This window comes from Callospermophilus lateralis, chromosome 6 (genome assembly GCF_048772815.1).
Source record: "Callospermophilus lateralis isolate mCalLat2 chromosome 6, mCalLat2.hap1, whole genome shotgun sequence".
NCBI lineage: Eukaryota > Metazoa > Chordata > Mammalia > Rodentia > Sciuridae > Callospermophilus > Callospermophilus lateralis.
This window is the reverse complement of record NC_135310.1, coordinates 155,424,118-155,560,312: the sequence shown is the minus strand read 5'-3', so window position 1 is coordinate 155,560,312 and position 136,195 is coordinate 155,424,118. Positions and strand designations below refer to the sequence as shown.

The following is a 136,195-nucleotide window of genomic DNA, read 5'->3' as shown; positions in this document are numbered from 1 at the left end:
GCTGAACGGCGTTTCCCTGGTAGCTGACGATGCTGATCCTCTTTCCCTCGGCGCATTCTCTTGGAATGTGCAATGGTTCTTCAGTGGTTCTCATGACTTTTGCTCTCCTGATTGTTTTTTTCCCCTGTGATTTTCACAGTTCTTTCTATCTTCAAGGTGAATATCTTCTTGTCTTTCTAGCCTCTTGGGAGGGTTCCTCACAGGGAAAACTTTTTCATTTCACTAAGATCCAATTTTTCCTTTTATGGATCATGATTTGGGCATCCAGCCTTGAACTCTTCACCTTGCTCCATGTGACGTTGTAAAATAAGGAGAAATTCAGATTTGCTTGCCCCCCAGGTTCCTGGCACAGGCTCCCAACCCCTCCACCTTCCTGGGTGGAGGGACGATGGGAGCATCTTCTGTCTCAGCACGAGATCCTGGTTCACCAGAGCTTCTCGTTCCTTGGAATTTCCTTTGCCTTCCGTGAGGGGCCTCTGTCAGCCACACCTGAGGTCACGAGGTGGCTCTCGGGCCCTCCGCAGCTTCAGGTTGCAGAGGCACAAACTCCATCACCAATGGCTGTGGCTTTAGCCCCCTCCCTGCCTCTTCGCCAGGGGAGGGAGAGGCCTGGAGGCTGCTCATCGCCAACCTCCGTAAACCCTGAGCAACGGGGTCCAGAGAGCCTCAGCATCTGTGAGCACAGCCGCATGCCAGCAGGCAGGAGCACCCCAGGGGGACCCTTTCAGACCTGGCCCCGGGGACCGCTCATCTGGCTAATAATTTGCATCTTTAAGATATCCTGTATAGCAGGGGGCAGCGGCTCACACCTTTATCCCAGGCTTGACACTTGAGGGTGCCTGTTAAATTGGATACACAAATGTCACCTGGTATTAGAAAACAAGTGCCTTAGGTACCTAAGCAGTTTTGATTTGGTTTCCAAGCTCAGTGTCTTCCTTAAATCTGGTTTATTGAGGTCGAGTTTACATAGAGCAAAGTGTGCCCTTTTTGGGGTGCATGCCATTCAGTTCCTGGGACTTTGACTAGGAGGGTGTGCAACACCAGCAACAGTCAGACATTTCCGCCAGATCAAAAAGTTTCCTTGTGACCCTCAGGCCTCTCCCCCATCCAGAACACCAAGCCTGCTCCCTCGGTTTTGCTTCTCTAGAATTTTATACCAAGAGAGTTGTGTGGTAGGTAGCCTCTTGTGCATGGCATCCTCCACCTAGGACATTTCTGACACATCCGTGTTCCTGTGTGTGTTGAGTTACCTTTTTCTTATTGACTAGTGTGTTTCATAGCACAGATGTACCACCACTTAAGGATAAATCAAATGAAAAAAATAGAATAAATCATCTATCAAAGAAGGAGGAGGAGGAGGAGGAGGAGCAGCAGCAGCAGCAGCAGCAGCACACCTGTAATCCCAGCAACTCAGGAGGCCAAGGCAGGAGGATCGCGAGTTCAAAGCCAGCCTCAGCAAAAGCAAGGTCTTAAGCAACTTAGCGAGACCCTCTCTCAAAATAAAAAGGGATGGGGATGTGGCTCAGTGGTTAAGTGCCCCTGGGTTCAATCTTTGGTACCAATTTTTTTTTTTTTAAAGAATAGGTGGCATCTTCTAAGAAAAGATTCAATGCAATGAAATTAAAACAAGTCAAAGGAGGGAAGAGAAATTATAATTTCTCTCCAGCTCCTCATTAAATTAATCTTATTGAATGCCATGCAAGTAGGAGGAGCCGATATTGAAAAAAGTAGCTCAACCAATCTTTTCTTAATTTAAAAAAACTTTTGTATTTTACTTTTTGTTGGCATATAATAATTGCATGTATTTATGGAGAACGCGGAGACAATTCGATACATTTACACAAGGTATGAGGCTCAAATCAAAATAACTAGCATCTCCATCTCCGCAAATGTTTATCATTTCTTTGTGCTGGGAACCAGCAATCTCTTTTCTTCTACTTCTTTATAAAATATATGACAGATTGTTGTGAATCACGTAGCTCAGTTAATCTTGAGGAAGTTCCCCCAAACTGAAAAGAATTGGTTCCCAGCCACCAAATTCTTACTTGGCTGATCACACAAAGGACCTGGGTGTTGGCTTGGCCACACCTGTTAGGTAAAATACACTGCATAGGTGTGGTGCCACTTGGTGATGTGACAAAGTTCCTTCTCTATGCAGATGGCAATAAGAAGCAGAGGTGGACGTTGGCAGAGTTTATTATTATTACTGTTTGCAGTACTGGGGACTGAACCCACAGGGGCTCCACTGCTGAGCTATCCCCAGCTCTCTTTTACACGTATATAGATATATTTTTAATATTTAAGAGTGACCTCAGACCAATGATCCTCCTGCCTCAGCCTCCTGAGTAGCTGATATTACAGGCATGTGCCTCCACACCAGGCTTTATCAAAGAAACTATTATTGGTTTGCTGTAACCTCCTTTTTATTCTCCTTTGGAACAAAAACGAAACCAAACCCAAATATCTGCACGACCAGACCCCTTGGACACCCTTTTTTTGGGGAACACTAATCTGGGCAAGTAGAATTTGTCTTTGTGCTGGGTGGATCTTTGGTCTTGCACTGGGTTAATCAACCTGCCTTTAGGTCCACGTTAGCATACACACTCTTCTGGCTGCCAGCAGCCGTCCTCGCTGTCCCCAGGACTAGGGTCAGCGGCTGCAGGAGGCGATTGTTTTGGACTAAACCCCAACAGACCAGGCTAAAAATCAAAATGAGGTCACTCATGCCAAACTCCCCCATCGCCAGCCCGACACTAAGCTGTTTATCTGACCTCCTGAGAGATCGGGATTAGAGAGATAACTGCCAACTTGCCCCCAAAGTCCAGTTGCAATCACTGTGGCAGTGAGATTTCCTTCCACCTGAAAGGTGGCCTGAAACAATCTGTTCTGATCCCGTCAGTTATTTTCCTGTTTCCTCTCTGCCTGTCCCCGCGTGTCAGGGACAGGACCTGAAGTGACCAATCTGCGTCCTTTAGCCCGTCTCTGCCTACAAAACCAACCTCCTCTGCTCAGATCATCAGAATTCACGGAACGAAGTGTGGCCTGATTCTAGACCTGAAGGAAAGGCCGATTAGGACCTTCACACGTAGTTGTCATTCTGTCCTGTGACCCTTACATTTTCGTCTCTTACCCCAGTCCGCTGCTCTCTGCCTGATGGGGTGAGTTTACAGCCACCTCATTAGGAAGGTCTGACATAAAGACCCTTCAGAGAGGGCTCTCCTGCTGTGTCCCCTCTTCTGAGACCCTTTCTTCTTGAATCGCTCCTCCCATGGATACTCCTTTTTCTGTCTCAACAACGAAAATCTTCCCCGCACCAAAGGACAGTGAGCCAGGCGGAGTGAGTCCACAGTCGATGGCCGTAGTTGGTGACCTGCTGAAAGGCTATGAAGAACTAGGACAGGCTGCAGACACCAAGGAGTCATGAGAAGACGGGAATGCTGTCACCCTCCGGTCATCACCACTGTGCTCATGAATCACCCCTCTGTGCTCCCCCAGTGGGCACAACTGTACGTGTGGATTTCAAGGAAACCGACCCCCTCCCCCGGCGTAGTTCTGATGACCTCGTTGAGGACTTGGCCCCTCGGTCTACACGTCCGCCCTTTTCTGAATCACTGCCCGCCACAGTTGAGTCCTGAAGTTAGAAAGTCACGGTCTTAATGACCCCGGTGGTGACGGGACGGAAGCTCGGCGCAGCTGTGCCCGTGCAAGGGTCCCATCGTGATGGGGCTTGTAGGACCCCACGTGAGGTCCCCACAGCCAGGGGTGTTGGGGACTCAGGCACAGCCACGCCTGTGTCAGCTGCTGAGCGAGGCCGCCACCCTTGGCAGCAAACTCCCACGTGATGTGACGCGACTTCAAAGTCACTCTTTCTTTCTGTTTTGGCTAGAGCTTTTTGTAGTCACTTATGAGAAAACACCCAGGTGACCCGAGTCCTGGGCTCCTCCTTTTCGGGGACCTAGAGGAAATTTCATTTACTAACACGTGAAACGGAGCGTGCCCGGTGAGGCCACCTTTCCTTTTCGAACATGACCTTGAACTAAGCGTGCTCAGACCTGTGGCCACCCAGGAGGGCGCCGTGGCCCAGGCCTGTAATCCCAGCAGCTCAGGGGGCTGAGGCAGGGCATCACGAGTTCAAAGCCAGCCTCAGCAACTTAGCCAGGCCCTGTCTCAAAACAACGACAAAAAAACAAAAAAACAACGAAAAAAGCAACAACAACAACAAAAAACCCACACACACCGAAACAGACGGGAGGCGTGGCTCAGTGGTTAGCCCAGCCTGCAGCGCTTTCCTCTGAGCAGGTGCGTGGGCGCCCAGAGGGAGAGCCCACACTTCCTTGGTCTGGGGAGGCCACTGCTTCTCAATTCCGACACGGGGGAAATCTTCCTCCTTCTTTTCACCCCTGGGCCTTGCACTCTCCAAGGGCAGAACCCCCGGCCTCCAGTCCCCTCCTCACGGCTCTTTCCCACACAGAGCTGAGCCGAGCGTGGCACCTGGCACAGAGTGGTATCCCCACCGACTTCACAGCAGGCGCCTTAGGACCAGGGCTGTGTCCCTCTTTTCTCCGCAGTCCTCTCTTAGATCTGGGAAAGGTGTCACCAGGAGGGTGTGAGATGAAGAGAGGAATGTGCCCCTGGCGTCTGCGTAGCAGACACTGGCCCCCAGAGTGCCAGTCCTATTCCCTGGGACCTGTGGCCATCAGGTTTCTAGGCAAGAGGAAAGTAAGGTTGCAGATGGAGTGACAGCTGTCAGTCAGCTGGCCTGAAGGAGGGACAGGATTATCCACAGGATCATGGGCCCTGAACGATGGGGGCAGGAGCAGAAGACTCAGCGTCCAGGTGGTGAGACGCCAGCTAGACTCCACCAGCCACCGCCGGCCCTGGAGGCTGAGAGGCTGAGGGCCAAGGAACATGCGCAGCCTCCAGTCCAGAGGGGCCTGGCTGACTGCTGGACCTCAGCCCAGGGACAGAGCTTGCTGAAGTGCAGAACTGAGAGATGATGTTTTTGGTGTTTTCAAGCCATTACGTTTGTGGTGACTTGTTACAGCAGCTGTAGGAAACGGATCTGAGAGTCCACTGGCCGCCACTTATCAGCTTTGTATAAATTTTGTGAAATTGCTTCATCTTTTTATCCTCCAAGCAGGGAATGCAAAACATGAACTTCAAAGGACTCTTACCAGGATTCAAGGAGATTGCAACAATACCCAGTTCATTGTCCATTAATTCTTTCTCTCTTTGTCCTGGGGGATTTAACTCAGGAACACTTGACCCCTGAGATACAACCCCAGCCCATTTTATTTATTGATTTATTTTTGAAACGGGGCTCACTAAGTTGCTGAGGCTGGCCTCAGCCTCTGAGTTGCTGGGATTACAGGCACGTGCCCCAGAGACTGGCTCCTTAACTCTTTCTTATAGAGATGGTCAGTTCTAGCTTTTGACTGGATCCAGGCATTTCTAATGTAATATCCTTCACTAATAATGTTAAATTTTGCTTGACAACATAAAGGAACAGAGAGCTCACTCCATCTATTCTATTTTTAGGCTTACGATTGTCACAAACATATTTCTCTACAATTTTTATGTACGAGTTTTATTGTGTGTTTTGAAATTAATTAGAGTAAATAACTACATGGAGATGTTGACTTATAAGGTGCTGAAAATTAGAAAAAGACTTTCCCATTTCAAGACGATTTCTTTTGTTTGAAATAGTCCTACCGATTTCTTAATGTGGCATTATGTTGTCATCAATCGGAAAACTGTTGTACATCTGTGATGTCTGCAAAGTGAACAGTGGCCCCTTCCATGCAGCCAGTTGCCCAGTGCACCACCTGCACACATGAACATGGCACCCCCAGGCAATACAGATTTACACAGAACACTTTTACAAAGTTTTCCCAAGAACTGGGCATGTAGCTCAGAGGACTTACCCAGCATGTATAAGGCCCTGAGTTCTATCCCTAGCACCACCGAAAAAAATTTTCACTTTAAAGTGATTTCATTTGCCATTCACAAGGATGTGGATAATGGGAAATATTATTTTAATTTTATAGACGAGGCAACCCAGGTTTTTAATTATTTATCTATGACTTAAGGGTGCAGCTCAGGGGTAGAGCACTCACCTAACCTGCAGGACACTCTGGTTCCATCTGAGCACTAAATAAAGGATTGTTTAAGGGGTGCACAGCAAGGCTGTGGAGAACTCGTCGGACTCCAGCTGTTATCTAACAAATTCCCATCCCTTAAGTTTCATATCATTTGGGAAATCAAGAGGATGGCTCTCTGGTTGCAGACAAGTCGTTGACTAAAGTCTTTGTAAGACTGGGCTGTTGGAGGACCTTGGGAATCTATGAGTGACCCCTGAGTGGCAGGGGCTTTATCTTATGTCACCACATTCTCTTGTGCTAGAAGGAAGACATCCTTTCTACAGAGGAGGAAGAGACTCAATGGGGCGGGAACTTGATCAGATTCTGCAGCCAGCAAATACCGAGGGGGAGGCGGCTACGGCATGCAGTTCTGAGTCCCAGGCCCCAGTTTTCCTTTTATACACATCAGGTCAGTCTCACAATGAAGCCTCAAATAATCATGCACAGTAGGCTTCCTGAGACTTTGATAAGTCAGTATTTTTCCCCCATATACTTGGTCCCCGCCTTTTTAAAATCTGAGTTAACCAGAGCCTGTGATTCCAACAGTTTCTTTAGATCCTGTCTTTTGGTGATCGTTTACAATTAAGAAATAAGAATTCTTCCCTTGAATACTTCCCGAGAGCCTTACTCCGTTCCTAAGAGCCCTTGCTTATTAATCGATCACAGGTACTCCATGACGCTACTGGAATCTGATCTAGGGACTCCCGGGGAGTCGGCATCCTTGATGAAACAGAGGACACAGAAACTCTGATCTTGTCACTGGTCTCAATTGCAAATAGGTCTTAAAGTCTCATTTCCCCCCACTCGACACACGTTGTCACCAGGTGCTGGGATCAACGGTAGAAATAGCCTTTGTGATTATCTCTCCTTTTCCCCTTCGTTTTATCGTGAGGGAATTAACTCAGACACGTTAAGTGACTTAGCAAAACTCTGCAGTGAAGACAGGTACGTCAGAATTAGGAAAAAACAATGCTTCCGCGTGACAGGGTCAACATTTTCAAAACGGAGAGCTGACGGGGACATCCGTTTTTGTTGGTAGCCTGACCTTCATTTCTCCTTTTGGCAACGGAACCCTGTTTTTCTGGAAAAGGCCGCGGCCCCCTTAGTCTGGAGGATTGGGCTGAGCTAAGTGGATCCCAGCTGCCCAGCAGGGCGCGTGGCAGGCTGGCCACACAGAGGGTGCGGCCTCCCAGGTTGAGAGGTGCACACCAGGCGCCCAGAGCCCAGGGGACTCCATCCTGGAGCTTCTGTTGGGAGGCCGCACTCAGGGCTGCAGAAGGGAGAGAAAGGGAGGCCACCCCAGGCTGCAGGGGGCTGCGGGAGGAGGAGCCACCCCCAGGAGGCAGGGCCTCAGATGCAGAGCCCAGTCCCCACAGCCCTGCGACCTGGGGCGGGATGGAGTCTGCAGCCCCTTGAACCTCACAGTATCTAATTGCTAACAATTAGCGCCACAGCACACCTCCTTCCTAAGGGTGCTCGAATTGGGATTTCTGTCATTTAAAGCTAAAAGAAATGATGAAGACCCGGCCAGAGAAGCTAGCGCATGCGAACAGGGCTGGCAGACGCAACAGCCCCATAGCTACTTATCTGGATTATTTCCAGTTCTGTGCGATGGTTTGCAAGAGAGACAGACAGGGACAAAGAACCGTCCCTCAGGAGGAGGAGGAGGCCAGGATGGGAGGGGATCTTCACAGGACAGTGTTCCTGAAGGGACAGAAGCTTAGTCAAGAAAAGTGAATGCTGGGGGAAAGATCTTTCCACACGCTCAGGCCCTGCACCTGGATCATTCTCTTTTCTTTGGCAGGACCAGCAAGGTGGCTCAGAGTTTCCACAAGGCCGATTCACAATCAAGACGGGCAACAGTTTGAAACAGTGTCCTCCGTCCACCCATCCGTCATGGGTTACATAGGAGTCCCATATGTTGGTTATTTACTTGGGAAAACTAATTGACACAAAATGTTGACTCCTTAAATAGACCCCCGTGCCCCGCCCAGTTAATAGGGAGAGCAGGATCAGTCTCCGAGCTGTGACGTTCTGTGTGGCCTGGGACCATGTTGGGAGAGGCTTTATAAATACGCTCAATCAATGTCTGAGCAAAATGATTGTGGTTTCCTATTTCTCCTCTTACTTTAAAAGCAATTTCCTGCCTCTGTTATGGAATGTTGTGAATGTTTATATCATTGACTTCAATTAGCAAGATATTTTTATGCTTTTTTTTTCCTATTTTTTTTCCCAGTGGTGCTGGAGATTGAACCCAGGGTCCCAAGTGTGTTAGGTAAGTGCTCTGCCATTGAGTCCCATCTCCAGCCCTTTAATTTATCCTTTTAACCTACAATGATAAGCCATAGCTGGGCCTGGCTCTAGTTTTAATTAATATTGATGTATTTAGTTTCTATATATTTTATACAAACTTTTGTTATATCCCATCTCACTATATCATACTGATGCATTTATTTCCTCTAATAAATCACTCTGAGAAGAAGAACTATGTCATATCAAACTCCATATGAGCTGAGCATGATGGTGCCTACTGTGATCCCAGCAACTTGGGAGGCTGAGGCAAGAGGATCATGATTAAAGGCCAGCCTTAGCAACTTGGTGAGACCCTATCTGAAAATAGAAAGGGATCGGGATGTGGCTCAGGGGTTAAGAGTCTCCAGGTTCAATCTTCATACAAAAAAAGGCAGATGGATCAAAGATCATACTGGGTACTATTTACTAGGGGCTTAGAAGCCTGTTCTGGTCATCAGCAAGGCTCCAAGGAAGGAGAAAGGGGTTTACAAGCCCAGCTAGACAGAGATGGTCTGGGGCCAACCAGAACGTAGCTGACTTTCTCAAGAACTGTTACCACGTCTAAAGTTAGTTAAGAAACAGTCTAGGCACTAGTGACAGGTATGGCCCTCTCAGTTGACTATCTAAATAACTCCCTGTGTACTCCAAGGTCTGGCACGTGTACCAGGGTCACCTGGAAGGCCAAACGGTCACTGTCAAGATGCCTGTAGGTACATCCAACTGGATCCCTACAGACACAGCATATCCTCTATTTTTCCTTGTTTTTAGAAAATGAATATGCTTTTTAAAAATAGCAGCAGTAGGTTCCAGGAAAATTGGAGAAAACAAGGAATCCCACATACTCTACTTCCCTTCCCACCCCAGGGTCCTCTGTTTCTTTGTTTTTTATTAGTGTGGTACATTTGTTGCAGTTGGTGGGTCAATATTGATACATTATCGCAAACTCGACAGTTTTCACTAGGGTTCACTCCCTATTTTACAAAAATTTTAAAATATATATATTTTAGTTGTAGATAGACCTAATAACTTTATTTTATTATTATTATTTTTTAATGTGGTGCTGAGAAGCGAACCCAGTGCCCCACCCATGCTAGGCAAGCGCTCTCCTCGGAGCCCCAGCCCCAGCCGCCTGTTTACCTCTGGTTTGGTGTGAGTCTGTGGGTGTGCTGTGCTGTAGAGATCACATTTCATTTTCTCCCACATGGACAGGTTTGCAGACATTTTCTGCCTTTCCCACTGGTCTACAATTCCAGCTCTGTCACATGGAGTTTCGGTCTAGGCTCTGGCCTGTTTCTGAGCTCACCACTTTATCCACTGGGAGGATATTGCCGTGTTGTGGTCACTAGAGCTGTGTGTGCCTGGCGGGGCGTGTCGCTGCTGCAGCTCTTCAGGAGGAGAGCCAGAGCCCCGTGCACCCTGGGCAAGCCATCGCCACCGAACCACCTCCTCACACCTTTGGATTTTATTTTAAGACAGAGTCTCATCGAGTGGTGCACGCCTGTCACCCCCGCAGCTTGGGAGGCTGAGGCAGGAGGACTGCAGCCCAAGGACAGGCTTGGCAAATTAGTGTGACCCTGTCTCAGAATAAAATTGAGAAAACAGGCTGGGGATGGAGCTCAGTGGGCGAGCTCTTGCCCGGCACCCACAAGGCCTGGGGTTCCCCCCAGTATGTCAACAAAGAAAAACGACAAAACCTCCTTATGCCTTAAAATAACGGAGGAGCCTGCCGGTGGCTCTCACTTCTTGGGGGAAGAGGCAGGAGGATTGCTGCTGCCTGCAAGTTCAAGGCCAGCCTGGGTAACAGCAAAACTCTGCCTCAAAAAAAGAAAGAAAGAAAAGAAAAAGAAAAAAGTCTGCTGGTGGAAACAGTGACGATCAATATTTGCTGTGGAGGCGTCTGAAGATCTGCATGTTCAGAGAGTCGCTGCAGGAATGCTGTGTGTGGATGGTGGGAAAAGAAGCCAGTGAGGACAGAAAGATCCGGAACAAAGGCTGAGATCAGAGCGATGCCCCGCCGTGGGCAGAACCTGCAGGGGCAGAGGGCTTTGCCAGAGCGTGGGATCTTTGGCTTGGGGGGTGCATCTGAATTCTGCGGCAGCGTGAAGCTGGCTGAATCTGGGGTACACTTGTGTCTGCCCAACACGCGGCTGTCAGTGTCACCTTGATAAACCAACATGCTGAGCAGGGATGCTGGCGGGAGGACCACTGGGAACCGCCTTGGATTCCCGCAAGTGCAGTTTAATGTCCCAAAGGCTGCAAGTGATTCCGTCCCCTCCCCCGCCCCCTTTTCAGGAAACACGAGACCCTAAAAAATGACGAGAATCCAAAGTGGGGAGGCTCGGTTCTCTTTTTGGTAACGATCTAAAAAGATGGTAGGATGCAGTCATTTTGCGGTGGTCCTGATGTGCCCCCCGAATTCCCGTGCCTAACACCATCTCACTGCGGTGGTGTGGGGACGTGGGGCTTTGTGAGGCCACTGGCCAAGTCCGATGGCACCCTGATCCCAGACTTCCCGGACTCCGGCACTGGGAGCAGCACCTTTCTGTTGGTGAGGAATCACCTGGTCTAAGGCCTTTTGTCACAACAGCACAAAGAGACTAAAGAGAGCACATCATCTTTCAATACTGTACCCAGAGTAGCTCCGCTTGGTCATTAGAGGACCGGCCCAAATCATCACCCATGGCCTCGGGGACCCCCGTGGCCATTTCTCCAGCCAGCTGGCTCAGGCCCCTCCTCTCTCCGCCCCTCACTCTGCTCCGGCCGACTGCCAGGCCTGCTCCTGTCCTAGGGCCTTTGCTGGAGGTGATTCTTCTTTCTAGAATGTACTGTGTGTAGAAATCTGCTGTGTTACCTCCCTCACCTCCTGCGATGCCGCCTGCCAGCCACCCTTCTCCCTGCCCTTTCCTTCCCTTCCCTGTGCATGGTCATCATCTAACACGGCGATATTGGGCGCTGGTGGTGCAGGCTCTGGGAAGGGGAGGATTCCGTCTGCTGGTGGATGGAGCCTATCCCAAGCACCTAGCACAGTGCCTAATTAATTATCACCCTTAACAAACCCTTGCTGAAGGCCAAATCCCTCTGCACAAACAAAAGCACTGTTTCTGCAAGTGTAAATGGGAATGCTGATCCAGGAGAAGTCTATGGGCAGTTGAGCCTGATATCCCCTGTGGAATGTGCTGCCTGAATACCCACTAGCAGATTTTTGTCATCTCTGGGAACATCAGTGATTGATGTATACGATAATCAGATAGCACTGACCAGTAATCATTGACAAACGTTTAGAAGAGAAACAGTACATAAGGAGTTTGCGAAAAGAGCCCGTGAGGGTGTGACAGCACATGCCTGTAATCTTGGGAGGCTGAGGCAGGAGGATCACAAGTTCGAGGCCAGCCTTATCAACTTAGTGAGGCCCTAAACAACTTAGGGAGACCACCTCTTAAAATAAAAAAATAAATAAAAATAAATGGGTTAAGCACCTCTGGGTTCAATCCCCAGTATAAAAAAATACATATATAAGGGGAAAGAAAAGGGCCTGGAGAATACGGGCGAATACCCAGTTAGTCCTGTAAATGTCAGGGTTCACTGTCTACTCAGCACCCAGGGCTGGCCGTCTAACGTGTTGACAGAGGGCCATGCGGGCTCAGAACAAAAGCTGGGTCATGAGGACTTAGGTGAAAACAGAAGGGACAGTCCTGGGTCTGGCTGCTGCGCCGGCTGGCAGGAAGCCGTCCGTGCATTCGTCCCACAGCACCTTGTGTCCACCCTGGGACTCGGGCTGCGGGACAGAGGGAAGAGCCGGGGAAGTGAAGATGGAGGGAGATTCCAAAGATCTCCAAGGAGACCAGCGCAGGTGGCAGGGTCAACACCGCAGCTGCCTTGGTGCCAGACCCACAGTGGGATCCGAGAGGGAGTGGCCCAGCGTATCCCCTACCGAGGGTCCCAAGTGTCCTAGGAACCCTAGGGCTGCAGGGCGGGAGGAGAGTCCAGCTTTCTTCCCCTGCGCACAGTCGACCCTGGAATCCCGGTAGCCTGGGTTTTTGTCTCTTTCTCTATTCTCAACATCACCCTAATCACACTTGATCATCCACAGGACATTTCTTTGGCAATAGTGATTATTTGGGGCTCAGCCAAAGAAGCAGGAAGTATGAAAAAAGTATAAAGTCTCTGAATATCCACGAGAGAATGGCGAGGAGTGTATCCACTTACAGTCCAAGTACTGTGCTCCTTTCTTCAAGAAGCCCTTGGGCACTCGGCCAAAGCCTAGTGACACCGAGGCCAACTGTGACGTCCCCAGATCACAGGACAATCCAGGAGGGTAGCAGGCAAGATGACAATGACTGAAACATGGAGCAGAACCAGCGATGGGAAAACCAGCAAGTGGACACAAGTGGACACAAGTGGACACAAGTGGACACAGGACCGAGAACACTGACCCCTGGCTGTGGGCTGGGGCCAGATGAACCCGACCTGTCAAGGGACTCTGAGACACCACCAAGCGGCAGGATGGGGTCTCGTCAAGCAGTGCCCAGTGCATTGACAAGATTCAGTTCTGACCACGGACCCCATTTAAATATGCAAGGACATGCGAATCGTCTCCTCTCAAAAAACCTAAGCTAAAATGTCAGCTCCCAGGTTCCTCAGAGAACTGGGAATGGAACCACCATTTGACCCAGCTACCCCACTCCTCAGTTTATACCCAAGGGACTTAAAATCAGCATATATAGTGACACAGCCACATCAGTGTTCATTGTCACACGCCGTCCCTGGGCTGGACTATGTTGGGCGTCATGGCCTGATGAGGGGACAAGTCTGGCACTGGGAACCTCCTGTGGTGCCCCCACAGGGACTGATCACCCGATGCAGGTGCACGTCCCCTCAAGCTCTGCCAGATCCTGCTCAGCACCTGAGATGGGTGTGACCTGCCAAGATGTCAGTCAACCTGCTGCCTGCCAGACACCAGGAAGCAAGACTCCGCCCTCGAAGCCTTATCCCTGCTTTTGATGTCCCCTGATATAAATAGAGCAGGCACAGGCTCCGTTTTGCCAGAATATAGAAGCTCCATCCTCTGATTGGCTCGCCCAACCTGCCCCTGTTTTTGAAACTACTTTCTGTGTCCTGTGTTTTTTTTTGTTCGTCATTCTATTTTTCTTAGCTTTTATTTCTCAGCCAGCCCATTCCACTGAGGGGAACCCATTCCCAATGCCTGTGCAGGGACATGGGCGAGAGTTCATAGCAGCTCAACTCATAATAGCTAAGCCATGGAACCAACCTGGGTACCTCCAAACAGATGAATGGGTAAAGAAAATGTAGTGCATATACAAAATGGAATATTACTCAGCCATAAAGAAGAATGAAATTATGACATTTGCTGGTAAAAGGATGGAACTGGAGGATATCATCCTGAGAGAAATAAGCCAATCACAAAAAAACAAAGACCAAATGCTCTCTGATGTGCAGATGCTGACTCACAATAGGCAGTGGGGAGGGAGGAGCGGAGGTTCACTGGATTGGATGGGGAAGGAGGAATGGGGGGTTGAGAATGGGAAAGACCGTGGAATGAATTGGTCATAACTTTCCTATGATCATATATGAATGCACGACCAGAGTAACTCCACATCATGGACAGCCACAAGAATGGGAACTTATACTCCATGTATATATGATATGTCAAAATATAGCTAATGTCATGTATACCCATAAAGAATAAATAAAAACATTCCTCATTCTTTAAAAAATAATGTCAGCTCACAAAGGGTACGCTTCACCTAGCAGAACTGATAATACTTCTTCAACTGTTACAAGGGCTGGAGATGTGGCTCAGTGGTTGAGCACCCCTGGGTTCAATCCCTGTATGGAAAGAAAGAAAGAAAGGAAGGAAGGAAGGAAGGAAGGAAGGAAGGAAGGAAGGAAGGAAGGAAGGAAAGAAATCGAATTTGAAATGTTTATTACCTGCCCCTCTTCTGTGTTTCAGGCTCAAGTGATGACCACTGAGAAGCTGTCCAAAATCACTTTTTAAAATATTGTTCTGAGTAGGTCTAATTAATGGAGTTTTGTGAGCAGGCTTTATTTCTGCACCCAGTTATAGGTAACTGATTTCTGCTCTGCATTCTCTCAACAATTCTTTCAGAATTGTTACTGATTCAGTTGTCCTGGCTTATATCAACATCTCCTGGATGTGATGGTCTAGCTCACTGAGATGATTTGTCTTGATTTATCTCAAATGACTAAATGATACCATATTCTAAGGGGGAAATACAGTAACTCTGCCGGTAGGTAAATGGGGTAGCTGGTCAGTTAGTTTCTTCATTTTCTGAATGTGTGAAAATATAAAAGCAATGTTTAGCTATAGTCCCAAGCTTGGAAAACATGTTTGACTGGCAGGTAGCAATATGCATTCCAAGTAAACACAGATCAATTGAGCTAAAACATGAAGAAACAGCACTGATTGTAATACCTACATTCTCTATAGAGTTTTGTGCATAATCCTTAAAGAAACTGCTCAAAACAAAACAAAACCAAACCCCAAAGTGGGTCTATTTTGGCCCTTCTATGTGTTAGATCTCAAATGTTAATCCTGGAGTTTAATGTCTCAGCAAGCAATCATTTCTGCTGCTTTCCTGAAGGTGGACTCCTAGTATAATAAAAAGATTTCTGATAATTAAAAGCAACAGTGGGATGCCTAAGTCTGAATTCTACTTTTGCTGTGTTCCAGCTGAATAACCCAGCTGCAAGTGACTGGAAACCTGGAATTATGAATAAAATGGAGATGATGACTTAATAATTAAGTGGTGATAACACCTGCCCTTCTGATCTCTTAACAGTTGTTGGGAGGATCAAAGAAAATGATACAAACGAATATGCTCTGAACACAGAGCATCATTTCATAGACACATTATTAAAAGGGCCATTTTATTTTTACATGGTTCTATCACTGAAGGAGGTTTTGATTATCTTTGGTTGAATCTCGACTGGTCGCAGTCGAATCATTGACATCTTCTTTTTGAAGGCTTATACCTTTGTGAACTTTGAGGATGGTCTTAATTCACTTTTGTCGTTTGTTGTGTCTGGACTGGCATGTGACCGCAGTGTTTTAGAAGTCCACGGTATCGCCTTTCTGAGCAGGATGGAATCTTTTCCAGGTCTTTGTGCCAGGACTTTCGCTGTCTCGGGATGTGCAGCAGATCTCCTGAATAGCATTTATTTTGAGCATGGTTCCATAGGAAGGTTTAAGAAGCTGGGTTTGATATCAAGCTCCAAACGACTGCAGGAGATAACAGGCCTGGGCACCACCCCCAAGTGCCTCGGAGTAGCTGTAATGCCCTGACCACAGGAATGCCATGACCAGCCTGTGTCGGGGAAGGGTGGCTCCTGTTTTAGAGGAGGCAACGTACGCTGACCCAAAGTCCAGGCTCCGGAATCAGACAGATGTGTTTTATTTAACCTCCCTTAATACTTCCAAGTGATTTGAGCTCCCGAAGCCTGTTTTCTGTCTACAACGAGAGATGAGTAGAATTCCCCCTGGGTTGTCATACTGGCAACTGAAACAGCTGCTTTTGAAAAGCGGAATCTAACATGCTGGAATATAATATGGTTACGAATCCGCCTTGACGTGGGATGGAAACAGATGACCATGGTGCGGCTGTTAGAATCATATCCCGCCTCAGAGGCCTGCTCATGGGTCGTGGACCTGACCCACTCTCTTGGTACTGGGTCCTCTAACGGTTCTTTTAGCAGTAATTGGACTAGTGTGTCAGTGAAAAGATGAAGTTTTGAGTTCTGTGACCTTTTCTTTACAGGATCTAAGCATAATTGCTGCTTTTTTCCCTCTTGTGGTGCTAGAGACGGAACCCAGGGCCTCTCACATGCCAGGCAAGCCCTCTACCATGGAGTTCCATTCCTGTTGGTTTCTTCTTTCTTTTTCTCTTGGGACAGGGTCTTGGGAGATTGTACAGGCCTGTCTTGAACGGAGATTTTCTTTCCTCAGCCTCTCAAGTAGCTGGGATTACAGGCGTGTGCCACCACGTCTGGCCAGTCACTGCATTTTCAAGTGAAAATTTCAGACTATATAACCTGTGTTTTGTTGAGGGAAAGACCACCTGCGGAGGACTACCCCCACCCCCTCTATGCCTGCCTATGTGAAGACCTTTCTTGAAAGTCTCAAGAGCCTAGACCGGCTCACAAAGCAACCCACGAACTGAAGCATTTGCTTCAGAAATATGACGAAAACCGGCCTACTTCTGTTTTCTGGTTATTTGTATCTAAGTGGCTCCCCAAACCTATTCCCAGTTTTTTTTTTTTTAACTTTCTCTTTTTTCAGACAGGGCCTCACTATGTTGCCCAGGTTGACCTCAAATTCCTGGGCGTCCCCCTTAGCTGGGACTGCAGGTGCACCCCCCCCTTCCTGGTTCTTTCTCTTTCAAACAATACTTTCAGGCCCCTTTCCATCTGAAATACCTCACTTAAGTTGTCGTCTTGCTCAAGATACGAGGGACACTGCTTCAAGTATGGTCATTTCCCAGGACTCTGAGATATGTACTGAGTCCGCCTAGCCTAGTCATCCTCCAGTCATATGCCTGCACGTGTGTGTGTGTGTGTGTGTGTGTGTGTGTGTGTATGTGTGTGGGGGGAGGTGGGAGTTTTCTTGTGTAGTAAAGCAGGGACTGTGGCTTGCTGAAGACCTCCTCTAAAATGTCTACTGGGTCACGGAGGGTGGCAGCAACATTTTTACCCCTCTTTGGCAGAGGACATGGATGGAGAGATTCTGGCCTGGAAAGTTGCTACTGGGTGCAACTGTTGGTGATGAAACCCCGAAACTTTGGAGAGGGCAGCAGAGGCCGCTGCCCTGGGCAGGAAGTTGGTGCCAGTGCTTGACAGGCTCTCAGGTCAATCTGAAGCTGGAGGCCACTTTCAGAAGGTCTGCCCCAAGTCCCTGCCTGCCTGCTGGGTCGGATGCCCCCCCAGCTAACCCTCGTCCCAGTGATGGCGTCCAGATGTTTCCCAGGGGAACCCAGGGGCCACCGGCGCTGGGTTTTGGCTTCCTACCCACAGGCCCAGAGTGCCGCTTCCAGAAGGCTTCACCCCCTGACGTCCGGAGATCCCTGGGAAGGATCAGCGGGATTCTTCTGGATATTTATTTCAGACACGGGATCTGCCCACGTTGCCCAGGCCGGTCACTCCTGTGCTCTGGCGATTTTCCTGCCTCCCTCGCAGTAGTAGGGACTCCAGGCTGCACCACCACGCCCAATTTAAGATTTTCATATTTCTCAAAATCTATCAATAAATGGGAAAACTTTCCCAAGCGACACACGGGTGTTGGGGGCCTGGGACGATGTGAAGAGGCAAGGGACCCTTATTTAGGGCCGTTCCATTCAAGTACATCATGACCACGCGCATCTTGGAACAGAAATGCGCTCCTGACCCGGGTAAAGTCATTCTCCACCCAAAGCGACGAAGCCATCAGGAGTGGCCCGCGCCTGCGGGCATCGGGGGTCGGAACAGCGGCCGGACCCCGCGAGGCAGGTGCCGGGGATCCGGGGTCTCGCGCGGCTGGAAAGGAAAGCGCAGGAAGCCCCGGCGGGCGCGGGGACCCGAGGAGGGCGCGGCGACCGCGGCGAAACCCGGACAGGGTGGGGCCTGGCTGCTCCCGGGTGGCAGGCGCCCGCACCGGGTGCGACAGTTCCGTGGGCGGGGAGAGCGGGCGGCGAGCTCCGGAGAAGGAAGGGGCGTCGCCCGCCCCCGGGGCCGCGCGCACCAGCCTCCGGGCCGGGCGGCGCCCGCGCGTCGCTGTCCCCCTCGGCCGCGGAGGGCGGGGCGGGGCCCGGCTCCCAGTCCCCGCGGCGCCTCCCGCCCGCCCCCTCCGGGCGTCCCCGGCCGCAGGGCCAATGGGCGCAGAGAGGAGGGGAGCGGGAAGCGCGGCGCGCTCGGCCCGGCCTCCCAGGCCCGTGGCGGCTGCGCCAGCGCCAAGTTTGCGCCCAGAGCGTTTTCGCCGGTGCGCGTCGCCGGCCTCCCGCACGGTGCCCCGCGAGCCAGGCAGAGGCCGCCCCTTGGCGCAGCACCCGGCCCGGGAGGAGGACGCCCCGCAGGGGGGCGCGGGCTGGGGCCGGGGCAGCCGCCTCCCGAAGATGCAGGATGGCACCAGAGCCGCCGCCGCCCCGCGCGTCCTACCGCACCACGGGCTCCACCTGTCTGCACCCGCTCAGCGAGCTCCTGGGCATCCCGCTGGACCAGGTAACTGCGCCGCCCGTGGGCACCCCGGCGCCCCGAGCGATCGCCACCCTGATTCAGGGAAGGTGCATCCACCCGTCCCCCTGCCCGGTACTGGACAGGTGGGCTTCTTAGGGCGGGGGATAGGAGGTGGGGGGGGGTACCGGGGATAGAACCCTGGGGCACTGGACCCTGAGCCACACCCCCAGCCCTATTTTGTATTTTATTTAGAGACAGGGCCTCACTGAGTTGCTTAGCGCCTTGCGCTCAGGTCAACTCTGAAGGACTTCAGTCCGTGGCTTTGAACTCGCGATCCTCCGGTCTCAGCCTCCGGAGCCGCTGGGATTACAGGCGTGGGCCACCGCGCCTGGCTCTTTTTTTTTTTAAAGTTGGTTTTAATGTTCTTCTTTCTGTACACCTGCATGGCAAGTTCGGTTCTACTGAACTCCCACCCCCAAGTTTTGGTTTGTGTTCAAATTCTAAGATGGTCTGATAAATGAATACAGAGTTTCCTCCGTCATTGTAGTCAAGTTTTTTTTTTTTTTTAACTTTTTTTTTTCTTTCAGTATTGGGGCCTAGATTCAGAGGTGCTCCGTCATTGAGCTCCATTTTAACACTTTTTAAACATTTAAAATTTTTTTCTTTTATTTTGAGAACAGTATTGCTAAGCCGCCTTGAATTTGGCATCCTTGTGTTCCTGGATCCTCCCTACAGCGGGATCTCTGGCTCAGCCAGGCCAGCTAAGTCGTTATCATTTTAATTTAGGTGATCCCGGCTGACCCGCAGACCTCTCAGTCCATGGGTTTGAATGAGAAACCCTGTTGTAGACTTAACTGGTGAGCTGGGCCAACAGGTGTGACTGTTATTTTGTGTCCTGTGTGATGCCATCAGAAAGGCAGGAGTGAGGAAAAGGGATACTTTGTTTTCTGAGGACCTTGTTAATTCCTGAGGTTGGAGGCTTGTGAGTGGGAGCTGAGGGGCCCGGGTAGCTCTGGGGCTGTCCAGGAACTGTCTGCTGCCATTACAGCCTTTGAGGTCACCTTCCTTCTCCTGTTCTTTTTGGGGCCTGGGGCTGGACAAGCTCTGTGCTGAGTGGACCCGTGCAGGGCGTGCTGGAGAAGAGCCTGCCTCTGTGTTTTGTGCAATTTTTGCTGGGTCCCCTCCCCCTCCTCCCCCCCTCCCCCACTGGTGCTCTTTTTCATTTTCTGACAAGCGCCTACCTGCTTCCCTTTCCACTCTCATTCCTCCAGCAATGAGGAAGCTGCCCTGGCCTTTTGCCCTGTTCAGCTACTGTTTACTGAGCCACCCTCTCCCTGGCCCACTTTGAGGATCTGACTATTGCAAATTCCAGAGAATCAGGAACTTGGGAGAGTGTCTGGCGAGGGCATGGATGCCTTCTTCTGTCTCTCTTCAGCCTGCGAGGCCGAGGCCGGAGAGGCCCGGGACACAGGCAGAGGCAGACACAACAGCAAATACTTTGTTTCTGATATGGAATATAGCTCTATCTTGAATTTCCTTCAGGGGGATTTATTTCATACTTATCTTTCCACTTCCTATTGGAATTTATTGTAATTGCATTTAAAAAAAATGCATCCTGCACTGCTAGAGAAGAGAATCCAGGGAGCTTTTCATACAGAGATATAGATGAAGGACCCCACAGGTCATGGCTGCGAGGTGCTAGTGTAGAGTTATTAACGCTTATAACTGCATTCACCTGCATCCCCCATCTCCTGAATTTTTGATTTTAATTTATGAAAAAGAACGAAGGAACCATAAAGATATTTAAGATTGAGAGGTATTAGGGGATTTCTGGAATGAGCCCAGGGGAAAATGTGTGCCTAGGAAATGACACACTTGGCATCTGTTAGGTCTTAGGTTGTCCTGATCACTTTCCAACAAGGTCAACTCTGAATGACTTTTTTTTTTTTTTTCCGAGGATTGAACCCAGGGGTGCTTATCCACAGAGCTACATCCCAGACCTTTTTATATTTTTATTTAGAGATGGGGTCTTGCTAAGTTCTTTAGAGACTCACTAAGTTGCTGAGGTTGTCTTTGAACTCTCCATCCTCCTGCCTCAGCCTCCCAAGCTGCTGGGATTACAGGCGTGGGCTGCTGTGTTCAGTCTGAATGACTCTTGGTGGAAGAAGCACCCACAGGGCAATGCCCCAGGCAGCTTATCTTAGACCCAGGGAAAACCCAGACTGTAAATACTGTGGTCTGAGGCTAACCTGTGGCCTGAGAGTTTGGAAGCTTGGTGTGTTTTCTTTCACTCTTTTGAAGTTTTCTAAGGATTTAGATGTCAGACCCATCTGGATGAATTCCTGCTTTGCCAGCCAACTACCTTTGTGACCTCTGGCTGGTTCCCTACCCTCTCCGAGCCTCCGTGCCCTGTGTGTAAAGTAGGAGAGGGCAGTAAGATCTACATTTGGGGACTGAGAAGATTCATAGAGAGAGAGTGCCCTAGGTTAGGAAGATCCTTGCCTCAGGGTGTTGGCAAGGAACGGGATTTAACTGGTTGAAAAGAGAGACTTCATGAAGTGCTTAGACTGGGGTAGGCAGGGAACCAAAGATGGAGGGCTGGGGTGCGGCTCAGTGAGACCACCTGCCTGGCAGGCATGAGGCCCTGGGCCCCGCTCCCAGCAGGGCCAGGAAAAGGATGTTGAGTTACCCACATCGCCAGCTGCTGGGGAAAAGGGAAGAAGTCCATACCATGGCCCTGTGAGGGCTGGACCCCTCCCCTACATCCTGACCGGGAAGCAGTGAACTTTGGCTCTTCTCTTTCTGTCTGCTGGGGCCCTTCCTGGGGCACAGAATGGAGACCAGTGAGGTGGAGGGTGGAATGCAGTCCCCGATAAACACTCCTGTCCCCGGGAAGAGTGGCGATTAGCCCAAGATAAGCTAAAAATGATAAAACACACATCAAGTTACCCAAATAGTTCTTCATGTGCCACTTAGAGTCATGGAATCGTCTCCTCAGGGTCTTGGTAGTTCCTGTGTTGACTCATAATTTCTGATTGATCGGTTGTCCCTGGGTCGGGGAGTTGATTATCTGCAAAACTGAACATCTTCTGAGCATCTGGTTTGCAAGTGAAGAACTCTTTATTACTTTTCATCTGGTTCTTTCATTTGTCTCTGTAGCTTCTGGGCACCCTTAAAGGATGCCTGTGTACAGTGATATGTATATTAAGGATGAAGTTGGGGTTTTGTTTCTAGGGACTTTTAAAAATGTTTATTTTATTTGTTAATTTTTTTTTTTTTTTTTTTTTTTTTTTTTTTTTTGTAGTTGTAGACAGGCAGAATGGTTTTATTTTGTTTGTTTTTGTGTGGTGCTAAGGGCCAAACCCAGTGCCTCACACATGCTAGGCGAGCACTCTGCCACTGAGACACACCCTCAGCCTTGTTTCTAGGGACTTATACCAGCCAAACTACTGAAGATGTTAAAGGCAAAGCCACTGTATTTAGTTAGAGAGAAACACAATGTAGCAATTCAGATCAGAGTGTAGGAAACACCTGAGGACTTGGGACCTGGTCTGCATTTTGAGCGCCGTCCCCCGGGAAGATCTAGGATTATTTAGATACAAAGCTGCACTCACCCTGGGTGAATGAGGCAGGAGCTTTTCTTTTCCTTTTATGGGGAATCAAGGAACGGAGAATGGAGTTCTAAACGTCGTCTTCTCACGCCTCCCCACTTTGCTCTGGCTGCTGAGTGTGGCGTGATCTGCAGTCGCTAGAACCTTCTAATGGTGAAAGGTGATTCCAGACTGATCTTGTAACGTTGCTGTTGCTGTTATTTGTTTGTGTGGTGCACCTGGAGGTCCTGGGAACTTGGAAAGCCAAAAAAGAGACTGTTTCCAGCCTTGAGGTCCTTCTAGTGGTGACCACAAATTCTGGACGCCAAGGATATCTTGTATCTTTACCTGTCAGGTGCCCTCAGACTGTGTATGCCAAAGGTCAGTTCAGTCTTTTCTTTTTTTTTTTTAAATATTTATTTATGTATTTTTTAATTTTAGGTGGATGCAATTTCTTTATTTTTATGTGGTGTTGAGGATTGAACCCAGCGCCCCGCACATGCCAGGCGAGTGCACTACCGCTTGAGCCACATCCCCAGCCCTCAGTCTTGAGCCAGGATTTTACCCACCCCAACAATTTAGGGGGGGAAAAAAGGGAAAAATAGACCAGGAAGTAAGAATCTAGGAACTGATTTTGAGATTAGAGCAGGAAAGATCTAGGACGGTCAGGTGAGCTTCTGTTGCAGTCCCATCTGGAGGAATGAGGACCAGCTTTAAAGACCCGGCACTCTGGACTGATGGTGACGGGTGGTGACCCCAGTGGGTTTTGATCACCCCATGGGGCCTGTGACCTTGGTTTTCTCGGCCTGCCCCGGGCTTTCAGTCACCTGTCTGGTTCCCTTGGTCGCCTTTGGAAAGGCCAACCTTTAGTCCTGTTCTTATCTAAGTGTTGCCCTTCACTGAAAGCTCAGCTCACATTCCGCAGTCATTATTAGATCAATTAAATATTTATTCAATCCTATTAGTACCAGGTACCTGGCTGAGTGGTAGAAAAGGAAGGATTAAAAAAAAAAAGAAAAAGAAAACAAGAAACCCCCTAAGTGCCCCGTCCTGGAAGAGCTCATCTACCAGTGGAGGAGTCGAGACCTGTGTTAAGTATACAGGTGGTGCCACTCAGAGGTTTATAGAAGGTGCCTGGGGAACAGAGAGAGGAAGCCCATAGGCCACAATGAATGCCTGTAGACTTTGCTGTTTGCATTTAACACTTGGCAGATGTTGTTATTACAAGATCGTGATCTTACTGGGTTCATATGCTGAACTCCAAACTCGTTTGAGGAATCCCTGTGGTCTGGGTTTTTATCTTCCTTTGCATTCTCAAGGAATAGTAGGTGCTCAATAAAAGCTGATCATTAGTAACAATACATGCGAGTTATACATTATTAAACTTCATTGTAGAACACCTTGTTTCATTTTTATTTTTTGGTGCTGGGGTGAAGCTGGGGCCTTGAACAGGTTAAGCATGTGTCCCCCTGACCCACGTCCCCAGCCAGGAGCATCCTTCTTAAGGTGGACAGTAGATCGTGTGTTTTTGGAGGAAGCTCCTCCGCCCAGGCCCAGCCCTGCTGTTCTCCAGGCTGCCCCCGGCTGTGCCCTGGGGTTCTGCCTCCAGCAGCCTGCCCTCACTGGGCTTTCCAGGCCGCGGGCTCCCGTGAATGGCGCACACACAGCAGGCCGGGCGCGTCACCACGGAGAGGCCCCCTTCCTTCCTTCCTTCCTTCCTTGGCCACCGTCGTTTCTGCGGCGTCAGCACTGACGTCCCCATGAGCACCCGCTCCTGGTCTGATGTGGAGAGGTCTGGCCTATGGGAAGGAGTTGATTTGTCCAGGCTGCAGGCACCGCGGGGCCATGACAGGTGGGATGAGGCCAGCGTGAACACAGTATTGCCACCAGGTGGGACACACACCCCCACCAGGGCGCCACAGGTGGAGCCTGGACAGGGTGCCCTGGAGCTGGGGGACCACCTGTACCCACATGGCTGGGAACAAGAGAACCGAGCCAGGCGGGGACATGGGGCACGGGGACATGGGGTGTGGAGCCCAGCCACGTTGGTGGAAGGCCGGGGCCTGGCTGTCACCTGAGGCAGGACAGGAGTTGGGTCTTGAGGGATGAATAAGAGTTTGTGAGGCCAAGTGGGGAGGGCCATGCTGGGAGGGAAGAGCCGTGGAGGCCTGAAGTTGTCTGCCTCCTCCCGGGACCCAGCGTCCCTGCGGGTGACTGCTCGGTGCAGTTGTGTGGATCTGGGAATGTGGGATGGACAGGGAAGCAGGGCCCCAGGAAGGCACTTGACCTTCAGACCAGGGGTCAGCAAGCTTTTCCTACAAAGAGCCAGACAACGAATATTGGGCCATACAGTCCTTGTCACAAATGCTCGACTCTGCCTGGGTGGCATCAAAGCAGCCATAGGTAGCATGTACGCTGTTGGGCACAGTTGTGTCCCATCCAACCTCACTTATGGATGCTGAAATTTGAGTTTCATGAAATTTTCAGGCGTCACAAAATTTTCTTTTTTTGATGTTGTTTTTTTCAATCCTTTAAAAATATAATTGATGTAGTGGTGCATGCCCACAATACCTGTGACTTGGGAGACTGAGGCAGGAGGATCAAAAGTTTGAGGCCAGCCTTCGCAACTTAGTGAGGCTGTTCTTCAAAATAAAAAATAAAAAGGGGAGGGGACGTATCTCAGTGGTAGAGCCCTAGTGTGCCCAAGAAATTGCTGTCATGGTTGTCTTCGAGATCCAGTCTCTACCTACTAATCTGAATATCAGGCCAGGAGATTCCATGGGTGATTCATTCTATTCTTTGTTGTTTGTTTTTTCTTTTTTTTCCTCGTGGTGCTGGGGATTGAACCCAGGACCTCATACCTGCTAGGTAAGTGCTCTACCTCTGAGCTACATCCCTGGTGATTCTTTTGCCAACAGAAGTTGGGGACTCTTTGCTATGGCCAAGGGAAGGCACTGGACTTTTTAAGTTGTGCATGGACTTTCATTTTCTCCAGGGGTGTAAGAGGCGGCCTCGAGGAGGAAGTGGGGGTTCTGGGGATGACTGAAGGCTTTGCATAGTCTTTTCTTTTTTTTTTTTTTTTGCACTGGGGATTGAACTCAGGGGCACTTGACCACTGAGCCACATCCCCAGCCACATCCCCTTTTTGTATTTTATTTTGAGACAGGGTCTCGCTGAGTTGCTTAGGGCCTCCTAACTCTCTGAGGTGGCTTTGAACTCGAGATCCTCCTGCCTCGGCCACCCAGCTGCTGCATAGTCTTTAGGGGCTGATCCGAGGGACTGTAGTGAGCCGCTGAGCACAGCCGTTCAGTCCTGGGGGCCCGGAGAGATGCCCGCCAGTGTCTTTCCTGTGAGCGTCACTTTTCAGGAGCAGAAGCGAAGCTTTGGGGAGTGAAGCTTGGGCCTGAGAGGTGCTGACAGCGGTTGGAAGTGGTAACAGTGTGAAGGGAGCCGTCTAGCGATGAGGGACTCTAGAGATGAGGAGCAGGTGCGGAGGAAGTGAGATCTAGGGGGCCGGAGTCCCAGGGCGAGATTTCTGGTGACGCCTCTCTGGGCCATCCTGAAGGTTGCATGTGGCCATGAGGGGAGGGGTGAAGGTCAGTTCAACTCAGCAAGCTCAGGAGCTGGACGCGGGGCATTCCCCTCCCAACACTGAAACTGCCCCGTGCATCTGGGATTGGAAGTGGAGACTGTGGAGGGAGCCTCAGATTTCCAGCAGAAAGACCAGAGAGTCCGCCTGCGGAGCCATCAGGCACTCAGCGCCACTGCGGCTTAGCGCTCCTCGTGCTGGGAGTCCAGGCAGAGGCCCAGGAGGACAGGTTTAGTCGGGTGGTGGCGCAGCAGTGGGGGATCTGGAGCAGCCCTAGCCTTTCAGGAGGGACTTTGACGTCGTCTTGTGGTGGGGACACGGGGGGCAGAGGGAGGTCAGCGGTGGGAGGGAGCAAGGCCGTGACTCAGGAGGAGGAGGAAGTCAAGAGCAGCGCCCAGATGCCAGGGGGAAGGGCCGAGGGCATTCTCGGGCTGGGGGTGAGTTAGGGGAGGTGGCCACCTTGGTCCTGCCTCCAGTGGCTGACCCCATATCAGTGTGCGGAAAGTTCCTTTGTGATTCCGAAGAGGTTGCATCAGGGAGGTGGGAGGTGGGAGGTGGGAGGTGGCGAATTTCGCCAGGTGCTCAAGTGCATGGGTGTGTTGGAAAGGATGGGCTGGGACACTGGATGCCCCTCCGTCCGGCCCCTCTGCTTTCGCAGTGGGGGGATGAGCAGCCTCCACCCTAGGGTCCCTAGGTAAGCCCAGGAGGTAGGCTGGCCCCCTGGAAGTGCTGGCTGCCCGCGTCATCTGGGGCCCTGATGTGACTGTCATGGAGGGGAGGGCAAGCAGGTGTGGTACGGCCATCCCCGCCCTGGCATGCAGCAGAGGCCAGGCACCTTGGGGCTTTGACCTTCCTTGTGGGCAGGTGTGGTCTTCACAGCTTGGCCTCAGGTGACCCCCGTGGCTGACCCTCGATAGTCGTTATCTCATTTAACTGGCATGACAATGCTGACAGTCACTCCTCACATTTCAAATTGGAGAGCAGGTCCCTAGGCTTGTGTGACCGTGTGGAGCCCTGCAGCTGCAAAGGGCACGGCTGGGCTAGGAGCCAGGCCTGGTGCTGAGGCCGGTGCTGAGCTGGCTCCTGGTCAGCGCTGCACGCGGGGCAGTACCTGCTCCTCTCTCTGCTGGGGACTTTTACTTCCTGTCCCTCCAGGACCCTGCAGCCTCTGCTCACACTCCCCGCCCCGGCTAGTCCTCATCCTGTGCTTGTCCCTGAGGCTCTGTGACCACCTCCTCCTGGCCCTCTGTCACCTGGGCCTCCCCCTCCCAGGGCCCTAGGGGGCCCTGAGCTTTTCTTTAGTTCTCCTAGTTTAATGTCTGCACACTGTTTATACAAACCCCTGAGGGCCGGCCAGCTGGACCCAGCATCTTCCTATAGCTTTAAAGGAGACCAAATTTGAGTGAGGATTCAGTCCTGACAAGGCACAGGAAGCCAGCCTTTAAATAGTTGCATCCATGTCTCAAGTACATTTGGTTTTCTGAAAAGAAAATATGTATTCTTGCCCAAGCGAACATTATTGTTTTTGTCTTGGTACCAGGGATTGAAGCCAGGCAGGAGTGCTTAACCACCGAGCCACATCCCCAGCCCTTTAAAGAAATATATTTTATTTAGAGATGGGGTCTGATTGAGTTGCTTGGGGCCTTGCTAAGTTGCTGAGGCTGGCTTTGAACTTGGGATCCTCCTGCCTCAGCCTCCCTAACCTCTGGGATTACAGGTGGGTGCCACCCAGTGAATTTTTTTTTTTTTTTTTTTTTAGCTCTTATGATGAATGCTAATACTTTGTAACCAATTCTCCTAGCTTATAAACACTGTACCCATGTTCTACCAAGTCAATGAACACAGCACCATTTCCCCTTGAAAGTGCTAATTGATCAAGCCCATTTTTCCTAATCTTCACAGCATCCTGTCCACTACATCCTGTACAGTTGTGCTCTTACCTTATGTTTCTGATATTGATTTATTGGTCTTTCTGCTCTGCCTAACTCTGAGAGGCTTCAGCTGTTACTTACTGAGCGCTGTGTGCCAGAGATGGGGCTAGAATGGGGATAAGGGGTGAATGAGCACTTGTTCAACTGCTGTCAAGCCTTGCAATATGCTGTGCTCCCTGCCTCAGGACCTGTGTGGTACACCCTTGCCCAAGGACAAGGGGCCTTAGCATCTACAGGCTGGTCCACAGGGTGCTGGGGGACAACTTCCTGGAGTAGCCACTTTAGGAGAAGAGGACAGGTAAGAGGAATTGGGGCGGGGCAGGGAACCAAGTGGGACAATCAGAATACCCCAGGAAGAAGCTGTTTTAGCAGAGGCCGTATCACTCTCTTTAGAAAAGAGTGACACTCTGTGGACAGTGACCACTGTCAAGGAAATACGTGTCAAGGATTGATTTTCAAGATCTGATTGCCTTTCCTTAGCGGTTCATGAGTTGGTCCGCATCTGCCTACACGATAGGAAGGCGCTCCTCTGAGCTGCACAGACCAGGTGGGCTTTATAGGAGAAAAGGCAGAGGGAAGCGGAAACAATAAACAAAGGGCAGATTGATCATTTCAAAGTTCCTTTCCTTATGGATGAACACAGAGAGGGCTTTGCCTGGCACAGGGGCCCAAGCTTGTAATTCCAGTGGCTCTGGAGGCTGAGTCAGGAGGATTGTGAGTTCAAAGCCAGCCTCAGCAAAAAATGAGGCGCTAAGCAACTCAGTGAGACTCTGTCTCTAAATAAAATACAAAATAAGGCTGGGGATGTGACTCAGTATTTGTGTGCATTTGAGTTCAATCCCCAGTACCCCAAATAAATAAATAAATAAATAAATGAGAAGGCTTCTGCATCATGTGGGCTCAGGTTGGCTGGGCCCCTTCCTATTGGTTGCTGTGGATGTTTTGGGGGAGAACTGGCTCATTTTGAAGTTCACCCAGCACCATGAGCCCTTTCTGATTTGGTCTGATCTGTTGAGGTCTCGTGCAGGAGGCCAGTAGAAAACAATGACCTCCCATAAATTCTATTTAATGCCACTGAGAATGGATGTGAAGCCCCTTTGTATGCTGAGTAGGGACTAAATTCATAATTGTTGAATTAAAATGGAATTTTGTTTACATTTGTGGTTTGGAATGAATGACGAAATTAAAATAAAATTGGGAGCCAGTTCTTTTAACAGCTGAGTTGGGCCTGTTTGTTATTTGGTATCTGAATTTCAGATCAAATAGGCCTATTACGAATTTAAAAGTAAAATTCGTGGCTCAGTTGCTGATAGTTAAATGTTAATCTTGAGTTGCTTAATTATAATACACTTTCATTTCCATTGTATGGAGCTGGAAGTTTCATCAACGGCCGTGACAGATGCAGTTATTAACATCATTTTTTTTGAGCTAGTTGTCTCAGAATGGTGTGACCAGCAGGCAGAAGTTTCCCTTAGGTGCCAAGTGAAGTCACGCCTGTAAAGTACTCTCAAGGGTTCTGTAGTGCGGTCTTTGAATTACATTTACAAAAGCAATTTCAGGAAAAGACCCTACTCAGAGATGTTCAGCCTGGAAATCTCTTTTTATTTCTTTGGTAGGGGTACTGGGGATTGAACCCAGGGGCACTTGACCACTGAGCCACATCCCCAGTCCTATATTGTATTTTATTTAGAGAGAGGGTCTCACTGAGTTGCTTAGTGCCTCACTTTTGCTGAGGCTGGCTTTGAACTCACAATCCTCCTGCCTCAGCCTCCCAAGCTGCTGGGAGTACAGGGGTGTCTCACCATGTCCAGCTGGAAGTATCTCTCCTACAGCAATTTATAAAGAGGATTCTGTGTGTGTCATTTTGTAGCAGTGGTTGTGAGCTGCCCAAGGAAACTTCTATTTTAAGCAAGTGAGCCCTATCAGTAAATGAGATAAAGGGAAGATTTGCTGCGGTCTTACTAACGACAGTCCCTAGCAGTTTGGCCAGGAGCAGAAGGATGGAGAGTCATCACTGGGAAAGTAACTTCCAGGAGTTTGTACTGGTTCAGAACGTGCTTTATTAAAAGGCTGCAGTCCCCCTGGGCTTACGAAATGTGACCATCTGCAGTGAGGTGAACTCATTAACCCACTTAATGATCCTAAAAAAAATGTAGGCTTGGTGACTCACTTACCAACTTCCTTGTAATAGTGGGGCTCTGGAACTTTTTAAAGTTACTAGAGATCAATCTTTTCTGCGTTAGTGATTTGAGGTATGGATTTGAAAGTCTACAATGGGCTTTAGACAGTTTAAAATATCGCCTTGAGATTTCTGGACTGATATTGCTGGGGATTTCCTAACCCTCACGTCACCTACACATTCCATCCACAGGTTTATTTACCCAAACAATGACCCAGAGCTCAGGTTCTGGTTTAATTTGGAAACAGCTTGGGTACATTTGAAAAGTTCAAGTTCGGGCTGTTCTAAACTCTTCTTTTCAAACAAGGAATTAAAATTAAAAAAAAAAAAAAATGACTGTGGGTTTTTCCCCTCTCCACTGTGTCTCATTCACCCCTGTGCAGCTCTGATCCGGAGCAGATGAGTCAGCAAAGGTACCCAGCAAAGGCCGCCCAGGCCGACAGGAAGTTGCTACACTCAAAAGTCACTTTATGAAATTTCATGAAGTGGTTTAACTGTGAGGGTCACTGGGATGAAACTTTTTTTTCTGTTGTTCTTTTTTGCTCTTTGTTTTAAATCCTTTACTGTTTGGATATTTTGTGTTTTACCATTTTTTTTTTTTTTTGGTTTTTTTATTTGGTATTGCTACAGTTTAAAAGTAAAATTCCAAATTTCTGACCTTAGTACACACACTTAGATTTATTAAAATCACAGGAGGAAAAGGATATATACTGAAAAGTCAGTCTCCATCCCCTCCCTGGTCCCCACTTTTCTAACTGGCCAATCTCCTACACTCACGGCAGCCCCAGGTACATCCTTTTAGAGAAACCTGATGCCTACGTGTGTCCAGCGTCTTTCTGCTCTCTGACGCGGGTGAGAATCTGGGACCCTTCTCCTTGCTTTCCCCCATCTTTCAACTTACCATGGTCTCTTGGTCCTCCACTCCTGTCTTCCTGTGCAGAGCTCTGGAGACAGAGACTTCCTTTCCGCCTTCTCTGGAAGCTCTTTTGCTCTCCCAAGAATCTCCTTGGCCTTAGCGCACTCTGGATATGCTGCCCTTTGGGTGCCTCTGCTCACATTGCCCAGGACTAGGGACCACTCAGGGTCTCCATTCCAGGGCCACCTGCGAGAAGGAGAGCCCAGGGAGGCAGAAGCCCTGGGCATTTCCACTGTCGCCCCGAGGGGAGAACTGACTCTGGTTTTAGGTGCGGACGTGGAAGATTCTCCAATGCCCTTTGCGTCAGGGATGTAAGTGGCTCTGCCCTTGGAAGCGCTTCTCCAGAACCTGCCGTCTCCCCTCTGTGGCTCCTTAAGGCCAGTTCAGCTCTGCCGTTCCAGGACCCTCCACAGTAGCGTGCAGGTTTGTTTTTAGATCGTGAGGACGATCCCGTAGAGAAAGGCTTCTCTCTCTTTTTTTTTTTTTTTTCCCACCAGCGGTGTGGAACTTAGCCTCCTTTCTGCTTTCTAGAAGATAACTGACCATATTTTGAAAAATGTCTGTGCAGTTCCTTGGCCCATTTATTGATTGTTTTTTTTTTTTTTTTTTTTTTTTTGTGTGTGTGTGTGTGTGTTAAGATTTTGGGGTTCTTTATATATCCTAGAGATTACTGATCTATCTGGTGTGCGTGTGGTAAAAATTTGCTCCCATTCTGTAGGCTCTCTGTTCACCTCATTGATTGTTCCTTTTACTGAGAAGAAGCTTTTTAGTTTGAATCCATCCCATTTATTGTTTCTTGATTTTAATTCTTGTGCTACTACTAGGTGCCCTTCAGTAGATGAATGGATAAAGAAAATGTGGTAAATATATATCCACAACGGAATATTACTCAGTATTAATAGAGAATAAAATCATGGCATTTGCAGGTAAGCAGATGGAGTTGGAGATTATCATGCCAATCTCAAAAAAAATCAAATGCCGAATGTTTTCTCTGATATAAGGATGCTGATATATAATGGAGATGTGGGGGGAGCTTGGGAGGAACAGAGGAACTTTAGATAGGGCAAAGGGGAGGGAAGGGAAGGCAGAGGGCAGTGGGGTAGGAAAGACAGTGGAGTGAGATGGACATTGTTACCCTAAGTACATATATGAAGACACGAATGGTGTGACTCTACTTTGTGTCCAACCAGAGATATGAAACATTGTGCTCTGTATGTGTACTATGAATTGATTGGCTTTCTGCTGTCATATGTAACAAATTAGAATAAATAAAATTAAAAATAAAAGATTGCTGACCATTGTCTACAACAATAAGCATGAACTTACCTGCAGGCTGTTTAACCATAGGGAAGCCAATCAACATGATAGAGATTGATATTCAGAGAGCCACTTTATACAAATTGTGGAGAGAAAAACAAAAAGAAATTTTTACTTTTCAATTTTTTTAAAAATATATAGATCCTTGGATTGAATTTACAAAGGCACATGGAAGCTCTTGTCTTTCCTTAGTTTTAGCCTTATTGAGGTAAGTCTACTTAATTTTATAATTAGGTTTAACTAAGTTGCAAAACCTAAGTTGACTTTATTTTTTTAATCTTTCCAATGACGTATTTAGGTTGTTGTAGATACATCTTTATCTGAATGCCAGTTTGGTTATCTAGGTTTAAAAGATAATGAGGCTGTAAACTAAAAACAGTCATTTCATCAAGATATAGGGTGGGGCTGTTCCTCCGTGATCAGGAATCATGAATCATGGCTGCAAGTCTTTGCTGGCTGAAATCGCAGGGAGAATTTGAAGAAAAGGAGTGGGCTGTAAAGTGATTTAGAAATTGGACAACTTATGACATTTTATGAGGGCTGAAAAGCCACCTCTTGTGTACTTGGCAACCTTCAAACATGTATTAGAGTAATGTGTGCCTAGATTTGGTTCCCTGTTGAGTTTCAAAGCAACTGGAGAAGTTGGAAGGAAAAGAGTGAGAAAATTGGTATAAGCACAGCTAGGCTGCAGATTGCCCAACGAACGGACAGGAACTTAAGTAAGTCAGTGAACTGGCTACAAGGGCAGCAGCCACAGGAGCCGAGAGGACCCCCCAAGACCTCCGAGGGCGGAGAGGTGGCCCACGGTGACGCCCTGAGGAGAGAGCCTCCCTTCTGCTGCTTTGTGACGACCCCTTTTGAGCCCAAGAGAATGTGTTTCTGTTCCCATGTTTTATTTGTCAAAACCAAAATACCAAGGTGAGTACGGAGCTGTTAAAAATCTCCAGATTTTTTGAATTTTATCGATTTTCCCATTATTGTCACAGCAGCTAATTCACCCATCGAAATGTGAATTTTTCAGTATAGTGACAAGATTATCTAACCATTGTCACCGCCTAGTTTTAGAGAACATCTCCTCTGATCCATCTCCTCTGAAAGGAAAGCCCATCCCTAGCCATCCCCATTTCCCCCTGTTAATCCACTTTCTTCCCATGTAACTTTGCCTTTTCTGGACTGTTAGAGTCTGTAAACAAGTCTGGATGGCGCCTGGCATTTTGCCAGAGGGAGTGGTTTGAGAAGTAAGGCCAGCGAGCCATTAAGTGTGGAGATTCCTGATTGGTTGACTGCTGTATCTAGTTTATGTTAATTAAGATAAGCCGTGTGGAATGTATAAATATTGCTCCTGTCCTACAATAAACGGCTCCTACTCCTGCTCCTGCTGTATCAATGTACCAAAGTTCCTCGTCACCCTGCCCCCCCCCCCCCCCCCCTTATTTTCTGCAGCCAGACTGTGGCATTGGACGTTTCATATAAATGGAATCATGGAGCATGTGGTTGGAGTGACTGGCTTCTTTCATTTCCGGGGGCTTTGGTGACTTTGGATTGCACGCCCCTTCTCTCTTGGGTTTCATCTGTGGGGATATTTTGAGGCCTGGATTTAAGGTCTCAGTACTTCTGCTAGGTACCCAGGGCCTTCTCAGTCTGGCTCATAAACTGCATTTCCTGCTTTGGATTTTGTTTTGCCACACAGGGCGTGTGAAGCCGGCCCCCAGACCCTCATCCTCAGGGGAGTCTTTGCACTTTTGACTCTGCCCAGATCAAGTCCCCTCTAAGCGCACATCTGCTGTCTTCCTCTGTGGGAGGGCAAGTCTTTCTTTTTTTCGTTTTTTCAGGTCTTCTTCTTGTGAGCTGTCTCCTGTTAGAGGCTGCAGAGGGATCCTGGTCTCAAGATGTGTCTTAGCTTCGTGCAGAGCCTCATTCCTTCCTGCGGTGTCTCTTTCCAGAGGCTCCCCTCCAAGCTTGAGGCCACTTGGCCGGGCAAACACCAGCTCCGAGGGTGTTTGAATCTCGGATTTCTGCTTTCTTGCATTTCTGGTTTTTGGGGAATTCTTTTACTTTCTTAGCTGTTCGGCTGTGCAGGCATGGGAATGCCCGGCCCATCAGTACCTCAGCTTAGCTTAATACAGGTGGTCACCTACAAGAGTATTTATGGGTATGTGAAGAGTCAAGGGTTGGCACACACACTTGAATTTCCTTGCTTTATCAGGTGAGAGGGTCGGTAGTAAGTGACACTCCATCAGTAACAGGTGCCCAAGCCTCATCTTGGCTCCTAGTACCATTCTCCAGTAGAAGGTGCCAGGGCTCCTTGAAGGAAGAGCCAACTCTAGGACTGGGCCAGGAAATGTACAGGAGGAGTTTGGAGCATTTTTTTTGTGTTGGAAAGTATGGAAGTACTCAGAAACACAACCCATAAACGATAATGGGATGTCAAGTAGATATAGGAGCAGTTGAAACTGGCCAAAGCCGGGATAATTTGAGCAAACAAATAAAGAAATATTAGCCTAAAGGAGTACAGATCAAAGAGGTGGGGGTTATAGGTAGTGTAGATGATAGAAGTTTTAGATTATGATTTGAATTTGAAAATAAACATCCAATGAGTTCATATTTGATTGGATAAATAAGTAATTGTAAGAAAAAAGACAATTTGGAATTCCCTGAAGAATTTCAAATCACTTCTTTAGACTCTCTGCCTTGAGGAAGGGGAATATACTCACTACTCCTTGCCGTGCGTAGCGACTTGCTACTCAAGAGCGCAGTGGAGAAGCTGGACCACACACCACTATTCGGTGCTCAAGGCAGGCCCACATCAGCACCGAGACCTGTCGGATGTTACCCTAGGTGTGATGTGGGGGAAATGGCACTTCACCTGTGAGCTCCCTTGCAAAACCTCACAACACCGAAGCCCTGTCCAATTTGGAGAAAAAGAGCAGACCGACTCTGATGGGTGTTTCTATAAAATACAGGACCAATGCACTGGGAATGTGCGGCCAAGGGAGGCCTGTTGACCCCATGGCTGCTGGAGAGCAGAGAGGGAGAGGAAGAGCCACTCTCTTTTCCCAGGGCACACCTCCAGTGACCTAACCTCCACCTACTCCCCAGCCCCGGAGGGTTCCACCCCCCAAACAACAGGGACCTCAGAGACCCACCCAAACAAACCCCTGGTGCATTTGCCCTGCCCACTGAGACATCCCTCATTAAGTTTCGACCCTGGCACTGCCATTCTGCCTCTTCAGGATGCCGCCTGTTCTTCATCCAGCCTCTCCTTGTCACAGACCATAGACAGTATTGTTTCAGCCACAAGAAGCCATGCCAGCCTCTGCTCACGGTGATGTAGGGACCCAACATAGTAACCTCCATCTTGCCTCCATCACGCATCCCCAGCCCCCGAGGACAAACAGAGTCATTCAGATAGCCAAGCTTCTCACGCCAGACGTTGCTGCCTGGCGGTGGACACGTTAATAGTGCTTGAGAGAGTTCAGGAATATTCTGGTTGGCCCAGCCTACCTTGTCTAGCTTAGCATGTGAGCCCCTTCCTCTAGCCGTGATGTGCGGGGATCCCCCTGGCTTGCCAGTAGCCAACACACACTTCTCTTATATGTCCTAATAAATGTCACTTGGTGCACTTCTGGATCTGAAAAGAAATTGCCTCTGCCTTCCGTCTCATGACACCATCGGCCTTGGGTGGCTGGTTCTCATTCATTAGGACTTGGTTTTTCTGAAACAAGGAGTTATGAGATTCCAGTGGAATCAAGGTGGAAAAAACTCCCAACTCAGGGTATGAAGGTGACATTTGTTTTCCTCCTGGGATGTCCTGTGAGCTCACCTTGATCCAGGGCAGCGGGAATGGCTGAAACAGGACTGTGAAGGGCTGAATGGGAGGCCTAGGGCCAGTGTGTCTTGGGCGTGTGGCCTTGGGTCAGCTCTTTCCACCGGATTCCTTATCTGTAAAATGCACTGATAATCCCTGCAGAAAGGGCTGGTGTAAATATGGAAGGAGGTGAGTGGCCTGGGAAGGTTTCAGCCAGCTGTTTAGTTAGCACAGAGCTGTTGGCTCTTACCACCCATCGCCAGCCCATCCGTTCTGAAGCCAGTGGAGAAACAGGTGTTGCTGTGGCAACTCTAAACTTCATAAGCAAGTTCCCTGTCTCTCTGGAGCCCACTTTGTAAGGGTCCAGGCTGGACATCTGTCTTCCTCCCCTGGACCGTCTGGGTTGCAGATGTGTTCTGGGCTTTGGAGGAAGTTAGTATGTAGAGGACAGAGCAGGCTCAGTGTGGGAAACAATAGGGATTTAAGCTCACAGAAGAAAAGATGGGGCAAAAGTAGGCTGTGGGAAAAGATGTGAATGACGGAAAGAAACATTTTTGATTGTAGTGAAATGGGAGGGTGGAAATCTCCTCAGACATAAGGTTGATGTACCAGGAGATATGAAGAGACTCTCAAAGGAATGTGTCTTTTTCTCAGGAACAAATTACTTCTGATCTCTGAAGTCCTGGGGTTGCTAATCGAGCTGTGTTCATGGCCACCGAAGTGGCTTTGCTATGAGAATTCTAATAAATAAATAAATCAGTTGTTTTCTGAAACAGAACACCAGCTACCACTTCTACTTATTTTCCAACCAGTTGGGTATAAAAAAGATATAATTTCTCTCTTCTTTTTTTTTATTTTTTATTTTTTTGAGGGGGTAGGTACCAGGGATTGAACTCAGGGGCACTTGACCACTGAGCCACCTCCCCAACCCTATTTTGTATTTTACTTAGAGACAGGGTCTCACTGAGTTGCTTAGTGCCTCAATTTTTGCTGAGGCTGGCTTTGAACTCGTGATCCTCCTGCCTCAGCCTCCATAGCTTCTGGGATTACAGGTGTGCACCATTACATCCGGCTCTTTCTTTCTGTTTTAATGAAAAGAAGAACATCTCTGGTTCCCAAAAGGTCTGGGCTGTAGGTATCCCCACACACTCTCGCTGGGGAATATCTCTGCCCTCAGTCTCTGACTGCAGTGCTCCCGTGGCTGTGAATAGGCTTCCCGTAGTTTTCTAGGTTGCTGGTTGTGCTAAGTGCTTCACGTGGAGCTTGTCATCGAAGCCACAGAACAGCCCAGCTTGCTTATTTCCTAACTTTCCTCCCCGAGAGCCCCGGGCCGAGTGACTGTTGGGTTCCTGGCTGGGCAGCACAGAGCCAGGATTTGGCCATGCGGGTTCCTGCCCTGGGCTCTCACTGGCTTTATGCCTGAGGGCAGGAAGAGGAGCCTCCGGGCAGGATGATTCAGAGACTGGCTGAATGTGGGAATGACTCAGGTCACTAAGCACTTTGGAAGTGCCCTATCCGGCTAGTCTGGTGTGGTAAATGACCCAGGGGACTTGCTTTGCTGTCTGGTGTCACTGCAGCAGGACAGGTGGCTGCAGCAGCCTTGTATGTGCAGTCGGAGTCACAGCCCGCCCCTCCCCAGGGTTTTTTCATTACTAGGCTGGGCCCAACCCTCTTCTGATGTCCCTGCTTATCCTAAATTCTGCTCCTAATCCAGCTGTCAGCCCCCGTGACTCCCGTCTAGTATTAATGAGCAAGTCAGTGGTCAGAGGGGCAGCCTTTCTCAGTGTGTAAAGACAGAAAGATCCTAGACATGAAGTAGTAGAGGAACAATTAGAGGGGGCTGGGGTTGTGGCTCAGCGGTAGAGTGCTCGCCTGGCCCTGGGTTCGATCCTCAGCACCACATAGAAATGGATAAATAAAATGAAGATATCGTGTCCAATTACAACTAAAAAATAAAAATGAATATTTTTTTTAAGAAATTAAAAAAAACATTAGATTCAAATGTGGTAGATCCCAGCTGCGGACCCACAACTGTTCAGAGAAAATGAGCTCAGAAGGAAAGGAGTGTGGGGTTCTGAGTAAGAAGAGTAAGTCATCCCAGGAACCCTGAGCCACTGAAACTCAAACTAAGAAGACTTTGTCCATCTGTCTGTCTATCTTCTATCTGGTTTTAGAAACATGGTCACCAAAGCATAGACAGGAGTCACGGTGACCTTGACCCTCTCAAGCATCCCAAAGATCAAGGACTGGGGAGGGTAAAGGAAACTTTTAAAGTTTCCCCGTGTGTATTGTTTCCAAACAAGCACAGAAAATCTAAGAAAAAGCTCTCACAAAAGCCCAAATACAGTGTCAGCCAGCGGCCATCAATGGACAGATGGAGAAACAAGCCTGGTGTTAGGCAAGTGCTCTAGCACTGAGCCAGACTGAAGGGGAGTAAGGGGTGGGAGGGATGGGAAAGACAGTGGAATGAATTGATGTAACTTTCCTATGTTCATATGTGAATATACGATCAACAAAACCCCACGTCATGTCAACCACAAGGATGGGAAGTGATACTCCATGTATGTACGATATGCCAAATACACTCTATTGTCACAGGTAACTAAAAAGAACAAATAAAAACAGAAAGAAAGAAAGTCTGGTGCACATGTGCACGGAACAGCATTCAGCCAAGGAAGAAGGCAGCCCCACCATTGAGACGCCATCGAGGAGCCAGGAGGATGCGCTGTTGAGTGAGATCAGCCTGCCCAGAAAGACGCTGATGTGTCACCTACAGGAGAAACCTGAAGAGCTGAGTTCAGGGTGGAGAGGGCAGGCGTGGCTCCCAGGGCTGCCGTGGGAAGTGCCCCTGGCCACGGGAGCAGGTGTCAGGGAGGGAACTTGGGTCAGAGAGCTGCTGCATGTCGTGTCGCAGTTGGTACCCGGGTGTCGCCGTCTTGAAAACTGGTGGAAAAGGACCGTCCAAGTGTCCTCAACCCCACTCACGGGAGTGTGCGAGGAAATACTGCTAATGGCTCAGCTCAGTCATTCTGCAGTGGTACGTTTTTCAAAATAGCTTGTCATCCAGGGTGAATATACATTCTTGGCCAATTAAAACTCCTAAAATAAGTAAGAAGAGTCCTGCCCTGATCCGACAGGACTGGGGGAGTTGTACTAGTTTATCGAGGCAGGGAGAGAGCTTGCAGGGTGTCAGCTGAGAAAAAGAAAAGAAGGAAATCTTTAGGACTCCACGGAAGGAAGTACTGGTGCTGGACACCAGTATTATATATTATATATTATATAATTTATATATATATATATTCTAGTCCTAAAGCCAACGGGGCTGGAGTGGGAGGCGCAGGAAGAAAAAGAGAACTGATGACAACTCAAAGTCGGGCTATCATGGAGATGGCAGTTCTTAGTCCGGCCAGGGGGAGCTGACGGTAGAGGGTGGCTGGGGAGGTGAGGTGACTTCTCTCTCCTTGGGCCACGTGAAGGTGGAAACCAGCTGAGGAGAGAAATCCCTGTAGGCAGGTGTGCCCCGACCTCCTGGGCATCCAGCAGCAGGTGGACCAGGAGAGGGAGTGAGCCGCCCTGGTTCCAGGGTGGACAGGAGCTGAGACCACAGCAGAGGTGTCCTGGGGACAGTCCTGGTGGAGTGTGGTGGGTGCAGGAGCCTGAGGGAGGGTGTCCCACTGGGAATGGCAGAGGAAGCGGTGAGTGGGAGTTCCCAGGCCCCGAGGCCCCTGGCACAGGCAGGGGGAGGTGGCTGGAGGTGGGAGGAAGCTGGGAAGAGCTTGGCCCAACAGCCGTGGCTTCGGCTTTTCATCAACTGAAGGAAGCCTGGCTGAAATGGGAACCACTCTCCACAGTTACTCTTTGGAAAAGCCACGTGGGCGGAAGTGATCAACTGGTGGGGTGGGGCCCAGAGTGTCGCCAGGACCTCAGGCCTCCTCAGGAGCCTCACAGCAGTGACCCTGCTTAGCGCCTAGATTCCCAGACACTGACTGCCCCCCGCCCCCCGTCACCTGGGCACCTTTTAACACATGGTCTTTCTGAGTGAGAATTTCCTCGAGACGTCCCTGTCCAAGACAGCAGGATCCAAAGAACTGCTCCACCCTGCAGCGCTGCCAGGGGTCCTGCTGAGGGCGTGGAGGGGACACGTGGTTTCCAGGGCAGGTACTGGGGGCGAGGGTCTCTGAGACTTCCCCTTTAGGGATTCTTGGCTTGTTCCAAGGCCAGAGTGTGGGGGGCTTTTGTTCCTTTCATCCTTTGCCCACGGTTGGTTCCTGGTTCCTACCCTGGTCAGGGGCGTGTCTGAGCACCCCTTAACCCTTCTGGGACCTTTTGTAGTCCACGGAGTTAGCGTGTGCCCGAGGTCGTGTCGCAGACTTAGGAAGCCTCCGGTGGATTACGTCTCTTCCTTCCCTGACCTGACCAATGCGTTTATTCTCCACTTGTTTTGTCTTTTTAATTCCCAGGGACTTTTCACTTAGCGACACGACTGTTTTCCTCCTTTTCTTCTTTGTTGAAGGTAGAGACAATGCAGTCTCTTCTGATTTTGTCAATGGTTTTATGTGTGTAAAATAAAAACGTAACACTCTTTTCAGAGGGGAAGTGAGGAGCAGAAAGTCAATCCCGCGAAACCCCATCAGAGACGTGGAGGAGGTGTGGAAAACCCAGGCCGTGTTTTATGTACTTGGTTGGGGGAGTTTGAGAATAGCAATAATCTCATGCCCTTCCTCATTTTGTAGATAAGAAGACTTAAGCTCATGGAGACTTGATCCCTTGCCCAAGGACACCCAGCTAGCTGGTAGCAGAACCGGTTGCCTGACGCCAAAGTCTGGCTCTTTGTAACTTGGCATGCTAACCACTTTGCTCATCTCCTTAGAATTAGTAAAATGTGGCCATATTAAGAAGGCTTGGCATCTGAGTTAGGTTAGTGCAAACAGGTTGTTGCTCCGTGTTTAAACATTCCAGGCAGTTTGGGAATTCTCCGTCACGGCCTTGGGAGGACTTTATATTAGTATCTGAATGAGCAACTTGTGGTTGTCAAAGATGTTTTGGAGGAATAAACATACAAGGTTATTTTTATCCCAGAGATGTTTAAATGTGTATTACATGTTTCCAACCAACTTGGTAAATAGTTTGTAACCATGTTTACAGGCTGAAACTGAGCAGCTCGAGATGCCAACAGCTTTGCTTTGCCTTCTGTATGTCAGAGCTTGGAACCCATTAAATTAACTGGAATTGATCATTGGCATTGACCCAAGGGGCTGTGGCTTTTCTTCTGAATTTCTGGTTAGTTTATTTCCTTCCAGGAGTAGATGTTTTCTTTCTCCTGTGGTTTTCTGAAATCCCAGTGCCAGATAACGTTTCACCCCTTTACGTAGTTCAAGGGGAGCCTTGGGTAGAATTTTCCCATTTTCAAAGGTTCCCGCAGGGCTCTGCCCCAAACTGATGGCCTTTCTTCCTGCCTCGGTGGGGCCCAGGGGGCCTCGGCAGTGTGGTGTCTCCATTCCACACAGGACACCCCCACCTCATTCTGCAGTGTGCCCTGGTCCTGGGCCCTGGCAGGGGAGGGGACTCAGGGCACACGCGTTTCCAGGCGCTCAGACCTGCTCAGTGGAAGAGGACCCGGGCTCAGGGCGCTCCGACAGCTCAGGGACAGTGACATGGGAGCCACTCATGGGGAGAACAAGCTGCAGCCTCCTCTTCTCACCTGGCCCACAAGCAAGACTGTGCTCTCGGCAACAGCTAGCCATTTCCTTTCTGCCGGTCACTTGTTTAGGTGAGGGAGTGAGTCAAGTAGAATTGGTCTTAAGGGGTCTGCCTCACCACCTCTGAGCCTTGGGCAACTTACTAAACCTCCCTGAGTTTTAGCCTTTTCATCTGTTAAATGCAGATAACCCTAACTCATAGGTTTGCTAAGAGGATGGGATGCAAGTAAGTGCAGAGTGCTTGGGTCCTTAAGAATAACATTGTATCGGCACATATTAGGCACTGTGCTAGGTGCTTGGTATTAGAGCTCACTAGAGAAATAGAGCCAACAAATGCATCTATTTGATTGTCTATTACCTATCTATCTATCATCTATCTATCTATCATCTGTCTGTCTATCTATCATCTATCTATCATCTACCTATCTAACTACCTAGGTTGATTTATTTTAAGGAATTGGCTCACAGGACTCTGAGGTTCAGCAAGTCTGAATCCACAGATAGCGAGCAGCTGGAGACCCGGGAAGAGCAGCAGGTCCAGTTCAGGGGCCGCCTGCTGGAGGGTCCCCTCTTCTTCTGGAGAGGTCACCCTCTGTCTGCCAAGGCCTTCTACTGACTGGGTGAAGCCCACCCACATAAGGCTGATCTGCTTCATTTAATGTCTCCTGAATTAAATGTGAATCTTGTCTTTAAAAAAAAAAAAAAAAAAAACAACCTTTACAGAGATATCTAGAGTACTGTTTGACCAAATACCTTGGTACCCTAGTTTAGCCAAGTTGGCATAAAAAATTTACCACCTTCCTTACAAAGATGAATAAAGCTGTTCCCTGCCCAGGGGAAACTCAAACTCACACACACACACACACACACACACACACACACTCACTAATTGCAGTTGAGATGCTAGACACCACAGATACCTAGAGGTGGTGAGGCAGGCCTCTAGCCCAGCATGTGCGTGCGCCCCAGGGTGGGTGCAGGAGTGTGAGAATGAGGGGGCAGCCCCCCTGGCAGACAGAGGCAGAGGAGAGAGGGGTCAGCTGAAGGGGGCCTGCCTCCTGCAGGGAATGGGGTGTACCCACAGGGCCATGAGCCTGGGAGAGACGTGGCTTGGGACGTCTACTGCTCTTTTGGTGGAGGATGGCTGAGGGAAGGACAGACTTAACTGGTTATCACCAGCTCTGGAGAGTTTCCTAACACACAGGGGCTAGTCATCCTCCAGGGATGGAGCTCTAACCTTCAGCCGTGGCGTCGTGGCCACGGTGCTGCTCTCCGAAGGTCACCGTCTCTTTCCTGCCTGCTGTCTGCCAGTGTGGCCTTCCCAGGGTCTACACTGGATCATCACGAGCTGTTCTCTGCCCATCCATCGTGACATGACCTCACCCTGGACAGCTTCTGGTCCGCCAGTTCCCCCTCAGGGATGCTGCCGTCATGGTGCTGGCTTGGACGGCACGAGGCTGGGCTCCCACGTCAACCCCAGCACCCGGAGGCCTCCTCGCGTGCCCTCCCTGCGTGGGTGAGTCTGAGGTGGGTCCCACCTCTTTCTGCTCATCCTGCTTGGAATTACTGGCCAAAGATCCCACAGAGTCCTAAAGTACTGTTCCATTTACGTGGCAGAGATACGAACGATGTTGTGGAGCTGGGTGGAGACCCTTCTGGCCAGGGCACTGTGGTGGAGTCACAGTTGGTCATTGCTGGTGGACTTGCACTTGCTGAGACTCAGGCAAGGACATTGACCAAATCGATTGCTATTTTATCTGTTTCCTGTGACCAGCACCCTCATAAGCAGGATGCACATGGTGAAGGATGAGTTTAGATCCACAGAGCAGGCTCCCCCGGCAAATTCCAAGTAGACTCAGGAGCCAGGGGAGAGAGCTGGGTGAGTGTCCTGGTCAGAGGGACCCCGGTGCCTCCTGAGCTGTTCCTGGCTTTGCTGGATGTGGTGTTTGTTCAGCTATAGCCTGCTGGGGACATCTGCACTGAGTCTCAGTGAACTCTTTTTTAAATTTTTTTAGCAGGGTCTTTGCAGAACTCTACCTTCTGTGAACACGTTGCCATTCCAGGTGGATCCTGTGTAGATTAGGTTACAGTTGATGTTGGTCACATTCCAGACCTGAGGACAGGGTAGCTTGGCAGGTACCTTGAGCAACAAAGTGGAGCAAAGACTGGGGGTCCTCGGACTGCTCTCTGGGGAGGAGTGGGAGGCAAGGCCGGGCAGTTTCATGTCCATAGTGTGCCCTATATTCACTTGTTCTTTTAATAAATGCAATGCCAGCCCTTCCCACTGTGGGACAAAATCTATATCAGTGTCATATTTTTAATGTCTTCTGAGGTTGTGAATCAGAGGAGAAGTAATGAAGGTCTCTGCTGGGTTGCCTCTACCAGCTGTGGGCACAGCCAGCAGGGAGGCCTTGTGTGACCATGGAGCCAGAGTGGGGGGTTCCTGCACCCTGGGCTGAGCTGCTGCGTCCCAGTCTCAGGTGGAGCCTCTGGACAGTGCAGCTGGGGCCTGACCTGTGAAGGGCCCGAGGACAGGGAGACTGGTCAGCCTGTGGCAGGCAACAGAAAGGGGGTCAGAGAGCAGACCCTCACCCCACGTCCCCCTCCCCAGAGGAAGGAAGGGTCTCCCCATCAGTCAGTCCCGTCCCTTGGGCCGGGGTGACTCTGGGAGAGGGGAAGTGGGAGGAAAGTCGCTTCCAGTGTTCTAGAAATGAGTGGCCCTTGTGTGTGGGCCCAGGGCAAAGGGCAGCACCTGCTGGACACGCTGCGGTCTGAACGTCTCCTTCCCTCCACGATCCACCTGCGGAAACCCAGTCCCGGCCCCAGTGGTGTGAAGAGGTGGGCCTTGGAAAGTGGTCAGGCCATGAGGGCACTGTCCTCCTGATGAGAGGGGAGGCGAAGCCGGGTCGCCGTCTGCCACTTGAGGACATGTAGAAGGGGCCCTCACCACACGTCGGATCTGCTGGGCCTGGATCTTGGCCTCGCCAGCCTGCAGCCGGTGGTGGGGGGGGGCAGTAAGTGTCTGTTGTTTGTACATGGCCCAGTCCAAGGTGTTGGGTTAGAGACATCTAGCCAATAGGTTAGGCAAAGAGACATCACGCACTTTCCCCGTGTCCCTCAGTTCTCCTGAGAGTCTGGAAGTAGGCCTTCACCTTCCTATTTTACACCTCAGGAGTTGAAGCAGTTTGTCCAGGGTCACCCTGCCATCTCTGTAGGTAAGCAAGGACTCACACCCAAGTCCAGGCCACCCTGTCACACCAGGCTGCCTGTGAGAAATGGTGTGTGCCAGTGCCCCTTCCCTGGGGTCACCCCACATGTACGACACCCCGGCAGCAAGCCGGGGCACTAAGCCACCACGTACGTACAGACCCTGCAGGTCCCAGGCTCTGTGCCAGGACACGGGCTCCAGTTCAGATGACCCTTCTGGACTCACCTGGTCCCTGGACAGGCATGTGCCCTCCCCTTAGACACCCCCAGGGCCTGATCTCACACGAGGAGGGACTGAAGGGTACTCAGTGGGTGTGGTTAGCGGAGGACACCCCCACGTGTAGGGGTGGCACCCTGCTCCACAGGGTCTGCACTCAGAGATGGGCTCTTGGGAATATTTATCTAATTCAATAAATCTTGGTCACTTTTCCTCCACTGAAGAGTTCAAGAAAGAAGAAAACGGATGAGAGAAGAGGCCAGGAGGAGAAAGTCGAATAAGCTGGGGGCGGGGAGGGGAGAAGAAGAACAGAGGAAGGTAGTCATAGAGGTGAGGGAGAAGGAATCTAAGAAAGGAGTGTGGTGGGCTTCTTGCTCCTCCACGAGGTGCTCCCACCCCTTCTGGGGGCCATGGCCACCCAGCTGTGGCCTGGGCTTCCTGTCTTGGGGTGGGACTGAGGATGGGAGCCAGCACAGCATGGCCAGGGTGGCCTCTGGTGTGGCCAGGCTGTCATTCATCGCCCCTCGGTCCCCACTGCAGCCTGGGAAGTGCCCTCTGTGGGCAAGTACTTGTAGGCAAGATGAAATCATCTGGTTTCTATTTTAATCTGTCATTAGCACTGCCTCAAACCAATTGGTTCAAGGGAATCGTTGGCTGGTATTTCCATTTTAATTATATGTCTCCGACGCTCAGTTTGGGCCACATCAAACTGGTTTCTGGTCATTTCATTTTCTTTCATTCTTAAAATTCAAGTTCTAATTAAGTCTTTCTACACCTCCAATTTGAAATATTTTGCAAGTCTCCCTAAGAGATGCTATTTATTAAATGAAAGCTTTAATTAAATCCGTTTTCCCAAGTATGTTTCTGAATTTTAAAAAAATAACAAGTGATCAGTCTGGAGTGGTGGAAGGGAGAGGGAGCGTCCCGTTGGAGGTCAGGAATGCTGTTCAAAGTCCAGCGATTCCACTGACGGTCAAGGGGGCTCAAGGTGGAGCCTTGTTGTCAGGTGCATTGTCGGTGCATCTTGAGCTTAGTGAAAAGTCGGAGCAGCTGATTGCCTAAGGGTCAGAGAGTGGGAAGTGAGTGACCCAGAGCCGCAGTGTTTATTGAATCAAGAGGGGCGTTCTGAGCTGCCTCTGGGGCCTGGGGTCTCCAGGGAGGCCCTCAGGAGTGGAGGGGTGAGCCAGGGTGGAGAAGGGCAGGGCTGCTGGTCCGAGAGGGTGGGCAGGAGGAGTGGGGCTTGGCTGGGGGTGGGGATGGCGAGGCCAGGGAGAGTTCTGGGGTGACTGGGGAGGGGAATGAGGGGGTTCACGCCAGTTTCAGGATACCAAGGTACAGCGGGGGTTGTTGACAGGTGTCTGTTCTGGGCGGTGTGAAGAGCAATCCCATCTTTAGAGAAGATAGGGTGACAGAGACGATGGAGATGACATCACATAGGTCCTTGTGGTACAAGGGTACTTGTCACGGGGCCGTGTTCCACAGGAGACATCCCTGTGGCTACAAAAGGAGGCAAAGAGCCAGTGTCTTTCCCTCCCCGCCCTCAGGGGGAAGTCAGGCTATTCTTTACTTAATGCAGCCCTTGGGGAGTCCCCGCTAGCTACTGGACACCCAGAGTGTTTGTGAGCTGAACTCTGAGGAGTGGATACTGGCTCGATGCCTCTCTCCCCGTCCCTGTATGGAGTGCCAGGATAATGTGTGTGTTCACACGCTGTCTGCATAGAATCAGCGACTTCATATGAAGCAAGTCACTCAATCATTCCCTATCAAATAGCATCCCCTGCTCCCATGGCTCTTACTTTATCCCAGCCAAACCACAGTCATACAAATTTTTGAGTTAGAAAGGAGCATACAAAAAATGAATGTCATCTCCTGATTTTCCTAGTTGGAGGGTTGCCACCCCAAGGGGTAAGATGAGTGGTCTGATGCTCAATTTATACTGGATGTCACTGTAGCCCACAAGGTGCCTGTCCCAGCTAGCTATGGCCGTCCAGGATTAGGGCACCAACGTCCCCCCTCTGACTCCAGGTGCACTTGGAGGGGCCATTGTGTCTGGAGCGATAGCAACTGCTCATTTTCATGTACACATTTCCTAGAATTCTATGACACTTTTCCGTATGTTTGGGGGGCTTGGGCCGTTGATCAGGATTGCAGCGATGGGACTTCATGGTGGTAGGTCTCATGGCAAGCTTAGATTTTGCTCAGAGAGAAGTGGGTTCCTCGTGGGCAGCTTAGAGTCACTCACTGAGCAAAGGTGAAGGACCCCCTGTGCTGAGTCCTTGTGTGCTGTGTCCCTCCACCCAACCCTCTCCCTTCCCCGCAGGACGTAGATTCCTGGGAACTAACTGGAGCTGCAGCGGTTACTTCTGCTCTTACTGTGGACTGGTTTAGTTCAAATGTAAAAACAGAAATAGGAAAACCACAACAGGAGACAGGAAGTTGCATCTTGGTTTAGCTGAGTTCCTCAGGTGAGTAAAAAAAATTAAGTCTACTGGAAAAACCTTGTGTGCGCCATCAGCCTAAAACACAGAAAACCTAAGTGCTTCCCCATCACGTGGGGACAGCGGGACTTGAGGGCTGCTTTGGAGTGTTGGAGAACCTTTCAGGCTCTGCAGGGCAGGCGACTTGCAAGTGATGCAGGATGTCAGCTCACCTGGCCAGGGCTCATCCATCCTGCCTTCAGGGACCTAGAGAAACTGGTGTCAAGTACAGGGAGGGGGTAGTGAGGGAACAGGGGTGGGGGACAGGCTTTGGGGAAGGAACAGGAGCCGGAGGACAAACTGGAGAGATGGTCAGAGAGAGCCGCATGTAGGACGAGGCCAGGACACCTGCCGGGCTTCCAGGGAGCCGCGGCTCGGATCCCTATTCTGTGCGGCACCCCCCCATTTCTTGGTGATTTATGAAAGTAGATGTGGGTGTCATCATGGTGTCCCCTAGGTAGGGACCTCGCTGTTCAGGGACAAATAACACTTCCTGGGGAGCCAGGGCCAAGTTGCTGGCAGAATGTGAGGGAGCCCCTCATGGTTGAACCGCCCCCATGGGGACTTCCTCTCTGTGTTCTTCAGAGCAGCCACCAGCAGGCCCACGGTTCTTGGTGGGTGGGACTATTGAGTGTTGGGGGTTCTTCTAGGTATGAAGTGGCTTGGTGAACCGTCGAGTTCCACCCTTCGCAGAGCTCATAGTGGTGAAACCAGACTTCTGTGATCTCTGAAATGGAAGAAGGATGCGCAGTAAATGTCATCCTTTCCCCTGATTTAAGACTGTTTAAAGCCGAGCTTTAAAAAATAAAATAGTGATTCCTGGAGTCAAAATCATCATCATTATCATCAAACTCTGAGCGCGTCCTTGCAGGCACCACCATAAATATTCATATTTACCTGTTTAATGTATTAAGACCCCTCCCCTGCAAGGGGTAGGGCATAGGTCTATTTTGTAGATGGGGAAGGACAAAAGCAGTCGGTGAGTCCAGATTTGAACCCAGACAGGCTCCAGATTGGGAGCTGGTGGGCACGACACTATTGTACTCACCCCAAAACAGAAGCCCAAACCCAAACCGTGCACCCCATGGTTGAGCTCTAAGGAGCTCTTGGCACATACCCGTCGTGAGGCTGCTGGGCTACATGTAGGCATCGCAGCTACGGAGACCTCTTCCAGAGGAGGACGTTGTTGCTCCAATTTCTTTTGGAGAGAAAAATACAAATTTCTTTTAAGAACCTAAGCTTAAAATACCTCAGTAAAGGAGAAGCGAGGAGAGAAAGGTCATTAACCACCTTGAAAATTCCTCCTGCATTATTTTTGTTGGTTGGTATTTCTCAAAGGGGATGGTGCTGGGAGAGGGGGTGGTTGTGGACGCACATCTTCCCCCTGCTCCTGCCGAGGTCTTCCCCCAGTTCCCCACAGTGGCTTTTCTGGGAGCTTTCTGTTCGACTGTCTTATTCAATGGTATCTCCAGGGTGGATTCATTGCCTTTCGTGGTTGTCATTGCTTTACTTTTGACACTACCTGCACCGCAGATGTGAAAATAGAAATTAAAGGGATTTAAAAAACAGTGACCTTTTGCGTTGGCTATTTCTTTCTGACTCTGGTTATTTGATGATTTCTATTCCATGTGAATTCTCTGAGTGGAACTGTGTTTAGGCACTCTGGATTTTCCCCAAGTTCCTCACAAGAGGTGGCCCTTCAGTTTTGAGACTGGATTCCCTCTCTTCCGTCCCCCGGCTGTTGCACTCAGCACTTTGGTGGCCTGGGTACCTGCTAAGCTTGTTCCCTATTTTCCTCTCAAATGTCTTTGTGTTCTGTTAGCTGGACAGATAAAAACTATCTTAGTTCTTTTTCTGTTGCTATAACAAAATACCCAAAGCTGGATACTTATTACACAAAGAGGACTATTTAACTCACAGTTTTGGAGGCTGAAAGTCCAAGACTAGGAGGCCTCACACGTTTGGCCTCTGGTGAGGGCCTCCTTGACTGGGTCACGGCATGGTGGGGAAATGGAAAGGGAGTCAGCTGCATGCAGCAGGGAGCACGTGTGGGGTGACCTCACTTATAGCAACCTACTTTTCTAAGGATTAACCTGAGTCCTGGGAGAAACACATAATCCCTTCTGAAGGCAGTGCCCCCAGGGACCTAACCACCCAAACCTGGGCCCCACCTCTAGCCGGTCCACCACCTTCATCATCACCACACGGGGGACAAAGCTTCCAGCACATGATCATTTAGGAGACAAACTGCATCCAAACTGTGACCCGAGGAGGACATATAGGTGCAGCTTGAATGAAGTGCACAAGAATCATGATGAGAACTCACGGCTGTGTTCACTGTGCTTTTCTAAAGGTCCTTCCAAACCCTTTCGTTTATCTAAAGCCATAACTCTGCACAGCACCTGGCATGTTATTCGTCCCGTCTTCCACTGGCGCCCGCGGAGGCCTCAGTGAGCACTGGGCCCAGGCTTTCCAGGACCAGCCACGTGGGCTGTGCACAGGTCCCCGGGCGGGAGGCCAGTGGCTCTCCCTGTCTGTCCCATGCCTTGTTCCTTGGGACAGGGATCACTGGGGCTGAGGGAAGGGGTGGCTTGTGCATCTCAGCTCTGGAGGAAAGCACCAAGCCAGCAGCCTTCTGGTTGGTGAGGAGAGTGCTCAGCAGGCGGCGGCCTTTATGCAGAGCAGGGAAGGAGCGGAGTCACGCGGGCCTTCTTCAGAGCTGCCAGTTTTGGGAGCCAGAGTGGCACTTGTCATGGTCATCCGGGCCTCTGTTCTCCCCCGGTTGTGTCCAGTTTCCTTCTTCATGCTGTTCATTCATCCCTCAGGAATCCTGCAGAGACGGACAGTGGCTTGCTGCGTGCCTGCCTCTGTCCTGGGTGCTGGAGCCCAAAGAGTGCTAAGCTCTAGGTCCCTGTGACTGAGACGCTCTCGTTCTGTTGGGAAGTAATGAGACTGCGCTGAAGTTTTCCTCATGACATCGGGCTGAGAGGCCAAGGTCCTGTCCACACTTCACAGCTGTCTTGTGACAAAGCCTCTGTCACTGCCCCATCTAGGTCTTTCCCCTTCTTATCTATTTCCCTTCCCCAACATTCTGTCTTTTCCCTTCCTCCTGGAGCCACGTGAGCCTGAATATCTGCCTGCACCTCCTGTCTGCAGACGGCCCTCGGTGTACACAGCGTCTGCCTTCCGCTGCGCCTCCTCTTAGGTCAACCCAGTCTGGGTTCTCTTCTGTCCCCTCCCGCCCATGAACAGCCAAGTGCCTTTGGACGCACCACAGGTTGCTTTCCAGAATGAGTCCTTAACCATTTAGATGACTTATTTCCACTAAGTTTTCATATCTTTAAAAAAAAATCCTGTTTTAATGTCTATGATTGTTTTATAAAAATTTGAGATTTAAATCTTAGATTTACTTTCAGAAGTGGTTTTCTTTTATGGAAACAAAGATTGAGAAAATACTAGTTGTTATTACTCAGAGGACACAACATTTCAACTTTGTGTGATAAGGGTGAGATTGAATCCATGCCAGGAAGCTAAAATGTTCATAGGTCTCTGCCCTTTTGTCTTTCCCACCCGTGTTTTTGTGCGTCCTATTACGTTGAAACACACACACACACATATACACACATTTACATGTATATGTACACATGTTACAATTGTGCTATATCCCAGATGGCCCCCAAGACCTCTGTTTTGTAAATGTTGAATGGTGTTGTTTCATTTATATGTATACGTATGTGTGTGTATTTCTATTAAACATGACTTATTTACTATTAAATGCCACAGTCTGGCTGGGCACAAAATCACGAGCCACTCAAGCAGGAACAAACTTTATTTCCAAAACTTCCGCGAACTGCATGCACGCGGCAGGCCTTCTCCCGGGCCACACCACACCAACCGGAAATCCCTCCTCCGGAAATCCCTCCTACCCTACTGCACTTCCCCAACCAATGGGAACTCTCCGGGAGACCCGCAAGAGCTCCAAAGTAGCAGGCCAAGGTGGACAGCAGGGGTCTAATATCCAACTGAATGCACATCTTAACATAATCATATCATCTCAATGGCTTGCTGGCATCACCTTTCAACCCAAAATGCCATGTGTCATTCCAGCTCCGCTATGGCTCTTAGCAATTAAATATACTATTAATAGTAAATTACTAATTATTAAATGTGCTAATCATGTCTGAAAGGTCAATGGCACATATGCATATGTATTGTTTAATATCTGTGTGTATTTGCATGACTTTCGTGCCTGACTTTTCACTGTAGTTCTGTTTAGAATTTTCTTTTTTGGAACAGAAACTGAGGCCTACAGGGCCTGGAGGCTAACTACCAATTCGGGAAGCAGAAGGCCTCCCTCAGGTTCTGGTTTGCTTTAAGCAAGGCAGGGGCCCTAATTGGGAAGGTATAGTATGAAGAATTTTGGCTTCCCCGGGAAGCAGTTTTTATAGCAGTTTATATGCAGCATGCTTAATCACTGCTCTTTTATTTTTCTTCTTTCATCATGTAATAGGATTTTCTGGCCACTGTTGCTGTTTGGGTTGGATTAATGGGGATAACTATCACGTTTTCCATTTAACTTGGGGGCAAGAATGTGGTTTGAAAGAGATCAGATTTGGTTTGCTTTAATATCTGAGCAAAGATATGTAAAGTAACCTTGATCACCAAAAAGTGGCACTTGTATCTCAAAGAGGAACACTCTTTCTAAAATTCAGTCTTAGTTGTAGATGGGCACAATACCTTTAGTTTCTTTTTATTTATTTTTATGGGGTGCTGAGGATTGAACCCAGGGCCTCACACGTGCTAGGCAAGCGCTCTACCACCTAGCCAGAAGCTCAGCTCCAAGAGGAACGACCTTGAAGAACTCACTCATGACTCCCAAGCATTCCCTGTTCATGCATCAGCCTTTGCGTAAAGGTTTTCCGAGTGTCTGGGAGAGACTATGTTACTTATGGAATCGAGAGAAAGCACTGTCTTTAGGACCTGGGTTTTCGGCTCTTGTTCTGCCTTTCCTTGATCTGCCTTTTAAGTTTTCTCCTATCTTACTGGCTTCTGAGCACAGCACTCGTCCATTCATCAACTCTATTGAGACCCCCGTAGGTGCCAGGCAGCTCGGGTGCAGTGGTGGAAAGGGCGGGTGTGGCCTCTGCGTTCGGAAGCTTTTTGCCCAGGAGAAGAGGTGATCATAGAGAGAGGGTCCTGTGCAACGTGGGAAGTGCTGCATCTGCAGAAACTGAGGTGCTGCCGCATGGTGGTGGCAGGGCACCTATCCTGGACTGGGACAGCAGGGGGGATTCCTGGAAGAGGTGACACTGAACTGAGGTCAAAGGACCAAGGAGGCAGGGTGGGAGGCTGGGTAAAGTGAGAGGCAGGGAGATGAGTTTGATGGCTGCAGGAGTCATCCAGGTGAAACGAACGGCGGCCAGAATCAAGGGAGATGGGGTGTGCTGTGCGTGCAAGGGGGGTGGGTTTTACACAGAACGGGGAGGAGGAATGAATAGTAGGAGGTTGGTTCTCCTCGGGGGGATGGAAGAGGGTGAGCCACTTGTCTGGTTTCTGGTGTCAACGACTGGGTGGTGGAAGGGTCCCTCCCTCAGATCGCAGACCAGCAGGAGGAGCAGGTAAGGAAGAGGATGCTGAGCTGTGTCCTGGACAGGATGCAGTTGAGGTGTCTGTGGTTTATCCAAGCGAGGATTTCGGTGGCACTGGGGTGTGTGCCTGGGAGTTCAAGGGAGACATCTGGGTTGAGGTGAAGATTTGGAAGTCCTCAGCTGGTGTCTGCAGGTACAGGGTGGAGAGATTACCTTGGTTAGAATAGGAGCCAGCCTGGGTCGGCCCCTAGAAGTGCACCATGATTGCCAGGGTGGGAAGCCGGGGAGCAGCCCTCGAGGAGGGGGACACACAGTGACCAGAGAGTCAAAGACAACAAGAGAATGTGGGGTCAGGGAGTCAAGGAGAAGGAGCAGAGAATAATGTGCATCGTAGAGGCTGCCCGGGGTCATGGCAGGTGAAGACTGACCTTAGCAAGGGAGGAGGGAGTTGGGGACTTGGCCGGAGCAGTCATGGAGTGGCAGGGCAGTGCCATATTTGTGGCATGAAGGAGAGGTTCCAAATGGAGTGGGAGTTCAGAGATCCTCTGGAATTAAATCTTCAGAACATAAGCCCCTCTCTTTCTTCTGTGACGCTATAGAGAGATGGAAGGCAGGAGAGTTAGCAGGCAGCTTGCTTGCTATTTAAAAAAATTTTACGGTGTAGTTGGTACCTTAGTTGCTATCTTCTGTGGAGTAGGGTAGGTTCTTTTACACAAGGATGGGCAGACATTTCAACTCTTGGTCTGCATCAGAGTTCTTATTATACACACGTATTTTGGAAAAGGCAATTAATCACAGAAGCTCAAAATAGCTTAGCTCCCAGGGACCAGATACATATTCCTATTTTGACAGTTCCCCATTCCGTAACGGCCACCCAGCTTTGGGTACACTCCATTCTTGGAGATGCAACGATTGTACTATATCCCAGAAGGCCCCACCAGGCCTCTTGTTTTGTAAATGTTCAGTGGCATTGTGTTTTGTTTTCAAATTGAACTAAATAAAAATTAATTTTGTTTTGAGACTTCTGAGAATTTCACAACGCACTCTGAGATAATTGGTCACACCCTGGGGTATTGCATAAGAAGACGTAGCCCTGGCTCTGTTTTCCATCCTCCCGGAAGACCTCACTCATGGTAATTTCTTCCCCAGCAAGTGGAATGGCTGGCGACAGGAGAGCGTAGATGGCTAGGGAGACACCATCTTTGAGTGATAGAGTTTTTCCTTGGGTTCACCAGGACAGAAAGTGTGCAAGTCTAGTTTTCTGTTTAGCAGGCAGCATCGGTCACTGGGGAAAGAAAGTCACTTGGGAGTTTGTTTTCCTCGCTCTCTTCAAATAACCTTATTTAACCTCTTCATTTTATCCACTGGGAAAACACTGATGATACTTGTGCCGATGCCTCCTTAGTGATGTGAGACAACCGGATTCTATGTGTGCGTACTTGTGAGGAGGGAGACACACACACACACACACAGTGACAGAGTATTAGAAAATCACTTTTTTGTAAGAAAGGTGACACTATATAATTCATAGCATAATTGTCTGATGCTGGTTGGGCTTTTTTTGGAGGAAAATTTTATTATTTCAAATGTAAATTGAAATGTCTAGGAATTTTAAAATAAATAATGAAGAGATTAAAACTTGAGGAATGAATGCGGTCTCTGTGTGTGTGTGTGTGTGTGTGTGAGATTAAGTATGGTTTAATTTTTATATCACTTTTCTTACAATTAAAACTCCAAAAAAAATGTGTATTCATATCTGTTTTGACATTAAGAAAACTAGCTCTTATTCACCACAATACATGTACTAATTTGCTTAATTTTAATACAGGTACATGAAAAATTGTTTCAAAATTGCTACAGCCATATATCTATGAGAATCAAATTTACTAGCAAAAGTACCATGTTATATTATCATTTTTCTTGTCTCTAGCCAAGTTAATTCAGTCAATACACTGTTTTCCCAGATTACCAGATTACCAATTTGGTCTGGGGATACAGCTCAGTTGGTAGAGTGCTTGTCTTGCATGCACAAAGCCCTGGATTCAAACCCCAGCATCAAAACAAACAAACAAACAAACAAAAAAACAAACAAAAAAAAATCCAAAAACAAAACAAAAAACACCAAAAAAACAAAGTTACTAAGTTCAACTTCTTCTTCACTACTTCCTTCAGTATGACTTTTTTTGATTTTTTTTTTATTGGTTACACATGACAGTACAATGGTCTTGACAATTCATACATTTGAATCAAATGGGGTATCATTTCTCATTTTTCTGATTGTACACATTACAGAATCACACTGGTCATACAGTCACCTATATACCTACAGCAATACTAATGTCTATTCTGCTGCCCTTCCTATCCCCGCTTCCCCTCCCCTCCCCTCCATCACAGAAGAAGATGGGCTAATTGCATGTGTGTATGAGGACACTCTAGTTCTCTGTGCAGGAGCTCCTGAATTTGCTAGGCCACTGTGGTTCTGGGAGGTCTTTTCATCACCAATGTGCTTTCTCCTGAAGGCTGTGCAGGGAGTTGGTCAACTATGAGTGCCTCTGAGCTTTCCTCTTCCAAACCATAAAAGAGAACCCAGTGATAATAGCTAGCATGCGACTGCACACTGAATGCTGTGACAGACCCCGTGCTGGTCACATGACATGCGAATTCTGTGAGAGTGGCTGCATTACTCCCATGTTACAGAGTAACAGAGACACAGGCTCAAGGACTCGGCAGAGGTTAGACGACTAGGGTTCGGGGAGGAGTTCATCTCCAAGTGTCTGCCTCACAGCCGTGTTCTGAGTCTCTTCCAACTCCCAGTTACTGCTGACTAAAATCTATGTGTAGTTCATGCAGTGACACTCACCTTTCATAGAACAGTCTAGTAGCCGAAAAGCTAAAATAAAACTATTATTGGCCAGAGACCAATAATAAATGAAAAGGTGCTCAGCCAGGAGTCAGGCAAATACAAATTGAAATGAATACAAAACCATCTTTTTTCCCACGTGATTGTTGAAATTAGCAGCTTTGTACAAAATTCCCACCGCTTCACCTTTGAACAGCCCACGGGCTCCTGGTACCGCTGAGCAGTCCCCACAGGACACCCCGGGCAGGACACCCAGGGAGCACAGGGTGCAGAGGGCCCTTGTGCTGAGGCTGGCAGAGACGGGGCAGAGCTGGGCCTGCCCACTGCCTTCTCTCCCCCCATCAGCTGGTGGACCTGGGCAGGCCAGGGTGGACAACGGGTGGAAAGGTTTCTTCTGTATTTGTCCTCTGTGGTGGCGTGAATCTTAAATGTCCCCTAGTGCCGTGTTTTGAAGGCTTGGTCACAAGCTGGTGGCAGTGTTGGGAGCACAGGGTGCAGAGGGCCCTTGTGCTAAGGGGGTGGGCCCAGTGGCGGGAAGTGAGGTCACTGGGGTGTTCAGGGGGGTCTGGGACCCTGGCTCTTTCCCTCTCTCTCCCTTTGCTTCCTGGCTCCCATGAGATGAACTGACCTCCTCCGCCGCCATGTTCTGCCACACCACAGGCCCATGGGGTGGAGCCTCACGGATGGGGACTAAAGCCTCGAAACCATCAAGTAAATCTCTTCTCCTTTAACTTATCTCAAATATTTGGTCACCATTAATATCCCCTCCAAGGAAATGAAGTGGAAATTACACGATCTCTATGAGAATCAAGGGAGTGGGAATGTTCACCCTCCTCCCCGTGCTATGGAATCACATGCAGCTTTAAAAGGTCCAAGTTCGTCGGGTGCAGTGGTGCGTGCCTATAATCGCTGCAACTCAGGAGGCTGAGGCAGGAGGATCTCGAGTTCAAAGCCAGCCTCCGTGAAGGGGAGGCACTAAGCAATTCAGTGAGACCCTGTCTCTAAATAAAATACAAAATAGGGTAGGGCTGGGGATATGGCTCAGTGGTCGAGTGCCCCTGAGTTCAATCCCCAGTACCAAAAAAAAAAGGTCCAAGTTAATTAATATGAGTTCACTTGGAAATATGTCCATCTTCTTAGCAGTGAAAGACCATATTACGTGGTAACTTTTATACTATGACTTATTAAACTAAAGGAGAAACCTCCACATATGAGAATGCTTTTGGATTTTTTTCATATATAGAAAAAAGCAGTAAAAAATATCCTCTGATCTGCCAAGAAGAAAGATGAGAGGTGGGTGTAGAGGTTGTGGATGGGAGATGATGAACTTTTTCATTTGCATCTCTTTTGTATCATTCAATTTTAAAGTGAGCACTTGTTGATTTTATTATTAAATGAAATTATGGAGAAAATAAACTGTGTGGCTCCCTTTGGTTGACTTCCTTTAGGCGTAGATCTAACAGGTGTGGGAAGAGGGCCTGAAGCTCTTGGGTTTCATTCTGTCTTGGGAGGCAGAACACCGGTTTGGTCAGCCGGGGGGCTTTTACCCATTCTCTGTGGACCCATTGGTTTCCCTGTCCACTTTTAAACCTTCTGCAGAAAGTTAGGCCCACAACGTGCCAAGCCTTTCCTGTGCCCTCTGCCAGTTCCTGACGCAGGCGTGTGGAGTGGAGGCAGAGTGCCAGCCACGGGCTGTGAGGCTCTGCCAGCAGCCCCGATGCTCCATCCATCAGAAAAGAATGGTCATCAGAGGTGCCATTGGCTGGGCACGTGGGTCCATTTCTGTAGTGGAAACAGGTTGTCGCTAGTGTCAGGAGACTCTGGCTGTAGTAGCCGCTTCTCTCTGTGAACCAGTTTCCTTACCCCCAAAATGAGGGCCTTGGACCAGATGATTGATGAGCGCCTGAGTTCTTGTCTGTTTCGTGCCTGTAATTACCGTAACATACACTCACCAAACTGCCTCTCGCTTCCCATTAGTGGGGTAAGTCGAAGCTGTGGATCTCAGCCCTGGCTATGCGTTAGAATCACCCAGAGAACTTTGAAAGAAAAAAGGTGCCCTCACCCAGTTTGATCTGGAGGCGGCCCTAGCACCCAGCATCAGTCTTTTCTAAAACTTTTATAGCTCGCTGGTGTTCTAGTGTTCAGTGTTGGGAGCCTTTGTCACACGGCGGTCTGCTCATAGACTTTAGAGTTTGTAGCTAAGCTAATACTGGAGCTTCGTAGTTCACAAAGCACTTTTTTCATGTAGCCCTGAAAGTGTGGCCGTCCTTAAGCTGAGGTTACTTTTCTCTGTGGAACCAGATTGAGTGATGGTGACTCCAGACTCAGCTGAGTGGACTTTGGGCAGATGAACAGGTTTTTCTATCTGTACCTAAATCACACACACATGCACATTATCATACATTATATGTGAAATATATGTATGTATTATTCACACTATATCCACATGATGTAAATCGTATGTTGAATATATGCACAACATTTCCATTACATTTAAGTTGATCAGTATTATGCGTGGGCATCCACAGAAACACACTGAGGTCCACTCCCGTTGCCTGTGGTCTCTGTCTGTGTGTAAAACTGACGTGCCCAGGCTCCAGTCAAGATCGCAGAGTCGTGCCCAGACATTCTGCTTCCTCAGCCAGTGGTGTTCCCTCCAGAGTGTGGACTCCTCACTCCTTCTGGGGGCCAGGGTTCTTCACCGGGGCCCTTATTCCTCCATGGGCCCCTTGGCCCCTGCATCCTGTTTTGTTTCCACCCCGTGTCCAGGGGTGGAGAGCCTCAGGGGGGCGTGCTAGGCCTGAGTCAGGATGCTGTACTTTGGTTCTAGAATGTCCCCCAACAGTGCCCTGTGAAAGGCCGGTCCTCAGCTGATGGTGCCATTGGGAGGTGGTGGAACCTCTAGGAGGTAGGCCTGTGGGAGGAAGTTAGGTCACTGGGGGTGTGATGTTGAAGGGGACACGGGGACCAGCCCCTCCCTGGCTGTCATGAGGTGAGCAGTTCTCCTCTAGCGCCTGCTCCTGCCGTGGTGAGCTGTGCTGCCACAGGCCCGGGGCAGCATGCCCAAGCGACTGTGGAGCTCCGTGACCCTCAGCCAGAGAAGCTGCTCCTCCTTTACCCTGTTCATCTCCAGGATTTGTCGCAGTAACAGAAAGCTGACTAACACATGGGGCGCGTGCGATGCAGTCCCAATCCTGGGGCTCAGGGGCTGTCTGACCCAGGCCAAGTCACTTAGAATCCAGGACTCCAGTTTTTCTTCATTTGGAAAAGGAGATGTTGGAATTAGGCAGGAGGCTGAGTTCAACCCTCATGTCGTGGCTGAGCAGGTAGACTTGGGAACCAGACTCCCAGAGTAAATTCCACGGTAGCCGCTGATGAGGCGTGTGATTTTGGGGAAAATTTCTTTTCTTTTTTTTTTTTTGAATTTTTTTTAGTTGTAGATGGACACAATATCTTTATTTTTATTTGTTTATTTTTATGTGGTGCTGGGGACCGAACCCAGGGCTTCATGCGCGCAAGGCAAGCACTTTACCACTGAGCTACACCCCTAGCCCTTGGGGGTAAATTTCTTACTCTCATGACTTAATTTCCTTATTAATAAAATGGGTGCCTCCAAGACCTCAGCATTGGAACGTGAAAGGAGGTATACAGGCAGAGGCCTTAGGCCAATTCCTGGCCTGTAGTTAGTACTGTAAACCCTGGGCCCAATGATGGAAAGGAGGAGGAGGGGGAGGGGGAGGGGGAGGAAGAAGATGACTTTATATTCACCAACAGTAAAACTGACTCTAAGGGAGATTTTCTCCCCAGAGGTGGTAACTGACAGCTAGTTTGTGCATGGGTGTCTCAGGGCTTCTGCATGGTTCCGGTTCTGTTCCGCCTTCTCTGCCTACTGGACCAGGGGTCTCAGGACATGATGTCTGGGTGGGAGGCATGCTGCGGGGGATCCTAAGAAGATTTCACCTATGTATTTCTGGGTGTTCCCTTGCTGTGGCTAAACAGACAGCATGATTTCCCCCCCTTATTTCCACTTGAGTCAGTTTTTAGAGTTTTCATTCTGAGTCTCAACTACTGAACGTGGTGTGATATTTGCAGAATGAGGCAATCTGAACTCTGACCAAGTAGGTGAGGATTGTTTCTCTGAGGATTAAGAGGGATTTTCTTGTTCCAGGGGGTCTGGGTGGCTCACTGTGGACTGGTGATGGTGTGGCCTGTGAGCATACAGACTCCAGAGAGGGAGAGTCCGTGGTCAGAAAGGACTTTGACCCAGTAGGGTTGCTCCGGATCTCCTCCTGTACAAGAGGGACCTCAGGAGGCGGTCACATACAGACAATACGCGACTCAACTTTGACTACGGGAACTGGCCCGAGGAGGAGCGCTTTGAGGGCTGTTCCTTGGCTTCCCCAGCAGTACATCGAGGGTTGATTAACTGAACTAATAGAGAGACGGGGGGCGTTCGGAGTCACAGCAGAGGGTTGTTGAGCTCCTGTACACAGTATGTCTCAACAATTGCACATTTTCCCTGCTTGAACACTTTGGAACAAAGGCCAGAGGGCAAGGGACGTTCTGTGCAGGACTAACCTTGAGTAGGCTAAGGTGTTTGGATGGTGTGGGAGCAGCAGGCAGGGGCAGCCACGGGCCCCCTGGGCAGCCACGGGCCCCCTGGGCAGCTGTGTGCTTGGCGCCTCGGGCCCCTGTGCCGCCTGTGCAGAGGCTAACGCGGGCCCCTGTGGTTTGGGTCCTGCTGGCTTTCCACCTGTAGGAGCGAGGACAGTGAAGTCTGTTTCATTTCATGTGTTTGAGCAGAGGATTTTTATTGGTCCGTGTTACGGGCTGATTTCACATGTTGAAGTCCTAACTCCCAGGACCTTGGAACGTGGCTATATTTGGAGATGGAGGGTCTTTGAAGAGGTGATTCAATTTAAATGAGGTCATGAGGGTGGGCTGTAGTCCAACCTTGTAGAGGAGGAGAGGCAGGCCCGGGAGGCCACGGGGAAAGACAGCCATCTTCAAGCCAAGGAGGGCGACCCCAGCAGAACCAACCCTGCTGTCACCGTGCTCTCAGACTTCCAGTCCCGAGCACTGAGAGGGAGGGCATTTCTGTGTTGGGGCCACTTAATCTGGGGTGCTTTGTGATGGCAGCCCTAGACAGCTCCTGCAGACAACCAGGACATCCTCCGAGTGGAGGTGCTGCCCGGAGAGGCTGGGAGTGGGGGAGGCAGCACAGGAGTAAGACCTCTGGCCGGGTTATCCCGTCGCTACCACGCCCGGACTGACGGCAGCCATTACCACCCGTGACCCATGTCCCCCTGGGTGCAGCAGGAGCTTCTCACAAGCCTTACCCTGAGCCCCACACGTGGAGCACACTCCGCAAAGGACCTTCATGGTTATGATGAGACAAAATGTCCATTGAGGGGCTGGGCTGGTGGCTCAGGGGCAGAGCACTTGCCTAGCATGTGAGAGGCACTGGTTCAATTCTCAGCACCACATATAAATAAGAAATAAAGGTATTTTTTTAAAAGTACGTTGAAAATTTGGCTGTAGATTATGTACGTTGATGATCCACCTTAAAGAATGTTTGCTTCTCCACAAGTGTGGGGAAAGGGTGGGCTCTTTACAGATTTAAAAATGTTAGAAGGAGTTGACAATGAAAGTACGACAAGGGTCTCTTTGAAAGTGCCCAGTAGTTGGAGAGTTTGGTATACTTTTTGTCCTGTTGGACAGAAAGTATAGGGTCTTTAGTGCTCCTCCCCCAGCCACATTTATTCGTAAGGGCAAGGTAAAAGAGTACTGTTGGTGGCAGCTTGCCTTTTATTTTTTTCATCTTTCATACATTTGATTCAAGTGAATTATGCATTTCCATTTTTACCCCAAATACAGATTGCAGAATCACATCAGTTACACATTCACAATGTTTACATAATACCATATTAGTGACTGTTGTATTCTGCTGACTTTCCTATCCCCTACTATCCCCGCTCCCCTCCCCTCTCATAACGGCAGCTTGCCTTTGAATAAGGAATTGCTTCATCAGCTGACTTGGTCTTGGAGCGGTAAAGCAGTGTTGCTGAGAAGGACATTCCATGCCAGGACCGTGGTCTGCACCCTATTGGTGATCCACTGGTAAACCCCTATGGGAGGGAGCGGAAAGTTAAGTTTTGGTATTTGTTAAAAATAGCATGTTTGCATCTGTGCATTAGGGGGAAGATAATTTTTTTTTTTTTTTTTTTTTTTTAAGCTCCAGACAAGGTTTGTTTCTTGATTTTTATTTGTTTCTGTTTTATTTTGTTGTTGTTAGAAGCCACAATGGCCCTGATCAGAAGCCCCCACATCATGCCTTTCAGACTACATGAGAGGGTAGAAAGATTTAAGACTCACACTGGAAAACTGCAGCACAGTTTCACAGTGGTGGTGAAATAAAAAGTCAAACACTTGGGCATGTGTTTTATTTCCTTGCAGCAACTTTGAAATCTTGCAAGAGCTGTGGAAATTGAGCTCTTGCTGAATCTGAGCTATGCCAGCCTCGCTTTGTTTAGGAATCTGATGGAAACAGCTGTGCTCCACTGTTTCTCGATGCAGAAGGGCCCCACAATGCCCTCATTGTCGCCAGCATATTGTTGGCTATCACCAATGAAAGTGCCCCTTTCTTTTCTGCTCCAGGGGCAGCGGAGCCACAGGAAAGTGAAAACTTTGCACATGTTTCTTTTAAATGTGAAGGGTTATTAAAGACTATCATGGTGCATACTTTCTCATTCTCTGGCCACCCACAATGTTGCTCTGGACATTTTGCTGACTATAAGAAGTGTGTTTTTCTTCAAGATGACACTTATTATTATTTTAAAATAGGTTGATTTCTTCCATTTCTGGCTAACTCCTTCCTAAACTTCCTTTGTAGTAGGTGCTAATAAATAACAACCCAGAGGATAGACAGAGTAAGAATCAAATAAGGATTTTTTTTGTGTGTGTGTGTGTGTATAAGATAGACTTGGATTCTAGTCATAGCCTTTTTTGGAGAACCCCAATTTGTGTGTGTGTGTGTGAGTGTGTATGTGTGTGTGTGTGTGTATAAAATTTTACAGGGAATTTTACAATTCAAAATTGCACAAAAGATTTACAAAACAAAGGCCTAGATCCTGGTCACCCTGGTATGACAGCTGTGTTCAATTTTACATGTCCTCTCTGTTCTTTTCCATATGTTGTGGTGGATTGTTTTACATGGTTGTAAGTATACATACCGCTGGATATTCTGCTGTTTATTAGTTATAGGAGAATCTCTTTCATTTTATTACGAGTGTGATTTTAATTGATGGCATGCTATCCCACGGAGGGATTTACATTGACCACTATCCCTCTAGTGTCCTCTATTTAGGTTGCTTTTACTTAGTTTTGTCCTATAAATGATACCCCGTCATTTTGGGGGCATTTAGCTTTTCATCTCATGAATAAATTTCCAAGAGTCAATCGAAGGTTTTGGCTGATAGCAAACTCTACAGCACTTTTAGTTTCCTTGTTTTTGCTACTGCAAATAATGCTCAAGTCAGTATATTTGTGCAGAACTTTTTGTGCACCTTTCAAGTTATGTTAATAATAGTAGGTCTGAAATTCATACAGATATGCTCCAGAGCGTAACTTTTAAGATCTCTCCCCACTGAAGTCAAGGTAGCACTCAAGTTTCATTGCTAATGGGCGATTCACCTTAGCGTAACCTTGGTTAACCGAAGGAGCTGTCCATGTCTTTATTGGTAAAGATCTGAGCTCTGAGGGAGTCATAGACCATCCTGGCCTTCCAGTGGCATCTGGGCTGGCCCCTGGTCCTTGCTGGCCTCTGCTCAGTGAAGCTGTCCTTGTGGTCTCAGTCTTGCTCTCTTGTTGCTGCCTCTGCCGCTGCCTCAAGTGCCTTCCATGGCTCCCGGGGGTCAGTTCATACTGTTCTTATGTAAGTCAGCTTTTTGTTGCCACGACCAAAACGCCTGACAAGAATAACTTAGAGGAGAAAACGTTTATTTTGGTTTATGGCTTCAGAGGCGTGAGTGCATGGTCAGCCAGCTCCATTTCTTTGGACCTGAGTTAAGGCGGAGCTCCATGGTGCAGGGGCATGGCGAAGGAAGGCTGCTCAGCTCACAGCATCCTGGGAGCAGAGAGAAGGGAAGATAAACCATCCCAGGACATGCCTCCAGGGCCTGCTGCATCCAACCAGGTCCCCCGTGCCAGTAGTCCAGTCAGCTCTCAGTGGATCAATCTATTAATCCTTAAATGGATTAATCTACTGATGAGGCAGGAGCCCCATGATCCAATCAGTGCCTAAAAGCCCCGCACCAAACCTTGCTGGATTGAGGACTGTGCTTTCAAACATGAGCTTTTGCACATTTGGTTTGGATACCCCAGTTCTCAGTTCAACCCCAAGAACTTTTCAGGTCCAAGAGGTCTCACCTGGCCCCCGCTGTCCATACCCAGGGTCCAGGGGCTGCATTTGACACCTCCTCAACCTCCTGGAAGAGCGCTTCTCTGAGGATGCCTCCTCTCTTCTTCCGGAAGCCAGGCAACCGTCTCTTCTACGGGGGTGGCCCCCCCAGGCCTCCAGTCCTCCCTAGGGATTCCGCCGATTTCTGTGGTCGTAGCTCCCTGTTGTCACCCCTGCTGTCCGTATCCAAGTGCCAGTTCTGTCCGCCCTCAAACTGGGGACATCCCTCCTTGAACTTGTTCACCAAACTCTCCATCTCCTTTTGTGCAGAAAACCAGCCTTTCCATCATTCAGAGTTTTTCTTCCTTTTTTTAATTGTTAGAAAATCTGTTATTTTCTTCACCTTTGCTTTTGATTCATGAAGATAAGCTTTTAGAATTCAAAGGAGAAAATTATCTTTCCCAATTTTCATTTTGCAAACTGCTTTGACCTTTAGATTTGTCTTTGCTTTAGGTTTATAAAATTCCACTAAGGAGCAAAACCCCAGAAACGGACGGTCCTGGGCTGCGTTGCTTCTCCCTACAACAGAAGGATGCTGGGAACTCGGGCTGCTGTGTAAACGCTGGGTGGGAGACAGACTGGGTACGAGGCAAGTCTGAATGGCGGGGACAGCAATGTCACCTGCTCAACAGAGGTAACCGCTTACTGGATTTATTCTGGGCAAAATGTTGTAGCTATAGAATAATTTAATAGAAAGTGCCAGGCACTTTGAGGGTGACCATGAAACCGGAATTTGAGGTGAAACTTGATTCTCCGCTTCTGTGGGCAGGTGGGGCCTGTGTAAACTGCAGGCCTCTGCGGTGGAGAGAGCCCATTTTAGTGTCAGCAGTTAGGCCCAGCAGGGGACACCTGCTCGGTTGCAGCTGGCAGAGTGAGAGTCTCCTCCCTACCTCTGAGTGGCGTGCCCAGCTCTGGTCAGCGGCTGTGCCCTCCAGTGTTGCCACAGACCTCAGCAGCTCCCTGGCGACACCCTTCCCGGTTCTTTCAGATCTCACAAATCTGGAGACTGAAATTCAGGGACACGGGAAGGCAAGAGTGGAAGGAGTAGGGTTTATTCAAGTGTGACAAACAGAAACAGAGCTCTTAAGGGACAAGAGGGGGCCCCATAAGGGCTAGCACTCCAGTGTGGTAGTCAGGGGTTTATAGAGCCCTCGGATCAATGCTGTGGTTCCAAGTTTAGGATAATCGGGGTTTGGAAAAGTGCTAATGCCTTTGGCTAACCCTGAGTCTGAAGTTCCATTCCTGCCCCACAGCTGCTTTCTTGCTGCTCAGCAGGAAGTGGGAGGTTGAGGTCATGGGATCATGGATGCTCTGGGTTTGGGGCTGCAGCACTGTTTGGACTGCTGCGGTGGCACTAGGGGAACAGGCGTCCCCACTGGCTGTGGCCGGTGCTTGCTGCTTGAGTTCCAGCCCACCTGGGCACCTGGAGGAAGTAAGAGACTGAGGTTGTGAGATCCAGGATGCTCAGCGTTCCAAGCTGTGGTGCATCTGCATGGCCCACGTGGGCCCTGCCTGGCTGCCGCATTGTGACAGGTTGGTGCATCTTCTCTTGCCTCGGCCCTGGCTCTCTGTGCCTCAGGCCTGCCCTGGCATGGTGGGCTCCAGGGGGCCATGGCCCCAGATTGCACCCGCACTCCAGCCAGCCTGCGCTGCAGCTTCTCCTTGGGGATTAGTGGGATGGCTCAACAGCTGGGGAACCATGTCTGATTGGAGGATGGAGGGGTTCTTAGCAGGGTTCATACTGAAACTGATCTAATAAGGAAGTGCACAGATGGAGCTTGGAGAAGATTCAGGAGCTTGATGAAAGTTTGGTCAAGCAAAAAATCTTTTTCAGTTCCGACGGTACCACGATTATTTTTAGGTTGTCTTCTTTTTACCTGAGCTCCTTGTGGGCAGGGAACAGGCTTTCTTTCTCTTGTATCCCGGTGGTGCCTAAACTCGAGGGTGCTGGAGATCTGTTAGAACACCCACTCCTAGGTTCCACCAGGAAGTGTCTCCCTCCGTGGGCATCGGGAGGCAGAGAGTGTGCATTGCCAGCAGGTTTCCAGATGAGGTCAGGGCTGCTGGCCTGGTGTCCACACTCTCGAGAACCACTGGTCTGTTCCCTGTGACATTCCTTATGTGCAGATGCTCAGTAGTTATTGGCCAAACCAAAACGCTGGAGCAGATTTCTCCACAGTTGGTCTCTTGAGTAAATACGTTCATGGTGGCTCTGCGCAGGTCCCTGGGCAGAGAGAATGAGAGAATATGATGGGTCATCTCAGAGCATCCTAACCTTTTGACTTTCCAGTTGTTGATTCTTTCTCGTTTTTTACCTTGCAAAGTTGACCATTTATTTCTTCCTCTGTGTGTGTGTGTGTGTGTGTGTGTGTGTGTGTGTGTGTGTGTGGTGTTAATTTAGCCTACACAAAAGATGTGGCCAAATGTTGCATGACAGACTCATACGTCACTCGTGTCTTTTAAGGTGAAAAGTGAAGGTGAGCTGCGGTGAGCACAGGTTTTTGGGGACAATGGTGGGGTCTAATCTCCAACTAGGGAGGAAAATAGTTCATTTTTAATAATGAAAATTTCTTTGAAGGCAGTATTTTCTAAGGGTCCAAAGTATTGTTGCTTTTTATTGGAAAAACAAAGTGGGCTCAAGTGTTCCTCCAGCCTTACCCCCTTGTGCAACCCTAATGACTTATTAACGGCTGCAGTTTATTAGAGCATAAAAATCCCCTGATGGAAAATTTGAGCATTTATTCATATTTTCAATATTTTTTGATTAATTGCCTTCTAAAATGAATTAGTAGTGAAGTTTTCATCCTGCCTACATTGGAGAATTTCAATTACTTTTCTGGTTTTCATTAATGGTTAAGTCACTCCCTGTTTGATTTGTATGAATTTATGCTATGAAGATGCACGTTTGCTTGCTCTTAAAAAAAAGAAAAAAATCTCTCCTGCATTTCAGTGACTCGTTTTAAATTTCCCCTTAGGTAAAGTGTGCATGTGTATGTGTTAGTTCCTGGGGGTGGAACCCAGGGCTTGCCCATGCTGGGTGCTCCCGCTACCAGTGAGCTCCACCCAGCCCCTATGTGAAAATGTTCTTGAGAGAGAGACCACTGTGACTTTTCCAAGGAAATTTGTAACTACCTTGCAAAATTGGCTACGGGTGACTCTGGAGGTTTCACGCAGGTCTGTGTCTCTTTTGGGGGGTGATTTAGTGTCTCATCTTGACCTTAAGGAATGCTCTTACTAATTTAAAATGAGAGGATTAAAGTCATAAACACCTGATGACCACTTCGGAGAACACTGGTTTCTTAGGTACCAAACAAGGGAACACTCTCGCCCAGCTCGGCATCTCTGAAGAACACCTCCTTCCCCTCCTGGTCCTGCTGGGGCTGGGAGGAGACCTCACGGGTGCCTTGTACACTAGGACCCTGTGCCCTAGGGGGGAAGCAGCCTGGTCACCTGTGGGCCTGGAGGAGAAGCTGTGGCGTGTCCCCATGAAGGCAGTTACCTTTTGTCTCTCATTCCTCCTCCAAACCTCCACTGAGGGAAACCCAAAGCCCAGTCTGGGATGCATCTTGATGCAGCCCCTGAAAGACAGCCAGGGCGGATCCCCGGGGGCAAGACCGTGACGGCCCCCTTCTCCCCAGGTGAACTTCGTGGCCTGCCAGCTCTTCGCCCTGCTCGCCGCTCTCTGGTTTCGCCTCTACCTGCATCCTGCTAAGAGCAGCTCCGCCGTCCGGCATGCCTTCGCCACCATTTTGGGCACTTACTTTGTCATCTTTTGCTTTGGCTGGTGAGTATGCGCCTCAGAAAGGCTAATGGTTGTCCTTTGGGTGTTTTGAGGTGATGTTCTTGGTGGTGCACCAAGAAAAGGACAGGGTTGTAAAAGAGCGTGCTGTGAAATGAGGATTGAAAAAAGGTTTGCATCATTGTAAAGCATTGCAAATTCTTTATTGTAAAATAATGGGGATGCTGCAGGAATCCCCATTTACTATATTAAAGACAGAAAGAACTAGAACCAATAAGCTGACCACCCATTGGAAGTCAGAACAATGATTTTTTTTCTTAAAATCAGGCTTCCGCAGCCCCCTTGGGCCGTGTCCGTGGAAGCTGGAAAGTTTACTTTTTGCCCCGCTGGGAGCCTTTCCCAGCCTTCGACGACCCTGGTGGGTTTCTGTCACCACTCTGGAGCCCCTGGTGTAAGTCCTGCTCTGGGGTTAGAACAGTGGCTTCAAAGCAGGCCTGGGGAGGTTGAGCCATCCTCTAACGGACAGAGCAAGACCTGTGAGAACTGGCAGATTGGCCTTCACTGGGTATGCCTGGCAATGCCCAGGGAGGGGCACTTCTTTGAAATTTTAGGGACCAACATTTCTAGAAGTGTATCTTAAGGAAATCTGTGCATCTGTTCAAGGTCTGGAGGACCACTCCAAATCCTTCAATGAACATTTGGAGCAGGACAGATAATCTGAATCAGCCACCAGGCGAAAGTCTCGGTGTCTGGAAAACCTGGTTTTGATCCTAGTACTTTAAAATAAATAAATAATGTCCTGAAGGAAAAACCTCATCTCTCTGGACTCTGCATCATATATGGACGTGAAAAAATATAAGCAGTCCATTTATGGATTTGTGACATTACGGGCTGTAACTGGCAAATTGTGCCATGACCCGTGTCATTTCAAGATGTAGTATCTTCCATTACTCAGAACAAATGTACTTATGTATTTTCTCTTACTGATCATTGCCTTTTGGCAGGGTGGGGGGAGGCTGAGTAGCCAGAGGGTGTGTTAATATGAAATATGATCAGTGTCTCCCTCCCTCATGTCTTAAAGGTACTCCGTACATCTTTTTGTGCTGGTGTTAATGTGTTATGGAATCATGGTCACCGCAAGTGTATCCAGTATACACAGGTAAGACCCTGGGGCTGAGCAACACAAGGTAGGTTTCTCGTGTGATCTTTGAAATGTACAAAGTCATAAGTTCCCGGTTTCCCACCGTGGTGTGTCTTAGCTCCTCTAGGATGTCTGAGGGAGGGGTGGGGGTCTTCAGGGAAGGCTCTGTGAAGAAGGTGGGATGCACATTGGGCCTTGCGTGAAAGAGCACATCAGGCTTAGGCAGCTCAGTTTGTGACAGTCCCAAACTGGAAGTAAGTTAGTTGTCTTGGTTCAGTACTACCCAGCAATGAAGAGGAGTGAGCTCTGGATGGACGCAACAACATGGACGCATCTGGAGTTAAATAGGCTGAATGAAGGAAGCCTCGCAGATCAATTCCAGAAAATGCAGACTAATCTCTAGTAACAGAAGATCAGAGGTTGTGGCTAGGGAGGCGTGCTGCAGGGAGACAAAGAAGGGGTCAGAAAAGGCAGGTCCCGCCATCTTTGATTTGGTGATGGTTTTCTGGGTGTACACCCAAAACTCGTCAAGCTGTGTGCTTAAAAAGAAAGGGTTTTGCTATGGTATATGTTTTTTTTTTTTTTTTTATTTCAAAGTACAGAAGTAATTTATTCTACTTGAAGGCTCTGTGCTTGGATAGTCAGTGAGTGGGGATTTCTGTTTTGCAAGGTCTCTTTCCCATGGTCTTCCTGGAAACTCAGTGCTGACTGCCTTTTGGGGGACACTGGAATGTAAGTTCTGTGAAAACCAAGGCTTTTCTCTCATTCACTGTTGTATCCTCAAAACTTAGAATAGCACCTGGCACAAGCCAGGGCTCGATAAGGACTATGGGAAGAGGGACTGCAGTGCTTTTAAAAGTCACTTACCCTTTAGTGGCTTCTTTTCTGATGGCGTCTCTAAAAAGTACGTGTCTTTCCTCAGCTTCGGTGAACTCCGATTAATAAGACTATCAGCACAACCTTTTTTCTTTTTAAAAGCATTAAAATCTATCCTTGTAGTGTATAATTTTGTAGCTACTTGTAGTAGATTTCTGGTTTTCAGAGGAAGATGTTTTTGCCTACTTTTCAGCTTTACCTTCATTCTGCTTAGTGTCCGAGGGAGCTCTGACATTTGAATCCTCATCTCTCTTTTTAACGGCCTTCTTGAGAAGTTAGTGTCATTCCTTCCAGAAGGGAAACAGGAAATTTGTTTTCTAATTTGGAAAGAGTGGGTGTTGGAAATACTTCATATGATGAAATGCTCATAAATTTTTTTTTAAAGGATGGTGGGGTGTGTGTGAAATTTCTTTTTTTTTCCTAAACAAAATTGCGAGGGCAATCATATGATTAATAGTGATGCCGGATCTGTATTGCGTGTTTCCAACTCCCTCCCCATTGGAGTTAACAGCTTTCCCGACACTCACGTAAGGCTGGCGGGGTACGGTCCCTGTTTCAGGGGGTCAAGGACTCACAGGCACACTCATCCCACAGCCAGCCCAGGTTTCCACGATTCCAGGGGCTCGGAAGGGAACACTCTGTCCTTGAAAGAGGAGTGGTTTGTAGCCAGGGGTGACTCTCTCCCCAGGCCTCTTGCAGTGGGTGAAGGCTCTGCCTTCAGAGTAACAAGGAAAGACGCCCCAAGAAGCCCTTCCCTTTCCCTTTGCTTGGGCGGTTGCCCGTGTGGGAAGGTAGTTCCCAGTTCCCAGTGGGTGGACTTGGTGTCAATTAAAAAACAAAAAAGATTCTGAAGTTGTTTCCTATCGATTCAGGGAAGGGCCCTGGAGTGAGTTAGGAAGTCAGGTCACACAGCATCTCTGCCCGTGAGATTTCCCACCTGTGAAATGTGGAGTCTGGGGGACTTTGGACACCAGTTCTCTGCAGGACCCTGACTGAGTGATTCTTGGTGTCTTCTCCTTTCTCTTCCCTGAGTCACAGAGCTCTGTCCAGTGGCTGGGAAGAGGAGAGAATTGGCATTTGCTGCCATTTAGAACTGACCCTTTTCTGCATTGATACTACTCAGGATTTTGTTTAGAGAGTTCTTAAAGGAGCCAGGTCTGTCTCCTTCCCAAGCCACCGTGTGGGCCAAGTAGAGCAGAATGTGGTCTGTATCCCCTGGGACAGAGGCACTGTGCCACAACAGTGCTACTCTCTGTCCCTACTCTGTGCCACATCCCAGGACAAGCTCCTTTGAAAACATATGACATTTCATTATTTTAAGTACAAAAACTATGCATCAACATAGTATTGAACATTGTATCTCTTTGTTTCAAATATATTCCTTCTAAAACAACTCTTTGGGATCTATATGTATATACATATTTTCTTCTTTATTTTTCTGAGATGTGGAACTGAAAGCTTGGAGAGGCAGATAAGTGGAGTTTGACAGATTTTCACAAAGTGAGCAAATACCTGTAACCTCCAGGCAGGTCAAGAAGGGAACAGGATCATTGCTCATGGCCCAGTCTCTGCCACACCCCTCTTTCCTAAAATAATCACTCTGCCAACTTCTCACACCACAGATGACCTTGCCAGGGCTGGGATTTGAACTTGGATTAGTCTGTCTCCAGAATACGTGTTTTCCGTGCCACTCCTGGATTCCTTAGATTTTTCAGGTCAGGCTGGGGCTTGAATGCTTCACCCTGTTGTATTAGGAGTCAGCTCCTGGCCCCGTCCTTGACAACCGAGGGCCTATTGGGATGGTTGACTTGAACATGCTTTACCTCCAAGCCAGGTTCAAGCCTGTGGCTAACTTCTGTGGGAGTCAAAGGACAAGTGGCCAGCATTAGTGGCTGCATTTGACCTGGGCCTGGAAGAATCTGCCTTTCGAATCTGTCTTGTGCTTCTGCCTTGGGCTCATCAACTGGCTGAGAGGGGGATGGGTACTGGAGGGATGGAGGCCTAGTCCATTCTGTTCCTCCTGCTGCTCTTGAGGGGAGAGTTTCCTTAGCTATTTGCTTTACTGACTGTCTTAAAGGGTTTGGGATGAATCCATGGCAGGAAAAAAATCTCTTTGTATAGTACCCGTTGAGTATTCCTTACCCCAAAAGCTTAGGATAGAAGTGTTTCCAATTTTGGAGTTTTTCAGATTTTGAATATTTAAATAGACCTTAATGGTTGAGGACCCTGAATCAAAAACATCTGAAATCAGAAATGATTTAAAATTTTAAGTTTTTTTCTTTCTTTTTTTCTTTTTTTTTTTTGCACCAGGGATTGAATCTAGGGGTGCTTAACTACTGAGCCACATCCTCACATCCCCAGGCCTTTTATATTTCTTATTTTGAGACAGGGCTTTGCTACGTTGTTCAGGGCCAAGTTGCTGAGTTGCTGAGGCTGGCCTTGAACTTGGGATTCTTCTGCCTCAGCCTTCAGAGTTCTAGAAATATAGGCATGAGCCAAAATTTGAATCTTTTTAATCAGTGACATGATGTTCAAAAAGTTTTAGATTTTGGAGTGTTGGGGATTTCGGAGCATTTCAGATTTCCATATTTGGGATGGTCAACCTGTAACATCTTTGTAAATAATGATAAAAAGGGCTTATGCAGTGATTTAGTTTACAGAGCTCCTTCACACTCCTGACAGGCTTTTTTTGCTGCCAAATGATTTTTTTATTACCCTTACTTTACTATTTCCTAGGTTGACCTCATCTTCATGAGTTATTTTAATGTGAATGTGTGAATTTCAATATAATTTAACACAGAATATTCATCTTCCCTGTTTTATGGGAAAAGTTGGACCATCTGAATGTATGTCTGTATCTGATGGGCTCTGGACCATTCAAAAGCATTTAGTGTGTTTGGTTCGGTTTATTTATACTAATAGGTTTATTTATACTAATAGTAACTGAATCTCCTATGTGTCAAACCAAGGTTGAGAGGCCCAAGGTCAAGTGCGTTGGGAAACAGACATCTATGTAAATAACTTTCAGCATTATAATTATGTAGGTTAGCAGGTAGCACCAGAAAAGTGCAGTCAGTGGAACAACATGTTGTGTTGAGGAGCAGGACATGGGGTGAGATGGGTGGAGCAAGAGCATGCCAAGTGACAGGGAGGAGGTGGCATTGGAGCTGAGCCTTATCTGATCAGTAGAGTTTCCGGATGGACTGTGGGATGGATGGACAGGGGAGCTGCAGGCCGAGGAATGAGCATAAAGAAAGACATCTGACCTGAGAGTACAGGGTGCAGCCGGGGAACAGGAGCAGGCCAGGGTACCTGGGCTCAGGTGACCGTGAGGCGGCTGCAGGTGAGCTGAGAATGCTGAGCTAGAGAGCAGAGTGTGCAGCACTCGTGTGCTGTCTGGGAGTTTTCACCTGCCTGGAGAGTGGGATCCACCGGAGACTTTCACAACGAGTAGTGTTCGTGTAGTTATTCACTTACCAACACACATGACCACCTTTGCCTTCGAGTAGCTTACACACAGGTAAGGGCACAGTAGTTCCTCACGTCGTCACGGTCTGCTCAGGCTGCTGTGGCACAGTGCCATAGCTGGGTGACTTATAAATACAAATTTCTTTCTCCTGTCTCTGGAGGCTGGAAGCCAGACGTTAGGCAGCATGGTCATAGGCAGCATGGTCAGGTCCAGCGAGGGCCCTGCTCTGCTGAATTCTCTCTGTAACCTCATTGCATCTCACGGTGGAGAGAGAGTAGGAGAGCTCTCTGGGATCCCTTCTATAAGGGCGTTAGTCCCATTCACTAGGACCTTCCAAAGGCCCACTTCTTGCTACCATCACATCAGAGGATTTCAACCTAGGAATTTGGGGAGGACACACATATTCAGTCCATCGCACACATTATCAGGTAAATTTATTGTTACAAATTGATAAATGTGTGAATGACAAGGGTGTGTATGTATGCCCGTGTGTGTCTGTGTGTGGTCTGCCTATGTGTGTGTTGCTGGTTTACACTCATAGAGGAGCAGACGGTGTCTCTGAAGGAAGCTGGAGTGCCAAGGACAGAGTGGCGATCGAAGCCTGAGGTGTGGGTAGGGAGGGTCCTGTGCAGAATTAGCCAGAGGGGGGGCAAGAAAACAGGGGCACACACACCGAGAGAACCAAGCCTTAAGGAAGGGCGTGGTCAGGGGTATGGTGGTGGTTTGTGTTTTGTAAAGATTATCGTGTGAACATGATGGTTGGTCAAGAGGCGGGTCCTAGTACAAGACCTTGCGGGTCAGCGGTTCCCAGTCCTGGCTGCCCGTTGGAATGCCATGTGCACCTGGTACCACTCAAGCAGGACAGCTGGGGGAGGTCCCAGGCATCCCCAGTTTGCTAAGCTCCCTCGCTGATTCCATTATGCCGTGGGGACTGAGAGCGACCACTGTGGTCCCGGTGAAGAGATGAAGGGCTCAGAGCCGAGGGTGGGGAGGTGAGGACTCAGGATGGCCTGGGATGTCGCTGGCCCGGGTGTGACTGACCATTCTCCTACAGAGGGTGAGGGAGAGGAGGAAGAGAACGTTTCCTGAGTGCACTGTTGGTCTGCATAATACACTGCTCTTCTGTGTTTTTGCTCTTAGATACACTTTTTTTGTGGCGATGGGATACCTTACAATATGTCACATCAGCCGAATATACATCTTTCACTATGGAGTGCTCACTACAGATTTTTCGGGGTGAGTATCTTAGTTTGGGGACTAGGGACTGACTGCGGACTTTTGACTCAATCTTGGAGGGTCTGTATGAATCAAGTGTGCATAAGAATTATCAGGTGAGTTAAGTCAGTTGGTAAAATGCTGTGTGAACAGGGTGGAGGTTGAAGATTGGATTGTTCCATGGGATTATAAACTGTGCTCAGCTGTAAGGTCAGGGTCACAAGCTACAGCCTGGGGGTTCTGTCCCACTGTCTTTTTTAAAGCAGTCCCACTGGAGGGCGGCCAGAACTTGCTCACGGACGGGTTGTCTGACTGCTCTGTCACTGCAGTGGCTGAAGCTGAGTCATTGCAGTGGAACCATGTAGCTGGCAAAGCCCAGAACATTCACCATTCAACTCTACAGAAACCGTGTGCCCATCCCTATTCTAAGGCCTGCCGTGCAGGGTCGGTGCTCACCCTCTGGTTAATGACCTAGAAATTCTTCCTGGTGAATTGAAATGGCTGTCAGTCTGAACCTTGCGAGTGTCCTCTGGCTGCTCTGTCTCCTCCCTGAGATGCCCCTAGACCTCCAGCTACCACAAGGGTAATGCGTGGAACAGCGTGAGGTCCCCAGCCTTGGCCTGGGGGAGCCCTCCTGTCCCAACTCGTCGCCTGGTGAGGACTGCAGATGGTCAGTGTTCTGTTGAGGTTAGCGGAGGAATAGCTTTCTATGAATCCTTCAGGATGAGCAGTAAGCAGAGTTGCCCCTGGTGACACGCATATCCTCCACTTACTTCCCTAGGGATTTGGATCTGTTCCTTGCAGGTGGCATGAGGTCGGGGAGAACTCGGGTGGTTGGATTGCGTCTCAATTGTTGAGTCATTGGTGAGCAGGTTGGAATAGGGGGCTGCACTCAGCTCACGTGTGTGAACTTTGCCATTGTGCAGCTCACCTGTCCCCCCAAGTTAGGCTCAGGAGGGTGAAAGAGTGTTGCTTTTGGACACAGAGACTGTTACATTCAAATCTTCACCTTGTGGCTTGGGCTTCTTTTCTCCTGGGATTTTCCCTGTTTCTCTCCCAGCTGGGTGTCTCTACCCCATATGGTAAGAGCACGCTTCCCCAGTGTATCTGAAATAAGTTCACAAAAATGATTTTATTCTTGAGTGGTATGCATTGCTATAAAACACAGTATGGGAGCAACAAAGATAATAAAATAGCCAGAAAGTGATACCATTAAAAATAACCATATCTCCGCACAGTGTCTAATCCATGACCTGCACGCTCAGCTTTCACCCCAGAGCCCCACTGTACTGGAAGGAGTTCTTGCTACTTAATATCTATTCAATAAGGGAATTAGTTAAATACTGCAGAATTTGTTGGCATATTTTTCAATGTTTCCAGGAGACTCCTTCTAATTATCCAACAACCGTACTGATTAGGATGATGAACAAAAAGCTTTGGCTTTGGCTCAAACTACATTACTACCTGTTTCGTGTGAATATCACCCTCTCTTTTTCATGCAGTCAATGTTCATTCATTCATTTCTGCGACAATATTTGAGTCTCCAGTGTGCTGGGTACAACGCCAGGTGCCAAGGACACTGAGTTCTAGGTAGGAGAACAGGTGTTCCCGGCAGATGGAGCGGCTGGCTCTGCCAGAGAACAAAAGGGTGAGGCAGGTGCCCACCGAGGCCCTTCCTGGACAGCGGCTTCTGTCATCAGGCGTGATCAGTTCAGCAGCCTGGTTGTCACTGGACTCCATCTGCTGCTCCTCGTGCCCATAGCCACCCCCTGGACCACTGCGAGTCGGCAGCACCTCCTAGCAGCTGTCCTTCCCTCCCCTTGCCCCTTCCCCAGTCTCTGTTTTCTGTACCTGCCAGAGTGAGGTTCCCCACTGCAAAGCAGATGGGACCTGGACCTGAATATCTCCACTTGCTTTCCTGCCACCTCCTGCTCCCATGTGCGACATGGAAAAAAGCTCAAGGTCCACACATGCTGGGTTAGTACTGTGCCTCGAGTTCCCCTCATCAGAAAGCCCTTCCCCATCTTCGTCAGTCTGGAAACCTCTTTCTTCATTTCTTAAAACCCAGTTCAAAGATGGATTCCTTGCAAAGCGTCCATGGTTGCCACCCTCTCCACCTGCCTTGGAGTCATGCATTTTGGACCTGAGACAGCAGGATGCCTCTCAACCTGGCTCGCACTGGTCAGTGCCACCCTTGCCTGCTCATCAGGGTCATCAGCTTGCTGGAGTGTGGCATGTTCGTAACCAGCAGATGTGGGCACCCCCCTCATCATCAAGAAGTCCCCCAATCTGCTGTCTGCAAGCTGGAGACCCAGAGGTGCTGAGGAGCTGACGGTGTGTCTCAGGCTGAGGGAACCAGCCAGAGACCTAGACTGGTGTGTCTCAGAGTCTAAGCCTGGTGTTCTCGTGTCTGAAGGCAGGAGAAGACGCATGTTCCAGCTCAGAGAAAGAGGAGGGGAGAAAGAGAAAATTCACCCTTCTTCTGCCTTTTTATTTTGTCCAGGCCCTCGGTAGACTAGACATTGCCCAAATGCTCATCGCTTCCAGAAACACCCTCACACACACCTCAGAAACAATGTCTCCCAGCTGTCTGGAGACCCCTTACCCAAGTCCAGCTGATGCACAGAGCTAGCCATCTTGACTTACATATAAGCTCATGATAGATGGATGTGGAAGTGAAGATGGTGATTGTTCCAAAACTAGATTGGGTCCTTTGTAGAGTCACAAAGCAGGGTGAGCACATTAAAAGTAATTGCTGTTGAGTGAGATGTGGATGAGACGCTGGAAGGATTGGGAAGACGTTGTAAGCATCAGATTTCCTCACTCAGAGGCTTTGCAAGCATCTGTGCCATTTCACCTTCTTAGTGAATGCTAGAGGACATCACTCTGGAGATGGCGGATGGGGTTTTTTGGAACAGAGATGCTGCCATTCAGCAGAGCCGCTCTGCAAGGAAAGGCTTGGGTCCTGCCTCAGACCCTTGCTCATTCATTCTTCAGCAGACACGGACTAGGAACCCTGGATATACCAGGCATGTCTGCAAGAGACGGGAGTGAGCAGCCTGCAGAATCAGTGTGCACGTGTTGATTTCAAGATCTCCTAGAAAGTGAAAATGTGGCCATATCATTTTGTGTTGGGTTGACAAAGTATCCCCCTAAAATTCATGTTCACTCAGACCCTCAGACTTTTTCCTTATTTGGAAAAGGATCATTGCAGATATAACTAGTTCAGATGATGTCATACTGGATTAGGGTATGCATTGGGTCCAACATGTCCCTGTAAGAAGGCCATAAAGGACAGACCACAGGGAGATGACTACGTGGGAAGATGGAAGCAGAAATTGGAATGATGTAGCCGGCTGCCAGGGAATGTCAAGGATTGCTGTCAATCACCAGAAACCAGGAAGAAGCATGGGACAGATTCTCCCTCAAAGCCGGCAGAAGGAACCGACCCTGTTGACATCTTCGTTTTGGACTTCTAGCCTCCAGAAGTGTGAGAAAAGGTTTTCTGTGTTTGTAAGCCACCCCCTCGTGATGATTTGTTATGGCAGCTGGAGGATACTCATACACTCTGTTCCTCATTCTTTACCTTTTCATGCATTAGCGGCTGTCTCCTGCTCCTCCACGGTCCCTGTCTCTGGCTGCCCTTGTGATACCTTCTCTTCCATTCGTTTTGTCAAAACCACAAGTGCTTGAGTAATTTAAGCTTCTTTTTAATGCAGTCAAAATTGTGGGCAGGTATCAAAAGGAAAACCGTGCAGGGCATTTGCAGACAAACGTGCTTGTGAAATGGGGTGACTTTGGGGTTGACAGCAGGAGGATGGAAATCAGGTCCTGTCAACCTCGCTTTCAGAAGCAGAGTCTCGAAATTGGACTAAGAAATCTCTGACGTCACACACAAAACTGCAGAATATTTGAACTAGAAAGGTTCTGTTGTCAGGAAAGAATACAAAGAAAAAGCATCTGCTGCCTGAAAATCACACCTGGTTTAGTCCTTTGGTCACTGAGTGGCCAGGCATCCAGTTCGTGGAGGATGTGTCCTTATTTTTGTCTTTTCATAGATGACGTTGAATGGCATTATTTTCCCCTATCACATAGGTGCCCACTGCCTCACTGACGTACGTCCATCTTCTTGGAGTACGCCAGCGTCTGTGTTGACAGATAGAGGGGTCCGTACCACCCGGAAATTGGCAAGATGTTTTAAATCAAAAATTGCCAATTAGAGAGGTTCTGTACCATCGTGTGTTCTCATTATGAGCACATGAGCAGCCGCAGATTCTCTTCCAGGATGGGCTTCCTCTAACCCCACTGTTTATTTCAGTTGAAATATCATGTGTAGGATTTTGCGGAGAGGTGAAGCAGTGTCTTGAAGTGGAACGTGGCATTTCAGAGCAGCTGGATGTGTAACTGTTCTCTTTGGAGCATGTCTGCAAATCTTAGTGCTTAGCACATTTTATCACACCTTCAGAGTGAGAGCACAGACAGGAATCGAATGGCGTTGGATGTGACGAGTGATTTTGTCAAACAACACATATAGATGGTTTTAATTTTGGAGAACACATGAACTTGTACTTTAGGCTATTCCAGGAACTTGTAATTTTATTTATCGTTCTAAAAGTAGTCAAGTTCCCATGGGCAGGGCTGGTGAGAATAGTAAAATACATTTTTATTTGTGCTGCTAATATAATCTATATCAGTGCAGGCAGGGGTGAACGTCTGTTCTGTTTTTCTGTGACTGTGGGCTGGGAAAGGCACCAGCACCGTTGCTGTTCTCCCCGGGGAAGCTCAACAGTTGCAATAAAGCTGATTCCTTTTAGGTTTGTGATTGTGAATGGATTCTTCCAAGGGCAGCAGCAAGAACTCTATTTCCTTTTTGCAGTTTCAGCCCGATTCAGGCAGATAATTGCTCCCCTCATGTTGGTAGTTCAGTTGCCCAATGTGTGTTTTGAAAACAGTATGAAATGAAAACTCTAGACCCGGCCAGTGGGAGGATAAATTGGTAAAACCCTCTGGAAGGCAATTTTGCCATGAATTTCCAGTGAGAGTTTTCAAAAAGTTCCTATCTCATAATAGTCTAAACACTTAGTAGTTGAATTACTGTAAAGAAGCCAAATTTATTTTATTTTTCACAAGGCTGTTTGACTGCTGTCAGTAGTGAGAAACTAGAAGCATCCCAAAACAATCTAAAAGAGATGAATGATCAGATTAAGGTACCAGCGTGCTTCCATTACATAAAAACCACAAGGCAAAGACATGTGTCAAGATTCCATTTTTTTTTTTTCTTTGTGGAGTTGCATAGAAAACGAGTGAGAGGAAATAATGAAACATTAAGACAGGTTCTGTCTGGGGGTCCGTTATTGATGATTTGAATATTCATTTTACTTATTTATATTGCTATGATAATGAAAACCCTGGAATGTTATTTAAATACATTTGCATGCATATTAAAGATTTTGGTGAACTGCAGCGAATGTGACTGTTGGAACAGTGGCCACTTGTAGTTCCTGTTACCTTTTCGGAGGACAATAGACACTCTGTTGGCCTGGCCTGCTTTCCAGAGGGGACCTTGGCCCTCTTGTTCCATGGATAATGTTTTTTTCTATCACTTTATGACATTCTGGTCACCCCGTTTGCCCAAGCCCAGTATGTTCTAATAATTGGGTTATACGGTATGGAAAAAAGATATTTGCAAAGAAATTTCAAGATGTGCTTATTCCATATTTCTTCTTCAGGTCACTCTAGTTTTTTATAGTCATGGGCTATTGAATTTGCAGTCAGAAGTGGCACTGAATGTACCTGGTGGGTCACTTGTTAAAGTGAACACTGGGTGGTTTTGTTGAGTGCTAAGGAATAGAGGTCAAATCTTGGAAAACTGTGTGTGTGTGTGTGTTAGGGTTGTCCTTATTCTTTTTACTCCAAATATCTTCATCTATCTGTTTTTCTTCGTCATTTCTTCCATTATATTTCTTTCTTTTTTATGTTTGATTTTATTTGTTCTAATTAGTTATACATGACAGCAGAATGCACTTGGACTCATTGTGCATAAATGGAGCCCAACTTTTCATTTCTCTGGTGGTACACAATGTAGAGTCGCACCATTCATGCAATCCTATGTGTACCTAGGCTAATGATGTCATTATGACTTGTGTGGTCCACATTTTTGTATCTGATCAGTTCAATAGATTTAAAGAAATTCTTTAGTCAAAGGGCTCAGAGGGGAATTGTTCTGGGGACGGCTGTGTGGTTGGTGCTCTTCCTAACACCCATGGAAAAGTGAGTATGTAGGGTTTCTAAGCTGTTGCTTTCAGTGAACAGGTCTGAGTTCTAATTTGTGGCTTTTCGATCTGCTTTATCACAAGTTACTAGAGCGTTGTGTTTTATAAATTCATGATCACATGTGAGTTATTCATTTTTACTTAACTTGTCAGAAACTTCTTTGGATATTTAAATCAGAAACAACATAGTGCTGAAATACAGACTGGATGAGGTGTGACAACATTTGAGACACAGCTGCTTTTTTTTCCCCCGTAGAAAAGAACGTCTTTTCTAAGTCATGAACAATATGGTTTTTACGTAGATCCAGAGGCACAGATTTCGTCCTGAAACATGAGTATTTTTGATACAGCAGTAGGTGCTCAGTTCTACCGTCGCATCAGTCTGGATCCCCCATAAGCAGATGCCAGGATGGGAACAGATGTGTGAGGTTTCAGGAGAATGGCAGCCATGAGACTGAGATGCAGGCTTGACCCCTGAGAGGAGGGAGCTCCTGGCCTGCAGCAGGGTTCTAGTTTGCCACCTTCTGTGGAGTCCTGCTGCTAAGTTCCCAGCGCACAGGAGTTGCCTGGCTTTGGAGGGCGTGGTCTAAGTATCCAGGCGCTGCTCATTCATTGGCTGGCGCAGCCCAAGGGAGGCGTGGCCTCTGCGGGAGCATCTCTGGCCTGGGTGCTCCCCAGCTGCCCGCCTGGGAGTCCTGCCTGTGGGTCTGTCCTGGACTGGTGGATGTTTCTCGGGGCAATGCCTGGGCACGGAATACGTTTACTCCAGACAGAGGGCAATAATGTTGTATTTCTACAGAGACAGAAAGGTGGGCTAACCAAATACATTATCTCTCTTTTTTGATGTATCAATTTTGGGGTCCTAAGATGGAAGTTATAAATTAGATACATTGTAGACACTTAATTGGTTTACAAATGGAGCGATTGCCAGAGAGCCCGCCACACATCTAAAAAATTATGTGCTGGGTTTTGCATGAGGAAGGCTGGTTCCTAGGTTTTCCAAACTTTCAAACAAAATAAAAGAAAAAAATGGCAAAAGGTATTAGAAAGAAAACCATCATGCTTTGAAGTCTGATTTGAAAACTGCCTTGAATGTGTTGCTTACAGGGAGTCCCTTTAAGAAAATCAGCTCAGCCCGGTCCGGGTGCTGAGTCCGAGGCCTTGTTGGACAGCAGAGGGTGAGCCACAGAGTCCCATTGGTCTGTGAGACCCTCTTGGCCGTGCACAGAGCTCTGGTGTAGCCCTTATTCCTGGGACCAGCACCTCAGTTTTCTGGAAGAGCAGGTTTTTCTTTTCTTCTTCGGGGTGAGAGTGTGGTCCAGGTGAGCATCACTGATGAGCATGTCCTGACACACACCAGACCGAGTGTCCTGGTGGCCTTGTTGGTCATTCTCGCCCCTTCTGGCAGGACGCAGAGAGGCCCTTCCCCCCTCCCCTGGGCAAGCTGCCCCCTTCTTTCAACGTCTTGCTGGGCATTAGGGATTTTTCATCTTTTGGATCTCTCTTGTTGCTGTTGTAGATGGACACAGCCTTTACTTTAAGTGTTTATTTTTAGGGGGTGCTGAGGATCCAGTCCAGTGCCTCACACACACTAGGCAAGCGCTCTGCCACTGAGCCCCAGCCTCAGCCCAACGTTAGGAATCTTGTTTCAGTGGTGGCCATTGGCCATCGGGCTTTTGCCAATGAGATGTCAGGTTAGGTGTAAAGGTGGAGATGCCCAAGGGTAGATGTTGACAACTTATTCAAAGTGGTTTATTTATTAGTGCATATTTATGACTCACCTACTACATGCTTGTTATTTTAAAGGGATGGAAAATAAGAGTAAGAATGAGCAGAATTAGACAAGCCAGTGGACTCAGAGAGAAGGGGTGAATGTAGTTGACACTTGTCATATTTGGCCAAAAGATGGCTGTGTCTGGCTGCATCTTCCCTCACTGCTGCACGTGGTCTGCTGGACGCTGTGGAGCATCCTATGGATCCAGGATACTGTGATAAGACGTGGGTCAAACCCTCAGCCTTCCAAATAACAGGCCGACTGTCCATAGGGTGCAAAGAGAGCAAATCCAGCAAGAAGCCATGGAATAGAAGTCAGAAAACCAGACTAAGGCTGAGGGTGTGAAGGAAGGTATGCAGTCAGAGCTGTGGGGTTTCATCTTGTGGGCAGTGCAATAGCCCAGTTGCTTGTGTCCCCTTCTAAAGTCATGTCAGAATCCTCGCCCTCAATGCTGAGGCATTGGGCTGTGGCCCCTGGGTCTCAGGGGTGGAGCCCTCACGCATGGGGTTAGTGCCCTTGTAAAAAGGGCTGCAGAGCGCCTTTGCCCTTCCTCCCCATGAAGTGACGGAAGACAGCCATCTTGGAAGCTGGCCCTCAACCGGGCTGTGGGTCTGCCAGCTGGCCTAGGACTTCCAGGCTCCAGGACTGTGAGAATACAGTCCACCATTTGCAAGTGCCCAGTGAGTGGTATTTTGTTATAACACCTGAAGGAACTTTGACAAGAGTGAAGGCGTATTACAAGTTCTAAACTAGGGGAAATGGAAAATCAGATGCCACTTTTCCTTTTCTTTTGAAAGTGAGTCTAGCGTGTTGCCCAGGCTGGCCTTGAACTCCTGAGCAAGCCATCTTCCTGCCTCAGCTTCCTAAGTAGCTGGGACTAGGGGCATGTGCCACTGCACCTAGCTCCCTTAAAAACGTTTATGATAGCTTTGTTGAGATAGAATTTGTATCATTTGAAATATACAATCCAGTGGTTTTTAGCATTCTCACCCAGTGAATTAACAAAGCATAGCCATGACTATAAATTTTCATTTCTCAGGGGTGTATATCTAGCAGTTGAATTGCTATATCCTAAGGTAACTCTGTTTAACTTTTGAGAAACTATCAGACTGTTTCTGCAGCAGCTTCACCATTAACATTTCTGCAAGCAGCATGTAAGGCTCCAGTGTCTCCAGATTCCTGTCAACACCTGCTGCTGTCTGTGTTGTGGATCCTAGCCTTCCTAGTGCTTGTGTGGTTGTGTCTCACAATGTGATTGTGGTTGTGAGGTTGTGGTTTCAATCTTCCTGTCTCTGATATATCCATTAATCGATTATCCATAATTATTGTTGGGCATCTTTTCAACAAAAAACTGCTTATTGGCCATTTGTGTATGTTTTTAGAGAAATAGCCACTCATTTTTTTCTCATTTGAAGTTATTTCTCTAGTAGGTTGTGAGAGTCCTTCATATATTCCAGTCAGGTGTATGATTTGCTTTTTTTTTTTTTTTGCATTCTGTGAAATCTTTTTACTCTTTTGGAGGTATATCTCCATGAAATCTAATTTTCCTTTTGTTGCTTGTGCTTTTGATATTATACCTAAAAATTTGGTGCCTGATCTGAGGTCATGAAATTTATACCTATGTTTTTTCCTAAAAGTTTGGCAGTTTCAGTTCCTAGATTTAGGTCTTGGATTCATCTTTGAATTGTTTTTGCTCTTTTCATGTGGACATCCAGTTGTCCCCATCGTAATTTGTTAAGAAGACCTTTCCTGCCCTCACTTATTTGTGCTACCATTCTTTCCGACATGCGTGCCGCTTCTGAGGCAAGTTTTATTCGACGACTCTTACCAACTTAAGGTTGGCACTATTTTTGTCAATAAATGGTTTGTTTACTGAGAGCTGCATTTTACAAACACGACTTTTACCATGTAAAAGATGGGAGAATTGCTTCTAATACAGCAAAGGCTGTGAGAACACAGTTGGGTGGAGAGGCAGGTATGTGTCATTTAACGAGGGAGCACGTTCTGAGAAATGTCTCACTGGGTGGCTTTGTCATTGTGTGAATACGAGGGTGCACACACACAGACCTAGGTGCACACACACCCCTAGGCCGTGTAGTAGAGCCTCTTTCCCCAGGGCTGTGAGCCTGTACAGAATGTCACTGTGCTGACCCCACTGGGCCATTGTAGCACAGGGCAGGTGTGTGTGCACTTAACACACCTAGACAGGTTTGCACGGGCATCACCACAGACAACAGACATGCCAGTGACAGGTTGCACTATGGCTTTGTGACGACTGTGACGTCACCAAGGTGTCGGAGTTTCTCAGCTCCACTTTAATCTTCTGGGGCCGCTGTTGACTGAAACATCATGACGTGGCACACGACTGTGCAGGTCTGTCTCTCCAGGTGGAGCCGGGTTAGGCGTCTCCCCAGCCAGCGCTTTTCGTGTTGGTGTGTGTTGGAGCCCCTGGCCATCTTGTTAAATAGATTCCCGGGTCAGGTGGTGTGTCGCTGAGTCGCTCCAGGTGAGGCCCATGTGGTGGTTCTGGTCCTGGGGCCTCGCTCTGGAGAGAGACCGTCTAGTGTGACTCCTCATTCAGGGTCATCACATCTACTGATTTAATGCGATCTGGAAGGGAAATACAAACTGAATATTGTGCATTGTCCCGTTTTGGGATTTTATTGAATAAATTGCAAGATGAAGAACCGCCACACAAAGAAGCAGAGTCACAGGCTCCCCCGGAGGGCCTTCTTCATCTTGACCTCCCGTCTCCTCCTAGGCCCCTGATGATCGTCACTCAGAAGATCACGACCCTGGCTTTCCAAGTCCATGATGGTGAGAACAGCCCCCTCCTTGGGGCCCTCCGAGCTCTCCTTTGTGTGCCCCGGGGTTAGACACGTGCCCGTGGACCTCGCCACCTCTCGTTCTGCCTTTCCAAGTCTCTTTAACCTGTCCGCCTCACCCCCCTCCACTCCCCGGGGAATCTGTAGTCTAAATGTGCTGAGATGTTCACTCCGGGAGCAGGGGTTCTCTGTTTATCTTTGCAGTGTTTTAAAATCTGTGATTCTCTCTGAATTCATTTCCAAATTGCTTGAGAAATGGCAAACCTTTTGCTTTGGTTTAATCTCCAAAAAGCTTATAAGGTAATGAATAAATCAAACAGCACTGGATGTTTAATCATTTTTTAATAGTACATCTTTTTTTTTTTTTGATGGAAAATTGTCTACTGGACAATCATCTTGAAAAATCATCTAATGAGATCAGCCTGACCCTGTAGAAAGCTGGGAGAAGGGCTGGGGTTGTGGCTCGTGGTAGACCACTCGCCTGGCATGTAGGAGGCGCTGGGTTCCATCCTCAGCACCCCACAAAAATAAAACAAAGGTATTGGGTCCAATACCTTTTAAGTCCAATATCAATTAAAATTTTTTTTTTAAAATTGGGAGAAGGAAGAATCTGTCATTTTTCCAGCAAAAGCGACTTAAGCTGTTCTTATGGGGACCCAGGGAAGGGAGGAGGGTTATTCCAGTTGGAGGGAAGATTTCTACCTGGCTTTACGAGGTGCCAGGTGCAGTTCCCAAAAGCACCTTCTGTGGATTGTGCGCTTGACTGTGGGGTGTCTTCACTGGGTGACAGGAGGAGACGGTTGTCTCCAGGAGCTGGTTTTCTTGTTAGTCCTTCCATCTTCAGAACCGATGACACTTGGTCTGACCCGGTGCCCCCTGTTTCGTACCGGGCGCCCTAGCTGTTCTGTAGAGAACTGAATCATTTTAGATCAAGACGGAGTCTTCCCAGGGGAGCTACCCTCCTGCGTGCCCAGCACCGAGAGGTCTCCCGGGTGGGAGGCTGGTAAGGGCCAGGCGAGAGGAGCCCTGCAGACGAGCAGCCGCCCAGACCAACAGCTGTTGTCAGTGCCACTCGGGTGGCCAGATGGTACTATCAGTGGAGATCTTAGGGAAACAATGAAGAGATTCTTCTTTCTTTCTATTTTTTTTTTTTTTTAGACACTATTTCTTCTTTTTTTCTTTAAGTGGACTTTTTGCCTAGGTTTAATTTTTAAAGTGTTCTCACCCACCACATCCACTTTCTGGGACGTCCTTGTGCTTGTTGGCCTCATCTTTTCTTCTCCGTGTGTGTGGGAGGAACAAGGACACTCCAGAGACGCTCTGCCCTCTCTGAGGAGCGCTGCAGTTCCTTCGTGGTTGGTGACCGTCACCAGCCTTAGCAGGACAGGCAGCCCCACAGTTGACTTCTTGCTCATAACACTTTAGTGACTTCTCTGCAGTCAACACAGCCATTTTATAGGGCGCACTCGTCCTTGGGTTGGAAGGTTTTCTGCTAAGGGTAGGTTTTAAGAAGAAATCTGGCCGTTTCTTTGTGCCTTCCTTGTATCGGGGTGACCTTTCTACTCTTGCTGGAAAAGGGAAGTCCCAGTTCTGTTCCCTCTGGGTCCCTTTCCTGCCCTCAGCTCATTTCAGGACCTCAGCCAGCCTAACCAGGGAGGTGTTCACACCTGCAGTCTGCGAGGGGCAGTTTTGTTCTCTGCCTCTGCAGTGACATCGTACAGGGGAAGGAACCCCCAGTGGAGGAGGGGCAGGGTGTTCCGGAGCCCTCTGGGGTCTGGGTCACAGTATGCAAATTAAACAGAAAAGCTCGGAAGGCTCCCTGTCATTGGAACCTGCAGAGACTTTCCTTCTTCACCTAGGCTCCTGGGCAGCTCTCTGACCCAGGGAACTGCCCACCCCATGCTGGGGATAGAACCCAGGGCCTAGTGCATGCTGAGCCTGTGCTCCACCACTAAGCCACACCCTCCCAGGGATTTTTATAAAATGAAAACCAGGGGCTTGATGATTTATGAAGCAACAATAATTTGCCTTTTTCAAATGAGTTTGGTAAGACTCGTTAAGATGAGCTGTCTACTTCACTTTAAATGTCGTATTTCTATTTTTTTTTAATAGGATTAGGTCGAAGAGCTGAAGACCTTTCTGCTGAGCAACACCGACTTGCAATAAAGTAAGTTAATATTTATAGTCCTTTGCAAATCAGTATTTAGAGATTGTCCTCATTTCTGTAATACTGTATATTAATTCTATAATATGAATATTATATTGTTTATTTATCAAATCTATTGATGGATGCTTGGATTGCCTACCAATCTTTGGCTTTGACAAGGAATCAGTGATGAATAACCTTGTACATGGATTATTTTTTTAAAAAATTTTATCTATTTTTATTTTTTATTTGTTCTTTTTAGATATGCATGATAGTGGAGTATATTTTGACATATTATACGTACATGGAATATGATTTACTCTAATTAGGATCTCATTCTTGTGGTTGTACATGATGTGGAGTTACACTGGTCATGTATTCATATATGAACACAGAAAAGTTAGGTCCTTATTTCCCATTCACGTCCCCCCTCCCTTCCCTTCATTCCCCTTGGTCTATTCCGATGAACTTCTATTCTTCCATCTTCCCCTTTATTGTATGGTGGCATCCACATATCAGGGAGAACATGTGGCCTTTGGTTTGGGGGATTGGCTTATTTCACTTAGCATGATAGTCTCTAGTTCTATCCATTTACCAGCAAATGCCATAATTTTATTCTTCTTTATGGCTGAGTAATATTCCGGTGTGTGTGTGTGTGTGTGTGTGTGTGTGTGTGTGTGTGTGTGTAACATTTTCTTTATCCCTTCATCTGTTGAAGGGCACCTAGGTTGGTTCCATAGCTTAGCTATTGTGAGTTGAGCTGCTATAAACATTGATGTGGCTGTGTCCCTGTAGTATGCTGACTTTAAGTCCTGTGGGTATAGACTGAGGAGTGGGATACCTGGGTCCAGTGGTGGTTCCATTCCAAGTGTTCTGAGGAATCCTACGTGGATTATTTTAAATGTGTTTGAGTCTAGCTGTAGGACCGATTCCCAGAAGTGGATTGTTAGGTCAAGGAGTAAAAGAAATCTTTAACTTATTAGTTCTGAAAGATTCTCCTTCTCCAAAGTTGTTTTGTCTGCTCTGGCGTTATTTTCCCATGGGCATGTGAACCGCTATCTGTCCACCCACATCAGTGTGCCAAAGTCACGGGAAGAGACAGGAGGTGGGCGGAGAAGTGGGCCTGGGCTGGGCACCAGGAGGCAGCCAGTGCAGGTGGGCCTTGGCAGTGCAGGTGAAAGGGGAGGTGTAGAGGGAAGGAGCCCCCAGGACAGGAGAGCAGCAGGACATGGGTTGACAAAGGTCAGTGGGCTGAGGACAGAGGAGCTGCCCAGCGTGGGATAGGGGGGTACCCAGAGCCCAGTGAGGGAGGGGAGGCGGCCCAGGTGGTTTCCTCGTTGAGAAACCGGGGTGTGGAGGCCGCGGAGAACCTTTGGAAGATTCTAGTGGATTCTGTCTCTACTACGCATCAAGAAGATGGGGACAGCCGCGGCGCTGGGTAGCTGGGGAGTTTCAGAACGCCTTTCCCCGTGACTCCCAGCTGCCCCGAAGCCTTAAGCAGAACTGTTTTCACCAGATTTTCCCTGCCACCTCCCTGGCCTGTTATTCAGGGCCTCGTCTGGATGCCAAATTAGCCAGCAGACTCGCCACACTAGTTTATGTGGCTTCTTCCAAGTGGAAACTGGTTCCACCCATCATTTGCTTTGGGTTTATTTTGGCAACCTGGAGGGTTTTCCCTTTTTGGAGCATCCCAGCCAACTCACAGACTCACATTAGGTCAGGTTCTCACCCTGTCTTATGCTCATTTATCTTCATTTTGTGATGTAGACAGACAAGGGTGATAGAAAAAAGCATTTCCCAGCCTCCCAGTAGCTTCTGCCCCAGGCCCAGCCCTGGGCAGTTACAGCTGTGACCAGCAGAGGGAGCCACAGAGCCCTAAGCCTGTTCTGACCACCTGCCTGGTCAGAGGGTGCTTTGAACAAGGTTGCTGTCTTCCCTGATTTCCTTATTTGCACATTCTGAAGAAAGGTGGGAGACCAAGAAGTTTTCAACTTTTAAAAAATTAAAAACTAAGTTAAAATTTGGGGCTTTGTAGTTATAGATAATAAATGAGGCTCATTTCGATATAGTCATCAACGCATATGGCATAGGTTTCTCCATTTCAATCCTCAGTACTAACCTTTCTCTTCCTTCTTCCCTCCCCCTGCCCTGTATTGGTCTTCCTTTTATTTATTTATTTTTAGCTGGTTCATCATAGTTACATATAAAATTGAAATGCACGGTAACACTCACACAGGCACATAGCGTAATTTGGTCGACTTTATTCCTCTCTTCTTCCCCTTCCCCTCCCCTCCTCTCCTCTCTCCCCATCGGTCACCTGCTTCTGCTCTGCTGTTCTCCCTTCTAGTTTTGCAAGATTCCTTTTTTATTATTATTATTCATGTTTTTTCTCTGGCTTCTGCACATGAGAGAAAACCTTTGACCCTGGGCTCTCCGAGTCTGGCTTATGTGCCTTATCATGATATCCTCCAGTTCCATCCACTTACCAGAAAATGACAATTTAACTCTTCTTCACGGCTGAGTAGAACACCAGGTGTATGTAACCACATTTTATTTATCATCTGTCTAATGATGGACACCTGGGCTGGCTTCATAACTTGCTGTTGTGGATCGCGCTGTGATACACATTGGTGTGCATGTGTCATTCTAGTATGCTGATTTTACTTCTTTTGGATAAATATCAAGGAGTGGGATAGCAGAGTCATATGGTGGTTCCTAGTCTTTGGAGAAATCTCCATATGGCTTTCCAAAGTGTACTAATTTGCAGTCTCACCAACAATGTATAAATGTACCTTTTCCCCATGTGTTCGCCAGCAATTGCCACGATTTGTATTCTCAGTGACTGCCGTTCTGACTGGGGTGAGAGGAAATCTCAGTGTAGTTTTTGATTTGCATTTCCCTGGTTGCTAAAGATGCTCAACATTTTTTCCTATACTTTTTTGACCATTTGTATTTCTTCTTTTGAGAAATGTCTCTTTAGATCTTTCACTCATTTATTAAGTGGATCATTAGTTTTTTTGGTCGTAAGGTTTTTGAGATCTTCATGTATGAGCCCCGAGTTGAAAGAGCAGCTGCAAAGATTTTCTCCCATTCTGTGCTCTCTCAATGCTCTTCGTGGTTTTCCTGGCTGTGAAGAAGTTCTTTAATTTAATGCTGTCCCACTTATTGATTATTGGTTTTATTTCTTGAGGAGTCTTATTAAAGACGTTGGTGTCCATGCTGATGTGCTGGAGTGTTACTGTTTTCTTCTAGCAGCTGCACTGTTTGTAGTACAATTCGTAGGTCTTTGATCACTTTGAGTTGATTTTGTGGGTGGTGAGAGGTAGGGACCCACTTTTATTCTTCTCCCACATGGATATCCAGTTTCCCCAGCACCATTCCAGGGGCTGACTTTTTTCCAACTTACGCTTTGGCACCTTTGTCAAGAACCAGATGACCGTGCTTATGTGGGTTTGTCTCTGTGCCTTCTGGTCTGCTCCATTGGTCGTCCTGTCTGTCTCTCATGCCAGGTGCTCCGCTGTTTTTGTGACTGTGGCTCTGTAGAATGATTTGAGGTCAGGTATCGGGGTGCCTCTGTCCTCAGTCTTGTTGCTCTGTGTTGCTTTGGCTCCTCTGGATCTCTTCTTCTCCCGTGTAAGTTTGAGGACCCTTTTCAGTTCTGTAGGGAGTGACACTGTTGTCTAGATGGGGACTGCACTGAGTCTGTAGGTGGCCCTTGGCCATATGACCATTGTGATGACACGAATTTTACTATCCATGAACATGGTAGGCCTTTCCATCTTCAAGGTATTCTTTCAATTTCTTTCTTCACTGTTTTACGATTTTCACTGTAGAGGTGTTTCACCTCATTAGTCAGATTTATTCCCAAGCCTTTTATTTTATTTTGAGGCTAATGTGAATGGAATCCTTTTCTTGGTTTCTTTGAGTTTTGTGTGTTGATCATGCATCTCGAAACTTCACTGAATTTGATTATCACTTCTAGAAGTCTGCTGGAGGTCTTTTTTTGTGTGTGGGGGGTGACTTCTAGATATAGGATCATGTTTCATCAGCAAACAGAAATAGTTTGATTCTTCTTTTCCTATTTGTCTCCCTTTAATTTTCTTCTCCTGCTGGATTGCTCCGGGAAAGGTCTTGTCACCTTTAGTCATCCACGGAGATAACTACCGTGTTTACTACGATTCGCTCACTTGCACCTCCTAGAGGAAAACCAAAGACTAGAGAGTTTTCAACTTTCTTCTTATTTTTCACAGAGTGAAACCCTCTTTTTTGGAATACTTAAGTTACCTTCTCAATTTCATGAGCGTCATTGCTGGCCCTTGCAATCATTTCAAGGACTATGTAGCATTCATTGAAGGGAGACATACCCACATGAAGTTGCTGGAAGTGAACGGGAAGCACAAAGATTTCCACAGCTTGCCAGAGCCATCTCCAACTGTAAGTCTTTAGTGCCAACTGTTTACTCCGAGTCCAGAGAACAGATTTTGCTGCTAGGGTTGACCTACTGCCTGTTTTAGTGAACACGCCAGGGCTGGGGTGCAGCTCAGTGGAAGAGCATTTGCCTAGCGTGCATGAGGCCCTGGGTTCGATCCCCAGCACTGCAGAAAAGGGAAGCTAAACAATTTATCCGAGAGCTTGGCTAGTAACTTTTCTCACATTTGTTTAAAATGCCATTATTGGTGTTTATCTGCCGGGGTTCTCAGTGTTGGAGGACTTAGCTGGGAGTCAGGCTCTGTTCCCAGGACCTAGTACCTATCCATCCACTTCCACCCAGGCCACCCCCTGGGGACGTGCTCTCAGTACGCCATACTGCAAATAAAAGTCCATTTTTATGAAGTTGGAAACTATAGATCTCCAGAATGACTTTCCTGGAATGTCAGAGAGACTGGGCAACGTCGTTCTGTTGAAAGGAATTAAAAAGTCAGTGTCACTTGATTCTAGAAGGGACTATGCCTGAGTCCCCCAGGAGGCTAACGCTGTCCATCACCTGCCCACACACCGGCTCAGGTGTCCTCCCCCTTGCCTAGACTCTGCCGTCCTGAGCCTCTGACCTTCTGGCTGGGAGCTCAAGCCCCTTTCCTGGGTTCTGAAGGTTACAGATGCAGCAGGCAAAGGGTTGTTTCTTTCTGGTGGGAAATCGTCACCCTGCGGCGCTGTCCTTCAATCTGATGTTGTGGATAATGAAACCACCTGCCCTTTTTTGGTGAAGACGCTGAGGGAGGTTGTCATCTGTGCTGGACACGTGGGTCCTCCGTGGCCAGTGCCAGGGCAGCACCCTGTCCACGTGGTCTTGCTGAAGTTGCCCCCCATGCCTGAGTCTTCCACGTGCTCACACTGGTTCCCCCCCCCCCCCCCGTTTCAGGGAGCTGTGATGCACAAGTTGTGTGTCACGCTGGTGTCTCTCCTTCTGTTCCTGACGCTCACCAAGACCTTCCCGGTCACCTGCCTTGCCGAGGACTGGTTTGTCCAGAAGGCGGACTTCCCGACGCGTCTCTGCTACCTGTATGTGGTCATGCAAGCCTCAAAGCCCAAGTATTATTTCGCGTGGACGTTGGGTAAGTTCGCGGGAGGGGCCTGCTCCCTGGACGGCTCGGCCAGTCTTTTGGGTTCAGAACCAGTCCAGCCCGTAACGGGAGGCTCTTGAGCCAGGGTCGTTTTTGACTTTCCAACACAGCACTCATCTCCTCCTCCCGCCATAAACCCGGTCATCACGATAGGGGACAGCCTGTCCTGGCTGCTATGAACAGACGTCAGACTGGGATGCTCCGGCTGCCACCCATCACACTTGGCCACTGAACACGGAGGACAGTCAGGGAAAAATCCCAGAGTGACCTGATTTCCCTCTGGATATTCTGGATGCTGTGAAACCCAGGAGGCCTGCTGAGTCCATCTTACCTCACACATGCTAATTCAGGCTCACTGCCTTAAGAAAATCAGTTTTATATTCAGTTAGACACCAATTTCTAAGTTTTTCCACTGTTTAAGGTAGAATGTTCAATTTTATTTGGTTTTATCACATTTTTTTTCCCTCCTGGGGAGTAACTTGGTCAATATTAAACTTTTCTGGGGGGGTGGGTACTGGGGATTGAATTCAGGGGCATTCAATCACTGAGCCACACCCCCAGCTTTTTTTTTTTTTTGTATTTTATTTAGAGACAGGGTCTCTCTGAGTTGCTTGGGGCCTCACTAATTTGCTGAGGCTGGCCTCAAGCTTGCTATCCTCCTGCCTCAGCCTCCTGAGCTGCTGGGATTACACGTGTATACCACTGAACCTGGTTTTTGAAAAATTTTTGAGGTTGGGTCTCCCTAAATTATGGAGGTTGGTCTTGAATCTATGATCTTCCCACCTCAGCCTCCCAAGTTGCTGAGATTGCAGGCATTTGCTGTTATTTAATTGTGGTGAAATAGACGTAATACAAAGTTGACTGTTTCAACCACCGTTAAGTGTACGATTCAGTGGCACGAAGTACGTCCACGAGGTTGTTCTGCCGTGGTCTCCAGAGCTTTTTCCTCTCCAGGTGGAAACCCTGTACCCATTCAACCCCAACTTCCTATTCCTTTTCAGTTCGGATTATCGTATGAGCCCACGTGCCCACGCCCAGCGCCTTGCGGTACTCCTGTTCCGTTTGGCCGGAGAGGTCTGAGGCAGAGATCTTCTAAATTCACAATGCTGGGCATTTTGTTTCTGATTACATACAGTTTAACTCAGGGAGTTTGGTGAGCACCAGGCTTTGGGCTGGGAGGAATTCAAAGCTGGGTGAGACGCTTTCCCTACCTCAAGATTGAGACGACCTGGGGGACCGTGGACGTGGCCAGCAACCAGGCAATATGCCTAAGGGCCGTCAGGGCCCAGAGACCACGATCCTTATGCACGGGGCGTGGGGAAGGTTTTATCTCATTTCTCCTTCTGCTATCGCTTTTTTTTTTTTTTTTTTTGGTACTAGAGATTGAACTCAGGGACACGTGACCACTGAGCCACATCCCCAGCCCTTTTTATATTTTATTTAGAGTCAGGGTCTCACTGAATTGCTTGGGGCCTCACTAAGTGGCTGAGGCTTGATCCTCCTGCCTCAGCCTCCCAGGTGTGCGCCCCAGGCCCGGCCTGCTATTGCTTCACTGTTTAGAAATGAGGCTTTCTTTCATGGCCAGGCGTTAGACCTACTCAGGATGGGAACCCGCTTGCCACACTGGGTATGGTTTTATCCGTACAACAGTTAATGGTTTTCTTTAACCTGAGTACGCGTGGGCACATGCGCAGCAGAGAACATCGTGTGTCCCCCATCCCCTGCCTGCTCCCCGCTTCCTTCCCTCTCCCTTCCTCCTTTCCTTCTGCTCCCCTGTTTCCCACCAGGCCTGAGCCTGGAGGAGGGAAGAAGGGCCATCCTGTGGCCTCCGAGGGAAAGTCCAGCTTGAGCCGGCTGTCCAGTAGGACCTGGGGTGACAGGCAGCAGGGGCGCCTGCATCCTCCAGCACGGAGAGCGCCCCACAGGGAGGCCCCGTCCTGGAGGAGCCTCCCTGTGGACCCCCCTTTCCCAGCCCCCCACCCTCTCTTGATCTTGTCTGGGTGCTTTGGCGGAACGCCTCATTGGTTCCTTTCGCCTCCGTTGGAAGTTTGTTTCGGCTCAGGCTGGAGCTGAGGCTGGTCTGAAATTAACCTTTGTATTATTTATGAATAAAGAAGCAATGAAGAGTGTATCAGGGAATATTTAAAGTGCTTAACCGAATAATGGTTTGATCCAGCTCTTTAAAACGCTATTTACATATAATTGATGTGCTAATTATAGGCGATTATGAATTTAATCCTTCAAGCTGGCCTCTCACGATGCATCTCAGCCGAGCCTCACTAGCTCTAGTTACTGTTTATGTTGAAATAATGAAATTATTTTCTTTGGACTTAGCATCCAATTTTGGTTATTCTCCCCCTCCTGTCATTAGTGCTAATTAGAGAGCCTCAATTCCAGCCCAGGCTGCGTTCTAAGGATCCAAACACCGATACAAGGGTGTTGAAATGAATGTATCGGAAATAATAGGTCAGAGCCACGCACAATCCAAGGAAGTTAGTTTTGGACCCGGGTACTCACTACCTCCGACTGCTCTGGGACCAAAGGTGTCCCAGAGAAGCTACCACAGAGTGGGGACTTGGGACCTTGTTGCAGAGGTGGGGGTTCTGAGAGTCAGGACTTGGAGTCGCTTGCTCTTCAGAGTGGCTCTCAGCTGATCAGGTTGTGCCATCAGAGCTCCAGCATTTGGATTCCGGCATCGTTCACCCTCCGCGTGGTCTTAACCTTCACCTAACACTAACCTCAGGCCCCCTCATAGCCTGCTGAGGGTTGGCCAGGCTGGTGATAACAATGGCAGCCGGGCGTGGTGGTGAACTCCTGTAATCCCAGCCGCTTAGGAGGCCAAGGCAGGAGGATGGCAAGTTCAAGGCCAGCCTGGGCCACTTAATGAGACACTGTCTCAAAATATATGACAAAAAGGGCCGGGGACCTAGCTCATAGTAGGGGACTGGCCTGGCTCGTGCAGGGCCCTGGGTTCCACCCGGCACTGCAGGAAGAACACAGCAGCCAGCGTTTCTTACGGGCTGCCTTGGGCCAGGCTCCGCTCTCCGCACTGCACACACTCATTTTCATTCAATCCTTTCAACAGCCCCTTAGGATCGGTGCCGTTAGTGTATCCATTTTCTACATAGGGAATGGGTTCCGAGAAGCAGACGGCTCTCCTGGGCCGGGCACACAGCACACAGCCGACCCTGCCCTTGGCCACCTCTAAGACGGTCGTGAGGACTGGAGAAACGCTGAGCAGCTGTGACTGCCCAGTCCCGGGATGTCGGGGAGCTGTCGGTCACTGTCCTGTTCTTTCAGTCTGACCAGCGCTGGGGGTGGCAGCAGGAGTTCAGGGATCACTGCGTGGGCCCAGCCGCAGGTAGCCAGCTCTGGTCTCAGTGTCCACGTGGCCTCAAGGGCTCTCTCCTGTGTAGCTCACCTCTGTTGGTCACAAGCTCGTCTCCACACGGGTAGAACCGCAGATGCCTTCTGACACTCTCTCATTTTGTTTGTCTTTTTCTTTGACTCTTGGTCACTTGGGAGGATGCCGCAGTCTCTGGCTGGGCACAAATCACGAGTCTCCACACAGCTTGTAGATTCAAACAGCAATTCTTTATTCCCGAACTCACACCGGCCGTCTACAAACACGCTCTGGGGGAATCCACGTTCTCTGCCCAAATCCACTACTCTGCCCAAATCCACTCCGCATGGGCTTCTGTCTCCCAAAATATACTGTCTGACCCTAAGCACTCAAGAGGAACTCAGCAGCAGGATACGCCCTATTCTAAAGGGGGAACACCCTAATCTCCTATTATGCTAAACCGCCCTATTCTAAAGGGGGAACACCCTAAACACGGATCCTGCCCTGGTCCTTGAGCAAGGTCACCTTTCAGAAGTCCTTCCACTAGACAGCATGGGAGTAAGCTGGCAAGGAATTTGTCATACCTACTTGGCTGATGGCTCCCAGCATCTCCCCCCTTCTGATTAATTAAACAACAAGTAATGTGGCTTAAGGACCGTGCCTGGTAGGTTGTCCAGTTCAACATATGGCTCTTACCCGTCATTGGAAAACTGACCTTTAGGCGTCAGCCTCCTGTCTTAGGTTGATACCACTGCAACTGGATCATACCCGTCACCGACTACCGGTCCAGCATACAGCCATACTTGTGGATAGGTCTATGCACCAGTGGGGGGGTGAGGTTCTTTGCCTCACCTCTGTTGGCCCCCAAATTTGGCCTTGGTGCCAGTGGGGGAGTGAGGTTAATGTGGCTTAAGGACCGTGCCTGGTAGGTTGTCCAATTCAACATATGGTTCTTACCCGTCATCAGAAAACTGACCTTTAGGCAACTGACCTTTAGGCGTCAGCCTCCTGTCTTAGGTTGATACCACTGCAATTGGATCATACCCGTCACTGACTACCGGTCCAGCGTATAGCCATTGGCCCCCAAATTTTAGACCATCACTAGCAGAAGGGAGGAGGATACAGAAATGCCACGACACCAAGCCAATTGACAGTTCCTTTGGAAAAATTGCATCATTGGTGACACCATCAGCAAAGATCACTGGTGACACCATCAGCAAAGATATGCCAGCATTACCACAATTTGCTGCACTAAACGTAGTTACATAGTCCAGGCAAGTTCTGTAAGCAGTTCAAAGGGGAGGAATCTATCAATCTGTCCGTCTCTTCCCAAAGTCCGTTTCCTCCCAAAGTAAGTTGACTCCTTGATTGAGCATACTTGTTGAGTTATATTCATTGGGATGAAGACAGGAATTCTGGCAATGATGCTAAAAAGACATTAACCTGAAAAGAATTATTAAATATAATGAAAAGGAAAGGTGAAAGTAAACAAACAGATCTGTTAACCTCCTTAAAAAACAATCCTTAACAGCTGTTTACCTGATTTAAATTAGTAAACAAGCAGATCTGTTAACCACCTTTAAAAACAATCCTTAACAGCTGTTTACCTAATTTAAATTAAGCCATTTAAATCACGTGAATAAAAAAAAAAAATTCGGATCCATTTTCTCATGAGCGCTCCTCATATATGAAATACGCACACACAGACATACAACACAAAACACAAATGTGCAAACAAACATACAACACATAAGATAATAATAAAGGCCTTGTAGCTTTACCTAGGTGAAATCTCCATTGCAATGTTTAAAAACTCTATAGTCAAAAAATAAAACTGATCAGAAAAACATTAACCTAGGTTTGTATGAGCTCAAAAAATAAAAATAGAACCTTATGATGTGGAAAATGCAATAATAAAATAGATATTGAAAAAAGCATCCTGGTTAATCACAGTCGCAGATGTAAGAATGGCCAAGCTGGAGTTCTGGATATCAGCTGTTATGGATTTGAGTCAAATCATCTTCTTTTCGATCTGTAGAAATCGTTTTGGTTAGTCTTTCTGGAATCCAAATCGGTTGCTGTTCTCCCTGTGGAAACACGCAAACAGAGCCCCGACTCCAGACAATCACTGGGTCTGGACCTTTCCATTGTCCTGTTAGAATATCTTTCCAAAGTACTTTAGTCTTATGTACATTTTTTGGATACATATGCCTTTCCGCAGCACTAAGTCCTGATGAATCCAAATTTAAAAAGTTTAGAGTAAAAAGGGTTATTTTAAGTTTATCTTTGGGGGATATATACCCCTTTCCAATTTTTAAGATTAACTAGGCTTCGAATGACGCAATCTTTCTTCCGTCATGAAGGCATCTTAACCACCTTCAAATTAACCTTTTAAAGCCTTCCAATTATCATCTATACTGTACTTTTAAATGTACTTTTTCACCACCTACAGCTTCACTCTTTTAAATGAGGCTTAGATTCTGTTTAAATCGCTTTCATGTTAGTTTACATGGCTGCCCTTCAACCAAAGGCCTTTTTTACTCCATTAAGAAGCTTTGTCTCAATCTGCCATGTACAAATACCTTTTTTTTTCCTTTCTCAAGCTTTTAAAGTAAGTCTAGTTTCCTCAAAATTTTTTTAAATGGCATTTTACAACTTTTTACTTTACCACACAGAGATTATCTCATCTAGAAACATTTCTTTTTCTTTTAACCTTCCATATTAAAATATATTTTTACATCTTGAATCTTTTAATCTCTTTTTTAACCGTTAACCCTTTTTATAAATTTACATTCTGAAACAACTCTTATAAAATTTCTGATTTAGACAAATTACTCCACTTAATAGGATGATATACTTTCATGTTTTTTATGGTACTATAATACTGTAATTGAAACCCAACTGAAACTTCTTATACTCTTTGTATATAAATTACACCTGATAGAATCTTAACACTTAGTAACCTTGTTTCAGCAAAGACATAGACCAAAGCAATATTAAACTTTTTTCCATTCACCAATTTATGAAAACACACATAATGTTTAAACATATTACCTTATGGAACTTAATAAGTAAAGAGTACTTGATTTTATATTTAGTGGTTGATATTTTAACACTTTAGCTTTGTAAATTAATTAGAACTTTGTAGAAACCAAGATCTTAGACAAATGTAGTAAACAGAACTAGCCATCTCTTTCTTGTTGAAGAAAAATCCTTCTACAGGATACCATGATGGTCCCATTGATATATTTAATAACTCGTCTTTAAAAAGCCATGGGCTACATTTTTGTATTGTATCAACATATGCCCTAACTGTTCTTGGTCTTACTGGGGTGCCTTTTTTCTCTAACAATTTCTCTTCCTCGGAGGCAAACAACTTCAAACTTTGAGACAACCATTTTCCCCAATTTGCCTGAGAAAGTTCTAGGAACAGGCAACTTGAAATAAAAACAAAATAAATTAGAACAAGAACACATTGTTTTTTGAAATGCTCACCCATTCTTTTGCTCTCCTTCAGGGGCTGAACAATTTCACTTACCCCCAAGCTTCAGGTGTTCCCCGTACGGGCCACCAGATGCCGCAGTCTCTGGCTGGGCACAAATCACGAGTCTCCACACAGCTTGTAGATTCAAACAGCAATTCTTTATTCCCGAACTCACACCGGCCGTCTACAAACACGCTCTGGGGGAATCCACGTTCTCTGCCCAAATCCACTCCGCATGGGCTTCTGTCTCCCAAAATATACTGTCTGACCCTAAGCACTCAAGAGGAACTCAGCAGCAGGATACGCCCTATTCTAAAGGGGGAACACCCTAATCTCCTATTATGCTAAACTGCCCTATTCTAAAGGGGGAACACCCTAATCTCCTATTATGCTAAACCGCCCTATTCTAAAGGGGGAACACCCTAAACACGGATCCTGCCCTGGTCCTTGAGCAAGGTCACCTTTCAGAAGTCCTTCCACTAGACAGCATGGGAGTAAGCTGGCAAGGAATTTGTCATACCTACTTGGCTGATGGCTCCCAGCAGGAGGATGATACAGAAAGACTCGATGCTCCTTCCTCCTTTCTTCTAAAAGGAAGCCAATCACTTTACAGTGGGCCGAGACTCAGAGGAGCACCAAGGAGTCACCAGCTGTGCCCAGAGTGGAGGAAGTGCACAAGAGGATTTTGTTTGTCTCAGTGCTGGGGTGGAACCCAGGTCTGGCTCAGGCGAGGCCGGCGCTCCACCACGGAGCCGCACAGCAGCCCAGGACAGGTGGTTCTCTTTGGACAGCTCTTCTGCCGCCATCTTGGTTTGGACATGAACTCTTAGAGGGAGGAGTTCTCCACGCTCTCCTCCAGGTCTAAGACTCTACAGTGCTGGGATTTAATTAATTTGATTAATTATTTTCTTAAAGGATTCTAACAGAATTTGAAACAAGATAAATGAAAAGAGAAAATCAGCTTCTTGGTCATTGTCCTGAGGGTGTGTTGAGTTCCTCAGGTCTTAATGGCCTTCAGAAACACTTCACTAGCACATCCCCCAGTACGTGCCCAGTGACTGCTTTGGTGCTCTGCTGGGTCCCATGTTTATGCCCATCTCTCCTCTGGGTGCAGGTGTACTTGTGTCTCTCTCTCACGCATATCTGGTTGGCCAGTAGATCCTATTGTTCATGTCTATATTTCGGTTCTTCTCTCTGGTGATAACAATGGCAGCCAGGTGTGGTGGTGCACACCTGTAATCCCAGCTGCTTGGGAGGCCAAAGCAGGAGGATAGCAAGTTCAAGGCCAGCCTGGGCCTTGAATTCATCCTTGAGTTTACCATCTCTGAGCCTCCAGTGTCTTTCCTCTTTGCAGGTCTCCCTGGGTGCTAGGGGATGAGTGAATGAAAATCGAGGTCACCAAACAGCCAGATGGATTCTTCTGGTTCAGGATACCGGATCCTTTGATTTTTTGGTTCCTTTCCCCAGGAGCTACCACGCATCTCTCCAAGCCGAGTTAGACAAATCTTCCAGCAGCATGTGACTGTCGTTTTGCGCCCTAACATACTGTTCTAAACCCACAGCTGATGCGGTGAACAATGCGGCTGGCTTTGGGTTCAGTGGCGTGGATAAGGACGGCAGGTGCTGCTGGGATCTGCTGTCCAACCTGAACATCTGGAAAATAGAGGTGAGTGGTCCCCACGTTTCACCGCTGCATGCAACAGCCGGGGCAGGTGGTCTGCCCTGAGCGCGGTTTCCCTGACGTTCCTCAGCAGATGACCAGGGGAAGCCGCTCTGGGAAGGCCAGGTCCTGCAGCCCCTGCACATTTTGTGTCTTTGATTTCCCCCCTTGTTCCTTTAAAGATCCCCGCCTTCTTGATAGCTTTAGTGCTTCAAGGAAGGACGACACCAAACTCTGGAAAAGAGCCAGGAGAACCTCTCTGCTGTTCACATTCCTGGTCTTTTGGCTGGAAGTGCACTGTCCTGTTCTCTAGCTTACATCCTGCTTGCTTCAGTAGAGTGCAGAACCGGAAGCTGCTGTGTCAATATGGCAAGTGTTTTCTGCGGATCCTTTGGAAACAGTTGTCATTGTTTTCTTTTAAGGAGAATTGTCGTGGGCTGCGGTGGTGGCTCAGCGGCAGAGCGCTCGCCTTGCACGTGTGAGGCGCTGGGTTCGATCTGTAGCACCACATAAAAATAAATAAATAAAATAAAGGTCTAAAAAAATATAATAACAATATTAAGGAAAAAAAAAAAGAAGAAGAAGAAGAATCGTGATGTCCAGTCTCCGGGCGGCTGGATCTGTGTGGTTCTGCTTTCCCGGTCTTTATTCTGGACGGCGAGGGTTTGCACAAGTTGCTCCTCACACATGGCGTCCCTGGCCGCCCCACTTGTGGTCTTCTTTGCTCTGTTAGCGAGAGGACGGTCAGCGGGGCCAGCCCAGGGCCTTCCCTCCTCCCGGCTGGCGTGTTCTCAGCACACCCAGCTCCACGTCCCTAGCCAGGTGGCTCCTGTCCTCTGCTGGGCTCCGTTTCCTGCCACCAGGGCAGGCACAGTGCTAGGGGAGAGAGTGGGCAGAGGGGTCATGGTGTGGTGCAGGAAGCCAGGGACGTGGGGAGATGGGTGGCCTTCCACCCCCGCGGAAGCTGGGCCAGGAGGAGAGTGGGGTGCCTCTCCTTCCCGGGGACTCAGGAAAGCCCCCCAAGGCAAGGACGGCCTCCACCCCACAGTACAGAGGGGCTAGGGGAAGGACTGGGTTTTTATTCCTTCTCTTTCTTTCTCTCGTCTTCCTCTTCCTCGTTCTGTCTTTTCTGCTGATCTATCTATCTATGTATTTTTAGGAAGCATAGACACGCTCGTACCTGTTGTCCAACCAAATGGCCGCACAACTCAGGTTCACAGTGTCCTTACTCACGCCAGAGCCAACCAGTGCTACTGAGTGCCCACCAGGGACAAAACCCTCATTCTCGGATAGTTCTAGAGGCTCTGGGCCCCTGTGGGCGGAGCACCTAGGTACACAGACAAGCCGGGACCCAGCACTGCTCCTGAGAGAGGAAGGCAGCCTGGCCTGCGGGTTGCCTCCCGGGAGGTCAGAAGCAGAGTTCCACCTTCACAACGACTGTCCTGAGTTTGGACAGGCCCTGAGGGCCTTCTGTGTCATCTCCTTTCTATTAGATGACGTCAGGGGTTCTGGAGGGGTGACGTTTCTCCCTTGTCCACTTCTGAACTTCTCTCCTCTGGGCCCAGGGACCCCCTGGAGCTTGGGCAAGTGTCCTTCAGAGGGCTCCGCTCCCTCCTGGCTGCCCACCAGTGTGCCCACGGTGCCCCAAAGGATCCTCTCAGTGGGTGTGTGTTCAGGGCCCACATTACCAGTTACGTGTTTATTATAAAAGGAAACCAGAGGAGAGAGGCGGCATCGCCTTGGTATGGGATACAGGGCGAGGGGCCGAAGAAGAACATGGCAGCCTGGTGCAGTCACGGTACCTTGAGGCTGTGCCCTAGAAAAATGGGTGAGCCAAACCCCTTAGTGTTTTAAAGTAAAAATAATACACATCTAGCTGTTTGCCTGTGGTCAATCCATCTGTCTGTCTTCCACCTGTATCTGTCTTCCTCTCCCCTTTCACTGCCTGCTCTCCCCCTTCCCGGTATGTGTCACCCAGTATGTGTCACCAGGCCCCTGTGTGGCCTACTAGGATTTTCTTGTGGTTAATAAACTTCAGCAGGAACACATGGCGCCCCCACTTCCGCCAGCGCTGGGAATCATGGTCCTCCTACGTGTGCTCCGTGCTTTTTAGCCCTGGCCTTTGGTACCACGATACACATTTTGTAATGAGAAGACCCAGCTGACAGTTGATTTGGGGACATCTCTCCCTCGGAGGTGGATTGGCTTTCGTCATTGCTGGTTGGGTGACATTTCCTTGTTTTCTTTTCTGCATTGTGATCCCTTCATGCGCAAAGCCTCTTACTCTTGCAGACGCAGCTCGAAGCTTCTCGACTCTTGTAGCTCTTTATAGAATTAGCCGCCAGGAGTGACCTGGTTTGTACGTGGCCCCAAATGCAAAGATGACAATTACATTCAGACTGTCTCCCTAAAGGCGTGAAACTCACAGGATCACACTTTTCCTCTGGTGAATTTCCTTTGTGGAATATTTTACTTTTAAGATTCAGATGACTTAATTTTTTTTTTTTTTTTAATCAGAGCGGAAGGGAAATCCACAAAATGTTCCTTTGGTTTTCCTATAATTTGAAAATAAATGTGGAGAAGAATTCAGACTTTGAAGCCAAGGTTTAGTTGCCAGGTTGATCTTATAAACATCAGGAAGCGTTCCTGCGTGGATGCTGCAGCCCCGCGGCTCTTGCCTGAGACCGTCATTGTGAAATACCACACTCGCTCTGCCGCCTGGGAAATTCTGGAGAGGACTTTCCGAGACTTGGTATTTTTGCAGCTAATGATAGGTGTGATTTTCTTCTCTCTAGACTGCCACGAGTTTCAAAATGTACTTGGAGAACTGGAACATCCAGACGGCTGCGTGGCTGAAGTGGTAAGGAAATCAGAACCAGGCTCCTGACTCAGGACACTGGGACATGCTTTGAGGGACACCCCAGGCCATCAGCCATCATCTGAGTAGTAATGTCATCTGACTCTTTTGCTTTGTGTTAATATCTATGTCCTGTAAATGAAAAAAAAAAAGTCAAAATGCGGTGATTTGAGAAGATCACAATATAACATTTATTTTATCTCCTGCTACTGTCATTACTGTGTGCCAGTCATTTATTCCACAAATTAGCTTCATAAGATGTTGATCATTAGCCCCACTGTACAGATGAGGAAAGTGAAACACAGAGAGGTTATGCAACTCACCCAAGTCACACAGCTAATGAGTGACAAGTTTGAGCCCAAATGGTCTGTCTGCAGGACCAGGCTCTTGACCTCTGTGCTGTGCTGCTGTTACCTTAAGGACAGTCTGTCGGGGGTAAGGAAGGGCATATCAGCATCAAAGCCCTGATGCTTGCTCTGCTCATCCCTAGCATTGAAAGCTTTATGGTGGCCCACACGTTGGTGCTTTTTTAAATTTGCATTTTTGTGTGATTTCTCTGTCCTTTTGTTTTGTTTCAAAATGAGAAGCATTTCTTCTTATTATTATTATTCACTAATGATATGTTGGAGCAGGAAACTGCCCTAGTGGGAGTGGGCACAGATATTGCCTTCCAACAGATCCTCTCTTTCTGATGTGCAACTTCTTGCATTGGTCAAAACCTGGGGCAAGAGGAGAGACGGTGACGTCCCAGGTGCTCAGGTGACGTCTTCTTTGAAAGTCTGGCTTTAGCGAGCTCGCTGTCTGTCAGCATTGCACAGGATCATCACACAGACTCCGTCTCTCCATGTGTGGCAGTCCCCTGGCTGAGAGTCTCGTCAGGAGCGGAGAGATGTCTAAGATGACTAAGGGTACATGTGTGTACATAAAACTGACAACAGTGCTTCAAAATTTTTGGCAATAAATGTTTCACTCTTAAACAAGAAGCTATGAGGAGTAAGAAACAAATATATACGTACTGTGCCTACTTCTTATTTCAGGAAAAAGAAAAAACAAACAAAACATTACAAATGGGGTCTTGCGTTTATCTCCCTAAATGCCTTCTCTCTCCTCTGATGAAGAGGCAGCCATAATCCTGGGTTTGGGTGTAAATCAGTTACTTCTGAATCAGCAGTGAGCGGCTGGTGATAACTGGATTTCTGTTTCTTTTTTTTTTTTTTTTTTTGTCCTCTTTGGATCCACTGTGCAGTGGCTTCCTTAGAGGGCCATTGGCTATTTGTAGACTGGGTTTGTGGGGAATCCCCTATCATTTTGATTTCATAAACAGCCTAAGAGCCAAAGGTCTCCATGGTCTTGTTTGACATGTTCCAGATCCTCACAATATCCCTGACCTAAAAATCTGAAATCTAAACCTGACACATTTTGAACATGGACACAATGTCACAGTGGAAAATCCCACACCTGGCCTCAAGTGACAGGTTTCAGTCAAAGCACTGGTACATTAAAAATACTGTATGGAATCACCTTCGGGTCTGCGTGCAAGGTGTCTATGAATCAGACAAACGTGTGCCTTTTTGGGTCCATCCCCAGGATGACTCTTTGTGGATATGCAGGTTTTCTAAACTCTGCAAACATGCGGAATCCAAAACACCTCTTGGGATCCTTAACCCATGTCACTCTTCAAGGCAGATTCCTGAGTCAGAATCTGATGGACAAGTGAGGCCTGAGCAGGTCATGTGACTGGCACTCTGATTTTTGTGCCCGAGCCCTTGTCCAGGAAAGGCTGAGTGAGGACATCCATTTCCCAGGACCCTTTGCCGATTCCGAATTCTTCAGTGCCGTGACCCTCACTCAAGTCCCCCCAGATGCGAGACCACGGCTGGAAACGGCTCCTGTTAGGCAGGAATCTTGCTCAGGCCTTCGTTAGGGCGCGATGGGCCCAGGCCATGTAGTCTATGAGGCTGGACATTGATCACATCTGCCAAGGACGAGGTGTGGGTCATTGGTCTGGTGGGGCTCAAGAACCCCAGAGCAGCACAGGCTTTGTGGGTTCATAGCAAGACCCTGGACAGCCCGAGGCCAGCGCCCATCAGAAATGGCTTCTGTGGGGCCTGCTCCAAAGAGGGGCAGGGGAGGGCAGGGGAGGGGCAGGGGAGGGCAGGGGAGGGCAGGGCCAGGCTCCGCATGCTTGCCCTTCACTGTTCCTTCCTCTCTTCGCAGCGTGTGCTATGAGCGGGTTCCCTGGTGCCCTACGGTGCTGACCTTCATCCTCTCCGCCCTCTGGCATGGCGTCTACCCCGGGTACTACTTCACCTTCCTAACTGGAGTCCTCGTCACGTTAGCAGCTCGGGCGGTAAGCTGCCTCGGGGTGTGGGGTGTTCCCTTCAGCGATCCGGTGCCTGGATCTTTGTTGGTATCTTTTAGGTCCTGGCAGGAACTGGGGGGCGAGAGGGACAGTGGGAATGATATTTTGAAAAAATCAGACAAAGATCTTCCTATTAGAGAAATACTTCTGTGTACGTGAACCTGTGATCATTACAAAAACAACCATTTTATTTCTGTATCATTTACAGAGGGTTTTTGTAAAACAAAAGGAATTTTAGGAGCAATATCTATTACCTTAAGAGATGAACACGTTTTAATTATTAAAGCCTGCGAAGACACAGTCTACTAATTATAGACGTTGATGATTGTTAATGAATGTAGGCTCCGTAGGACTTCAGTTTGGTTATGTACTGCTTAATCTAACATTTTCTAAAAGATTTTTTAAAAGATGGACACAATATCTTTATTTATTTAAAATAAATAAATTTTTTTTTAAATTTTGTTTTTATGTGGTGCTGAGTCTCATACCTACTGCCTCACATGTGCAAGACAAGTGCTCTACTGCCGGGCTATAACCCCAACCCCTGATTTAACCTTTTATTATCCCAAGTCTAGAGAGAACTCTCAGGGCAGTGGGACAGCCCCCACAGGGCAGGAGCTGTGCCCTAGGGGACCGGCCTCAGCTCTTATGGTCTCGAGTCGGATCCAGTTAACTTTGGGCAAAATTATTTGTGAACTTCACAAACTGAATTCTTGTGGGTTTTTTGTTTCTGTTTTTTGTTTTGTTTTTTGAGGAGCCTCTAGTTTGTCCTCGGTTGTTCCTGCCACTCACTTGTTAGAAAACCAAGAAGATGAATGTACATAGAAGTAACTGCAATTCCAAGTGCTTTCGTGGCCAAATGCAGGGTGATGGATTTGGTCTAGTCTCAGCCCTTGATGGTGATGGTGGTCTTCCTTAGTTCAGATGCCAGGAGTTCTAAATGACACTTGTTGCAGTTGACTTTACATGTGGATTTCAGAGCCCCGTGTATTCACGCCTTCAACGCATTCATTCTGTGAATCTGTCAGGAGCCACACACGGGCCAGTGAGCATCGCAGGTGCCGAGTTGTCCCAGCCAACACGACGTTCCCCTGAGGAGTTCCTGCCTTCGCTGGGCGGAAGCGTGCTGGGGTCCACATGCAGACAAGGCAGAGGGCTGACTGCTGTTTGCTGATTAAAAATACTTTTCAAACTAAACGCATTTGTACCTGGTTGTTCATGACCAGCAGTTTTCTTTCGGGGGCTTGGAAATCTCTTTCACCTTAAGGTGGTAGAGGGGAGAGGGAGGGTTCATGGAGTAGAGCGTCCAACTTTTCTAGAAGGAGATTGAACTCAACAGTCAAGAAGTCTGAGGCCCGAGGGAGCCACCTAATAGTGTCCCACAGAAGCCCAGCCTGGTCTCTGTCCTGGAGAACTCAGGGGGCCCGGCTCCCAGGCAGCACCAGGCCTGAGCCCCCTCCTGTGGGCTGCAGCCGGTTCCGTCCTCAGGAATCTGGAGAGGAGGTGTCTCCCTGGAGGCACACCAGTCACAGTGTCTGGGGAGTGGCAGGGAGCGCACCCTCCGACAGCCGTTCCCACGTCAGGGAGCCGTCTGAATGTCTTCCTGTGTAGGATGGCGGTGAGGGTGCTTCCTTGGTGGGCTCTTGGCCCAGGCGTGGCACCTGGAGCCCCCATGAGTGGGAGCTGTGCTTACTGTTAGGAACAGTGACGTGGTTTGTTTCACCATCACCCAAAGGAAACACTTAGGGGACAGCGAAGAGATTTATTGACTATCGAATGCGTCACAGAGCTGTTTGCAATAGCAAAACAGGAGGTGAGAAGACAAGCTGACTTTCACAGTTCACTTAAAATCGTGATGGAGAGTACTATTTACTGACATGGGGTCTCACTAGGTTGCTCAAGGCCTTGCTGAATGAGGCTGGCCTCAAACTTGCAATCCTCCTGCCTCAGCCTCCAGAGCCACTGGGATTACAGGCGTGTGCCACTGCACCCAGCTATGTGCCAAATTTTTAAACAGTGCTTTTTTTCTTAGGAAGATGTTAAAAAAAAAAAAAAAAAAAAAAAAAAAAAAAACTCTTTTTTTTTTTCTTAGCTGTTTCTTAAATGTTTTTCTACAGTGAACCTGAGTTTCTTTTTGTCAGTAAGGAAAGCCACCCTGGTATTTTCAGGGGGAAGGAGAACTCTGGAGGTTGGTGATTTTCGGCAGCCCGTGTTCTATCTCTCACCCACCCCCTGCCCTGCTTGACTTGCAGGTGAGGAACAATTGCAGACATCACTTCCTTTCTTCCAAAGCTCTCAAGTGTGTGTATGACCTGGTGACCTGGGCTGTCACTCAGCTGGCCGTCTCCTACACGGTGGCGCCGTTCGTCATGCTGGCCGCGGAGCCTGCCCTCAGCTTGTACACGTGAGTTCCCTGCCCTCTGCTGCCGCCTGGCAGACAGCTCTGTTGTCTGTGGTGGACTAGGAATCGGGTGGGTCCCATCAGCATAGTGAGACTGAACCAAGAATTCCCAAACGGGACCGCGGAGTGAGAGATGCCCACGGACCTTCAGAGGAGGCGCCTGCCCCAGGACCCCAACACACACCATCAGCACCTGCGGGGAGGTTCCAGGGAACACCTCAGTGTTCCTGGTGCCGATGAGGGGCGCTCCAGGCAGTGAGGGGCAAAGGGACTGATCCAGGTTAGAGATTCTGCCTCCGCTGCTCTCCCTGGCCACAGTGGGGGTCAGAGGGCCGGAGCTGGGCCCAGGTGGGCTCGTTTGCATGGTCTGTGGCAGCGCTCTGTGTCCTTGAGGAGGTGCTGACTCTGGTGGGTGTGCACGGGGGTTTGTTCTCTGATGCACGTGGTGGAGAGGGGTGTGTGGGATCTAGGTCCAGAGGGAGGCTCCCACCAGAGGTGTGCGGGGTTCCCGGGTCAGACCCTCCTCCTCAAACACCTGCGCTGCAAATGCACTGCTGACCTGCAGTTGCTTCCTTTTATTGTTTCACCCGCATGTTTAATTAGCTGGGTCTTCCCACTACTGGGAAATGGTTGGGCACAGAGCCTTGGAAACCCCCTGTGTCGCCTCACTGTGAAAGTAGCTGAGAGTAGAATCCACCGCAGGGTGATGGTTGGGACTGTCCTTAGAATTGAACCAGGAGGATCTGCAGAGGGCCCAGGCCAGGACCTGTGGCCTGAATTCAGTAAATGTAGCTTCATTATCTGATGAGCAGCGCAGGCTTTTCCGGGTTCCCTTTTGAACATAGTATGGTTACAAAGGAAAGCGACTTAGAGAGAAGAGACACAGTGCAGTTGTCAGGGCTCAGGAAATGACACCTCAAGTTTTGATGCCTTGTCATGCAGAATGTTTTGAACTAAAGGGGGGCCAAGGTCTTCCCCCCCACCCGGCCCCAGTCTCTTGCCCTTATTTTTCCTCCCGAAATGCAATAAGGGACTTTCTCTGAAATTCTCCTCTTTATTTAAAGGCTGGACTCTAAAGAAGAATAATTTGCAAGAAAAATTGACATGCATCCAGCAGCCGGCAGCCTTTGTCCCAGGGGGTTGCCTGTCACTCCGGCCTGTTCTCCCCTGAGTCATTTGTTCTCCCTCCGGAGCTGCCCACAGCTCCCACCCTTCCCTCCCCCGTGGGAGGATGTTTAAGCTTCAGCCATCTGGCCCTTGACTTTCCTCTCGTGACCCCTGCCCAGTGCACATGATAACTCTCTACCCCTTTCTCCTGTTCATCCGTCTGCCTGTTTTCCATTTGTTTCTGCAGACACAGATCCTGCATAAACACACCTGATTTGTGAGCTGAGGGTTCCCCGGACTGGTTAGGAATGGATCGAATCTTTTCCTGTCTAGTGTGTGTATCAATATCCATAAGTAAGAGGGTTTTCTTAAGATAATAGGAAAAGAAGGTGGAGGGAACTATACACACTCATCAGTGAGGTCTGTTCGGCTACGTGTGTTTCCGTGGTATATTAGGTGGTGAGCTGTCACACCGGGGTGATGTGGAAGTCATGCTGGTCATGCACAGTGTTCCTGGGATTCCAGGAGAGCAGGAAGAGTCCTGTCTCCCGCAAACCGGAGCCCTCAGTTCAGCCGCTGCAGCAGGAGGAGCCTCTTTGCTCTGTAGTAGGAAACTTGACTTGAGCACCCCTCCCCGGGCTCCCCTGGAGACCACGCCCCCAGGCTCCCCTGGAGACCACGCCCCCAGGCTCTGCCCTCTGCCCTCAGCTGGCTGGAGCCCCTGTCCCTTCCTTGGCGCCCCCCCCCAGCCGCCCTTTTTCGTGTCCTTATGTCAGGTCCCTCGATTAAGCAGGCATTTTTTCCCTTTGCCTTTGCATTGTTAGCTTCTTCAGCACGTGCAGCTCTCGGCCTGGGCTGTCCAGATGTCACCATAGGTGTGGGTCTGTGGGTCTGTCTTGCTTAGCCTCCTGGTCCCCGAATCTCCCAGGTGTGGAGTTGTCTGCCTCTAGGATAGGACCCCCTGCCCCCAGGAGCCCCTGAATTCTAATCATGAGACTTTTCCGGAATATATTTGTCATGTTATAGCAAAACTGTGTGTGTCCCACCGAGTCCCATTGGATCCCTACAGCGCGCTGGACGTTGCGCAGTGGACAGGTCATTCCTGCTCCCCCGGAGGTGACAGCCCGATGGGAGAGAGAGATAAGGGTGACAAATTATAAACACACCCTGAGACACAGATTTAGGAGTCTATCTACAGGAATCTGACCCTCCCTGGGGCAGAGGGCAGCTCTGGGCGGAAGTGGCCTTTCAGCTGGGCCCTGGGGGCCGTGGGGCAGGGCTCTGGGCTGTGCTTCTGAGATGGGAACGGCATGGAGAGGCCCTGGGGAAGCAGGAAGCTTCAGACCTTGAACTCCTGAGAACCACGGGTGTGCGCAGATCAGAGTGGCTGGGAGAGAGAGGGATAGGTCAGCAGTCTCCCCATTCATCCCGTGAGGAAGTGGAGACCCAGAGAGGGTGCGTGGAATAAAACTCACACAGCAACGCAGAATCAGCTCTGCGTTTCAGACTCAAAGTTCCTTTCATGGCAAGATCAGCAGTGTAATCACTAAAAATTTGTTGAGGAGAAGCTATTTTGGAAGCAAATTGCTGCTTGCAGATCAAAGTAAGTTAAGACATGTTTATGATAACATGCATTTAACCAACTAAAGCGTATGCTAATTCCGGCACTTAGGTGGAATCAAATTGTTGTCAAGCAGCTTTCCATTGCTTAAAAAAAAATAATCTAAAAAGGGTTTTAAAACACCTTTGTGGAGGATAAAACAAAATTTTTTTCCAAATTGGTCCATTAGAGTTGATGTGACCTAAAGTTATCTGGCGTGTATGATAATACGTGATCCATACTGTATGTGTAAGCTCCCTGTCTATGATGACTGACATCTTCTTTTCTCTGGGCATTAGATGGCCCATGTATTAGCCATGAGCATGTGTGACCATTGAGCATTTGGAATGTGGCTAATGACTGAGGAACGGAGCCTTCAATCCCATTGAATTTTAACAGCCACCTGTGTACCCATGACCATTGGAGATTGATTGCACCTCCAACGTGTGTTCAGAATCTCTTGAGAACCTCTGAATCTGATGAGAGAGTCAAAATCACCAGCCATTCAGTGGAGTGAGCCTCAGTTGCTTTCTGGATCTGCACCTCCCTGGGGCTCCCTGCTGTAACAGGCCACCAAAGATAGCTGTGGGCAAACCTGTTTGTCAGCATGCCCTGTGTTGCTCAGCCTTTAGGCCCCTCCTGTGTTTTGTGTTTGTGTCTAGTCCGCTTTCAGTCTAGAGTGTCCTCAAATTATAGCTTTAAATTTCTCAACACTTTTCCTTTGAATTGTCAGTGACTGTCAAGTTTAATGAACCCTTGACTGTATTATTATTAATATTATTATTATTATTTTTACTGGAGATTGAACCCGGGGGGGGGCTTAACCACTGAGCCACACCCCCAGCCCTTTTTTGTATTTTATTTTGAGATAGGGTCTTACTAGGTTGCTTAGGGCCTTGCTAAGTTGCTGAGGCTGGCTTTGAATTCACGATCCTCCTGCCTCAGCCTCCCAAGCCGATGGAGTTATGGGTGTGCACCGCTGCACCTGGCCACTTGACTGTATTATGAAAGAAACTTTCTGTGAAACCATTTTGAAAATCCAAATCCTCATAAATTAATTTGTCTTTAATTAGATAACACTTTTTTAAATTCAGTGTGTAGGAATGTGGGAAGAAATTTTGCAGATGGCAGACTGCTTGAGGGTAAAAATTGTGCCTTATTCACTTTTGTATCTGGAGGATTTGGGTCAGCACCTTGGCCTGCTCAGGAAATGTTGAGCTGAGTTTTTCCTTAATAAAAGGATGAAATAGTCTTTCATTTTTAATTAGTAAAATTATAAAGTATAGGATAATCTTATTCTCATGAGGACCCCATTCTTTATAGTCCTAGGAAAATATGGAATCTCAGAAGTGGTTACTGAACCTCTCTAGGGAATCAGAATTTTGTTTCCCTTAATTGCCAAAGTATTTGGATTTATTTAATTCATTATATTTGCAGTACTAGGGATTGAACTCAGGGGTACTATATCACTGAGCCACATCCCTAGCCCTTTTTATTTATTTTATTTATTTCACTAAGTTGCTAAGGCTGGTCTCAAACTAGCAATCCTACTGCCTCCGCCTCCCAAATCGCTGGGATTGCAGGCATGCACCACCATGCCTGGCTGGTGTTTGGATTTAATCTAATATAGTTGCTACCATGCCAATTTGGCCATGTATAAAAGATTAATGCAAAACACCCAGACAAAGTGTATTTGAGGTGTGTAGACTTGGAAAGCCATAGTTACCTATGGCCAGAGCACACTTTGAGAAAATCTCAGTGTGTATGTGTTAACCAGCATGTTTATCTGTGGAGCCCTTTTTCACCCTCAATAATGTTCTTAGAAGTAAATTAGATGATTAATTACTGTATCTATTCACCCTTTGCTTCTGGTTAGGTGAGCATCAATCATGTCCAGTCGGTCCTCTGTATCGATGGGTTCTGTAGCCATGGATTCAACCAACCGGGGATGGAAAATAGGTGGAAAAAAATTGCTTCTGTCCTGAATGCATACAGACTTCCATTCTTGTCATTACTCCCTAAATGATGTAGTGTAACAACTATTTGCATAGCACTTACACTGTGTAGGTATTAAAGGTAATCCAGAGACGTTTGAAGTACTCCAGAGTACGTGCGTATCTTATATGCAAAGGCTGTACTATTTCATGTAAGGTGCAGTACCTCTGGAGAGTCCTAGAACCAATTCCCATGATTCCACAGAAAGACTATTGTCCTGTTATCATTGTCCCAAGAGAGGGGTAGAGGCTTATGTCTTTTTGTAGATCCCAGTTTAATGCTTCACACTTTTCTTTTTCTTTTTTTGATGTGGTCCTGGGGATTGAACCTGGGGTGCTTCTTCATCCAGCTACATGACCAGCCCCACCCCTCCTTTCTTTAAAAATTTTTTATTTTTGAGACGGCATCTTACTGATTTGCTCGGGCCTCGCTGAATTGCTGAGGCTGGCCTTGAACTTGCAATGCTCCTTCCTCAGCCATCTGAGCTGCTGGGATCATGCACCATCGTGCCTGGCTCGTGCTTCATCATCTTAAGCAGTAAATGTTTATTGAAACGTTAAATGAATGAGAATCTCTTCCTGTTCTTGACTCTTCTGCAAACCACTGTAGGGAGATTCCTCCTGCTGAAGGAGGGGCAGTTGAGAGCATTTACTGGTGCTCCTGTGCCTAACGCTCTACTTAAAGCTGAAGAATGATGCATAAGTCATTGTGTTTCCCCCTTCTTCTCACACTATTTCTCTTGAATCTTAAGACAGTATTGGAGAGCTGGGCACGGTGGCACATGCCTACGATCTCAGTGACTTGGTAGTCCGAGGCAGGAGGATTGTGAGTTCAGAGCCAGCCTCGGCAATTTGTCGAGCCCTAAGCAACTTAGTAAGACCCTGTTTCAGAATTTAAAAAATGATCAAAAGGGCAGGGGATGTGGCTCAGTGGTTAAGCGCCCCTGGGTTCAATCCCTGGTACCAACCCTCCCCCACCCCGCGCCCTTTCTCCTGGAGAAAGCACCCATTCTAGCATTCCAAATGGATCCGGAACAGTTCTGCTAATGTGGGCTGTTTCTAAGTACACACATTTATTGATAGGCCGTGTCCAATAAATACCAGTATCCACTACATCATGCACACTGCTGAAGGATGTGTGTGTGTGTGTGTGTGTGTGTGTGTGTTTAATGAAAGTCAGAGCTCAAGCATAATACTTGTTTCTTATTAGTTTGAATGGAACTTATTTTCAGGATTATAGACCAGTTTACAAAATCAGAATCCTTCATGAGACACACAAGAAGAACCCCTCACACTCACGAAGAACATACAGGGGAAAGTGTTTATTGTATTTGTGTTGAGTATTGGGTTGGAGTTGGTTCTTGTGCATTTTGAATGTTGAAGATTTATGGCTTACGGAGCTACTTCTCTTAGTCTGCCTATTATTCCATGGAGCAGTAAGATGCTTGTCTGCAGATGGCTGGTTGGTTTGCTCTGCACAGCTTTGAGGGACGGTCGGGGCCAGCCTGGGTAGGCTCCTTGGCACCTCTAAAACAGTGTCTCCACTTGCCTACTGAAGATGAGGTGCTCAGGAGGTATTTCCCGGGTATGTCCTTTGAAGTATAACTTTTTTTATTTTTTTATTCCTAGGTCCATGTACTTTTACTTACACATCATAAGTCTCCTGATAATACTTTTTCTGCCAATCAAACCACAAGCTCATATTCAAAGGCAGCCTCAGACCGCAAATTCTGTTAATAAGAAGAAAACAGACTGATACCTCCAAGAAAGCTGAACAAGTAAAATTGCAAAACATTGGAAAGACCATGAAAGGGCTCAAGGGCTCTCCAGTGACTTAGAGGCCATGTTTACATGCTTTTTGTTTGTTTGTTTGTTTGTTTTAACTGCAGGGAGTATTTTTATGAAGCCTTTTTGTACAGCTAAATTGGCCATGTGCAGTCTATTTGTTTTAACATTTTCTAGGACCTGTCAGTGGCTGGAGGTGGGGAGACCATCTGTCTGGGCTGCCGGGTCTTTGCTTTACTGACCTGGTTTTCATCTGCTGGACTCTGGATGCTGCAAGCTGGGCATTGGCTCCGGAAGTTAGAAGGTGATTGCTGAGAAGATGTCCCAGACATGGCGGTCCCTCAGAAGCTCCAACCCCTTTGATGTGTGACATTACTGGTTTGTGGGTACGGTAACTACACTCAGAAGACCCTGGAGGAGAGGGATCGTGGAGGACTGCCCCTGAAAACTTGAATGAACTCATGTGCCCTCAGAGAGGCTGCATTTCCCCAGGAATGTAACCCTTTCCCTTTGTTTTTTCTGAACTGAGCCAAGATAGGAAATGAGTACCTCTCCCATGAGTGCCCAGAGCCGCAGAGGGGGCTGCCATTTCCGTTTCCCATGCACCTGCTTCAGGATGGCCCCAGGAGACACCGATACCCCGTCCCAGGCAGCAGAATGCCCTCTGAAGAAATAATCCCTTTAAAATGAAGTTTAAAGTTACATAGAAGTTTGGTAAGAAGCAGAAGATGATTCCCTCTCTCCCCTCTCTTCATGGAGGTGTTAATGATGGTGACCGCAACGTACACACAGGCTGATTTTCCATCTTTCCATTTTTGTAGCTGATTAAATCCAGCTTTGTTGAAGTTGACTTATCATATATTGGAAAGCAGAAATTTAAAGTCGGTTTTCTTTTCTATCTTTGTTATGAATGTACCGTGGCTCCTTTTGGGGACTACTATTGGGTGGTGTTCTCTGTGGGAGAAGAAAACGTGCTATTAGATATTGTGGGAAATAATGAAGATAATAACAAAATATATGCTGCAATGATGTGCCTTCAATCAAACAGCTTGGGGGGAGAAAATTTGTTCCAATCAGATAGTAAAAGTTAGTTTCTCACTGAATAAATACTATGTTTCTGTATAAAGAAAACGTTTCTGAATGTAAGCTTTACTTTTTGCTTTGAAATAACCGATATTCAGGAGTGTGTTTGTGTGTGTGTGTGTGTGTGTGTGTGTTAATAAATGTGCACAAAGTTTTATTGTTTTGTAGGACCTTTCAGCAGTGTGGCTTTATTTCCCTAAAATGTGGGCATTGCGGCATGATCAGTTTTACTATACATGTCAGGCACTTGGATGGTTTTTCTTTTCAGTTTGATTTGTGCTCTTTAGTCCCAGTTTTGCAGATAGGGTTAAATTCCTCTGTAGAGGAGGAAGCTGATAACTGGACATTTGCTAAGTGCCAGGGCTAGTGGTAGAGCTGACCTTGGGTTGCTAGCCCATCTCATGACAGCCGGTGGCTGTGGGTCTTCCCACGCGGTGTCCTGCCGCTGCTTCTCTGAGGATAGTGGAACCTGGAAGTGACGAGCTCATCCTTTCAGTGCGTTGTCCCGATCCTGGTGCTGGGGGAGAGGACCGTTGCCCTTCCTCCGCAGCCGTGAGGCGTTGGTCTCCAGACCCCTTCCGATCCAAAGTCCAGGGACGCCTGAGTCCCTTAAAAAATTAAATGGTTTAGGAAATAATAATAATAATAATAAGTGTTAGGCACAGACACCCTTCCCCACCAATATTTTCAGTTGGCGGAAACCAAACCAGCAGAGGAGAGTGGTGGGGGGGCAGGTGGAGCAGAATCGGGCTGAGGCCGGAGGGAAGTGGAGACTGGGCGGAATGGAGGCCGGAGGAGGCAGAACACCAGGTGGGAAGCCAGGGGACAGGAGAGGCCTGATGTGTGAGCTAAGAAGGGGTGCGTGTGTGCCGGGGCAGGAGGCTCCCGGGGCAACCCTACTCCACAGTGGAATCCCAGGAGGATCCCAGGCAGGCCAGGGATGTAGGTGCCTAGAATTGATGAGTCTTTCCAACGCGAGTACCTTGGGGTGCAAGACCAGGCAACATGCGCATCGTGCCCACTAGTGAGAAGGGCCCAAGTCACCACAGGCAGGACACTTGTGCATGATCCAGAGGAGCCTTTGAGCTCGCCGTGTGATTCCTGGCTATGTGGTTTATGGTCGGGTGTCACCGTGCGTGAGTGTCTTCATTTCTGAGAGAAGAACTTTGGTAACGAGAAGAGAGGTGACCGTAGGGTGGCCAGCTTCTCAGTGTGAGACTCTCGTCGGTACTGAAAGGACAGTGCAGAGAGAATTGTCTCCTGCCCTTTTTCTCTTGAGGAATGTTTACCCATAAGAAAAATGTTTCAGCCGAGGGTCAGAGTTTGAAGAGGTTGGGTCTGTTTTTATTGCCTTAGATTTCTATGTTGTCCCAAATGTAATGTGCACTTAATCAAAATGTATTGGATTGGGGAGTTTCAGTGGAAAAGAAATACATTTTCTGTTTTCTTTCAAAGCCAAATCTGAAGTGCTCCATTTTAATGTGTGTGTGTGTGCGTGTGTGTGTGTGTGTGTGTGTGTTTGACTTTTCCGATAACCATAAGGAGCAAGAATATTGTTCAGTAATAGCAAAAAGCAGTAGATATTTCTGTTTGAGATTTTGACTGGTTAAGGGAGAAAAAGGCAGGAAGAATCGAGTAGGTCAAGAAGAGAGGAATTAGCAGGTGGTGCCCCGGAATTGGAGGGCTGCTTGGCCACCATTACTGAAGGTCACTGGTCAGTCAAGGAGTGGCTGGTCCCCCTGGTCTTTCTGGACTCCTCACATTGGAACCACAGCCAAGGTTAAAAACATCGGTCACAGTGTGGTTGCTCCAGGGGCTGCATCTCCTCTCTCCCCTGGCACGCAGTGTGGTGCCTGTCACATAATGAAGATTCAGTAAGTGTTTGTCGATTGAATGAGGGAGTGAGGGGATTCGTTTAATGCATCATTGCACCTGACAGCTTTGATTGAGCTGCTTTTGCACTGGGAAACATCATTTCTGCTTTCCAGAATTAGGGTTTGAAATAAAAGCTTGTGTTTTCAGGGAATTCTGTAAGCAAGTTATATGAGATCATCACTCAGGCAGCCCGGGTGACACAGCCTGAACCTGCTTGGTTAGTCCATCCGTTAATTAATGCATATGCTTATTTATCAGATGTGTCAGGCCTGGTAGGGGATTTGCACTCTGCTATGCTCTGCAAGAAAAAGATGCTGAAGACCAATCTCTGCCCAAGACATGGTCACAGTAGGCTCAGAAAGATGCCGTCCAGAGCTGGATGCTATAGGAGTGCCGGGAGAACCCCAGCAAGCAGAAAAGGGAGAGTGATTGGTGGCCTTATCCTCATCTTCCGCAAAGTGTAGAGCATCCGCATCTCACAGTGCTTAAAGGTGACGCAGTGCAGGAGCGTCACTGCTCCCTATGCTGTATCCAGGTGAAGTTAGCCTTGCCCGTACCCTGATGTTGCCCATTGACCTTGAACATGCCCATGCCGGTCAGTGCAGTAGCTGCCAAAGGACAAGTTTGTGCTTTCACGGTTGCCCATGGAGGTAATTTGCAGGCTCAGCAGATGCCTTCATGAAGCCCGGCAGGAAAGATGTTTTCTAGAAAAGTCCCAGCCCACGTGAGCTTTGTCTCGTTCCCTAAACTTAGTTAAGGCTACCTACTATATGTGAAGAGGAAGAGAATTAGCATTCATTGACAGCTATTTTCATTTTTAGTACCTAATCCAGTTCTGGGAACTTGGCAGTATTTTCTGCTCTTTGCAGAAATGGAAACCAAGCCGTGGAGGCCGGAAGTAACAGGTGTTGAAAGATGAACTGACAACAAATTTAGTTCCAGCTCTAACTGGGTCTTTCTTTTTCCTGATTCATTCACTGAAACAGCCTCTATTCTATGACATAGAACGGGAGCTCCCAGTGGGCAGTGGGCGACAGTGAGTTTGTCATTTGGAAACAAGGGAACAGTAAAAAAAATAGCTGACTGGGTAGCATCAGGTTATTCGGGTTATTTTTGTGTGCGTGTGTTTTTTGTAAGGGATGAAGCAGAGGGACTTCCAGATCACACTAAACCAGGTGCAGGGACACCTCCTGTAGTCAGGGAAGCCTGGCTGTGTGGAGCTCGCTGAACCTCCCTAGCACAAGTGGCACCACTCAGGTTCCGTCAGGTCTACTGGGGCTTGATGCTGGAGCCAAACCCCAAACAGAGGCCTCCCATAAACTCTGTTGAACACAGACAACGTGCCTGAGGCTGCACAGCTAGTTAGTGGGGGAGCCGGGCTCGAGTCCTGGGTTGGCTGACTCTGCGGTCCATCTCACTCTCTGTTGCAGAAGCACGTGGGTTTTCAGAGAGACAAAGTTTTAGAGTGAAAGTAACTCCAGCCTCTTCTGGTCTAGGTTTCCAGAGGCCGACTGGCTGGCCCTACCCAGGGAGCTTCCTGAGTATGCAAGGAGAGGGGCAACAGGAAGGGGGCCAGGTGGATAGCTGGGCCTCCCTCTCCCAGGTGAGGTGGAGGTCAAGCCAAATTGTTCGATTATGGTGAAGAAATGGCCTTTTGGACCTTCTACCATTGATTTTTGCCCCAGTCTGGCTGGGCACAAATCACGAGCCACTCAAGCAGGAACAAACTTTATTTCTGAACTCCACCAGCACACTCCACACACGCTCCCCGGGAACTCTCCCGAACACCACCCACGCGGCTCCTCCAGGAACCACCAACCGGAAATCCCTCCTCCAGCACTTCCCCAACCAATGGGAACTCTCCAGGAATCTCCGTGAGAACTCCAAAGTAGCGTGAAAACTCCAAAGTAGCGGGCCTAGGAGGACAGTAAAGGTCTAATATACAATTGAATCAATCCAGCATCATCTTAATGGCTCGCCGCTCAACCAATACTATTGGCAAAATGCCAGGGGCCATTCCGACTGGCTGTGGCTCTCAGCAGATTTTATTAGTAAACGGCCTTTTATTTAGTATGGACATATTTTGAGATATGCAAAGGTTGTCTGAGACTTGGGGTGGCCCCTGTATGCTGTGAGTACCCTGCTTCATTGCCAGAGAAATCAAGGGAACTTTGGTGAATTAAGGCATAGACAACTCAGGAGCCCAATAAGAGATGACAGAAATGTAGGCCTGAGAAGAAGGAGAATTGTCAGTGGGTAGACAGGTCAGGGTGGCCTTTAAGAACAGGAAGGTGTTTAACTCCTGATTGTCGTATAATTTTCTCTCTTGGCTACAGAGACTTCTTTAATTTTTATTTTTGCAGCGCTGGGAATTGAACCCAGGGCCTTGTGCACATTAGGCAAGTACTCTACCCCCAGCCTCCTCGAAATGTTTTTAATCTTAGAAGAGGGTATACTTGATTCCAGTTTTTCTTACTGTTAAGAGAAAAGAAAATAAACTGAATAAGACAGAAAATGTAGTAGGAGCTACAGATTGGAACAAAATCCTGTGAGAATCCCCAGATACACTAGCTGTGCTGGTCAGCTTTCCATTGCTATGACAAAGCACCTGAGAAAATCAACTTAAAGGAGGAAGGGTTTATTTTGGCTCATGGTTTAAGTCCTCCAGTGCAGTCACAGGTTGCACTTGCCTCCCTGTGCACTGGTCTGGAAGAGTCACCAGCTGCCAGGCAAGATTCTGCCTGGTCACCTGTCACATTATCCCTCCCATCTCCACGCTGCTGCCAAGGACTTCCTGGACAGCTCATCAGGCCCTTGCTCTTCATGAAATCTCCTGTTAGCTCCTGCTCTCTGCGGCATGAGGCCCGGACCTTCTCTCTCCCCAGCCTGGGTGTGCCCCTTGCTTCAGGCCAGTGGCTGCCCCAGTGGTAAAGCACCTCTCCAGCAGGGGGCTATTTGTGACTTAGTTCTTCGTTCTGCTGCCCGGAAGAACTGCCCACCCCCTTTCCTTCTTTCTTAACTTCCCTCCTTCCTTCCCCAGAAATTTAACCCAGAGGCACTTAACCACTGAGCCACCTTGCTAACCCCCCTCGCGTTTTAATTTGAGACAGGGTCTCACCAAATTGCTTAGAGGCTTGCTAAGTTGCTGAGGCTGGCCTTGAACTTGTGATCCTCCTGCCTTAGCCTCCTGAGTTGCTGGGATTACAGGGTTGCACCAACACACCTGGCTGAGACCTGTCTTCTCTGAGCAGGCACTTACCACAGCAAAAAAGAGCTCAAAGCTGGGCCATATTCAAGGGAACACCTGGCCTCAGAGGGAAGAGAAGCATGGAGCCGTTGGCTGGCTGGCCTCTACATTTTCAAAGGAATCCCTTGTACAAGATGCCATTCCCCCTGGGAAGTCCTTCACCTCTGGGTTCTGCTCATGGGCTGACTGGCTTGATCCCATTTGTCTCTCCCACGGCCCGATGCCTGGCCACCCTAAGTTGTGTTTCTTCGTATCTTCGTACCTAGTAGAGCCCTGTCTCAAGAGGTCTGGGACAAATGCACAGGTGAGTGAATTCCACGCACCACAGCAGGTTGCTTCTCTGGCTGAGGGAGAGGGGCACCTTAAAGATTGATCTTGGGGTTCTTGCCCTTGCATCTGGAGACCAGCTCTACAAATGGCCCCAGCAACGGGCCAGCAGCTCCGTATCTTCTCTTCCTTACATCCAGGATTTCCCTTGAACATGGTGCTGCTGGAACTCCTGTCCACTGGGGATTGGGTGAAGTAAGAACAGCCTGCTGAGCAGGCGCCCCGGGTTCTCCAGTCTCTGGACACCTCATTTCCTACGTCTTGGCCTTTTACAGCTTCTGGTAGTTGGTGTTTTTGTTAAAGACTGTCGTGTTTCATTAACTGCATAAAAAGAGTGCCATTCCCTCCTAGGACGGGCTTTGTGCTAGTTATCTCATTGCACTGTCACAACCAAGAGCCATTCGTTGCCTCACGGTCCCCGAGGCTCCAGATCCAAGGTCAAGGGATCACCAGGGCTGGTTTCTCCTCAGACTCTCCTGGGCTTGCAGATGGTGGACCTCTCCCTGTGCCTTCTGTGGTCTTTGCTCTGTGTGTGTGTGTGTGTGTGTCCCCTAAACTCCTCTTCCTGTAACAACTCCAGTCACAGTGGATTGAGGCTCACCATCATGAGTTCATTTTAACTCTTTAAAGGCCGTATCTCCAAATGCCGTCGCCTTCTCTTGTATTGCATAAAACTTGGACATTTGAACTGAGGGAGGATACAGCCCAGCCGGGCAGCCCTTCCGGCTGCTCTCGCTGTTACCATGGTAACAAACCAGCCCCATTGAGCATCATTTTGTATTTCTCTGGAACACACATGGGGTGTGGTAGGTAGGATCTGATCGTATTGTAAAGAAATGGACTTTGAGCATGCCCAGGTGATCCTGTTCTCCGGGGGGTCTTATCAACTCTTCCCTCCCTTGAGATGAGCAGGGATCTCCTTTGGCCACATTCTCATGGGTATTGGGTCTCACCAGACCTTTATTTTTTGCCAATCTGATCAGTGTGGAAAAATGTGCAGCGAAAAGTAGCTCTCCTTCCTCAGCCGGCTAGAGCTTTCTGGTTCCACTCCTGGGAAGTGGCCTCTGTCACTTCTTATAAGGCCTGTCTGAGAAATTCTCTGCCCTGCACGTGGCTTGTCAGCTTGCTGCAGAGTAGCTGTGTCACAGGCTTTCCTCCACGTGCTCACAGGAGCTTCCTCAAAGGTGTTTTTAATTGCTGCATAATATTCTGTGAATAAACATACCATAAGTTTGAAAAATATTCCCCTGATTTTGGACACTTGGTTACTAGTTCATTTACAAATAATAATAGTAATAATAAGTAAAAATTAAATAATAATAATAGTCTTTCTAGAAGACCTTGAAAATACATAAACAGAATAAGGCATCCATTACCCCCAAATTAATTGTTATTTTACCTCTGGTTTTCGTTTTGTAGTTTGGGTTTGTATTTCCAGTTATTCTTTTGTATACTTACTGTTTTTCACAAAAGTCTAATACTTCCCTTAGAGTCTGGAATTTTAATTTCTCATTTAACTGTACAGTGTTAGCATGTCCCCTGCCATGGACACGTCAATCCCCTTCTCTCTGCTCTAGGGAGCACGTGAGGAGTGAAAACAGGGAAGCTAACGTGAGAACTGGCTTAAACATCGTCTAGCAAGTTATTTAACTTTTAAAACATAAATGAATCGCCAACCTAACTCTTTAGACCCTTATCAGTAAGAGATGACTTTGAGATGTCTTATAATTCATCACTACGTGGTGACTGAGTCCTGTTTCTCAGAACCACTTAAACTGGTAAGCGGGAAGGGTCAGTTTGTTTACCCTTCTAGAATGGGGGACACACTCGGATAGGAAATATGCCCATAGGTTAAATGGCTCTTTCATCTATGAAGTTGAATAATTTCCCCCAAACCTACCAAACATCCAACAGCATGAGTTTCCCTCTTTCCCAGGTTCATCAAACCTCAAAGGCCATTAAATATTATTTATCAACTGCAATAAAAAAAAATTTAGGAAATGAATCTCAGTAGGAACACTAACAAAATACATCAATCTCCCCCAAATTTCTGAACCTTTAAAAAACAAAAAATCCTACTTCAATCCCCAGTACCCCCCCCAAAAATCCACAAGTATATTGTGCACTACTAGATTTCATATGAATAAAGTACTTAAAATAAATGTAGGGTGTATTTTGTCCCTGCTAACCACAGCTGAGGTTGAAACATGGACTTGAAACATTGTAGTTTTGGTGTTTCAACACTTTTAAAAACTTGAAGCAATGATTTGCAAACTGGATCCTAATGATAGTCTTTTTTTTTTTTTTCTTTTAACACCGGTAAGCACAGAACAGGGCTAAACTGAATGGTCAAGTCCAGTGTTGTGCGTGAACTCCTGACTATAACTTGAACTTCAGACCTGGTGAGGGAAAGTGTGAGAAAAATATTTCCCAAAGAAAGCACCATTTAAACCCTCACGTGCTTCCTTTTGGATGTTGCTGACCTGCTGTTTCCTGTGAGTCTGAGACAGTGAAGGTGATAGAATTACAGGAAAGTGCTGAGAGACGTTTGCAAAGGGAGCAGGCTGAGGGTCAGGACAGGCGACAGCCTGCCAGTGGTGGTTTTTTTTTTTTTTTTGTTATTATTTTTTGTTTTTGAAATGGGTCTTTGCTAACTTGTCCTAGCTGACTTTGAGCTCCTGGGCTCCAGCACCCTCCTGTCTCAGCCTCCTGGGAGTTGGGGCTGCAGGTGTGACATTGCCGGCTCCTGCCTGGGTTTCTGCTGAAACGGGTGAGTGGATGATGTCACCCAGCTTTAGAGAATTCGATCTCAGCCTTATTTAAAGTCTACACCTTTTGTCATCTCCTTTTTAAAAAATATTTTTATTAGTGGTTGATAGACCTTAATTTTATTTATTTATTTATATGCAGTGCTGAGAATCGAACCCAGTACCTCACACATGCCAGGCATGCGCTCTACCACTGAGCCCCAGCCCCTGCAGTATCTCTTCAGGTAGGTTTGAGAGAAAGCAAGGGAGCAGTCTTGAAGCGCATGAGAAATAACGGAGCTCCTCTCAATTATGAGTGACAGATCCCCTGTTTCTACAAAGGATCTGAAATTCTTGACCTGGATAGGAATTTTTTTTTTTTTTTTTTTTTTTGAAGTGGTGTAAAGTAGTGACACCTTGTGGCCATTTGGGGGAATTTCAGGCGGCTCTTCCATGTTGAATTACCAAGTCAGCATTCACCTGTTCCCTCCTCCTTCCTTCCCTCCACCACTGAATCCCTGGCAAAGGCCACCTGCACCTCTCTGCTGCTAATCTTGAACAGCAAATGCTAGTCTGTTGTTGTAAAGATCGCATGTTCATGACCCATCCTAGGGGGTCTAAATCCCGGCCAGGCCCTTTCCCACCTCACAAACAAACAAAAACAGGAGGGGTGTGGGTGGCCCCTGGAGGAGGCGTTAGGGGCAAAGGGCTTTGATTAAGGTGAGCTTCTGCTTCCAGCTTGCAGTGTGCCTCTGGAGAAAGAGAGCCACCTCTTCACACTTTTCTTCTTGGGGGGGTAATAGCAGTTATTGTGAGGGTCCCTGAGGAAGTTACAGTGAGTTACTGAGCTGATAGATTTCGCAGTGGTGGCACAGTGACAATAACCAAGGCGTTGGATCTGGGGCCATGTACATCAGTTGGGCATTAACGGTACCATCTGCGAGGGATGTGCAGGAAGTCAGGAGACCAGCATGCTGGCCCCTGCTCCAACACTCTGATCTGTCGTTTTCTTCCACGTCTGAAGCGCTCTCTGTCTCAGAACTGAGCATCCGTTGTGGTTGTAGCGGGAGCGCTCATGGTGTGGCCGACAGCTTTGTGGTAAAGTGTCTCCTTTCCTGAGTAGTACGTTCTGAGTGGCCAATTTCTAAAGAAACACAGACGCATTTTATATGTTCTATTTCTTCGTTGGTATTTCAGTTTTATGGTGGAAGCAGTTGAGCAAGGTTCTAAATTGGGAAAGACACAAATTGACAGGCTGGCAAATAGTTAGGTCTCCACTGTGTGTCCAGCAGGTGCAGTGGATAAATTCCTTGCTCCCATGTGGGAGTCCAGCCCAAGCCTTGGCCTCCTGTTTTTTCCTAGGTCTCCCTTCCCAGGTCATTTGCTTCTCAAAAAAACAACAAAAAAAAACCAAAACAAAACAAAACAGGGACCTTGGATCAAATTCACAAATTCAGTCTATGCCTTGCCTTCACCAGGGAAATATTAGAAAGCCACATATTTTTTTAGGCAAGTCTATTTTTCTTTCCTTCCTTCTTTCTTTCTTTTCCTTCTTGTGATTAGTTTTTTAATCACTTCAGGAGTAGTTTCAGTCCCTTATGAAAAGAGTGACGTTCCAGTTCATGGGTTCATCCATTCCATGTTCTATCTGTGATTCTGTTTCTAAATCCCATTCCTGTCCACTCTCCCTGTTTCCCCAGAACAGTCTGAGGTCAGTTGAACATGTGTTCCATACGTTTCTAAACTGGCAACCAGAGTCCTGAAGAAGTTGAGTGGCTTTCTCAAAAACAGCCTTCTAGCCTGAGATGGTGTCAGCGTTGGAACGCTGCGTCTCTTTCTGGACCTAGTTCTGATGGTCACAAACTGTAAGTTTCCAGAACTATATTTAAAAAAATCCTCCTTGTGTGATTAGTTTGAATGGATTGTACTAGACTTTCTTTTTTAGGCTTTATTAGTTCCTGAGTGTTAGTCCCTTTAGCGGGAAAGGCCAAGGGATAGTCTTGGGCTGTGTCCACAGGCCCTGAGTGAGGAGTGAATTTTAAGCAGAAGGAGTTTGGGAAGTGACGCCTGGAAAGATTTAGAAATGGATGGGGAAGGGGATGGAGATGAGTTCGAAACCAAGGCAGGTACATTAATTAGTAGGTCACCTCTGTGGCCACTGGCACTCAGTCTGCTGGGGACCTCGGGGAAGAGTGTAGAACACATCTCAGAACTGTGCCACCTGGGAGAAGAGGAGGCTGGTGTTCCCAGGTCAACTCTCATTTGTCATCGAGACCACCCCCGCACACTGCATGTCCCAGGGCAGGCATGCTCACTACCTGGAGGGGGCTTCGTGGAAGGGTTGCAGGGACTAGGGTAAGGAGCTGCCGGGGGCTCAGGAAGGACACGTTGAGGTGTAGGCAGAGCACTCTGGCTGTGTCCCCTGCATGGATACACCTGCTCTTCTGCATCCTATGTGGTTACCGACTGCGAGTCCTATGTCTAGCATCATGCCACATGCCTCTACCTGTCACAGAGACTGATTGAAAATATGTGCAAATGTGGAAAAGTAACACCGCGAGAGAATTCATTTTCAAGTGTCAAAATGAGTAAAATGAACATTAAGCTCTGTAAGAGTGTAGAGAAGGGAGAATGCCAGGGGCTGAGGGATTCGGGTGGGGAGAGTGAAGAAGGAATGGGTGGAAAGTACAGGCATCTGTGCTGCTCATTCCCAGACAATGGAACGGTCCTCCCCCTGGTATCAAGGGAATGCATACATATAGCCTAGAAGAGAGAACTAGTCTAGAGCTAAAGATGGGTTGCAAAGCTGGATCTAAGTTTAAAAAAGTAATAATCGACAGCTTATAAATACAAAGTGGCCAAGATGTGGTTACTAATAATGAAACAGATGGGGGGTACCATGATTAAAGTTTATCACCCTAAACTTATATGAGAAAGAATGAACTCGAAAATATGTGAGCAAATCGTCCATAAAACTAGAAAGAAGGAAATTAAAAGGTAAGAGGAAAAAATGGATAAAATAGAAAGCAACCATCGAGAGGTTGATAATGCTGAAATCTGGTTCTTGGAAAGAAGTAATAGAATCCGTAAATTCCTGGACAGGCCGAGAGAACGAGGTGGAAAATATGCATAGCTGTTAGCAGGACTCAGAGAGGAGACAGATCCTGAGGTGAATGGGTACCCGACCTTAAGAATGTCAAGAGCAGAGTTAGACAGCAAAATGATAAGTAAAATGACGTCAACCCCTTCCTCAGAATATCACAGCTGACCAAAACTGACACAAGAAGAAATAGAAAGGTAACTATGAAGTAAAATAGACCTATGGCTACAACCTCCCCCACAGGAAAGCTTTAATCTCAGAAATCTCAGGGGTCAGTTCTTCATGATATTTAAAAAAAAGAATCCATGCTAAACTTCTGCAATCCTTTCAAAGAAAAAGGATAATCTCTAATGCTTGAATAACCTTGATGCCAAAATATGAGAAACATTATAAGGAAAACTACAGTTGAATCCTACTCAAAAATCCTAAAAAAAATAAATCCTGTGATATGTAAAAAGGATAATAAATCTTGCTTGGATTGATTTATTTTGGGAATGCTAGTTTGGCCCAATATTCAAAAAATGTTAATCACACTGATTAGTTTTTGCAATCAAAAGGAGCTTTCTTTTTTTGTTGTTTTTAAGAGAGAGAGATAGAGATAGAGAGAATTTTAATATTTATTTTTTAGTTTTCGGCAGACACAACATCTTTGTTTGTATGTGGTGCTGAGGATCGAACCCAGGCCGCACGCATGCCAGGCGAGCGCGCTACCGCTTGAGCCACATCCCCAGCCCCAAAAGGAGCTTTCTTTATCTAATAAACACATGCAGAAACTGATCAACATATTGGACAATGAAATGTCAAAGCAGTTCTCCTGAAAAACATGCACTGGAGCTTCTAGAAGTGGATAATTTACAGAAAAAGCTTTAGATGTAAGTGAGCTTTGGGAAGTCTTGAAATCCAACGTCTATAGACAAAAATACAACTGTGATAGTGAACAGAAAAGGAGAAATAAAAAGTAAAAATTCCACAGATGAATAAACACACAGGATAGTGTCCCAATTTATAGAAAGTCCCACACCCAGGAAGGACTGAAGCCTATCATTAGAAGTAATGGCAGAGGCTCTTGAGGAGGAGGGCGGGTGGGGTGGGAGGGGGCAGAGGGCTTCCAGGTGCTGTGGACGCCGTTCCTTGGCCTAGACAGGTGTTACGGAAGTTCCTGTGGCACTCTGCACCGTACATGTATGTTTTGTCCGCTTGCTGCATGGAGATGAAAAGTTAGCAGGATAGAAGGAAAAGCTAGGCTTGTTGGCTCAGTAGGCAATAGTATCTGTAACTGTAATTTAACTTTAGAAACATTAAATGATTTGAATGGAATTGGAAGAAAACCAACCAGCATTAATGTATAACCACAGAATTTCACATCAGTTTGTGTCAGAAACAGAATGACATAGTAATGCGAGAATGAATAATAGCCCCTCTATTTTTTTTTTTTTCTTTTTGGTGGTTCTGGGCATTCATGCTTCATGCTTCATGCTGAAGCACAATGTCACAGAACTCCATTCCAAGCCCCCTTTAAGAAATCTTTTATTTTGAGACAGGATCTTGCAAAGTTTCTGCGGCTGGCCTCAAAGCTTGCAATCCTCAGCCTTCTGAGCTGCTGGGATTAAGGTAGTGCTACCACCCCTGACTCAGTAATTCCTGCTCTTCTTCAGTTTTGCTTCTCATGATTTCAGTTACCTGGGGAGAACCATGGTCCAAAAATAGTAAATGGAAAATTGCAGAAGTGAATAATTCGAACGTTTCAGATAACCCTTGTTACAGTATGTCATTATGAGTTTTCTATCTTATTGCCATTGTTGATCTCTCGCTCTGCCTAATTTATGAATGAAACCTTATTGTAGGGGTGGGTGTGTGCATACGAAAAAATCATGGGCAGTCACTCCAGGGTATCCCTGGGGATTCGTTCTAGTTCCCTCGGCTTGTACCAAGATCTGTGGACGCTCGGGCCTATATATAAAATGGCACAGTATTTGCAGGTGGCCTCTGCCCCTCCATACACTTTAACTCATTCTAGATGACATTGAATGGAGGGTTTAGTGCCATCCATGGCCCCTCAGTATCTACTGGGACCTTGGAGTGTATCGCCTGTGGATGGGGCACCACCATCTGGGGTGGACACAGATGTGGATAGCTGTGGGAAAGGTCAAGGATCCTCTGTGAAACTGAGTGGAAACCCAAGAGCCATCGAAGGAGGGACAGAGAAAAGGACTTTTAACTTTGTAAAAACATTGAAACCCAAACGCACCTTTCGGGGCTCCTGGCACGCCGCAGTGCATGGCCGCTTTCGGCCTCTCTGGTCACACGTGTGGTCACTTAGCCCATTGTGTATCTGGGTCCCCATCTGCGTCAGCGATCCGGGGTGTGGAAAAGCTGCTGGCGAGCTGAGCTGGGGTGGAGGGCCCCCTCGTGCTGGGGCACCGCTCTGGTCTTCTGCTGCCCAGAGACCATCGGCCTGGACTCGCTCGCTCTCCTGCCGTTTAATTTCAGGTTTGGTTGACTCTCCGTATTCTCATCCCCTTCCTCTACTCTCCTAATAGTCAGTATTGGTATTACGTCACCCTGTCACCTTGCTCACGCTGAAGCATGTGGTCGCGGTGTTTTGCCGCAGTCTGGCTGGGCACAAAATCACGAGCCACTCACAGCCTTGTAGATTCAAACAGCAATTCTTTATTCCGGAACTCACACCGGCCCTTTACAAACACGTTCTGGGCAAAATCCTCCTCCACTGGGCTCTGTATCCCAAAATACTCTCTGAATCCCGTGAGAACTCAACAGGAACTCATGGAGCGGGCGCTCCTAAGGCAGCAGGATACACCTTAAACCTGGAACCGCCCTAAACCCAAGGAGCGGGATACTCCCTAATCCCAGCAGGATACACCCTAAACCTGGATCCGCCCTGGTCCTTGAGCAAGGTCACCTTTCATGCAATGTCACTGCAAATGACCTGGGTCTTGCCATGCGTCATACCTACTTGGCAATGGCTCTCAGCAGTGTCTATTTTCATGAAGGGCTTTTATGTTACCGGCTAGAAACCGTCTCATCTTGGTTTGCCTCGTGTTACCTGGGGTGACCCTCCCCACCGTCTCAGGGGGCTCTGGGGTGCTTCTCGGTACTGCTTTTCCCGGGGCCAGTTTCTGACGATGGCCTGGTGGCTCTCTCTCTTCCGGGCCGTCTTCCTGCTCTGGAGAGGCCTCTGCTCCCTGGCTTGCCAGCCTGCCTGGCCTCTGCCCTCACGCTCCTGTGCTGGAGCTCCTGTTTCTCAGGCACTGTTTATTTTGCCCTGTTCTTCACTGGTGTGGCGCCAGGGGAAGCAGACCACTCAGGACCGTGGCCAAGTGAAGAATCTGGTGTCCATTTCGAGGGCATGGCAAGTCCTTCGAGGGCTCAAGGCAGACTACTAGACCTCGTGGGTGAGAGTTGGTGAGGAACAGGGTGTTTGGCCACCAAGTGCTCATTGGTTACAAAGGGGGAAAGAATAACCAGACAGAGAAATAGCAGGCCCCACCTTCCCGGTGATCAGCGGCCACCACCGGGGTCCCATGAGGCAGCACCCCGTGCCTCCTCCTTTGAGCCAGAGAAGGACGCGCCTCGCTTCCCAGAGGTCTCTGCTCCAGGCCAGACTGGGTCAGATCATGGAAAGTTCTAGAGGCACCAGCCAGGCTGACCTGCTGCTCAGTAAGTGTCCTGACTCTTAAGAAGATGCAAGTAACAGAGGACAAGGACAGTCTGAGGAGCTCTTCAGGCTGAGGGAAACTAAAGAGTCATGGCTGTGTGTGATCGAGGTTAGATCCTGGATCAACTGCCTTTTCTCTTCCAAAGGATGTTACTGGGATAGTTGGGAAGATTTGGAAAAGGCCGATACGTTAGATCTTGGATCAATCAATGTCAACTCCTTGATTTCAACAATTGCGCCGTGGCTATCTAAAAGGCTATACCGTCTTTACATTCTGATTTTTAGCAGGGGAAAGGGTATGTGGCGTGGAACCTCTTCTCCAATGGGGAAAAAGCATGCTACATACATGCACAGAGAGGTCATGGAGTAGGGTGATGAATGGTCAATCATTAAAAATTTAAGAATGTTAATGTTCTGGGTAAAATGAATTCTTTATATTTTTACTATTTTTCTGTAAGTCTGAAATTATTTCAAAATTAAAATAAAAAGAGATTTCCCAGGGTATAGCCAGAGAAGGCACTGGAAAGAGGACAACAGGAAATATGTGGAGCCGCGTAGCAGGCAGTGCAGCCACCCAGGGAAGTACTCGTGGTGACTTGGTGTTGAGAGGCGGCAGTTCTGTGGAGAAAGCCATGGACCCAGAGCCATTTAGGACATGCCATAGATAGGCGTCAACGAGGAGGCAGGGCTGGGAGGTGGGAGTGGGGAGGTCGTTCACCAGATAAGGCAGAGCAGGCTAGACGCAGGCTTAGAGGAACCGCTGGGTTCCATGTTGAATCACATGCATGAGTTGCCTTCAAAATGCTCAAGTGGCTGATCGGAGTGGACAGTGGATTTGTAGTTCCAGGGCTCAAAGACGAGGTGAGGGATGAGGAACTGAGAAGAAGGCTGAGGAAGCCCATCGTTCTTGAAGGTGGGCTAGAAAGGCGAGCACACATGCAGCGTCAGGAATGGAAGGTGTGCACGTGGTAGAATAGTCACCCTAGGGTGTCACACACACTTTTATGACATATTTGAAAGGGTAGAGGAAACCTAGCTTTCTAGTACAAAACAAAGTAAAAATTGCAAAACGTGAGCAGGTTATGATCAGGGAACAAATTGTAAAGGCCACTGAAGATCTACTCTACTTACTATTGGAAAAGGAGACACGCCCAGGTGTATTTCACAGTGACACTCTGTCTGACGTTCACAGAACTGAAAATGTCTGTTTCTAAGGTCTTGACCTTGGAACAGTTCATCTGGGAGCAACAGAGGAGTTAAGAATAAAGGATCAGAGAATTAAGAGAAGAATACAAAGTGTAAGGGTGGTATAGTCACAAGAGTCAGGGAGGTCTAAGAGTTGACCCGATTCCTGCCCCAGAATTCAGTGTCAACCTCTCAGGACTCCCGGGCCAGCGGCCACCATTGGCAGTGTCTCTGGATCAAGTCAGAACGTGGGTGCGGACTCTGATGCCCGTGAGTACTTAGACCATGAGGAATGCTTGCCAGGCTTAAAGAGAGAAGCTGTCGTATGGAAATGCAGGACTAGTTCTGGCTTTATGTTTTAAGCATCTGCCATCAAATATCTGGGTACAAGGACAGTATTCTCCCCTTATTTGTGGGGGATATATTTCAAGATCCTTAGTGGTTGCCTGAAAACACGTTTAATTCATAAGTTAGGCACAGAAAGAGATTAGCAATGACTAATAATTAAGCAGGACAGTTGTAGCAGTCCAGTCTAATCAAAGGTATGTGAACGTGGCCTCTCTTGAAGGAAGAAAAAGATGAGCATTTCCAGACGGTGGTTGACCATGGGTAACTGAAACCCCAGGAAGTGTGGCTGCAGATGAGGGTGACCACTTGACCGTCAAGGCGTTGACACTGTGCTGGGGCCTGATTGAGTCCCCTCCTCTCACTGGCAGAGTGCCAGGAAGGGGACACACCAACAAAGGGATCTAGTCTGGACTCCCAATGCAGGGAGACTGTGGTACTGGCCACAGACCAGGGTAACCACCAATGTGGGTGCCAACAAAGGAGGCTTTTGAAAGGACACTGGCCATGAGCTGTACAGGCTGCAGAGGGGCAGGGCTCGGGGTGGCTGGGTAGACTGCTGGTGACTGCCGGGTGGCTCTTAGACCCGATCAGAGAGCCTGGGGAGTCTCCCTTGCTGACCTCGTTCCTGCACAGCGTGAAGCAGAGCTTGGCTTCGGACACTGGACCTACGGAGCTCAGCATGTGCCTTTCTCAGCACACAGCTCTGGATGGAGACAGGAAATTGGAAGCTCCTTTTGAAAAAGCCCTCAAAGCTGTGAAACGAGTAGTGGTTGAGCCTCGGCGTCTCTGGAAACTTCTTCTCTGGAGGAAGACAGAGAAGTCCATGTGGGCTTCCTTGTTGTGCGGAGGGGAAGTGGAAACGGGAGACGGGGGCGACATCACTGGTCGGGGCTGGAGACCCCATACTAAAGAGCAGGTTTCTCAAGGCCCAGGCTTGTGCTCTTCTCCTTGTCCACGATGATCTTGGAGACTCGGCTGGTCTCCACTGTGAGACAGGTGGCAAGTGACAGTGACATCACTGGACTCCTAAGGTGAGTGGACTAGCAGTGGGGACAGGGAGGCTCATGTCCTGAAGGGCAGCACTCTTGGTGAGGACAGCGGCCTGCTCAGGTATTGCCCCTCCATGGGTGGTCCTGAAGGGCAGAGGACATGGAGCGAGACTTCAGGAGGGACATGGGTCACTACATGGTCCCACAGTGGCTGGCACAATGTCTCCCTCAATGACCGAGTGCAGTCTGACCTGACTCTAGGCAACCAATTCACTTCCTGAAAGACAGGACATGCATATAACTTTTTCTTGACCAAACACTTTATTGGGAAAAAAAATTTTGAGAAAAAAATTCATAAAATCTTTGGAGAAAATTAATAATATGCCGTAACTACTTCTGAAAACGAGCCTCAGATGCTTAGGATATCACTTTCTCATTGTCATTCTTTCCTGAGATTTTGGTCGCCTGGGTTCTTAGGGAGACCGAGGCCCCTGGCTCTCAGGCTCTGTGAGCTTAACCCCAGAATTCCTTCAGACCCAAGCCCTCTCCATCCTTGGTTTTATTTAAGTGGGTTTGAAAATGATGCGCTACCTAGGTGGACCAAGAGAAACCCCACTTTTCAGTCTTATCTAGGGTCCTTGACAACGGGCACAGGCTGGTTATGGAAACACTTTTAACAATAAGGGATAAGTTATCCTTGCATAGCTGGTGAGAAGCCCCCTCCCACCTTCTGGGTTCTCCCCCAGCCCCCGTGCTGCTACACACACTGCTGCAGGCTGGAGCTGAAGTTATGAGCCTGGAATCAGAGTCTGCCTCTGCCGTTTCTGGGCTGTGTGCCCTTGAACATGTGACTTCGTTTCTTATGTCTCCCTTTCCTCATTTTTATTATGGGATAATAATAGTAATTATCTCAAAGGGATGTGTTAAAGATGGAACAAAAGTGCATATAAAACACCAGGCCTATGGCAGGTACTCAATAAATGTTATTAGTAAATGCACAGAATTGAAGGTAATGGGGAGACTTGAGCACCTGTAGTTGAGCCCATCTCTGTGGATAATGAATGATATGAATAGCAACTAACCTTTACTGAGCATTTACTATGTGACTACAGCTCTACTAAGAGCTCAGCCTATGCTATCTCATTTGATTCCTACCCTCTTTAATGTCAAATTGGCAACCTGTGTCCATTCTAAAACCTGATGGGATATGCTTTTTGTATGTGATTGATCCACCTGAAGGAGGTAGGCAAATGATGGTCCTCCTGATGATTTCCACATCCTAATCCCCAGAAGGTATGAATATATTACATAACAAAGGGGGGGCGGGGTGAGGTTGCAGAAGCAATTACAGTTGCTTATCAGTTGACTTTAAAAATTGGGAGATTATTTCTGGGTGTGGTAGAGCATGCATGAAATTTTGCCTAAGCAGGAGGTTGAGGCAGGGGGCATCCCAAGTTCAAGATCAGGCTCAGCTTAGTAAAACTCTGACTAAAAATAAAATAAAAAGGGCTGGGAATGAAGTTCAGTGGTAGTTCAATCACCCATTTTATACAGAAG

General features: G+C 48.0%; 1 protein-coding gene across 2 annotated transcripts; it reads left to right on the top strand.

Annotated features, from left to right (window-relative positions):
• The first annotated feature begins 18,380 nt into the window (after nucleotides 1-18,380).
• Mboat1 (membrane bound glycerophospholipid O-acyltransferase 1) lies at nucleotides 18,381-117,115 on the top strand. Of its 2 annotated transcripts, XM_076857917.1 has the most exons (13): nucleotides 18,381-18,659; nucleotides 68,089-68,234; nucleotides 69,271-69,348; nucleotides 74,816-74,911; nucleotides 85,698-85,753; nucleotides 87,874-87,928; nucleotides 92,158-92,341; nucleotides 93,267-93,459; nucleotides 101,858-101,961; nucleotides 104,751-104,815; nucleotides 107,030-107,162; nucleotides 109,427-109,578; nucleotides 115,906-117,115. In XM_076857917.1, the coding sequence occupies exons 1-13, from the start codon at nucleotides 18,561-18,563 to the stop codon at nucleotides 116,030-116,032; spliced, it is 1,488 nt and encodes a 495-aa protein (XP_076714032.1). In that variant the 5' UTR covers nucleotides 18,381-18,560; the 3' UTR covers nucleotides 116,033-117,115. The 2 variants fall into 2 exon arrangements, with proteins under 2 accessions (XP_076714032.1, XP_076714035.1); XM_076857920.1 differs by lacking the exon at nucleotides 74,816-74,911.
• The last annotated feature ends 19,080 nt before the right edge of the window (nucleotides 117,116-136,195 follow it).

What these genes read in the sequence shown, in the direction of transcription:
- Mboat1 (XM_076857917.1), top strand. Translation starts at nt 18,561, where the DNA reads ATGGCACCAGAGCCGCCGCCGCCCCGCGCGTCCTACCGCACCACGGGC. An exon ending in TGAACATCTGGAAAATAGAG is followed by an intron (nt 101,962 to 104,750) that starts GTGAGTGGTCCC and finishes TCTTCTCTCTAG; the next exon opens with ACTGCCACGAGTTTCAAAAT. An exon ending in ACGGCTGCGTGGCTGAAGTG is followed by an intron (nt 104,816 to 107,029) that starts GTAAGGAAATCA and finishes CTCTCTTCGCAG; the next exon opens with CGTGTGCTATGAGCGGGTTC.